Source organism: Abramis brama (assembly GCF_963993115.1).
Source record: "Abramis brama genome assembly, chromosome: 10".
Classification (NCBI taxonomy): domain Eukaryota; kingdom Metazoa; phylum Chordata; class Actinopteri; order Cypriniformes; family Leuciscidae; genus Abramis; species Abramis brama.
This window is the reverse complement of record NC_139972.1, coordinates 37830711-37940567: the sequence shown is the minus strand read 5'-3', so window position 1 is coordinate 37940567 and position 109857 is coordinate 37830711. Positions and strand designations below refer to the sequence as shown.

The 109857-nt window shown below is 38.5% G+C and overlaps 5 protein-coding genes across 9 annotated transcripts; 1 reads left to right on the top strand and 4 right to left on the bottom strand.

Annotated features, from left to right (window-relative positions):
- Positions 1-2097: 2097 nt before the first annotated feature.
- taf15 (TAF15 RNA polymerase II, TATA box binding protein (TBP)-associated factor) lies at positions 2098-12066 on the bottom strand. 4 transcript variants are annotated; one of them, XM_084127460.1, is made up of 16 exons: positions 11945-12066; positions 11444-11477; positions 11182-11224; positions 11033-11105; positions 10845-10953; positions 10287-10396; positions 8997-9141; positions 7589-7623; positions 7038-7070; positions 6759-6868; positions 5651-5780; positions 5446-5565; positions 3543-3618; positions 3369-3457; positions 2681-2810; positions 2098-2597 (listed from the first exon to the last, which is right to left on the bottom strand). In XM_084127460.1, exons 1-16 carry the CDS (start codon positions 11952-11954, stop codon positions 2558-2560), a joined length of 1287 nt encoding a protein of 428 aa, XP_083983586.1. In that variant the 5' UTR covers positions 11955-12066; the 3' UTR covers positions 2098-2557. The 4 variants fall into 4 exon arrangements, with proteins under 4 accessions (XP_083983586.1, XP_083983585.1, XP_083983587.1 ...); XM_084127459.1 differs by having other exon boundaries at positions 10263-10396; positions 11033-11102; XM_084127461.1 differs by having other exon boundaries at positions 11033-11102.
- A 6474-nt stretch (positions 12067-18540) lies between these two features.
- On the top strand, positions 18541-48207 carry mmp28 (matrix metallopeptidase 28). Its single transcript, XM_084127636.1, has 8 exons — positions 18541-18778; positions 21882-21958; positions 22244-22449; positions 27787-28008; positions 34194-34439; positions 42783-42926; positions 43000-43164; positions 46889-48207. Exons 1-8 carry the CDS (start codon positions 18692-18694, stop codon positions 47266-47268), a joined length of 1527 nt encoding a protein of 508 aa, XP_083983762.1. The 5' UTR covers positions 18541-18691; the 3' UTR covers positions 47269-48207.
- Positions 48208-52997: 4790 nt separating this feature from the next.
- On the bottom strand, positions 52998-53782 carry LOC311091119 (kelch repeat-containing protein kel-10-like). The gene is made up of 3 exons (XM_084126886.1): positions 53666-53782; positions 53303-53394; positions 52998-53181 (listed from the first exon to the last, which is right to left on the bottom strand). Exons 1-3 carry the CDS (start codon positions 53696-53698, stop codon positions 53079-53081), a joined length of 228 nt encoding a protein of 75 aa, XP_083983012.1. The 5' UTR covers positions 53699-53782; the 3' UTR covers positions 52998-53078.
- A 3738-nt stretch (positions 53783-57520) lies between these two features.
- fam124b (family with sequence similarity 124B) lies at positions 57521-68806 on the bottom strand. Of its 2 annotated transcripts, none has more exons than XM_084126528.1 (4): positions 68475-68806; positions 66914-66951; positions 66043-66809; positions 57521-60305 (listed from the first exon to the last, which is right to left on the bottom strand). In XM_084126528.1, exons 1-4 carry the CDS (start codon positions 68549-68551, stop codon positions 59799-59801), a joined length of 1389 nt encoding a protein of 462 aa, XP_083982654.1. In that variant the 5' UTR covers positions 68552-68806; the 3' UTR covers positions 57521-59798. The 2 variants fall into 2 exon arrangements, with proteins under 2 accessions (XP_083982654.1, XP_083982655.1); XM_084126529.1 differs by having other exon boundaries at positions 57999-60305; positions 68359-68666.
- A 1914-nt stretch (positions 68807-70720) lies between these two features.
- On the bottom strand, positions 70721-102857 carry cul3b (cullin 3b). Its single transcript, XM_084125783.1, has 16 exons — positions 102587-102857; positions 101041-101238; positions 99499-99612; positions 93343-93503; positions 88454-88568; positions 87487-87715; positions 86921-87066; positions 86651-86827; positions 85288-85458; positions 85095-85202; positions 82265-82389; positions 82021-82117; positions 81797-81928; positions 73914-74100; positions 72325-72470; positions 70721-71712 (listed from the first exon to the last, which is right to left on the bottom strand). The coding sequence occupies exons 1-16, from the start codon at positions 102647-102649 to the stop codon at positions 71581-71583; spliced, it is 2301 nt and encodes a 766-aa protein (XP_083981909.1). The 5' UTR covers positions 102650-102857; the 3' UTR covers positions 70721-71580.
- Positions 102858-109857: the final 7000 nt, after the last annotated feature.

The window sequence follows — 109857 nt, the reverse complement described above, 5'->3', positions numbered from 1 at the left end:
GGCTAACACTTATGCACAATAATAATGATAAATGCTAACCAATGCTTAATATTACTTTTTTTTTTTACTAAAAATTATATATTTAAGTAAAACAAGTAAAATGTAATTTATTTTGTCATATCGTGCATGCATAGTCAAGTCAAGCCACCTTAATTTATATAGCACTTTTTACAAGATTGTTTCAAAGCAGCTTTACAGAGATAACAGGAAAATAATGCAACAGAGTTTGTTTCTGCTGTGCAGCAGATCTAGAAGAAAATAGAGTCAGTCCAGCTTAAGTTAGTTCAGTGATGGTTCATTTTTGTTGTAAAAATGTTATTAATTTAGTTCATCTATATATATATATATAGCGCTCTGGAGTAAACCGTGATGTTCTCATATAATGGTGTCAATGCAGGCAGATCAATAATATTGTTGAATAATATTGTTTAATATTAAATTAAATGTCCCCAACTAAGGACAGCTAGTTATTTTACTTTATAAAGTTTTAAATATGGATATTTGTCTTACACGAACGCATCGCTTCACTTCAGAAGGCCTTTATTAACCGCCCAGAGCCATCTGGAGCACTTTAATCATGAATAGATGCACTTTTATGGACTTTATGGCCATTCACTGGCATTATAAAGCTTGGAAGAGCCAGGACATGTTTTAATATAACTCCGATTCTGAATTTTTTCTCAGAATTGCAAGATATAAACTCGCAATTTATTTAAACTCCCAATTGATATAAAGTTGCAATTTATTTAAACTCCCAATTAATATAAAGTTGCAATTGCGTGTTATAACGTTAGAATTGCAGGAAAAAAAAGTCAGAATTGTGTAATATAAGCTTGCAATTGATATAAAGTTGCAATTGCGTGTTTTAGTCAGAATTGCGAGTTATACGAGAAAAGTCAGAATTGTATATATATATACACATACATATAGAGGAAATGTTTATTAATAGTATATTTTTTCTTTCTATATAATGTTTGTGGACAAGGGTGGTGATGTTTAGAGGATGCAGTATTTTAGGGTCATAAGCCCTTCGTGATCAGAGAGCTGGTCACATGGGAGTTCACATGGTTTTTCAAGTCAAGTCACCTTTATTTATATAGTGCTTTATACAATAGATTGTTTCAAAGCAGCTTTAGAGATAAACAAGAACACTGTCTTTTGTTTGTTTCTGTTGTCGTTTTGGATAAGAATGAATAAAATTTTGGTTAAGTAACACAAAGATGCGTGTAGATACTTTACTGACATTTTCACCAAACGATGGAATTTACACTTAATTTTATTTCCATAAATGCAAATATTTTAAACAGAAATCAATTTACGTACATTATGTAATATATCCAAGTCCTTCAGTCAGAATAAATCAAATGGTTAGTTATATACCCCTATTTAGGCTATTCACGTAGGCTAAAAGTGGAAAGCAAACCTGGCTAACAAACTTATTTGCTGTTTTTGGTAGGCTTATTGGTATTAAACACAGGCTGTGGAGGTTTAAAAGAATTTTTAATGCAATTTAAGGCCGTTAATATATTTTATATCCATAAATTGGATTCGAAAAAGTGAATTTAAAACTTGAGGAAAATCTGTTAAAGCAAAACATTTCATTTTAATTGAAAACAAAATATTACCCCCCCAAAAAGTAACATTTACTTACTTTTCTATATATTAATATTAATATTAACATTATTAATGTTACTAATATTAACATCTTCTGCTAATATTTGGCAGCAGAACATCAAGTAAATTGATTTCATGCCAATTTTAAACTGAAGCTATCATCTCATCTATGGCTTGAATACATTCTCAATTCGTATTGTAATGTTTCATTGCTTCATTATTATATATAAGCGATTCAAAGGTGCACTCAGTAGGTTTCCATGGCTCTTATTCAACAAAGCAGTGACAGGTCTTTGATTAAATATGTAATGACTTACAGTTATGATTAGCATACAATATATTTTATACCATTCTGATTTTACAGGCCATTTTAAACCACTGTTATTAGGGAGTTTTTTTGTTTTTGTTTTAAACTAAGATTAATGACCTGTATGTCAGATGTCCTTCTCAAAAAAAAACAAAAAAAAAACAGGCACAAGTACATTAAGATCAAAAGGGTGTTTAATATTTTTTGCAAAAAGAAAAAAAAAAAGAAACAAGTAAAACAGTTTGTGTTGATTGATTTTTACAAAACAATAAGCATTTCACAAATCTATCACACACTAAATGCCGGATTCAACAATTCAGGAAATTAAAAGTAACAAAAATAACATTTGGCCCCATCCCCTTCACCTAGAGCAACATCATCCTTTAAAGCTGATCTGTGGCCAGTTTTGCCATTTCCTTACAGGACTGAAGGTTTAGAAAAGTGGCGGATCTGAGAACAAATTCATCCTGTTCCCTTCACTCAGCCTCCTTCAGCTCCTCGCAGTAGATTCAACATTTATGGGAAAAACTGCTCAAACAGTATATGCAGGACGCTCATGCAACAGAAAGGTATGCGGACACAAACCTCTCCCCTAACCCCCCTCCCACACCCCAATCAGCAATGGTCTGGGAGTCTTCAGTATGGCCGGCCGCGTCTCTCTTCTCTGTGGTCTGCCCTTTAGGACGGAGGAGATTACACACGTCACACAACATTCATGCTGGATTACGACCGATTGTAGAGATGAGAGGTTCTCTTTACCTTCCGCCAGCTTTGTATCCTCCTCCACCGTAGCCTCCGCGGTCTCCACCCCGGAAACCCCCGCCTCGGCCGCCCCTGAACCCGCCACGGTCCCCGCGGTCGCCTCCGTACCCGCCCCGACCTCCACGCTCTGGGAAGAGTGGGCGGCAGCATGAATACAAGCGTTGTGCATCATTTCTGCTTGCCATTCAGAAGAGTTGGGGCAAATCACATCCTCTATTGGTCAAATGTTTTATTAAACCAAGCGACAACCTTCTCAACTCTCGAAACCAACATGGAAGTGACAAACTGCAATTCATTGACCACTAGAGACAGGGTCTAAAAGAGTCAATTCCATAGTTAAAATGCTCAACTTTACAGCCTGGTACAAAAAGTGGTTTTAGTCTATATAGCTAATTTTGCCCTTTATGACGACTGTGAGGGGCTGAATTTTTTTTACAACTCATCCATTTAAATTATATTAAGCCTTAAAGTTGTGCATAATTAAGGGTGTGGCCACTTGAGTGACAGGTGGATTGCCACTTCTGTCACTACTAGCCATTTGTCTGCTTTCTGTTAGCGTCACATCAGCTCAGCTAATCCGCCTCTTTGCCCATTTTCAGATATTCTGGGAGTGATGCTTCAGAAACCTGCTGGTGACATCAAAGACTGTAAAGAAATGTGCGTAGTGTCCATGCATTAAACTTACCACCTCCGTAACTATCACCGCCTTCAGGTTTAGGAGTTCCACACTTGTTGCATTCATATCTTCTGGCGAAGTTCATGTTTCCACAAGAGCTGCAAGGAGAGGTATATAAATGAACACCATCTGACTACATATTCCTCTTAAACACAAATGCACAAATGACTACATGGTGCAAACCTGTTGGGACAAGGCCAGTCTCCTCCCCTGACGTCAAACGAGGGACCCCCACCAAAGCCGCCTCTGCCTCGAAAACCTGTGCGCACAAAACAGCATAGAAGAATTAGTAAGGGTGTAACAATATATCGTGTCAATACAAAATTGCAACAATGTATTGTGTATATTCACCCAAAATGAAAACTGTGAAACATTGTTTACAGAGTTTTAGTGTCATTACTACTAGGGGTGTAACGGTACGTGTATTCGTACCGAACCGTTTCGGTACAGGGCTTTCGGTTCGGTGCACGTGTGTACCGAATGACTGAATGCAATATTTTGTGTGCGGAACATAGGTACATTTTCGTGTTTCCACACGAACATATTAAGTGGCGGAAGCCTTCGCGTTCAGCGCAAATCCCGCCCTGCAGCTGATTCTAACCAGAGCCCGTCTGGTTTTAGTTTTACCCGTCGTCACTGTAACCTAAACCAATGAAATCGACTGCAGGGTGAAAAAAAGCTTTTCCGCTCCGTGTGCGCCGCCGCACTCTCCGTTCCGTGTGTGTGTGCGTGCGTGTCTGCGCGCTGCGCTCTCTGCTCAATGTTCGACTCCGTGTTTGCGCTGCGCGTTCTGCTCTGTCGTTAACGGCCCAAACACTCCAATCATGTACCGATCACGCACTGGAAAAGCAAAGTCCACTCAAATAAGGTGAAATTTCTCAGTAGTACACTTCTGTTTGCTGAGCTGGTATAGTCATGCTGGCAACAATGGTAAAATGACCTGCTCTGATCACATGCTCTGGTAATAATAGCTTTGTAGGAATATATTTTATTTTGATAATTAGTAAAAAAAATGGAAAAAAAAATCTTAAATTGATTGTTGATTGATTATTGAAAAATAATAATACATTGATATATATATTATTTTAATATAGGGCTATTTTCTATTCCTTTTTTCCCGGTGTTTCATTTAATTGGGTGATTCTAAGTTTAATTATTGATGATTACAAGCTTGGAGGAATTGCAATTAATTACAGCAAATTGTGCAAATAAAGTTATTTTTTTTCCCAGTCTTAATTTTTAAATATGAGCAGGCCTACAAGCTGGGATTGGTAATGCTGCACTGTAATCATAGTTATTTATTTATATTTTTCATTAAATGTATTATGTGATATTGGTTTGAGACTGAGAGTATTTTATTTAGTGGAGAACTTTGCAGCAGTATTTTATTTCTTATTCTTTTTTTTATTTTATATATATTTTATTATATTTTATTAAAAAGTGTTTAAAAAAAGTGTAAACAAATTGTTAAAAAAAGTTTATAGTAATAAACAACCTGCAGTTTAATGTTTGCATTTCTTTCCCTTACTGTACCGAAAATAAACCGAACCGTGACTTTAAAACCGAGGTACGTACCGAACCGTGATTTTTGCGTACCGTTACACCCCTAATTACTACATTAAACTACTATATATAATGTTGAATATAATAAAAGTATAATGCAATGGGGGAATATTTGTGTGTCCTGATAATGCCAAAATGTCTCATGTTACCAGTAAAAAGTGGTCTACATTATTTTAAATATGTCTAGTCAGTGAAAGTGCAAGAATTCATCAAATGAAAAATGATGAATATTTTTATTCTGGTGTCACTATTGTTTCGTGCTTTGGGTTTCCAAAGTCCAAGCCTATTCATTTACATCCACAATGTAACACCAAATTTAACATTTTGATGGAGTATTGCAATAATATCGTATCGGGAGTTCAGTGTCGTGATATGTATAGGATCATGACATGAGGGTATCGTTAAAACCCTAAATAATCAGCATAACCCTCGTTTCAATCCAGGCGGGTCTAAACGATCGAACTGGTTTATTAGGCAAGTAAAGCAACTAGGAAGGACTAGTGAAGATGTCCAGCACACACACCTCCGCGGCCGCCACCACCTCCTCCTCCACCACCACCTCCTCGGCCTCCTCCTCTCTGGGTGAACTCTGCCCTTCTCGTAGCAAACGACACCTTGATGGGTCTTCCCTTAAACTCCTTTCCTATTTTCCAGGAAAAGGAAACAGCATTGTGAAAGTGATTTTGTGGCTATCAGAGGCAAAGACACAGCATGGATGTTTCTTTTACCATCAAACCAATCAATGGCAGCTTTGGCTGAGGGGGGATCGTCAAAGGAGACTGTGGCTTCACCCTTCAATCGTCCAGTGGCTTTATCCGTGTACAGATTGATCATGGGAAGGCCAGTCTTCTTATTGAGCTGTTGAAGACATTAGAGTAGATTAAGCAACTGTAAGTCAGGGTTCTTCAGGTCACTGTAGTTCATGACTAGGACTCTAGGATTTCCAGGATGCAGAAAACAGACGAATCTTGGAATCCTATCATAAGTGTAATTTACTGTATAATGCAGAACGTCATGGAATTTGGCAAACTTTGGAGAAGTGAGGGTTGTACACTTAAATCGCAACATGGACTAGTGTCAGTGAATTTTACACCGCAAAAAGACATTTAATATAACATTTAAATATGAAGTCTGCATGTAGTGCCACTCGTAGTGTTTTCAGCATCTGCCGTCTTACTATATGAGGGCATGAACTTCATCTGACATTTGTCACATGCACACAAACTCAAAGGTCTTCATGACCACCCACAAAGCTTGGTTTAACTTGACATATACACACTATATCTATATTGTACAGTAGAAGGTACTTCTAAAATTGACAAAAATCCTGTTCATGTTAAGTAAATCGTGTTGTGCCGCACTTTGTTGGCCTAAGAAACAACTCCATTTTCATTTAATTACATTTTATTATTATTATTATTATTATTATTTAATTAATTCTTTATACTTACTACAATTGACATGTATTAAATCAAACCCAGAAAAACTAATAGAATTTCATAGGGTCCAAATTATTGTAAAATAATAAATTAAGCTGTTAAAGTTTTCTGAATTCAATTGATTGGACATGCTTGATCAATTTAAAATACCATTAAAATGTAATCAGAAAAAAAAGAAAAAAAAAGAAATGAGAAGACACTCTACGCTCCTCTACACTCCGAAGTTATGCCTTCAATAATTCTTTCATTCTTTTTGATAACTAAACTTTAAAACTGAGTCGAGAAAAAAAAAAAAGAAATAAAAACATGAATTTGAATAAAAAGAAAAACATACTTTAGGGGGGGAAATAAACTGATTGCATAGGGCCCTGCATGACCTTCTGGCGAGAGAACTTGCCTTAATGATCCCGATTTGTTTGAAGAAGTCACCCACTTCCTGAGTGGTGACCTCTTCTCCAAGACCTTGGACAAAGATGGTATTATTGTCCGAGTTATCCTGATCGCCATCTGTAATTGAGAGCATACATTCATGTTGGAATCATGACACCATTACAGTATATCTGCACACCAGGGTAACTTCCACTACCAGTCATGCCAACTCAAATCAAACCACTACATTCTCTCTCTCACTTCTGAATTTAAGTTGAAATGCTTCAAGCGAGACAGTCGCACTTACCTCCATCATCCTTTTGACCATAGTCTCTGGGTCCTGAAAAACAACAAGACACGAAAGAGAAACACAACTTTGAGAACTTATGTCATAAATCCTTATTTCAATACAAAGTCTATGAATAAAAGAAAATAAAACCAATCTGCTTTGCTATGTAGATTTGACCTTTACAGTGACAGTTTAAGCTATGCACCAGTGTCCAAAATTGCTGCACCATTTTTCCAAGACCTTTGTAGACCAGGACAAATTTCTGTGTGTCTAGCAAAAATAAATCCAAGTATTGATCTAAATCATGTTTTCTTCTTCACCATGTGCAGGTGGCATCCAGAAGACTGACATTTAATTCAGTTTCCTCATGCAAAGATACCATTTTACAAGAGTAAAGCTGGGTAGTTGTTAGACTTTATCCCACAAGAGTATTACCAGAGAGGACAGCAATAATGATGTTCCTTTGGGTTGACATAACAAGGTGGCTCAAGAGTTCATTTGCCAGCTAATCTTTCTGTATTTCTTATTTCTTTTCCCCCACTGAGACAGTTCTGATGCTCATCACTTACCACCGTAATTTTTGTAGCCACCACGGTCACCACCACTGCAGAGGAAAAATTGAAGATATGATGGCTTTCCTTTGTTGAAACCTGGGAGCGCAAGGCTCCCTCTTTACCAGTATTCATGCCATGGTTTACTACTGAGGAGGAAACGGCTCCCATTGACAGTTTGGTTAAGGATGATGGGCCAAATGTACATGAAACATTTCAAATTGAAACCAAAAGGCAAGCCTCTTTCAAATTAGAATGGTTTTGGATTAACTTCAAGATTTGATGCGCTCTCTGAATTGAGACGGAGATGTAGCTAAAACCAGAGCAGAGCACGGAGGACAACCTCCCTGCTCCCTCTTTCATTTTTTTCAAGAAACAAAACTAGATTTGAGCGTCTAACTGTTGTGGCACTCGTGTAGACGAGCACACATTTGTCTTCCATTATGAGTGCTTATGAGCTCCAATGGCTGTGGTCCAACTTTAATTTCACTCACTTTGATACCTGTAGTATAAAATGTAGACCAGTTAACACAAAAAGAAACAACACCGTACAGACAGCGATTCATGTGGAGTGACTGAGAATTGTTCCTCGTAGCTGAACGATGTGAAAACTCCCAAAGGGAAGAAAAAAAAAAAGAAAAAAAGGTGATTGGAACAATGGAGACCAGGAGAAATGAGCATAAAATTAACTGGAATTCGACCAGGTTCTCAATCATCCAATCAGCTTCAGAGGATAACAATGGGCAACTTCAGGTTTTTTTGTTTTGGCCTTTTTTCCTCTTCCAGAATTAGCATTTAATTCAAGGGAAACCAACCAATTAATTTGGCCTTGAAAAAGTGTAAGAGGAAGGGTTGTGCTTGAGTCTCTCCTACACATCATATTTTTACCATAATTAGCTTTGCAATTCTCGATTTAAATTCTTAGCTCGGTCTAACAAAAGTCAGACTTTTAAGATCTCGCCAATTCAAGAGCAGATGAAACCTTGAGGGCAAATATCCATAGATGTGCCAGTTACGCATATCATTGTTTGTGTGTTTTGAGCTATAACATGTCCTGTATGTGAATGTGATGCTTTATGCACATATATATATGCACTAACATGGAGAAACCTGGCTACTGTAGCCTATAAGCTATTTATAATAAAGCATCCAACAACTAACTGCAATTAGTTGACAACATTATATTGGGTGGAGTGTCACTTCAGAGAAACAAACAGATGGTGTTGTCCATTAAGAGTACAACCACTTCAAATAATAAAGTACAGTGGAAGCACCTTTTGTAGAACAAATTCTCACCAAATTAGTTATGCATAGCAAAATATAAAAAAAATAAGTTAAATTAAAGTCTTATCATCAACAGCTTTCAGGTCTAATAGCATGTTTTTCATCCGAGTGCAGTAATACCTTCTGGGGTGGGCACACTTACCCCATACCGGAGGGTGGGCCTCCTCGGCCACCTCTGTCGAAGCCTCCGCGGTCATAACCGCCCCGGTCAAAACCCCCACGGCCTCTGCCCCTGTAGCCCTCAGTCCTGTCTGAGCCTCCGTCATCGCCATACCTGCGCGCCTCACCTGTGGGGGGGAAGATGGGGGTTTAAGGGCACTTTCACACCTGGCTCGTTCAGAGCGTTTGATTCGGACCTGGTGTTTTCTCCCTTAGTTCGGTCAGGCACACACATGAAGACAGCAATCGCTCGAATCCACACCAAAACAACTGCTCCGAGATTGCCTAAATGATCTCAGCCCGACTGAAAACGAACTCTGGGGCAGTTCGGTTGAGGTGAGAGGAATCCGAACCAAGCGGTCTCAATTCATTACGGGACATGCGTTACATTAAAGCTGCAGTGTCTGATTCTGTCCGTGAGCTCATTAACCGTCGCAGCTGAAAACTAAAGAACGCCTCTTCATCTTAAAATAGTGGAACTGCTCTTCTCACGCATTGCAAGAACCCAGATGAAGCCTTGATTCCCGCTCTAACTGCATTATTTATATAAATATATATAAAACACAATTTTAAATGTATATAACTTATCAGTACGAGCGGGAATGGCGGCTACATTCGTGTAAGTGTTTGCGTGAGTCTCGACATCTACAAATAAAGATATACAGATATTCACTTATACATGAATGTCAATTCATCTTAAAGGATGACGCAGAAGAACCTGACCAATAAGAGGACAGTTTTACTCACATGTGACTTGCATGAACATTTTGGTACGCTCTGAAATGTTGCCTTTTGAAAGAAAATGCAAAATTGTAACAAATTTATTCCCCGTTTCGGAAAAAAGCAAACGATCTACAGGTTTGAAAACACTTCTCGCTTCTCTCAAAACGGGACTAAAAAGGCACAATTTTTAATTTCCAAAATGCTAACTGGACGCTTGCTTGCAACATGCAAGTGTCATGAGACTGTAGCATAGTATATTATAATTGTATCTTACTATAATTGTACCTTACTATAAATGTCCTAATTAAACTAAGGCCTAATCCTGGCTTAGTCTAAGCCTCGTCTGTGAGACCGGACCTAAAGGTATTCAAAGCCTTAAACAAGGTTTTGCTGGACAGAAATGACAGGTTAAACTCACTGACGGAATAATATAGAATAATGTAATTATAATTTTTCTTTTTCTTTGTAGGCCAGATTGGATCAAAGTCTACGCAAGACACATCGCAGTACATCACAAAACAATTACCATCATTACGGCGCACATATCCACCTTGAGAGCTCCCATAGGAGCCACTGGACTGCCCGTACGCTCCTCCACCGGCACCCGCCGCAGCCGGCTGACCGAAAGACCGAGGCTGCCCGTACGACTTATCAGCATACCTGCAGTGAGAGAGGATGAGGGAAACCGTTCACAAGCTGGTGTGGGTAAAAATGTGCATCAGGATCCTTTGTTAACAGTGAAAAAAGGCTAGTAATAAATATAAAAAAATAATAAAAGGTTAAAATTGTTTTAAGAAACCCATTTGACTCATTTAAATCAAATTATGTAGCACTAACTTTAACTTTGGCTTTTTAAATTGTGTGTGTTTAATACACAATTAAACGTGTGCCTCCTTGAACATTATCATCTTTGCAGTGCAAAGGCAGCTAAAGTGCCAAACAGAAGCAAAAAAAAACAAACAGATTCACGCTTGACACACGAGGACCAAAGTTTGAGATAAGCATCTTTCTGAAATACATTTAAACATTCTTGCATGTCATGCACAATGCCGACTTAGGGCTTGAGAGATATGAGGTGTGTGTGTGATGGAGAAGCCAGATCTCTCACCCAGGAGAGGCTTCAGATGAAGCCTGTTGACCGTAGCTGTCCAGGCCCGGCTGAGGCTGACTGTAGCCAGCAGAGGAGTATCCCTGAGACGACTGGCCATAACTCTCTCCTGTGGGGAATCAACACCGTTACACAACAGCCAACTTTAACTGAGTGGCTCTTTCAAATCACTTTAAAAGGTCACGTACCACCAGCCTGTCCGTAACCACTGAAGCTCTGTCCACCGTAAGAGCCACTTCCATTCCCCTGACCATACGCCTGCTGGAAAAAACAAAATCAATGAAGCTACAACACTAAGAAGACGCATATTAACAACAGTCATATGATCAAGCATTACCTGTCCACTTTGAAAGCCTTGGGCTCCACCATAAGATCCGTAACTGTACAAAAAGTAGAAGTAAAAATTACACATGCTGAAACAAACAACAAATTGGGAGAATCTGATGGGGTACCAGCTTTACTCTTACCAGGCTAATGACTCAATCTTACGAAACACTAAGATTTGAAAATCTTATCGACACATTTATATATAAAGACTTACTTACATTAATTATTAGTACTGTTAATATGTGTGCGTGTTTGTGGTAAATATCACTTACCTTTGTTGAGCGCCAGGCTGACCGTAGCCTGAATCTAAGAACAGAAAGAAGTTACACAATTAGCCAGAAAATATTAGATAAGTGTAAACAACACTGCATCGAAAAGGTTTTAAATGGGTTTCATTCAAACGTCAACTGAACCCTTAGACAGTCATCCATGTAATCATCAGTAACATGCTATGCTAACAATCACACCACGCCGCACCATGAGCATGGAGGCTAAAGGCCCATCTAAAGTCTCACATTAACCTACCAGCCGGCTCGTTGTGTATAATTTAACATATAACTGTTTATTTAAAGATTCGTATAGCTTATGCCGTCAATGTTGTTTTACATTTAAACAATGGCAAATCCCGCGTCGGCCATTTAGCCGCTAATGCTAATCGTGCTGCGCTAATTATCCTTTATGTCTCACAACATAGAACAGCAAACAAATAAATAACAATTATTGCGTTGTATGAGCTACTTTAGATTATGTATATATTTTAAAACAATCGTTACCTGAGGCCATCTTTCTGGAGGAAATAAAATGAACTGACCACCTATTCCAAAAATAAGAAATTAAAAACCCGGCACGAGAGAAACGCGCACTGCAGCTCTTCTGAACTTTGACCCGAGACCGGATATAGTACCTTCTACTTAGCGGGACCGTGTGGATTCATCCATTTATTCATTTATTTGACACATATAACATAAGAAATACTGCAGCAAATATTATTAAGCGCAATTTATTGTGAAACTGTTAATAGTTAAAGTGAAAACATAACGTTATAACATATATTTTGTCAACATGTATATGGATAAAGACCCCTGTTTGTTGAAAAGTGGTATCAACTTTGCGCCTTTTCTGTCACGTGATCTCCACCAGGGTTGTGTTACGTCACGGTGTGATCGCGCTTACTTCATTAGTTTTCACGTTAATAATTTTACGGTTTTCATAAGGTTAAAGGGCCTAAGGTTGCCACCCATCTAATACGGGGATCGTCCCGTTTTTAAAAGTGAAGTGATTTTGTAACGCAAAATGTCTTACCTACACATAATGGGATAAATAATGTGTTTACAGTGTAGAGAGAATACTAACAGCAAATATAAACAAAACAAGAAATAGCAGAAATTGTCATTTGTGCATGATTGCGTCTTAGCGTCCTTGTTTCCCTAGCGACGGACTCTGAGGTCACGCGCCCTAACTTGCTCGTTTTAAACATGCCGATCTCCGCCCATTAGACACAAGAGGGTCTGTGTCTAGAGATTTAGAGATGTAGAATTATGAAATTATGCTCAAGCTGGACTGTCCGACATAAAGCAGCATGCGGCCGGTGACAGCCTCACCCGTGCTGCTAACGACCCAGAGTGAAACTGTTCAGTTCCTGAAAAAAAACTATATATATATATATATATATATATATATATATATATATATATATATATATATATATATATATATATATAATAAATGATCATATTAACAAAAAATAATATATTAATTTGCTCAAACACGAATAACATTGTGACCTGTTGGCTACAAATCAATTAAGAAAATACATTTTGTTATTTCTGTTGTCGTTCTTTTTTACATTTGACAAATTAATTCCAAACAAAACATTTTCACAAAATATTTGTCAGTGTTGTCAATGTATGAGTGACTAAATGAATTATATTTTGTATCGGGTTTATCCATAGCCTACATATTAAAAAAGTGAATTATTTGTTTTGAAGAATAGACACAGTGACTTGAATTATCTGGCATGCCAATTAAACATAAAACATCTTATTTTGGAATTAAGGTATGTAAAGACCAGATAGAATAAATTAATTATCCCCGTTAAGATGAGATGAGAGAGCTGGCTATTCTTTAAACAAGTTTTATTGAAATCCGAAGGGTTTCATTATAACGCGATGAACATATATGGTCCAAAAAAATTAATTAACCAGGTAAATAAAATAGACTATATAAAACTTTATTATTTGTACAAAATAACGTTTTGTAATTCACTTAACCAAGGTGGGCTAAATGTAGATTGATTCTGAAATGTGTAATATTAGGCTATTAAATGGATAATACACATACATTCGCTCTAAAGATATATTATGGTATTACATCTTAATATTAGAATTTCTTACCGAATTTCTACTCAAAGCAAAGCTTGTAAATAAGGGTGCAAATTAGGTTATGTGTATATATATATATATATATATATATATATATATATATATATATATATATATATATATATATATATATATATATATGTTTTTCTCCAAAACACGTTGGCCACAATTATTCATACGGTCATACCCCTAGAATTTTTATGAATAAAATATCTCTGAAGTATATTCCCATTAATATTTACCTTTTTTAGCACAGCAGGGTGACTAGGAACATGAAATTGTCCAGCTATGACTTATTGTTTCACAGGAGTTTAAATATGAGGAAGCACAAAGGCCAAATTCCCTTAATCATCCATCACAATGAATAAAACCAAAGAAAATAGTTCTGATGTGCACAGGGACGGATTATGGCGATGATGTGCCCTGGGCACGGATGTCTCAAAGGCCCCCTTCACCAATTTTTTGGACAACAGTGTTGCACCTGTATGCACAGGCGCCGCAATAGGGCAGGCAAGCCAGGCATTTTAAGGGGGCCCCCGAGGGCTGATCATTTAAACAATCAGAAATGTTAATATAAAGACGCAGCAACATCTCTGCATCCCCCGGGGCCCCTCTCTCGTTACGCTCGTTATGCTTTTACCTTGTTCAGACTGGTGCAGCGCTTACTCGCGGTAGGTAGAAAATGCATGATTTGATTTGTTAAACATGAAAAGGACTTATCCGTGTGGCATGGCAGCTCGCTCTAACTTTAACCTAGATAAATACATATCCAAAGTGTTTGTGCGGAGTGTGCAGCACTGCATGGCAGGCGTCGGCGCGAACACTTGCATTTTCCTAACAGTGGAAACAACTTGAAATACTCAATCTTTTATGGTCATATACAGAAAATAATACATCAGTCGCAAGTAGCTACTTTTATTTTTGTAAACTCACAATAACAAGAAAAGGTTGTGCTTTAACAAACAGGGCGCGCTTTCATGGTCTCCGTGGCGTGAACTGGAGCGCGTCTCAAAAAATGAACTGAAACACAGTGTATAGCCTCACATACATGATGAATATTTCTATATAAAGCTTGACATGTCCACTTTTAAACGAAAAAATTCGAATCGAAAGCAAATACCGTCTGATTAGGCTGATATGATATGAAAGGTGCATTTCTCTCTAAAGGCGCATCCACTTTACAGCGGAGATATAGATATGTTTGCAGCCGACACTGATTTAGAAATATATATTTTTTATTATTAAACAATAAAAATGACTAGTTTTTTTTAGACATATTATCATTAGCCTGCTTTTGCCGGTGCTTTGCGGCAAGATTTATTAAATCTGTATGCATGCGCTTGAGCGCGGAATAGGCCATATGCCTCCATGCACTCAGTATTTAAGCAGAAATTAATATTAACGTGAGATTAGTCGACTAATTGCTTAAATGAATGACTTCTAGTCGACTAGAAAAATTCTAGTCTTGAAACTTGGTTGTGGTTTTAAACTCATTTTTGTTTTGGTTTTTGAGTAACCGTCTTCTACGCGTGACTTTTATATTACGCAATGTTTTTCACTCGCCTCTAGATGTCCCTCTCAACAGCGCAGCAATACATTAAAATTATTTATTTGATTTATTTACTAGTTAATACTTTGCAACTGCAAAAAAAATAATCACATTATTGCTCAATATTTAACACAATTTTACTGAAAATAAAATTACAATTAAAATAATTATTTGAAAAGAATAGACACAGTAAATTTGACAGGACCCCCTGCTGGCCCAGTGCCCTGAGCAAGTGCCCAGTAGGCCCGTGCGTTAATCCGTGCCTGGATGTGCATCAAAAGATTGTTGAGCTTCACAAAATAGAAAGTGGATGCAAGAAAATAGCTAAAGAATTGAAAATCCCCATTTTGACCATCAGGGCAATAATTAAGAAGTTCCAATCAACTAAAGATGTTAAGATTCTGCCAGGAAGAGGACGTGTGTCTATATTGTCTTAATGGAAGGTGAGGATGAAAGTTTGAGTGGCCAAAGACTCTCCAAGGATCACAGATGGAGAATTGCAGAGATTAGTTAAATCTTGGGGTCAGAAAGCCTATTAAAAAAAAATCAAACAACCCCTACATCACCACATGTTGTTTGGGAGGGTTTCAAGAAAAATGCTCCTCGCTCCTCCAAAAACAAACTCCAGCATATTCAGTTGTCAGACACGACTGGATCTTCAAACGGCACAGGGTTCTGTGGTCAGATGAAACTAAAAAAAGAGCTTTTTGGCAGCAAACACACTAGATGGGTATGAATAATTGTGGCCAACGTGTTTTGGAGAAAAACATTTATTTTATAATGTGATTTCCCCCACACTCTTATACTTAAATGAAAGGTTAGGATTTTGCCAATTTTTTGAATGAAAGATCAAAAGGATAAACAATACAGATTTATTTTTTACAGCCATTCTTTTATCATATTTACCAGGGGTATGATTAATTCTGGGCTCGACTGTATATATATATATATATATATATATATATATATATATATAGGTTTCCATAAGTTTGGAAACATTACTATTTTTAATGTTTTTGAAAGAAGTTTCTTCTGCTCATCAAGCCTGCATTTATTTGATCAAAAATACAGGAAAAAAAATGTAATATTGTGATATATTATTACAATTTAAAATAATTGGTTTTCAATTTATTATACTTTAAATTATCATTTATTTCTGTGATGCAAAGCTGAATTTTCAGGATCATTACTTCAGTCTATCACATGATCCTTTAGAAATCATTCTAATATGATGATTCATTATCAAAGTTGGAAACAGTTCTGCTGCCTAATATTTTTTCATAACCTGTGATACTTTTTTAGGACTTTGATGAATAAAAAGTAAAAAAAAAAGAAAAAGAAAAAAAAGAAGCACATTTAAAAAAAAATAGAAATCTTTTGTAACAACAATATACACTAGCCTACTGGTCAGTAATTTGGGGTCAGTAATTTTTTTTCTTTTTTTTGAAATAAATCAATACTTTTATTCAGCAAGGATGTGTTAAATTGATAAAAAGTGATAGTAAAGAAGATCTATATTATTAGAAAATATTTTTTTATTTTGAATAAATGTAGTTCTTTTTAACCTTTTATTCATCAAATATATTAGGCAGCAGAACTGTTTCCAACACTCATAATAAATCAGAATATTAGATGTCACATGTGACACTGAAGACTGGAGTAATGATGCTGAAAATTCAGCTTTGCATCACAGGAATAAATTATTTTTTAAAGTATATTCAAATAGAAAACTATTATTTTAAGTTGTAATAATATGTTTTTATCAAATAAATGCAGCCTTGATAAGCATTAGAGACTTCTTTCAAAAATATAAAAAAAACGTAATGTTTCCAAACTTTTGACCTGTACTGTATGTATATATATATATATACAGTCCAAACTAAAATTTATTCAGACACCTTCAACAATTCTCACATTATCACAGTTTATTTGTTATAGTTTAGAAAATGGTAATAAAATATGACAAGAACTGTGTCAGAACAAATTCATCTCGATAATGTCAGATAACTTTAATAGAAAGGTTCTGGATGGATTACAATCAACTATAAATGATTGAGACCAAGGTTAGTATGGCAATATTTACACAACTATCAATACTTTGTTGGGCCACCTTAGCCTCATTGACAGCCTGTAGTCTCCTGGGTTCATGCAAACCTGAACTTCACTATAATCCCAGACTCGCTGCGGCAGGTTCTTCAGTTCCTGTGGGGGTTTTGGCGCTTCCAGACGGAGACGTTCCATCACCTCCCAGAGATGCTCAATCGGGTTTAGATCTGGACTTTGTGGTGGCCAGTTTAGTACTTTAATCCTCTTCTGCGTAAAGAAATCAGCAACATTCTTTGCAGTGTGTTTGGGGTCTTTATCACGCTGAAAGATGTGCCGACGGCCCATGAGCTTCCCGGCTGATGGCAGCATCTGACTGGAGGATTTCCACATGCATCTCCGAGTTCATAGTTCCATCAATATAATGTAGTTTACCTAGTCCACTGCCATACACCATAACATTGCCCCCACCGTGCTTTACAGGAGGAGTAAGACACTGGGGTTTCTCCTTTGGTTCTCCACACTTTAGTTGTGCCATCACTGCCAATGTTAAATTTGCTCTCATCACTCCAATGGACTGATTTCCTGAATTCTGCATGTGGACATGTGGACATGTTCTTTTGCAAACTGGAGGCGTTTTATTTGATTTCTCCTGCTGATCAAGGGTTTCTTCCGGGGAATGCAGCCCATTGTCATTCTTCAGCCTGTTGCCTTTTTGACTTCAGCAGCAATTATTTTAGCAGAAAGGTTTTGTTTTTTATTGCTAACTGTCTTATAAGTCTGTCTGTTCTGGGTGTTGTGTTTTTCTTTCTTCCACAACAAGGCAAATTCTTCACCTCACCAGTCTCACTAAATTTCTTCACAATGGAAAAGACTGTCCCTCTAGGCAAATCTAACATTTTTGCTATATTTCTGATTGAAAAGCCCTCCTTGTAGAATTTGACTATCTTTCCTCTCAAATCAGTTGATATTTCACTGGTTTTGGCCATCCATCTGTTTGACTGTCTCACACATGTTGAATAGCAGTCAGCTGTTAAATTTAACTACACAATTAGATAATACCAATTTAGGTCAACAAATTGCCAAGCAATGCTTAATTCCGTTCAGTCTGTGGTGTTAAAAGGTCGCATTCACAGTTAAAGAAAAAACACTTAAGCAAAACATGGTCAGGTCAAAGTGTCTGAATAATGTTTTGTCCCACATTTTTATCAATATTACTGGTAGTCCACTGTATGAAGGACTTTTGGGTACAGTTTACTTTATTTTGCTATCCTCACTTACATAAATGAACTATAGTGTCCTGCACCCACTAGTAAAACATATCACAGTTCAGTGATGAGAGTTCATAGTTCAGTGATGAGAGTTCAGTGATGGATGGTTCACGTGAGAGAAACGCGTCTCCACCCGCGCGCGCTCTGGAGGCGGAACGCGCGCTCGTTATTCGTTGCTTTCAGAGCCGTTCGGCTGCGCGCCAGTGAGAAATAACTCTTTATATCTCTTTCGGCTTTCATCGTGATGGGATCTATTTTCTTAAGGTGATTTTAGAAATGAAGAGTGCACAGATAAAGATGTTTGTGCTGCTGTGCGTTCAGACCGCGGTGAGCTCTCCAATCTCCACAGCTGATCAGGCTCAGGTAAGATCTGCTGTCCACCAGTTATCTTGTTTGTAGCCTATCTCAAAATAATTAATAATACATACGCTTAAATATGGACTATGGTTATATTTGTATTTATTTAAAATACACAGCTAATGAAATAAAACGTATTTACACTGTAAAAAAATAAAGTTGATCTAACTTAAAAAATAAGGCTAATTTTAAAAATTAAATAATTAATAAAAACTAAATTTTTTACTAAGTTAAAATCAACTGAATTTTTTTTTTTTTTTTTTTTTTTGTCTTGACACAAAGTTTTAAGTTCAAAAGATTCCCTGGTACTCATTGGATGAACAAAAGTTTTTGAACCAACTTGAAAAAATAAGGCAACCTATCACACTCAACTTTTTAAGTTAGCTCAACGAATTAGCTTTTTTCAAAGTTGTTTTGTTGATCTTACTTAGATTCAAAACTTGTCCAAATGTTGTCCCAACTATCCAAATTGAGTTATCTGAACAAACAATGTTTCATGCATTGCAAAAGCATGCACTGCAGCTTGAAAAAAATATGTGGTAACTATTAAATAAAAATGATTATTGCTTTGCATTAACCAGCTTGATTTATGCTGCTGCTGTTGTTGTTGTCACTGTTATTTAGCTGTCATGTGTTTCAGAGGTCATATTTTTACTGAATTACAATTGTTGATCATCACCCTGTTTGAGATTTGTGTGCTGAGGTGTTGAGCTATATGTGCTTCTCATTGCAATTTTTGCAACTTAATTGCCTGGGTGCAATGGGTAAACTGTGTGCCTCTAGTTTTAAAAGACAAATGATGTTCATGTTGTGTTGTTAACTTTAAAAATGGAGATGAAAAAACAAGGATTGTAGCTGCTTGCATTTAGTTGCCTTGAAAAGAAGTTTTAAGTTCAAAAGGCTACCTGCTACTCATTTCACGAGCAAAAGTTTCTGAGTTGACTTTAACTGGAGCGAATTAGTTGAGCTAACTTAAAAAGTTGATAGATTGCCTTATTTTTTCAAGTTGGCTGAACTTTTTTTTTTTTTTTTTTAGTTGTCTTGACAAGAGGTTTTAAGTTCAAAAGATTACCTGGCACTCATTAGATGAACAAAAGTATTTAAGTTGATTTGAACTGAAGTTAATTAATTGAGTTAACTTAAAAAGTTGAATGTGATAAGTTGCTTTATGCTTTTTAAGTTAGCTCAACAATTATTATTATTTAATTTTTTACAGTGTTATGAGCTTCAAGTAAATTAGATCCAAAGTCATGTTTTTAGTTATACAAATGCATACAAGCATGTTGGAAACATGTATTGTCCTGCTTTCAGCCATGGAAAATGAGCCTGCTTTGAGGTCAGTATAATTGGCACAGCCCAAGGGAGGATTTTCATTGTGAGTTCACTGTAATTACATTCCCCCGCATGTTCAACTGCTTGTGTCTCCAGATATGAATGAAATTTAAATGATACCTAGCTGAAAAGATTTGCGACAATCAATACATAAAGAAAACATTCTAAATATAAAAATAATAATATAATAATTTGAGGTTCTATCATGCTTTTTAGTTTGCAAGTTTCCTATCCTCACTATACACTGGCAGACTTGTTAAATGTATGAAAAATGATTCTGTGTTTTGGAGAAAAGCTGCAACAGTTGAATTCTTGGTTTCTCAATAAAGCTATTTCCACTACTTTGTTCATGTGTTGCTTCACTGCAGATCTGCCAACAAATTCCAGCAGCTTCGGTCTCATGCAACCTGTGACCTCCGGGTGGTTCAGAAGTGCACTACACACCTACACTAAAAGCAAATATGCAGTTTGCATGCTAATACCTGACTGAGACATTTCCCCTCATACACACATTTGAAAACTGAGGCTTTTTGTCTTAAACCTTTGGTTTCTGTTCTAACCCTTGTTTAGAATGAGATGCATTCAGAGGTGGACAGCAACGAAGTACATATACTTGAGTACTACACTTTTTGAGTATCTGTACTTGATTATTATTAATTTTTTCTGGAAACTTTTTACTTTAACTTTACTACATTTTTGAAAAACAAATATTGTACTTTTTATTCTGTCAAGGTCCTAGAAAGTAGTAACGTCAGTCAGAGGATAATTCTTTTCATCTCTAAAACATGATTGTTTTTTTGCAGGTGACATGCATATCAGTAATCACTATAGGGTCACGTGTCATGAAGTTCAGCGATTTCTCATCATTTTCTTTGAACACTAATCAACTGGTGGCAAAATGGACGAAGACAGATCCTCAGCGCATATATATTATTATATTGCTGTTGGGCAGCTATGGTTGTGTAGCCGGGTTTTAAAGCTGGTTTGATTTTTTTGTTTTGATTAAAATCTGCATGAATGGATACACATAGATGTGTACTTTTGTTGGGGTGGTAGGAGTGTTAAATAATAAAAAAAAATTGTCAGTTCAGTTCAACCTATTTCAACAGGTTTAATAACATTCTAAAAGCTCTTAATTCCACAGATACTTCTAACTGGTAGGTGTATTCACTAGGTTGCTTCAGAGGCATAAGGTACTGTAAGTATTTCATACAACAATGCAACAATAATAAATTATTTTCAATAATAATTACTTTTGATACTTATACTTTTAATAACAAGTACTTCTGTACTTTTACAGTAAAAGTAAAAAGCGGTCTTTAGAAACGTTTACTTGTAACGGAGTAATATTTGACCAGTAGTATCTGTACTTTCACTCAAATAAGGAAGTTGTGTACTCAAATGATTTCGATGCAGCTTCTTTTATCCCTTTCTGGATGAACATTCAGTATTCTCATCTAGGGGATTCACAATAAAGTGAAGGGTATCTTCTAAAGTATCAGAGGCATGGAGGCCTACATCTTCCCAAAGAATGTCCTTTTTCATGCAGAGGTCAACAAATGCATCTCAAACAATGCTCATATGGGTAATGGCGACTGTTGTGTCTGTTACTATGGTATGATCTATGGTACTACTTCATTTCAACAATTTGCCATTTTCCATAAGTGATATCCTGATATATCTGGTTTTGGTGATCTCCGAGGTGAATTCGAGCTGCTGTCACAGGGCTGATGGAAGTGATAATGACGTATGACAGATGATGTGTGTGTGTCTGCAGGGTTTTCTGGAGCGATACGGATACCTGCAAAAGGAGAAGGAAACTCATCATAATGCTGAAGTAGAGTCTGCCATCAGGTAAAACCTGTGACCTTGTTAGCACCATGATCTTCTAGTCTAGTTGTTATTGTCCTTCGTATTTCAAGACATAGGAATATGAAGCTAAAGCTGACATGTTTTTGTTCACTAGCAAACTTGGTCATTCATCAAAACTGTATAAGACTGTGGGTGTCAGTTCATCATCTTAACCTGGTATAAAATCATACCAGCTATCAGAAACATCATAACTGCAGTTTAATGACGGTCCAGAGAACTCGGGTCACTGATCTAGTGAAGTGCAGCTGTTTATTCGTGTGGTTTCAGAGAATTTCAGTGGTTGTCTCAGCTGTCTGTCACTGGACGGCTGGACAGAGCCACGCTGCAGAAGATGTCATCAGCTCGCTGCGGGGTTAAAGATGTCGGGAGCCATAGTTCCTGGAGCCGAAAGGTCAACAGGATCTTCATAGGCCACTTGGGCAGACATGGGCGACACGAGCAGCATCTCCGCAAGAAGCGTTACACTCACATAGGTAAAGACTACGGGGCTGTTGAATGCTTGAATCTGACAAATGTTCTAAGGTGTGAAATTAGTTTCAGGGAATCGCACGGCTAAAGTAGTACAGGCAGGTCTTGACCGCATGTCCATATCACTTCACCAAATGATTTCAGTTATTTCAAAGGTCTTTACAGTGTAAAACAGTAAAAAAAAAAAAAAAAAAGGAAAAAAACACAACGACACTGACCAAGCAAATAAATATAGTAAACAATAGGATAAAATCGACAAATTATTTCCATGTTTTTTTGCCACAAAATTACGTTTTATTATGTACAGAAAGCACATACTCTCTTTTCTCTCACTCAAACGCACACACATACAGTACGGACACACACTTGCACAGAAACGTGTTGTCAGCGCTACTCTGAAGATTTTATCAGTAAAATAGTTCAGCAATTTAAAAGCTATGAGACATTTCTCACTAGCGATGTAATAACGGTGCTGTTCTTGAAGCAGATAAAGTTTCGCTATTAGTAGAGATGCTGCTGCCGAACACTTGAGAGTGTTGAGAGACTCACAGATTCAGGTAATTCACACACGCTTAATCTCTGAAAACCCATTCTGTTCCACACATCGTGTGTATCTTTAACAAAGGACAGGAATAAAGACTGAGAACAAGAAGAGTAATTCAGTGCAAATTACTCTTAACGTATTGAACAGAACAGTGATGCAAACTGAATGAATGCATGCAGGTCATGTTTTCATTGTTTGTTTTTAAAAAAAAAATTTTTTTTTGATGATAAGGGGTAGACACAACATTTTCTGTCAAACGGTCCTTTGGTAAAGTTGTGAGGTAATTCTGTGCCTGCTGGGTGGGGTGTAATTCTGAGCCGAATAATAATGGGTAAATACAGTGGTAGTCATAATTACTGTCCATATCGAGTGTATACATGCCTAGTAGGTTAGATCATCCACTTGTGGCCCACCACAACAGGCAAATTCACACAGTTTGCCAAGAGCTGAAGTTTATAAAACTTTTATAAACTAAAAACAGATTACACTGACAGTGTACTGATTACCTGTTTTCAGTCAGGTATTAGGCAGCGAGTTTTGCAGAAGACATTTATTATTTATTGAGTGGATTAAAACAAACATACACATCTCAGATTAGTGTAGGTTATAGTAGGACAGACAGGCAGAAAGAGAGTCAGTCATTCTAACAGAGGCTGCATAGGTGATATTTTTGAGCTGTGTTGAAATAAAAGCTCAGTGTTTGTATGTGTGAATTGGACCTGTATATTCAGACCTGTCAGTTTGAAAATGTGCTAATACCTCAGGAATGCAGCACCATTGGTTTAAGTATGTGTGTGTTCATGTCAGTACCTGATATGGGTTCTCAACACAAAAACAAAATCTGTAGTGACTGTCTCATGATGACAATATATATATAGGCTATATATATATATATATATATATATATATACACTGCACTAAAATATGAATGAGCAATTATGGTATAATAGAGAAAATCCTAGCATGTTATACCTCAGACAACAGTGTTTGTGTTTTGGAAGTCTGTAATTATGTGTCTAATTCACAAAACCTCTGTCACATATTTACTGTTATTTACTGAGTGTAGCTCTTGTCAGTTTAAGAAGATTTGGAGAGAGAATTTTGATGTTTCTTAAGTAAAAGTGCACTGAACACCTTATTACTAATACTAGATTTCTCTGTAAAGGGAACTATCTGAAACTCAGCTTGTCCACTCTTTCTATATTTTTAACTGAGTTAGAACAAAGTTATGATTAACCTGAGATGAAGAATTTGTGCAACACATCCTACTGTTACAGAATCAGATTCAAGAGAAGGAGATGGAAGTTAACAAGGAGTTTTAGACAACAACAGAGCAGGAGAACTGATGGCAGGTAAGTGGTAAGTGCAATAATCGACCTCTTCCTCGGGGTGCAGGACGATCAGGATGAGCAGCGTGGAAGGCTTCCAGTAGAGTGGGATCGAGGATGTCGGCTCTGGGAACCCATGATCGTTCTTCGGGTCCATAGCCTCCCCAATCTATTAAATATTCCAGGATACCACCACGGTGCCGGGAGTCCAAGATCTCCTTGACCTGGTAGGTTCAATTAATCTTCGAGAATTGACGGAAGTGGAGGTTCCTCTGCTTGGCCAGGCTTTGATGAGAGTGATAAGGTTTAAGGAGTGAGACATGGAAGGCAGGATGAATTCTGTAATGTGCTGGAAGATGGAGGAGGTACATGTTGATCTGCTTGATGATGGTGAAGGGACCAATAAATCTGGGACTGAGCTTCTTGCAGGGCAGACGCATCCTGATGTCCCGGGTTGACAGCCAGACCTTCTGACCTGGCTGGTAGGAGGGAGTTTCAGCACGTCTGAGGTCGGCTGTCATCCTGCGCCTACGCACTGCCTGTTGAAGCTGGTGGTGACCAGACCCAGATCCTCTCGCTCTCTCACAACCAGTAGTCGACCGCTGGGGCATTGGCTGGTTCCCCTGACCATGGGAACAACGGTGGCTGGTAACCGAGTACGCATTGGAAGGGAGTGAGTCCAGTAGACGGTTGACGGAGGGAGTTCTGGGCATACTCAGCCCAGCCTAGGAACTGGTTCTAGGAGTTCTGGTGGCCCTGGCAGAAGGTTTGTAGGAAACGGCCAATTTCCTGGATCTTCCTCTTGGTCTGCCCGTTCGACTGTGGATGGTACCCGGATGATAGGCTTATGGTCACACTTAGGAGGGAGAAGAACGATTTACATACCCTTGATATAAACTGCGGTCTGAAACGATGTCTTCTGGGATTCCATAGTATCTGAAGACGTGATTGAAGAGGAGTTCTGCTGTTTCCATTGCTGTGGGAAGTCCTTTGAGGGGGAGAAGACGACAGGATGTGGAGAATCTATCAATTATTACCAAGATGCATGTATTACCGTCAGAAGGTGGGAGGTCAGACATGAAGTTCACTCCTAGGTGTGACCATGGTCGGTTGGGAACGGGCAGCGAAAGAAGTTTGCCAGATGGTAAGTGGCAAGGACTCTTGGCCATGGCACAGTCTGCGCATCCTTGGACGAACTTTCTCACATCCCCAGCCATGTTAGGCCACCAGAAGCGATCGCTTAGCAGCGAGAGGGTGTTATTGGCCCCTGGGTGGCCAGTGCCCAAGGATGTGTGTGCAGAGTGGATAAGAGGGGTGTGTCGTGCTCTGGTGACATACTGACATCCGAGGGGACAGCCCGGCGGAGCGGTGTTGGAGGCATTGGAGGAGGTGAATAATTCTGAAGACCACTGGATGGGGCTCATGATTAACTTGGGTGGCAGGATGGGCTCAGGTTCTTCACTGACCTCTTCTGGAGCAAACAGACAGGAAAGAGTGTCAGCCTTCACATTCTTTGAACCTGGATGATAGGAAATAATTAATAATTCATTACATTTATATAGCGCTTTTCTGGGTAATCAAAGCGCTTTACATGGAAGGGGGAATCTCCTCAACCACCACCATGGAAATGAAGAAATTAAATCAAGTAAAGAATAAGGGCCAATGGGCCTGGCGGGGATGAAGTCTCTTGACTTCTTTTAAGTACTGAAGGTTTTTATGGTCAGTTAAAGGGGTGTTGTGCACCCTCCAATCAATGCCTCCACTCCTCTAGGGCGAGTTGTGATGGCTGGTGTGATGGGATCAGTGTCGTCCTGGAGCGGTTCCGGTGAGCTCATGATGTTGTCTATCAGTATTGGTCCGGTCTTCTGTTACGGAATCAGACTCAAGAGAAGGAGATGGAAGTTAACAAGGAGTTTATTTAGACAACAACAGAGTGGGAGAACTGATGGCAGGTAAGTGGTAAGTGCAATGATGATTTGGAGAGCGGGATGCTGGCAGTGAATAGTATGTTTTTTCTTACAGGAGTGATGACGGGTAGATGATGCAGAGGATGGCTGGAATTCAGAACAACAGGAGATTTGAAAGCACAGAGGAAGGGCGAGACACTGGAGGAACACCACGGATAAGAATTGAGACAAGACACTGAAGATGACGCTGGAGTGGAGACTGGAGAAGGATCGCTGGAGATGTCAGGTAGCTCATTTGGTAAGGCAAGGTAAGTTGTCCTCATCATACGAATGAGACCAGACAATGAACTGCAGTGAAGAGTGGGATTAAATAGTGTCAGTGATGAGGGTGGGGATGAGATGCAGGTGTGTGTGATTAGAACTCTGGTGAGGGAGTGGGTTGTGATTGGATGGTGAGAGAGCCTGGCAGATCTGTAACACCTACTCCATGTCCAACACATTTATAAGGGTTCAAGCACCAATGGATGTTGTGTTTGTACTGATTTTATTCTGCTTCTTCTTCTTTTTCTTCTCTTTTTTTCTGCATGGACGTCAGAGACCGTAAATCGTAGAGAACCAAAACTTGGCAGGATTGTCTCAAACGTGCGGATCTGGTGCATGGAATCGATTCGCGTTTAGGAATCCTAAGAACTCTCTAAGAACAAAATAATTTTTGGGACAAGCCCTTTCAAATGTATATCTTTGATTTAATTTCCATCTATAAAATTGTTCTGCCATTTTGCATTTTCTCAAGAACCTTTTTCGAATTCACACTAATTTTGCACACAGTTCAAACATAGTGCAATACAGTACTGGCAAAAAGTGATGAAAATTTTGGGATTTGTTGAAGTGTTATGAAGATGTTTGTGAAGGCTTACACTTGTGTTATGAAGCCATTGCTTTTTTTTTTCACAAACCGACCTAAATCTCCTGAATGCACCATTGATGCACATAGAGCACAGGATGATCTGAGGAGCACACGAGTCATGTCAAAGCTGTACGGGGCACTACAACTGAAATTTCTTATAAGTAACATAACCGTATGTTCAGTAATCTAATAATCTTCTTGTGTGAAAACAATAATGTGTAACAAATTATGTGAAAAATGGCCACACAGTGGCGATATAATAAGCATCTTTATGTTTTTGCTAATTACTCTGATCACTTTGAATGGGAAAAAAATACTGGTTCATTTGTAAATCTATGGTGCACTTATTAAATATTTTATATAATTAGTTTACAAAGAAATCAGTCAAGATGCCAGCCATGGTTAAATATAGTGCTGTCCACTTATAATGAAGAGAACATTTTATGTATCTTTCAAGAAAAGATGGACTATGATTGTCTTTGTTGTACATTTTTAAAGATGTCATTAATGTAAAATACAAAATTAAGTATTAATTTAGTATACAGTAGTACATATAAATAGAATATGTATGAAGATGTTTGAAATGTTCTTAATTCAATGAATTATAGTATTAAATGTAACATACATTGGTTTGATACTTGTTCATACTTCCATAGGAGAGAAATGGCACAAACGTCAGCTCACCTATGGTATCATGAACTGTCCGCGGAGTCTCTCTCCCAGTCAGGTGCGTGTGGCGGTGAGCGCAGCGTTCCAGCTCTGGAGTAACGTGTCCGGGCTGCTCTTCCAGGAGCTCCAGCAGGGTCCCACCGACATCAAGCTCGCTTTCTTTGAAGGGGAACATAATGATGGGACAGGAAATGCATTTGATGGGCCAGGTGAAGGTTTCTTTCTTTCTTTCTTAATAACTTAAATTAAATAGTTAACCATATTCTGTTCCCAATGTCTATGGACAGCATTTGTGCCATGCTGTGTATTAGCATTTACATAAAAAATTGTGAAAAGTTTTTACAAAAAAAGTGTTCTTACTGGCAGTCTAATGTTTAAAATTTCCGGCTATCCATGTTTTCACTGTTATACAGTAGGGGGTGCTATTACACATCTTCTGAAAGAGTAGAGAATCTCCAGATCAAAACACAGGTGAAAAAGCAGAAACAAGCGATAGAAGCATTTCTTACACACATGTAAAATAACACACTCATCAAACTTTAAACAGCATATAAATTGCCTAAAGTTACCAAATGAAATGTCAACCTAGTGTTGATGGACGTGATCTACTCCATATATGTTTTAATCATTGTTCTGAAATGCATCAGGAAGAAGTAAGAAGGAAGAAGACCAGCGACTCTACCTCCACCGAGCAAGGACACCAGGAAGGCACTTAAGTATCTCCTTTTCCCTTTCCCTTCCCACTTTAATCTTATTTTACAACTTAATCAACATGTGTTTTCAAAACATTCCTGTTATCTCTCGGCAACGCCCCTTCATCACGCGCAAAAGGCAGTGCAATTCTGCTAATCTGCGTCCCATTCTCTCATCCTCACACACACCTCTCTCTCTTTCCGTGGGTCTATGGAATTGTCAGTCAGCAGTCAATAAAGCTGACTTTATTCCAGCCTTTGCATCTCATTCTACTCTTAGTATCCTGGGCTTGACTGAGACCTGGATTCGTCCAGAAGACTCAGCTACCCCTACTGCTCTCTCTAACAACTTCTCTTTCTCTCACTCTCCTCGCCAGTCTGGGAGGGGTGGGGGTACAGGGCTTCTCATTTCTAACAATTGGAAATACTCAGCGCTCTCCTCTCTATGCAACAACAACTCATTTGAATATCATGCTATTACACTTACAACTCCCAATAAGATCCATATTGTAGTCATTTATCGCCCCCCAGGTCAGCTGGGTAACTTCGTAGAGGAGCTGGATGTGCTGCTGTCCTCTTTCCCTGAGGACGGCACCCCACTTCTAGTCTTCGGTGACTTCAACATCCATCTCGAAAAGCCACATGCAACTTCATCTCTCTCCTAGCCTCTTTCGATCTCAAACGACTCATCACCACAGGTACTCACAAATCAGGCAACCAACTGGACCTGGTTTACACACGCAACTGCATCACAGACAACATCTTGGTGAGACCTCTCCATGTCTCAGATCATTTCCTCATTACTTTCAGTCTACATCTCTCTACCCCTGCACCACCAACCCCCCCACCAGTCACTTTCAGGCGAAACCTGCGCTCACTTTCTCCCTCCCATCTTTCCTCTGCCGTGTCATCTTCTCTTCCCCCACCCTCACAATTCTCATCTCTGGATGTGAATACCGCAACGGATACCTTATGCTCCACTCTAACCTCTTCTCTAGACAATATCTGCCCTCTCTCCTCCAGGCCAGCCCAGCACGCGCTACTCCCTCTAACCCCTGGTTGTCTGAGGTTCTTCGTGAACACCGGACCGAACTCAGGGCAGCGGAGAGGAAATGGCGCAAATCAAAAGACACATCTGACCTGAGTATGTATAAATCTCTCCTCTCTTCCTTTTCTGGTGATGTTCATGCTGCAAAATCTTCATACTTCCACAACAAGATCAACAGCTCCTCCAACACACGATCACTCTTCAAGACATTCAACTCTCTCCTCTGTCCACATCCACCACCACCCACCTCCTCTTTAACTGCTGACGACTTTGCGAACTTCTTCACCAACAAAACAACAACTATCAGCAGTCAGTTCTCAACTCCACACACTCAGGAACCCAGACTGACCCCTTCCACAGCCAATAACCCTCTGTCCACCTTTTCTCAGCTAACTGAGGAAGAAGTATCTACACTTCTCCTCTCCAGTCATCCTACCAACTGCCCTCTTGACCCCATCCCCTCACACCTTCTACAAGCCATCTGTCCCACACTTCTACCAGCACTCACACATATTATCAACTCATCCCTCCATACTGGCACCTTCCCTACAGCATTCAAGCAGGCTCGGGTTACTCCACTGCTTAAAAAAACAACGCTAAACACATCATTTGTAGAGAATTACAGACCTATCTCTCTCCTACCATTCACTGCGAAAACACTTGAAAGAGCTGTTTTCAACCAAGTAACATCCTTCTTGTCTCTAAACAACCAGCTAGATGTCAACCAATCTGGCTTCAAGAAAGGGCATTCAACTGAGACTGCACTACTGTCGGTCACAGAAGCCCTACGGATCGCAAAAGCTGCTTCCAAATCTTCAGTCCTCATTCTCCTGGATCTGTCTGCTGCCTTCGACACTGTGAATCATCAGATCCTTCTGTCCAGCCTCTCATCACTGGGCATCACAGGAACTTCACTCCACTGGTTTGAGTCCTATCTCACAGGTAGGTCCTTCAGGTTCGCATGGAGAGGCGAGGTATCCAGAACTCATCAACTGACCACAGGTGTTCCCCAGGGTTCAGTTCTTGGTCCCCTCCTCTTCTCCATCTACACCACATCACTGGGACACATCATACAAGCACACGGTTTCTCCTACCACTGCTATGCTGATGACACACAGCTCTTCTGTCACATGCCTGTCCTGTCTTGTGCTGCACATGGGTGTTTTGTTATTTTGGGCCATGTGCTCGTGTCTATTGTCTAGCCCCTCCCATCTTGTTGTCTGATTATTGGTTAATTTGTCCCACCTGTCTGTCTCGTTACCCTCCTTTGTTTGTTCCCCTATTTAGCCTCCCTTTGTTTGTAGTCCTGTGCTGGTTCGTTTGTCCGAGTTTCTCGTTCCTGGAGTTCCTTAGTTTTGAGTTTGTACCTTGTCTGCTTGTCACTAATAAATCTCCTCTGCATTTGTATCCTCGTCTCTCGTTCACTGTTCCGTGACAGAACGAACCAGCCTAAATGTGGATACAGCGGAGTGAGATTTTTCCCCAAGGAGAGGAGAAGGGATCCTCTATTTCTTTGCTGGAGTATTTTGCCAGGTGCGCTCAAAGGACTATGGAGGAGGAGAGGACCACGGCAGACGGCAGTCAGCGGAAAGGAAAGCCTTCACCGCTGGTTCCGAAACGGAGGAGAGGGAAGAACCCCTCCGTAACAGTTCCGGTGGACCCGGGTTTGGTGGTCCCAGTTCCGGTGGTCCCAGTTCCGGTGACCCTGAAACGGAGGAGGAGAAGGAAGACTTCCTCCATGCCTGTTCCGGTGGTTCCTGTTCCGGTGGTCCCGAGTCCGGTGGTCCCAGTTCCGGTGATCCCGAGTCCGGTGGTCCCAGTTCCGGTGATCCCGAGTCCGGTGGTCCCAGTTCCGGTGGTCCCAGTTCCGGTGATCCCAGTTCCGGTGGTCCCGAGTCCGGTGGTCCCAGAACTCCCTATCATCAGTCCTGCCATGGCCAGGAGGGCCGTGCATCTCTTCTATGCAGTAACGGTATTGCATGCGTGGAGGAGACACAGTGGGTCTGCCGAGCCTGTGTCTTCGGACAAGATGGCCGCCGCCGAACCTGTTCAGATCATGTCTGCCCAGCCAGAGATTGTTCACGTCACGTCTGCCCAGCCAGAGACTGTTCACGTCGCGTCTGCCCAGCCAGAGATTGTTCACGTCACGTCTGCCCAGCCAGAGACTGTTCACGTCGCGTCTGCCCAGCCAGAGACTGTTCACGTCACGTCTGCCCAGCCAGAGGTTGTTCACGTCACGTCTGCCCAGCCAGAGACTGTTCACGTCACGTCTGCCCAGCCAGAGACTGTTCACGTCGCGTCTGCCCAGCCAGAGACTGTTCACGTCACGTCTGCCCAGCCAGAGGTTGTTCACGTCACGTCTGCCCAGCCAGAGACTGTTCACGTCACGTCTGCCCAGCCAGAGACTGTTCAATCCATGGATGCGCCGCCTGAGCCCTCAGTGACCGCGACACTGGCCCGATGGACTGTCTGCTCCGCCCTGGACTCCCGAACTTTGTGTGCCTCCCTGGCCTTCTGAACTGTCCATTCCCCTTGTCCCGCCCTGGTCTGTCCCTCCCGTCCCGCCCTGGTCTGTCCCTCCCTTCCCGCCCTGGTCTGTCCCTCCCGTCCCGCCCTGGTCTGTCCCTCCCGTCCCGCCCTGGTCTTATGGAGCGTCTGGTAGCCGCTCCGTAGGGAGGGGGTAATGTCACATGCCTGTCCTGTCTTGTGCTGCACATGGGTGTTTTGTTATTTTGGGACATGTGCTCGTGTCTATTGTCTAGCCCCTCCCATCTTGTTGTCTGATTATTGGTTAATTTGTCCCACCTGTCTGTCTCGTTACCCTCCTTTGTTTGTTCCCCTATTTAGCCTCCCTGTGTTTGTAGTCCTGTGCTGGTTCGTTTGTCCGAGATTCTCGTTCCTGGAGTTCCTTAGTTTTGAGTTTGTACCTTGTCTGCTTGTCACTAATAAATCTCCTCTGCATTTGTATCCTCGTCTCTCGTTCACTGTTCCGTGACATATTCCTCTCATTTCAACCAGATGATCCCACAGTAGCTGCACGGGTCTCAAGCTGTCTGGCAGACATCTCGACATGGATGAAGGAACATCACCTGCAGCTCAACCTGGCAAAGACTGAGCTTCTCGTCCTCCCTGCCAATCCGTCTCTACAGCACGACTTCACTATCCAGCTAGATTCATCATCAATCACCCCATCAAGGTCGGTCAGAAATCTTGGAGTAACGTTTGATGACCAGCTGACCTTCACAGATCACATTTCAAAGATAGCTCGATCATGCAGGTTTGCACTGCACAACATCAGGAAGATCAGGCCTTTCCTAACTGAGCATGCAACACAACTTCTCGTCCAGGCCCTGGTCATTTCTAGGCTTGACTACTGCAATGCTCTTCTGGCTGGACTTCCATCATGTGCAACCAAACCTCTACAGATGATCCAGAACGCTGCAGCTCGTCTTGTCTTCAACGAGCCCAAGAGGGCCCAAGTCACTCCTCTGTTCATCTCTCTGCACTGGCTACCTCTCGCTGCTCGCATCAAGTTCAAGGCATTGACACTTGCTTACAGATCTATCACAGGCTCAGCTCCGTCCTACTTTCACTCACTCCTACGAGTCTACATCCCTACCAGAAGCCTACGATCGGTCAACGAGCGACGTCTCGTGGTTCCATCACAGAGAGCCACAAAATCACTTTCCAGAACATTCTCATTCACAGCTCCATGCTGGTGGAACGCTCTCCCCACCCTCATCCGGAATGCAGAATCCCTGACAACCTTCAAAAGACAGCTGAAAACCCATCTCTTCCATGAGCACTTAAGCGCATAAAAAAAAAAAAAAAAAAAAAAAAAAAAATCCTCCCCCCTTTCCCTCTAAAACCTCACTTATCGGGCTTATGCTACTCTGAATAATGCCTGAACTTCGTATTTTGAGCACTTCTTGCGTTGTTTTTGTTTTTGCCTCTTCATGATGACTCGCTTAATCTAGTCCTAATTTGTAAGTCGCTTTGGATAAAAGCGTCTGCTAAATGACTAAATGTAAATGTAAATGTAAGTATTTGAACAAAAACTTTTTGATCAAAATGTTGCTTCTTTATTAAACTTACCCACATTCAAGTGTTGATAAATAAATAAAAAACAATCTTTACACTTTATTCTTGTTAGCATGAGATTGATGTGATATTATCACTTACCAACCCTTTTTTGCAAAGTTATAAAAAAGACTTTAGATACACAAAGACGGTGCACTCATATTACTATGAATGGGAGAAGGCAACACACAATATGGCTGAATAAGGCCCGCCTTCGAAATTAAAGAGCCAATCGCCAATTAGTAAAGTCATTGCATCACTGCAGCTGTCGTCAGAAGCTCTGGTTGCTTACGACTGCACATGCGCATTGGCTGCTCAAGCCTGGAAAATGCAGGGGATTTTTTTCATCATGATTTCAGCATTTAGAAACAAAATGTATGAGACAGATTTCATTGGTGATTTCAAATATGAAATGTAATCGTGAGCTTGGTGAATAGCTTTGGAGAAAGAGATACGAGCTGTACTTGTATGACTAAAATAGAGGCATTTCAAAGATGGCCTGCGAGTGAAATGACTTGCCTTACAGGGACTTTGGTTTGGTCTTTCAACCAGGATTATTTCTTTATTTTTTTAGGTGGCACTCTGGCTCATGCATTTTTCCCATTCCGCGGTGAAGCTCACTTTGATATGTCTGAACGATGGACCCTGAGTGGTCTTAAAGGACACAACCTGTTCCTCGTGACGGCCCATGAAATTGGCCACACTCTGGGTTTGGTTCATTCACCAGTTCGTCATGCGCTCATGTCACCGTACTATAAGAAGATGGGCTCTACTGCACTGCTCAGCTGGCATGACATCGCTGCTATACAACAACTCTATGGTAAACAAACCGTTCTTTTCTTGTTAGAAAGCTGTGCAAGTGTTGATTTTGCAATATTATCTTTTAGCAGCAAAGAATAGGGCTCTGGTCTTTAGTAACAATGTCTTTACAGTGATAGCAAAGCTGGCTATTGTGAGGAAGTTTAAGAATCTGTCAGGGTTTTAGCCTTTTCTTTTAGAAAATATGTGCATCTTAGATGGTGTAAAATACCTCTATGTCTTGCTCTGAGAAGTTAAGTCACCTTTATTTTATATAGCGCTTAATACAATACAGCTTGTTTCAAGTTTCAAACTCCATAAGCAGGAAAATCGATGATTAAACCATCAAATATGAGATAAATTCATTTTCTGCTGTAAAAAGACAATAGTGTCAGTCATTAGATGATAGTTAAATTATTCAGTCATTTCATTGTTGATTCAGTTCAGTTAAAAAATTGTGCAGTCAAATAAATAATATTACTGAATAATAAGTGTATTTTAAACTGCAACTAAGCAAGTCAAAGGCAAGGCAACAGTGGCATGAAACCCAAACTCAAACTCAGGTGACAGAAATGGCCAACAGTATGAACAGCAACGAATATAAATTATCTTAGAAAGTCTTAATCCCATTTTTTGGCTACAGAAGACAGAATAATCATGCAATGTTTGCCTTTGAAAAATACCTTCACAGAAAAAAGACACATTCAGTTCAGCATTTCTTAACAAATATTGTCTCTACAACATATTAAAAAACATTTTTAGGTGAATGCATCTCAAAAACATTTTATATGTTGCATGGATTCTCATGGAAAGAGAGCACGATTGCGTACAGAGAGATTTTTTAGATAACAAAAAAACATCAGTGAATCAAGCTATTTCATGATTATAAAGCCATCAACGGGTAACCATCATCACCTGATCTCATTTCACTTTAGCTTTCTTTGCTGCATCAAACATGTTTAACAAACACACTGTCACAGCAGACAAAAAAGACTAATGCTATAATAAGAGTTAAGAGCCCAACTAATGGAAACACTGATCACTGTTATGGTGACTTCAAATGAAACACATTAGGGTTAAACCCCTGTTAATTCTCAATACAAACTTATGTAGAAGTGTGACAGAAATAAAGTCAGTCTGGTTAGTAATAAGTGAAGCTGGTAATGCAGTTTGTGGAGTTGTTTAATCCTCCTCTGCTGAGATCTTCACAGATTTAATGTCTTCTTTTCTCTTCAGTTGATTTCATCTTAGGCTGTGTCTGAAGTCAGTTGTAGTTCTTGTGTTTCTGCTCGTCTCTTTTTCTGTTCTCTTCTTTCCTTCAGTGATTCTGCTTGTTAACAGGCTTATTAAGGCTGAAATGACTCCATATTTAATATACACAGATTTTGTGGCTCAGATAAGGTCCAGTTCTGGTTTATTTCTTTGCTCTTGGCTGACATGTGGCATTGCTATGGCCTGCTTGGCCTGCACAGATAGCCTGCACAGATAGCCTGCACAGATATGTGGGCACATATATGACACCTACACATATATTTTTGTTAGCAGCAGATGATATCTTAAAAGATGAGTGTTGTGATGAGACCTCTACGTGGACTCATGTTGGCCTCCTACTGCTTTAAGGATTTTTTCCTGGAAGGCTTAAAGTAAGATCCTGGCAAACTAGAATGGAATCTTCATTTATGATCAGGACGCTGAGGGAGGATGGTGTTGGTATGAGACCCTTCTCACGCACTGAAGATGGATGGTTGTAGGTTTTCTCCTGAAAGCACTGTGGCGTGTGTAAACCTGCCTGACACATGCTTGAGAAACAGCTGACAGTCTTACTATCTTTCAATGTAAATAGCACTGTCTGTTTCACAACAGCCTAGCAAAATTAGCTGTATAAATTGTCTCGCTAGGTAAAGACTGCTTGTGTGAAAATATCAAGAAGGGTTTCATGATATGACGAACTGGTATGTTTGCAAATGTGTTTTTGGGTAAATCTCAAGAAGACAGGGCAATATTACACCCCAAAATCAACAGAAAAAAAGGACAATCCCTTTCTTATTGCTGTAATGATCTTCAGTAATTAATATCACAATATAACAATTTTTTTTTTTAATTAAAATTAACAAATAAAATAAAGTTCAGTACTAAAACACTATCATGATATAACAATTTTAATAATATTGTTGTTTCTTCCCTTAACAATAAAAAGTATGGAATTTTGCTTGTGTTACAGTAACGTGAGTAGACAGGGAAGGAAATGTGCTTAATTGTCATGAAAATAATGTTGTAATACAAACAATCCTAGAATATGATCCTAAAATAGTCAAGTCAAGTCAAGACACCTTCATTTATATAGCACTTTTAACAATATGGACTGTTTCAAAGCAGCTTTACATTGATAATAGGAAATTACAGTAACAGAGATTGTTTTGGCAATCACTGTAAACCCTAACGCTCAAAATAATTAATTGGTTTGAGTAAGACAAACTTAAATTAAACTAATTAGTTCAGTCAAATTAACTTTTATGAGTATTTAGCACTTTCTTTTTCTTTCAAGTTCACATAACTGATATATTTTAAGTAAACTGAACTGTTTCATTGTTTTGAGTTTTATGAAATTATTTATTTTAATTTAGACAAACTTAAGTTTAACTGAAACGGCTGGGATGTAAATAAAAACTCGAAAGGGAGAGTAAATGCTAAAATTAAGTGTAATATAATGTTTTTTTTTTGTTTGTTTTTTTGTGTAAGATTAATGTTAAGTGTGAGATTTAGTAGTGATTAATGTTTTGTTATGCTAATTTAGAAGAATTTCTGTTAATGTGTTGGCTTTATAGTTACCATCATGGTGACAAGTGGTGCATGCAGCTTGATTTGAGAGCAAATAATCCCTTTATATTGTTGCACTCGTACAGCAAGTGCTTCTGTATAACATACTATTGCTACTATGTTAGCAAATTAGTATTTTAGCAGATTAGCTTTTAAAGCTAACTAAGTTTATACTAATAAAAGTGTTCACATTGAGATTACATGAAAGTTTTAAGTTAATTGTATGAATTAATGTACTCATACATTTTAATTGTTCTTATCTTGAAATGTTTAAGTACAAAATAAAAATCTGCTAGTTCTGCTTACTTAAACTTTGAATTTCAGAACTTACAAAATTTGAGCCAATTGATTGCCTTAAATGTTTTGAGTTCTGCCAACTTATTCGGGTTTACAGTGTACTTCATAGATTTGAGTTATATTAATTGAATGGACTTAGTACTATTAACTTTATTTACCCAAGTTATCTTAACAATAAGTTATTGAGTTACTTGGACACAAATCAAATATTTTTTTATGCTTAAATTGTTTGAGTTAATAAACTTAAATGATTTAAGGCAATCGGTTTCCTCAAACGGTTTGAGTTGAACTAACTCATCAGGTTTTACAGTGTATGCGCGTTTCAATATATATGGGTGGGCATGTAGTCTTTCTTTACAAATTGACCTAAACAAATTACTTGTCTGACCTTAAAAATGTATAATACAGAATTATTTATCACTTCCGAGTAGCCTTGTGAACCGGAACTATTTTGACAACGTTTTATCTGTAGAGAGGTAAAGGGAAGGTGGCCTCCACAGGGGAGAGACTAGTTGACAATTCAGGACTGCGTTGTCGTTGTGTCTAGGCGTAGGTCGTTCATCAGATCTGGATACAGATGCTGGATGCGGTAAACCTCAGGATAAACAGAGAGACTGGATAGTGGCACTATCGCTTGGCTTATGCAAGCCAGGGGCTGGAAGGCCCCCCTTAACATGAGAGCTCACTCGACGAGGTCTATCGCCTAATCATGGACCATGTCTAAAGCGTGTCTTTAGGGTTGAATGGTTTGCAGCCAGCTGGTCTTCACGGAACACATTCGGCAGGTTTTACAAGTTGATGTGCTGCCATAAATGGCGTCTCAAGTGCTTTCGGTGAGTGATTAACCTCACTTATCTCCTAACCTCTTGTTATTGACTACGTGTGCACACTTGTTGCCGCTACGGCTGTTGATGCTGTGCATATGTGCATACTGATATGTTATTACTGTGGTTATGCTGCCCTGTATTCTTCATTGCAAATTGCTATTCTGATCTGACTGATATTCTAGCTGATATGCAAATTCAGGTGTACTTGATCTGAGCAGCTCATTGGTCTGGCCCTGCCTATCAGCTGTGAGCACTCCTAGAGAAATGACGTTATTGGCTGTTGTTCTACTCTGTGATTGGTGTACTAGCCTTACCCCGGTATCTTCGGCCTGATCTTCACCTCTCACCTCTTCACCTCTGTGCGTATGCTATACCGCTACTTACGCTGGTCCCAAGCTATTCTCGCCTTCTATGTTGAACTGTTGTTTTTCATAAAGGTGTGCAGTGTCGCTTACACTAGTCACTGTACACCCTGGCGCCGACGCCGGCCATAGCCCTCATGATGCACTGACTATACTGCTCTCCCAACGCTATGTCTCTCTGCGCTCGCTCTACGCAACTGTTATCTAGCCATGCCTCAGCCCCTTGCATTGAGCCTGAGCCAGCTATAAATCCAGAGAATGATCGTGGCCATAAGGCCGCCTTTTGTATTCAGAACGTAGTTGCCTTTGAGCAATTATTGTTCTGTAGTGCGGTGTGACAGCTGTAAGACAGGTTCTACATCCGAGATAGTCCCCCATTTGCACAGCATGTTCTGGCTGTGCAGGGGAATATGGCTGAGTAGCCATGGGAGAGTCTGAAAGGCTTCGTGGCCACACCCCTCTCCGGCGCGCGTTTCGCGATGTGCAGTACCACTGCTTGCACTATTAGCTACCGAATATGTAGCTAATGCATTCACGACACAGCTTTCTTATTTCCATTGTTTCTAAAGGCACTACGGCTGTAGCTAACGTAAGAGCTGGTTTAATGTCTATGCAATGCTACGCTGTTGCTTATTATTCCACGCTCTGCATTTCATCAGTCCAGTGTTGCTTGACTGTGCGTAAGTTGGGTCTGACCCTCTGCCAGCTTGATGCCTGGTTTTTAAACTAGGTCCAGTACCCGACCGAAATGAATGCCCATCAAAGGAACTAACTATTTGTACATTCGTGAATGTAGAGTGCGGCTATCTCCCCTCTACCTGAGTGGAGCGTGCGTTCTGGATGAAGAACTGGAAGAACTGGGCCCTGTTGTGATGCGAGCTTGTATTTCACAGGGGCGCTCACAGTTTGTAACTTTTACCTCTGCTCGTTCGAGCCGAGAATTTCCTCCCTTTGAGTGTCCTCAGGAAGCTTCCAGGCTGATGGCAGAGTGTTTTTTTACTGACAGAGTTGGCAGAGTTTTTTTTATTTTTTTTTACTCTTACTGACATGATGAAGATAGCGAGATTATCAGGCCTCTTATGTCTGTTCTCACATCCACTGCTTGTTGCGGGTGTCAGGAACAGTTAAAGCCTGTGTGTCAGGTTCATTCCGCTGTGCAGTGCACTAAGTTGGAGATGTTTATTGACACATGCTTTCAAGTGGGAGCATTGGGACAGACCCTCACACAGAGTTGGCAAAGGGACTGGATTATATCAGTGTGCCTGAAATATATCTCTTTTTGGTCAGATTGCCCGTCAGTGGCCTTGTCTTTGAAAGAGTACTTTGAATGACGGCGACTGTATGGCCTCCCTGTTTTAAGCACACCTCTCGCCCTTTTACATGGTCGATTCATGCTGGGCACTCTGGTCAGTTCTGTGATTAAATGTCTCCTTGCTCGCATTGTGATGTTGCATTGCCATTCGCAGTCTGTTGTTACAGGATAATGGTCACCCTTGTGGGTTATATCTATGCGCGCTGCTGTTGTACACATTCATGGTGTAAAAGCAGAGACAAGGAAATCTGTCATCATTTATGGTTTTTCCCACACAGGTAGTAACCTTTACGGAAAACCTATGCCAGGTGGGCTATGAGGCACCTTGCATGTTGCTATGGCCTATATGGTGTTTATAACTTGGATGTTCCTTGCCATGCATGTATTGTCCGTAATGGCACCAGTACTTATGCTGCCTTCGAGTTTCATCTGCATGGTGTTACCACGCTTGTATTATGTTCATGACAGCACAGGCATCACCGCTGCAGCGGACATCAGTATTAGGGGTTGGCCCGACCTCTGCCGTTATCTGTTCCATGATGTGTTTGCAGTGGCCCATCTTATAACGGTGACGCAGTGTCAAGACACCGACTCGAAAGGGAATGTCCCCGGTTACCTAACGCAACCTCGGTTCCCTGAAAGGAGGAAACGACACACTGCGAACGCTGCAGTGTTACATATCTCAGAGTCTTTGTCGTCCATGCTCTTCTTCAGTCCAAGATTCTGAGGCAATGGCACTCAGTGCTGCCTTATAGACCTTATGTGCCAGAGAAATGAGGGCACCGCCATCTTTAGAATATTGTCTTTGAACTTCCGTTTTTGCAGTCGCTCTGTATATTTCTATGGCATTGCTGTCCAGGAGTAATTAGCTATTGAAGTGAATTTAATTAATGTAAAGTTAACGAAAGTTATCATGAGGATTGTAATGTTTAAAGCAGATGTCTTAACAAATGTCAGTAGACTGGGATGATTTTAAAACGAACCGTTCATTCATAAATACGCAAGATCGCTGTGAAAATACAGACCGGAAGTCAAAAGACAACGAGCGCAGTGCTGAAAAGGGGCAGGGCTACATAAGGTCTATAGAGCGGGGGAGCCCGCCTCTATTTCGTGCACTTGAACGCCATTAGCGGGCGATTTCATTAGGCTTCAGTAGATTTGAAGAAGGGATAACCCCTATGCACCACCTAACAGTGACGCAGTGTCTCATTCTCTCCTCTCAGGAAACCAAGGTTACGTTTGGTAACCAGAAATATTTTGTCAACTTTAAATTTACTCTGAATCTCAGAGTTTGTTCAACTAGCTTCATGCAATAGGCCTCAGATCATTTGAATAAGTTTTAAGACATCAGAAGATTTGAACATCTATTCTGTTTAGACACACAAAGACATCAAGAATCAGTGTATGAATCGCAACAATGGTGACAATCAGCATAAAGCTTCATGCCACAGTGCAGTGAAACTACGGGTAGGCTACATACCACTAAACTAAGCAATGTTCAGTTTAACAGATTAAAGAAAGAAAAGAACGAGAGAGAAGAGAATGGCAAGTTTACAATCAGATTACCACGGCCTATGAGAAACATCAAAGAATCAGGATCCCCAGCAGGCACAGGATGTAGAACTTTTGTTGAAAATGAAAGTCGGGTTGACATCTAAATCCAACGTTTGTTTGACGTCAATCTCCAACGTTGGGCAGAAGTTGAGTTTTTGTTGGAGTAAACACCGACAAAAAAAAGTTAAATGCATGGCAGTACACATTACCAGCTTAATTTATTACTAACCAGGGTGACTTTATTTCTGTCAGATGTCTACACTCTACAGAAGTTTTTATTGAGAACAAACAGAGGATTAGATGTTAATTTAGATTTAAAATGGTTGTTTGTTATGGCAAGAACTGCAAAAGAAATTGAGTTCAAAAGATGTTGGCTACTTGATGGTGATAAAGACATGATGATCATCATGTAGTGTTTGATTCACTGATCATATTCCAAGTCTATTCTTTTAGATATCATGTTAATAATTTCACATTATGATTGTAATAGTCCTGTGATTGTCCAGCAGTGTTCTAATCTGAGGGATTGTGCACCCAAAAGCTTTAAAGATACACGCAGACATTAAAGAATCAGCGTATGAATCTCAATAACGGTGACATGCTTCATGTCACAATGCATTCTGGGTGCATCATACGAAACTCATCTATGTCACCATTGTTGAGATTAATTTGCTGATAATTGATGTCTGTCAAAAAAGTCAAGTCAAACTACCCAACTAAAGAAATACGGATCACCATAAACCAAACTATTATTTTCAATAAAACATCAACATCTAAACCTATTCTTAATAAGAAATTCTGTAGACATCTGACAGAAATAAAGTCAGTCTGGTTAGTAATAAGTGAAGCTGATAATGCTGTTTGTGGAGTTGTTTAATCCTCCTATGCTGAGATCTTCACAGATTAAATGTGCTGCCATGCATTTCACCCTTTTTTGCAGTGCGGCGCTTATTCCAACCAAATTTCAACGTCTCTCTGATGTTGGAGCTTGACGTCAAACAAACGTTGGGTTTCAACCCAACTTTCATTTTCAACCAAAATATAACGTCTGACTGACGTTGGATTAGTTGGAGTCCAACGTCTTCTGAAGTCACATTGATGTACTGTGTTTGCTGGGAAGAGGCACAACTTAGAGTGTCATATACACTGGCAGTATATAAGTAATAAGTACATTGGCATTCTGCATGTGTGTGCAGGTCAACCACCTGGGGATACAGTGAAGCCGCTGGCAGGACGGGCTCTGAGATGGCCCATGCAGGACTGGCAGATTTCTCAAGATTCTACGGGAGGTTCCCTCATACCCCACTACTGCCAGGGTTTCTTTGATGCCATCACCATGGGTAAGAACTGGACATTTTAATGGACACATTAACACTTTTCCTCGAACTGTGTAAAGCTGTCGTTTTTCTGTAGATGAGAATGGGACAGTGCTGGTGTTTCAGGGCCATCATTTCTGGACGGTATCTAATGGCAGTGTGAGCGATCCTCTTCCGCTTCAGACTCGCTGGCCGCAGCTGCCGTTGGCTATTGAAGCAGCTGCCTTCTCCCCGCTGGACAGCAAACTCTACTTCTTCAAAGGTAAATACCTCAGGAGTTCAGACCGTTACCCAAACACAGGTAATACAATATCCAGGGCAGTCACTTCCAGAGTGCAGATTTGTCCAGGGTACATCTGATCAAACTGAATGCAGTGTCAACCCTCAAATCCCCAAAAGCAGGTTTTGTAATTACAACTTCCGTTGAAATTCCGTATCATAGAAAGCAAAGTGTCTCAACTAAAAAAAAAAAAAAAAAAAAAAAACGCTGCTCTGCCTGTCACGATCCACACAAGAACAGAAGAAAGGTAGATCCAATATGCAGTATGTGTTACTTTAATGTTAGGGTAATCCAATCTCATAAACAGTCCAGGCAGGTCCAGGTCAATATCCAATAGAGCAATCCAAACATAAACAGGAACAAAACAAACGGCAAGAACAGAACTCGGAAGTGGTGTGATACAAACAACAAGGACTCCGTGACACATACTAAAACAGACAGGGTTATATACACAGGGAAATGACAATGCTAATGGGGAATTGGCTGAGTACAATAATTAGTGACAAGGGACAGCTGAGTGCAATGAAGAGACAAGGATCGTGGGGAATGTAGTTCAAAATGTGACAGACACCGTGGGGAAGGAGGACATCTAGTGGACGCCTGGAGAACACAACCTGACACCGTGACATAACCCCCCCTCAACGGAGCGGCTACCAGATGCTACAAGACAACAAAGACCACAACATAAAACAAGAGTCCAGGCGGGAGGTGGACTGGTGGAGGATCAGGGGGAGGGATGGGGGGCCAGGTCCATGTAGGGAAACGGGGACAGGGAGTGACAGTTCATCTGGCGGCCAGGGCGGAGACGACAGTCCATCTGGCGGCCAGGACGGAGACGACAGCCCATCTGGCGGCCAGGGCGGAGACGACAGCCCATCTGGCGTCCAGGGCGGAGACGACAGTCCATCAGGGCGGAGACGACAGTCCCTCTGGCGGCCAGGGTGGACACTCTCCCTCGGGCGACCAGGGCGAAGCAGACAGTCCATCGGGCTGGCAGGGCGGAAACGACCCCTCGGGCGGCCACGGCGGAGACGACCCCTCGGGCGACCAGGGCGGAGACGACCCCTCGGGCGACCAGGGCGGAGACGACCCCTCGGGCGGCCACGGCGGAGACGACCCCTCGGGCGGCCACGGCGGAGACGACCCCTCGGGCGGCCACGGCGGAGACGATCCTTCGGGCGGCCACTGCGGAGACTACGCCTCGGGCGGCCAAGGAGGAGACAACCCTTCAGGCGGCCATCGCACAGGAACAGACACCGGCTCAGGAACTGGAACAGACACCGGCTCAGGAACTGGAACAGACACCGGCTCAGGAACTGGAACAGACACCACCGGCTCAGGAACTGGAACAGACACCACCGGCTCAGGAACAGACACCAGCGGCTCAGGAACAGACACCAGCGGCTCGGCGGCGGCCATCTTGTCTGAAGACACAGGTTCGACGGCGGTCATCTTCTCCGAAGACACAGGCTCGGCAGACATGACGTGAACATTCTCGGCGGCGGCCATCTTGTCCGAAGACACAGGCTCGGCAGACGTGACGTGAACAATCTCTGTGGCGGCCATCTTGTCCGAAGACACAGGCTCGGCAGACGTGACGTGAACAGGCTCGGCAGACGTGACCACAGTCTCTGAATCGGCAGACATGGACTGAACAGTCTCTGGGTCAACAGACGTGACGTGAACCGTTTCTGGGTCAACCAGCTTGACATGAACAGTCTCTGGGTCAACAGGCGTGACATGAACAGTCTCAGGATCAGCAGAACTCATCTGCTTCCTCCATGCCTGCAGAACTGCCACTACATAAAAAAGGAACACAGCCTTCCTGGCCATGGCAGGACTGATGATGGGGAGTTCTGGGACATCCTCCGGGAAGACAGCAGGCTGTTCGGGGACGACCTCCAGGGAGACAGCTGGCTGTTCGGGCGGTCTGGGCGGCGCGTCAGGGATGGCAGTCACCTCCGGGATGGTCTCTGGGTTAGGAACCACCAGACAGGTCGTTAAAGAGGCCTTTCTCCTCCTCCGTCTCCGGACCACCAGAACTGGGACCACCGGACTCGGGACCACCGGACTCGGGACCACCGGAACTGGGACCACCAGAACAGGGACCACCGGAACAGGGACCACCGGAACTGGGACCACCGGAACTGGGACCACCGGAAAAGTCACGGAGGAGGTCTTCCTTCTCCTCCTCTGTTTCTGATGGCAATGTGCAGGTTCTGAGCAGGGAGGAATCAGCGGCGGATGGGGCTCTGGGCTGGACCTCACCAACCCAGAGTCGAAGGGGGGCCATGGTAGAGAGTGGTGTTGAACTCCCTCTCGCCCATCCACTCCTCTGCGACCTCCCCGGGACCCACGAAAAATGACTAAGCGGGTTCCCTTAAAACAATCTCTCCTCTCCCGCTCGGTGGCTGGGAAAGAGAAGTTAGAGTACATACCGCTGGACCTAGTGCGTGACGGAGTCCTTCTGTCACGATCCACACAAGAACAGAAGAAAGGTAGATCCAATATGCAGTATGTGTTACTTTAATGTTAGGGTAATCCAATCTCATAAACAGTCCAGGCAGGTCCAGGTCAATATCCAATAGAGCAATCCAAACATAAACAGGAACAAAACAAACGGCAAGAACAGAACTCGGAAGTGGTGTGATACAAACAACAAGGACTCCGTGACACATACTAAAACAGACAGGGTTATATACACAGGGAAATGACAATGCTAATGGGGAATTGGCTGAGTGCAATAATTAGTGACAAGGGACAGCTGAGTGCAATGAAGAGACAAGGATCGTGGGGAATGTAGTTCAAAATGTGACAGACACCGTGGGGAAGGAGGACATCTAGTGGACTTCTGGAGAACACAACCTGACACCGTGACACTGCCAAAACGCTCTCGAGCGCCCACAGCTTTGGCGGACACATGGCCTAAGGCTCCTCCTGAACTTACGTTTATAACTTTATTTATTTATATGAATTTTATCATTCATATAGCCATACTGATGTTTTTGTTGTGAACAAGCGTTCCATAGGCTTTTGGAAAACAGCACTGTGAACAGAAAAACAAACCATTTTAATATTCCACAGAAGAAGTCATAAAGGACTGATACAATTCAAAGTGATTTATAAAGCGCTTTTCACAATACACTGTTTCAAAGCAGCTTTACAGAAAATCATGATGCTGCAAATGTTTATAAAATATTAAAATCTGAATGCCTTATAGTCACATTTAGCAGATTAGAGCTGTGAGATACTAAAGTTTACTTTTTACGAATATACAACATGAGTTACAAGTGTACTGTATGTTTGTGGATAAAGCTGCTTTCCATCTTTATATATAGAGCAATGCGATAACAGACTAGATAACACATTTTGTGACAATATAAAATATTTTCTATAGTAGAATTAATTTAAGTGAGTGTATTCTATGTATGCATATAACGTTGGATGTACAATAAATTGCCTGGCGAATATATAATTAGCATTTTGCGACAATATAAACAATCAAGCAGTTAAGATTTGCTATAGAGTGTATATCAGTTTACATGAGTGTGTATCTGGGTATAGTATTTGATATACTAGTATTTGTATAATTTGTTATTATTAATTCGTTAATAAAACCTAAGAGTGAGTAAAGGTCATTTTTAGGTAAACTATTCCTCTAAAGAAGCATATTCTCAACACATCTCCATGTTTTTTCTCCTGGTAGGAAGACGGATGTGGCGTTACTCAGGCTCTGATCTGGACCCTGGATTCCCCAGGAAGAACAGTAAACTGGGCTTACCTTCGCACCCGGACTGCGCCTTCTTCTACCAGCCTCTGGGCCACATGGTGCTCTTCAAAGAGTCCCGCTACTTTGTCCTGAACCTGGAGTCTCTGAGCATTGAGCCGTACTACCCTCGTGCTCTGAGGGACTGGAAGGGTGTTCCCCGGGGGGTAAACGGCGCCTTGACTCGGCCCGATGGAAAACTGTATTTCTTTAAAGAGCAGCAGTTCTGGAGGTTTGATCCTGGGAAGCTGAGCATTACTGCGACTGGACAGTGGGAAGAGAGGCTGCCATGGATCGGCTGCCACACGACTCCATCATAATGAGCTACTCTGACCAGAAGAGGCAGTCAAACTAGATTCACAATATTAAGAGGCGTTTGGGATATGTGCAATTAATGTAAGGCATAAAGGTTTTGTCTGGGAAAAGGACTGAAAAACAATCTACAAATGCAACAAGAGCTTGGCAAAGTGATGTACTCTGGCGAACAAAGAGTTCAAGTCGCCCTGTGATGAAAATCAAGCTTTAAATGTTGTTTATATGTCTGCTTTAAAGGCACACTATGCAGTTTCCGTTTTTCTCAAACAGCGACCCCTAGAGTCTCCATAGTCTATTTAATGTTACTGTCATAAATACCACTCACGCAGAGCCGTCTCTGCACTCTTCCGACTGCGCTTTGTTTTCTTCGTCGACTCTGCCATGATTCACGACTGAAATGCGTGCTAGTGTCTTCCACAGAGGCTGCTTCATATGTTGTTGATGTATGTGACGTCGTGCCGTAAAGCAAGTTGTGATTCTTGTGAGATTTGTTGGGGCGCCACCTCTCAAACTTGCATTGCTGGTTTTGCCAGCGCCGTCATCGAAACGATTTCGAAGCTGTTATATTAAGGTACACATCTTGCATAGTGTGCCTTTAAGACAAACCATGTGTAAATTCATGTCAACACCATTGCTGAGTATTTTATTTTCTCCTTAAAACTGCTGTGAGTGAGTGGAGGCGGGGCTCATTTGCAAATTCATTCACCACGTATACTAAATGAGGCAAGGGTGTAGTTTTAAGACATGAAGAAATTAATGTCATTTTGGTGATCAAAGATGAGTTTTAAGGGATAAAATGATTGACTACAGGGGGACTTTAAGATTTTTTCTTTAAGTCTCTTCTGTTCACCAAGGCTGCATTTATTTGATCAAAAACATAGGCTAGTAAAACAGTAATGTTGTGAAATATTATGACAATTATAAAATGAACTATTTTCTACTTGAATATATTTTAAAATGTAATTTATTCCCGTGATCAAAGCTACATTTTCAGCATCATTACTCCAGTCTTCAGTGTCACATGATCCTTCAGAAATCACTCTAATATGATTGAAAACAGTTCAATGTTGAAAACAGTTGCTTCAAATATTTTTGGGAAACTGTGATACACTACCATTCAAATGTTTGGGGTAAGATCTAAAACAATAAATAGAAATTAATACTTTTAACTAACAGCATCAGCAGACATTAAGACATTAATGATGTTACAAAAGATTGCAAAGAATCTTCATTAAAAGGAATCAGTTTCCAAAAAGTATTAAGCAACAAAAACAGTTTTCAACATTGATAATAATAACAACCATTATTTATTACTGATTACCCTTAACCCTTTAGAATTCCTGCAAAATTTGCCCTAAAACGCCTAAAAAGGCATTCCCAAAATACATTGGATGCTGTTCTTGAACCATTTGGAGTATGGTTTCAGTCTCTTTTGAAAGGGGACACTTTGAGGTTTGTTCCTAAACAGTCAGAATCACTGTAAGTCTTACTGGTATTGAGTAATAGAACTTTGAACACACTAAAAAAAGGGTGAAAAAATTTCCACCTACATTTTTTTTTTTTTTTTTTGTAAACAGATGCCTGCAGATAACTATAGCTGGGAGGTATTAGCTGGAAAACACAGTGGGATCACAGCATGAAGCCTTACCAAGCCAAATTTAAAAGTCGATAACAATCTTAGATAATGAGTGTTTTACACATGTACAAACAACAACAAACCTCAAAGTGTCCCCTTTCAAAAGAGACCATGCATGTACTCCAAATGGTTCAAGAACAGCATCCAATGTATTTTGGGTATGCCTTTTTAGGAGTTTTAGGGCAAATTTTGCAGGAATTCTAAAGGGTTAATAAAGCAATAAATAGTTTACTCAGTAAAAATAATTCTCAATATTATATGTTTGTTTGTTGAGCTGTAGAGATCCCTTGCAAGGTTTAATTTTTTAAATGAACAACACTACACCTGAGAGAAAGTTTAACATCTAGAATACTATGGAGCTATTCTTGTGCCAATAAAAATGAACGTAGCTTTTCAATAAACTAATGAAAATATAAATTGAAACTAAATAAATTATCTCTAAAACTGAAAAAGAATAAATCGCAGGCCAATTTTTTTTACTTTGTTTTTAATACACTGCATGTTTTGCTAACTGTTTCTCATATTTCAATCGCTGATCTGAACTTACAAATGCGCTTCCAGAGTTTTCATTTACGCTTCTGAAGTTTTCGTTTACGCTCCCTGAGTTTTCGTTCGCTGTTCTGACACATTTCTCTCGTGGGGGCGGGGCTAGTAGCAGTGTGTTCTCATTGGTTACTGAGCTTTTGATTGATAGCTTCGTGACCTGGAAGTGAAGACGTCAGTGTTTATGTGTGGATGTGAGCGTCTGTAATCGCAGCTTTCTATTTCATTTTAGTGATATTAAGTTATGTTTGTTTTTTAATTTTATCTGTATTTACCTGCTGCTACTACTTAGTTGGCAGAATCTTTTTAGGAGCACAAGAGATCTATTCAGTCTATTCAGGTGTAATTGCACATTAAAGTACTGTATATAATACTTAAAATATTGTAGTGTCCAATGTTTTCGGAGAATATTTGTTTATTCCTGATGATTATTTTGCATGTTAGGCTCTGATTAGGTTCAGCTGTTACAATTTAAAGAGAATACTAGCAAACGTGTGTGATATATTCAGCCGTCAAGAAAGTCAAACTTCAACCAGGTAATCAAGGTTGGCAACCATGGCCATCACACTACTCATCGTTAGCATGATATACGTTTACACCATCAAAATTAATGATCACTTAAATAAGAAGAATTTAAACAAAATGAAAATTACAGTCGTGGCCTGCTGTCAGATACAGACCTCAAAGGGCATTTCATTACATATGTCACACAAAGAATGTTCTTGTTGCCATTTTTTTTAAATTGATAATTGTATTTAGTTATTTCATTTAATTAACACTATCTGCTAACATTTCAAATTGTAAATATATTTTAACAATCATCAACCGTTTCAATCGTGACTTATACAACCAGTTAAATTAATGTAATTGAAAATATGAATTCAAATAAATTTACATTCTTTATTGTCACTAAAGCATATACACAAGTATCAGAGTGAAGGTCTTGGATGCAATTATGTTGTGACCGGAAAGACCAGAATCCACAAAACATTAACTGCATAATATACACGTAATGCACAGTATTCTCATGATATACATTACTATACAAAATGCACAATTACAAATATAGAATACATTTTAAAAATTAATATACATTTTATATTTGTATTTAAATCTTTAAATCTATGCATTACAACCCCCCCAATATTTATACCATGATCACATGAAAAATATGCAGACCCAAACTTCAACCCCCCCAATGTTCAAACCAAATCTACACCCTTGCAAGCAGTACGAGGATAGTCCACCCAAAACATGAGCATTCTCTCATCATTTACTCTCCTTCATGCCATCCCAGATGTATATGACTTTCTTCTTGACATAAACATAGACAAAGATATTTAAGGAAATAATCCATCTCTGTGAGTCCATAATACAAGTGGATTGTAACCCATGTATGTAAGATTTTTAATAGTTAAAACAGTTTACATTATTAGTATTTCTTTTATCTAGCCTATTGTTTGACTTCAGAAGGCATTGACTCATCCACTGAGGTCGCATGGATTACCGTCACAGTCACTGTGTGTGGTTTTTAAAGCGTCTTTAGGACTCGCAGAGATGGATTACTTTCCTTACAATCTTAATTCGTGTTTATCTGTAGAAAGAAAGTAAAATGCATCTGGGACAGAATGAGGGTGAGTAAAATAAGAGAGAATTGTATTTTTGGGTGAACTATCCCCTCAACATTTATATGCTATTGGTATGCTAATCCAAGATCAGCATAGATTAATAAGAATAAAGTGATACCTCTTGTGTACTTGTGAACTGTGTTTGTTTTAATCTAGAGGAAATTGAAATATTTGCTAGTTTATATTAAAATAAATCAGGTGTCTGAAGATCAAGATCCCAGTCATTCAAAGGTGATGTGTCTGAGCAAAGTAAGATTATTGTCTGTTAGGGACAGTGGATCTCTGGTATTATCACTCCATCCTCTGTGTCAGCATCAGAATTTTGTTTATGGAAATGTTGCTCCACTCCCTGGAAAATGAGAGAGGAAATGTATTATAATCTAACAATACAAACTGCTTTGAACTCCCCATACAGTAACACGTTGCAGACTTAAAATATTTATTATATTTATATTTAAGGGATTTTACAGTACTAAATATTTACCCCGTAGTCAAGCAGCATTTATCATCTGTAATACTGTTGTGTAACCAGTAGATGGCTGTATTGCCCTATATATAAACATATGGATGTGTATTCCCTAGTTGCTGGATGTTTTCAGTCATAATTACTTGCATGTATTAAGTTTTTAATTTGGACATATATTTATTATTAAAGACTATTAAAGATTTAACATTTGTCAAAGAAATGTTCATTTGAAGTGCACTTTTTTCATTATTATTAGTCAAATATGGACACAGAAAAAGCAATTTGTTACTCATACTAGATACATATAATAGCTTTATCAGTCATCTTTATCACACAAAAGTAATCAGAATAAATATTGCAACCAGGGCGATACTTCAAAATAATTGAGTGTTTACATATTACGAACAGAGACGTGGTCTGTGGTCAAGTCGTGTCTCTCCTCTTTCAAAAACTTTGCATCGCAAATTAATCAGCAATTGAGAAATTCAGGTTTAAATCGCTTTATTGGCATGGTAAAAAGGCTTTACATTGCCAAAGTTAAATCAGGCAGTGATTGACAGCGCTCTGGTCCTATGGCATCGGTCATTGACTGATACAGTACAGATAGGCTACTGTACAGTACTCTAGCTCAATGTTGTTTGGGGTGGCTGTGGGGAAATATGATCTAATCGAAGCAAATATGATCTAATCGAAGACTGTAACCGAATGTAGATAAACAAGTCATTTAATGATTGGGCTAACAGTTAAATCAAGACAACACAGCTCAGCTGTATAATGTTATGGGCTCTCACTGAGCTCTAAAATGCCTCTCCACCTGAAAAAGGCCAGTACTGTATTATAAATAGTATTAGTATAGTATTAAAAACAAAACAAAAATCAGACTTACCACGAGTAGGCTAACGTTATCCAGTATCCTCCTGATATAGCGACGATGACTAATGATAAATATCATTCGTCTGTACTATTCCTTCTATAAGAGATCATCTCAACAATATAGTGTAGCAGCAAATAAATACAGATATAAACTTAATATCACTAAAATGAAATAGAAAGCTGCGATTACAGACGCTCACATCCACACATAAACACTGACGTCTTCACTTCCAGGTCACGACGCGATCAATCAAAAGCTCAGTAACCAATGAGAACACACTGCTACTAGCCCCGCCCCCACGAGAGAAATGTGTCAGAACAGCGAACGAAAACTCAGGGAGCGTAAACGAAAACTTCAGAAGCGTAAATGAAAACTCTGGAAGCGCATTTGTAAGTTCAGATCAGCGATTGAAATATGAGAAACAGTTAGCAAAACATGCAGTGTATTAAAAACGAAGTCAAAAAATTTGCCTGCGATTTATTCTTTTTCAGTTTTAGAGATAATTTATTTAGTTTCAATTTATATTTTCATTAGTTTCTTGAAAAGCTACGTTCATTTTTATTGGCACAAGAATAGCTCCATAGAATACAGCCATTTTTTTGAATGCATTTATTCAGGAGTCATGACACTCCATTTGTAGTCAGATTGTCAGATCTGCTAGAGGGAGATCATTCACTGTCAGACTCGTCTGAGGTCTCGTAGGTTAGCAATCCTGATGCTACACAACAGCTCAGAGAACAGCGGGAATTGGCCATTCTTTTTGCATCAAACCTGTATAGAAAACAGATGCAAGGAATGCAATGAAATATAGTCTGTATTAGACTTTTAGACTTATATTTATATCTAATGCAGTGTAAAGTGATCTGTAAGATTTAGTGTTTGTGGAAGTTACCATTGATCTGTCTTCTCATCGTAGTGCTCCACATCAGAGATGTAGCTGAATCCATTAAAGCCTCCGACAGCAAACAACTGATCATTAACTACCTGGATTTTGAGGAAAGGAAAAAGGAAAAGAAATAATGTACAGCTAATGTCTTTAACTTTACATGAATAAATCTTATTATAGATGCATCACTTAATTTAAACATAGTTAGAATGTTTTGGCACACATTGATCTTCGAAGCCTTCTACGATTTTAGGGTGCAACTTTCCAATTTTTCTCAATATGGAAGCAAAAACAAAGTCCCCCATATTCATTATCATCAAATTATTTCGTAGTTTCACCAGATACAGATTTTAACTGTCCACATCTCACCTCAATGCCAAAGTAGCAGCGTGGGTTGTTCATTGATGCAACATCAGTCCAGATGTTAGTGAGCGGATTGTAGGCCTCCGCACTCCGCAAAAAACTGGCATTATCTTCATCAGAACCACCAACCTTTAAATAAATACACTTTTTATTTGTATATGCACATCCATGCATGCATTTACATACGTGCAACCTTTAAACTGTGATTGTTCCATATTTCTGTATTTGTGTCATGGTTATCATAGTTAATTAAAACTATAAAACTGTGTTCAATACTCACAGCATACACTAGATCTGCATAAGCGATCACACCAACAGCATTGCGGCGTCTACTCATGGGAGCGATGAGAGTCCACTGGTTTGTTTCAGGGTTGAAGCTCTCAGCAGAGGAGAGACACTCGGTCCCAGTCCAACCACCACAGATATAAATCTGACAAACACAAACATAACATGCATGATGTTCGTGCACAATCATCACAGACTGATCAGAAAAGCAGTGTTTAAAACACTCAGTAAATTTTATGATATTCCTTTCCATTTTAACACTATTCCTTATGCCATATCTCTATTTCAGATTTCCTTCATGCTTTACAGGCATTAAGAGTCTCCAGCAGAAGAGTGTTGAATCATGGGTAAGTGCTCTTACCCTGCCCTGCAGTGAGGTGGCGCTGGCGCTACTCCTCTTTCCATTCATGGGTGCCATCATTGTCCACTGATTGGTGTTTGGATCGTAGCGCTCTACAGTTTTAAGCGCTTGTTGTCCATCAAAACCACCAATGGCATAAATGAGCCCGTCCAGAACAGCAACACTTATAAAGCAGCGGCGTTCATTCATGGGGGCCACCTACAACACACCAAATACATCAGTGTGCGAACACACACCAATACACCATCTCATTGGTTCTGTGCTATCAGTTGAAAATTAGTACAATAATACAATTATTATTATATTATACAAAGCTACAACAATTGCTGGAGCACAAAAAAACAAAAAAATGTATCATGGTTTTACCACTTTTTAGACATGTAATACGGTAATACAGTGGTATTCTTTGAAGTAATGTGGAGTACAGCACATCATTCAGCACTATGGTCCATATCAAAGTACAATCCGGTACCATCACTGTACCACAATACTGTTTTGTAAAGGAAGCTAAATTAAAGTTACATGTTGACCTACAGCATTACTCACCTCATGCCAAGTCTGAGTGATAACATTGAATTTCCTCACGCAATTGAAACAATCCACACCATCAAAACCACCAATACAGTAGACAAACTCATCCAGGACTGCTGTTCCATGATAGGCTCTGGGATGGTCACCCTCTTGAGTCACACTGACCCAGCAGTCTGCCTTCGCATCGTATGCCTCAATCTCATTGGTGGGAACGCCGTCACTAAATCCTCCGATGGCCAATAGGATCGATGAGGGCAGACGTGGTTCATCCATGTTGAGGTCAAACAAAGTCTTGATTACACTGATGATAACAGGCATGCAGGCTTCATTCTCCATCACTAGGTCACCACAGGATTGTGTCTTTGTGGGACTTTTGCTCAGGAGAGTTCTATAGAATGTGTTTGTGACATCATAGTTGTAGAGCTTGAATATATTTTTTCAGTTTGTGTCTTGGCCACATAATTATGTTTTATCGACTCCTTTTGAATGAAACATCTTCACAGTAACAAAGATATTAAAATTGATTAAAAAAAATAACTCAGTGACAAATAAAATAAAGCATGGGATAATTAGTCATTTGAATATGCAATCATCCATTTTGATTGCACAACATACACACTAGTGAGTTTTTGACAGAAGGACAGATTTTTCTTGCGTGGTGTGACTGTGACCCCAAACAAGTTTACCAGAGACCTGTATGAAGAGGATTGTTCTTCATAGATGTCATATTCCCATTCCATTTCAAGGTCACGCAGCATTAGGCCACATCATGAGTGCAATGTCTTACTTTTATTGGTTAAATCTGTACATTTAGAATTACTGCCATTATAAGGAAAATTACATATAAATGACCAAGCTGATTTTTTATTTATTATTTTTTTACAATATTTAAATATTCAACAAACAAGACTTTGAACAGTCACTAAGACACTACGGCTGTATCTGAAATTGTCCCTTATACTGTACCAGCAGTTCTCAACTGGTTTGGCCATGGGACCCACATTTTCCCATGGACATTAAGCCGTGACCCAATCATTTTTATTTTATTTATTTTTTTAGGAATTTGACCTAATATATTTGGTATTATCACAATATTGAAATAAGCGTTTTCAAACAATAACAGGTTTTATATATTTTTCTTAAAACAAAAAGAACTCTAAAATTATATTTAAATCCAATAAAGCAATACACACAAAAACTGCATAAAGTGATTCAAGTGTTATAAAGAATTATAAAGAACAATAGGCAACACTTTACAATAAAGTAAAGTCAGTTAATGCATTAACCAACATTAACAATGAGCAAAAGCTACATTTGTTACCATAGTTATTTTTTGTTAACATTAGTTTAAAAAAATACAACTGATCATTGTTAGTTCATGTTAGCTCAGGTCCATTAAATCCTTTTGAATTTAATAACTGATAATAACTGAGCTGCAAATCAGCATATTAGAATGATTTCTGAAGGATCATGTGATTGTCACTGGATTAAATTACATTTTAAAATAGTTTCCCATGTGAATATCTATCTATAAATTACAGAAACGTCTGTCTGTCTGTCTGTGTGTGTGTCTGTTACTCGCATATCTCTCGAACCGTTAGTCCGATGGATTTCAGACTCGACAGGTGTCTTGCCACGGGCACGAGTAAGTGCAGTGCCAAGTTTGACGTTGTTTGGATGAGAAATGCAAAAGATATGGTTAAATATATCATTTTTAGAAGGTTGTGGTTTAAAAATAAACATTCTGACATAAACACTCAGTCAGCTACACTGTTTACTTCTGAATATTATAGTTTGGTTTCAAATCGTGATACATTTCTGTTTCAAACTTCCACATAGCATCTTTAGGTTATAATAACATAAAAAATTCAAATCCAGATTTTGATTTTCAAAGATTTATTATAAAAACGGATTATTTTTTCCCAAAAATGCAATAAATTCATGACACTTTTTTTTTTTCAAAATGCAATTAATCCATTGAATCAATTTAAAAGTTATTTTTTATCATATTGAAACTGTTGAAATCAGCCATTGCTAAGAAATATCTCCTGAACTTTTTTGACTGCGATCAGCTCACAAAAACTGATTTTGCACGGGCACTTTGCACTGCTCCCTGAGTCGACACGCTTATTCATTTGTGGATGTTAACTGAATCTGTAAGTCAGCTGTTTACTTCTGAATATTATATTTAATTCTGGTGCGCTTAACATTATCGCTACTGACTGTGTAAATGCTATTTACCAACTAAGCATATCCTTTTCAATGTGTTGAGTCTCTTTCACGGGCATCATTTGTAGTTGCCTATGCACAAACTGTTTGCTCAAGCATAGCGTTTTCTCAGAGTTCATTGTGTGCTTTCTACCATGCACAAATAAAAATGTCACTGAACTTTTGCTGTGTAATTGTAACAATGAGCACTCAAACACACCAAACCAACAATTACTAAAAACACACTCAAAAACTGATTTTGCACGGGCATTTTGCACTAGCACTTAGAAGGTTGTGGTATACATAAACACTCAGTCAGCTACACTGTTTACTTCTGAATATTATATTTTATTCACAGCCATCATTTGTAGTAACCTAGCCTGCTCCCTGAACTCAATGCGTTCAGTCTCTTTCATGGGCACCAAACCAACAATTACTAAAAACACACACAAAAACTGATTTTGCACGGGCATTTTGCACTAGTATTTTAAATTTTAATGACATTTCACAATATTACTGTTTTTACAAATAAATTCAGCCTTGGTGTAGAGTGATGTTGAGTGCTCAAATGTTAAAGATGACATTGTAGGCGCTTCATCCCTGTGAGACTGTGTCCTTCTGAGGCATCTAGACTCCCCCTTAACCCTGAACACTAGAACGAGACTGTCTAGCATGTCAGAAAGGTTTCCTCCACAGTCAGGCGTGAAAATACGAAGTGAAAGCTCAAGGATTCTCCAGATTGAGGCGGTCTTCAATGGCAGCCGAGATCCTAGAACGCAGCTTTCTGTTTCAGAAGCAGCCGGAGGCTCAGACACCAGATCTGGCTAACATACAGCCTCATAAAACAGATGCAAAGTCAAAATATCATCACTCGGGGAACACATTTAGACAAATTTGAAAACATAAAGAAAGAAGAACAGATGTAAGCAGCCAAGAAAAAGAAACAGACGAATTTGTGATTTCTGAGTCTATTAAATCAAACAACACTTCTCTAGTTTATTCCAAACATCCTTCATACATAATTATTAAATTAGTTTGCTACCAACATACAATGACATTATTTGATATGTAATAACTGTAATGAAATACAAAGTACTACATATTTAATTACACATTTCGTAAAATTGCAGTAAAATATCAAAATACACTCTAAAAAGTATTTTTTCCTGCTGAGATTTCATTTTTAGTGGTAATAATAATTTAGTGGACATACTATAATAGTTCTGAGACAAATACAGTGCTGTGTACAGAATAACATAAAACCTGCTAACTAGGGTTTACTCGCTACATTTTATACAATGTCTGTTTACAACTTTAACAAGTTAATCATATTTGGCTCGTGCACTACAGCGGAGGTGTCCTGCAGAGTTTGCCTCAACACACCCGTCTGAAGTTTCTCGTCAGAGCTTGATCAGCTGGTTCAGGTGTGTTAAACTCTGCAGGACAGTGACCCTCCCGGAGCAGACTTCAGGAATCCAGGATGATCCATGACATTTGGCAGGATGTGTAGTATTCAACCGGAGCAGATTACATGAGGAAATTTCAAATGATTTTTAAAAAACTAAAAACTATTCACTGAGCGGTACTCCTATTAGCAGGATTTCTTTACCAGTATTCCTTTTTGAACACATCCTGAACAACGTTCTCAGTGTGTGTTCTGATTAAACTGACACTAACATTACATCATCTGACAATTTCAACGCCACTAAAATACTATTCACAAAATCCTGTGTTGTATGTGTCTCCTTTCTTGTGGAGTCCATTTAAAGCTAAAGGGGGACATACCAAAAGATATTCTGGAAATTTCAATATCGACTTCATGTTTAACAATTCATCTAAATGAAATAGTCGTGTTGATCATAGAATTTGCATTAAAATGGAAAATAGAATCATTTCAAACATGGACTTTTGAACTATTATAGCCTATGCAAAAGACAAAATGCAATTAAGAAATTATATTAAATGATCATATATTGATATTACGTAATCTACCATGAAAGGGAATGCATGAACTGATACAATGAACTGAATGCACTGTAAAGGCGCCGATGCACTTCAAGCGTAAATCGAAGAATGAACTGGTGAGACGTCATTTTAAAAAAAAATCAGACCAGAACCAAATTAGTTCAAAACAGGTTTACGGAAACTTTAGGGCAAAGTTTACTCTGGCTGGTAAACGAACTACCATTGGTCGGTGGCGATGATGTAATAGGTGTGTGTGTGCTGAGGCTCCGCCTTCTTTGACATGGAAATCTTCTCCAGTTCATTTCTTCTGTTGAGTCCGTCAAGGTCAGACACGAGTAAAAACATGAACACACTGCTGTATAGTAGAAAAATAAGTTGTAATTCTTATTTAAAGACACACTGACAGTTGCTCCATGTTTAATACTGTATACCTGCTTGCTTATTGTATAAAGTGCTGTATTAATAAAGGTGACGTGACTTTACTGGACTGCTGAATTGCAGAGCTTGTGCAAACATATCCAGATCGCTATGATCAGATGCTTTCTCGACTACTGTTCTCTCCGCTGTCCTTTTTGTTGTGTTTATTTTGCTATTGAGAGGAAAGCATGCAGCACATATTTGCATATTCATCTAAACGCCGCTCTCAGCAGTGTGGGCGGTTTCGGGAACTTCTTTTTACCCTTGAGTAAAGAACAAGAAATTATTTATATCGGGGCCTTAAGTTGCTTTGGATAAAAGCATCTGCCAAATGATTCATGTAAATATGTGCTGCTTTCCCAATGGGAATGGTCAAATGAAGAACTCTTCGGCTTGTGCGTGTTGATGGCGACTCTGACACGGCGAAGCGCGAGTCTCTGCTTCAGAGGTCCACTGCGGCTCAGACAGCACATGTTTCAGGTCCCGGGACAGGGTCACCAGCGCAGACACTCCTACAGCACAGCCCGTGTCCACGTTGGTCTCAGGCTCCTCCTCTTCCAGCAGAAGGCATGATGTAGAGGTGTCAGAGGTTACCGCCGGCTCACACCAGTTCACGGACTGGCCTGCCGGGCTGCTGCGCTGGGACGAGTAACAGGAGCTTCCCGGAGGAGTGCTGCAGGTGCCGTCTGATCCCACACTCTCCCGACCACACGCCACTGACCTCAACCCTCGAGGACACCGTCCCACAGGCTGCTCCTTCACACGGGACGGCCTCCTGCAGGGGGTGGTGGCAGCCGCCCCGTTCCTCAGCTGCATCCTGGGACAGCTCAGGGGAAACGCAGACGTGAGGAGCGCCTGGGGTTGAGCTGGGGCGCGAACCTGCAGAAGAGGCCACACTTTATCAGTTCAACACAATTCGCACTTTTAAGGAACAGTTGCCATTAAAAAAAAATGCAGGCACTATTTACTTTACCCTCAAGTCATTCCAAAACCACACTATACTATGTTTTACCACAAAAAGTAAAAAGATATATAATCGTGCAATTGCAATTGTCTAGTAGCTTTGTGTAATTGATTACCCTCATCCTTCCCTCGGGTCATTTTGACCCCAAACTCGTTTTTGTGTTCATCAGAGGGGTCCAAGACCCTAGGACTTTTGTCGCACTTGAACCACGAATACACACACACGAAAAAAAAAAAATGCAATGGATTCGAGCTGTTTTGTGGTTGAATTTAAAAAAAAGTAACAAATCCTTAACAAAAAATTAATGAAACGCGAGGAATGCTTCAGTACACATAGAACAACCTACAAATGCTCAAAATTCAAACAAAAAATGCTAAAACTATAGTAAAATATTATGTTATAAAGTCTACATGTGTATCTGAATGCATCCTGAAGAAAAACTGACTTTAGCACCCAGCAGAACAGCTCATTTGCTCCATATAGAGCTATAAGGCCATCTAGTGGATAGAGTCATGAAATATCATGTTATATTTCTTTTTTCCACAAGAGGTCGGCAAAGACAATGTAAGATATTTTGAGCTGAATTAAAAGTTATGCATGAAATTGTGAGTTATTTTGAATTTAAGTTGAAAGAATGTGAGGAATGTGCTTAAATTATTTATTATTTATTGATCAAATCTAGTCATTTAAAAGGTAAATAAAAAATACAAATAAAATAAAAAAATCTCCAAAAAAAAAATGCATTAAAAAATAGAAAACAAATATTATAAAAAATGAAATAAACTTTCTGGACAAAAATAATTTGAGGGCTTAGGGTCTATTTTGACCCGCAAGGGAAAGATGTGTTACAAAGTGTGAGGGAAGGATGAGGGTTAAGACATTATTCATTTTCCCCTCCGCAACACTCAAGTCAAATATAGAAAATATTTACGATATAGTTACGTCAGGCTTGACATCTACAAAATTTGGTTGCAAAACATGAGAAACAATGACATTTGATGTGACTGGCCCTCATCAAATGTCAAAATAATGTACACGTGTGGTCTTGCGGACTTCAACTGTGAAGTTATTTTAGGTTGCAGAAGGTCACTCTCTAGACCCCTTTATGCATCCTTGATGCGTTTATGGCTTTTATACATTTGTTCAGTCATTCCCAAATTATTTGCTTGCTATTTGCTGTTTTAGAACAATAGACTTTCTTTAAAAATATACAATTTCCTAATGGGGTGGAGTTGGGGTAAGGTTTAGAAATATTTCTGAACAGATGCATACATCAACTTTAAAATAAATGCATGTACAAAATGTAACCTTTATGTCCATGTTTTCAGTCAGCGTAGTTTGTCACATCAGCACAGTGTGGGATAAGTTGACAATTTCAAAACAACCTTAATATGTAGCAGATAAATGTAGGAAAATTAACTGGCAGCAGATTTTATTATATCCGCTTTAACTTATATTTTTAATCTTTCTTTAAATACTGGTGTTATTCCAGAAATTTGGAAATCAGCATTTGTTGTTCCTTTACTAAAAGGGGGGGATCCCACTATAATGAATAATTACAGGCCAATCTCAAAGCTCTGCGTTTTATCAAAGATATTAGAAAGTCTTATTAGTGAACAGTTGACATGCTATTTGAACGCAAACAAAGTGTTGTCTATCAATCAATCAGGGTTTCGCAAAAAACACAGTACTACAACGGCTATTTTGAAAGTTTTAAATGATATTGTAGGGTCAATGGATAATGGTGAATTTTGTGCCTCGCTTTTTATTGATTTATCAAAGGCTTTCGATACAGTGGATCATGGAATATTGCTGCACAGATTGAAGGTTGTTGGTTTATCAAGTCACGTTATTCCTTGGTTTAAAAACGATCTGAGTGGAAGAACCCAGTGTGTTCAAGCCGAAGGTAAACAATCTGATTCATTAGAGATTTCCAAAGGTGTTCCCCAAGGATCGGTGCTCGGGCCCCTTTTATTCACCATTTATATAAATAGCCTTGATTATGACATTCAGGATGCCAATTTTCATTTTTATGCCGATGATTCTGTCGTGTATAGCAGCGCTTCCTCTGGACAGCAAGCCTTGTCTAAGCTTCAGTCAGCCTTTAATATTATTCAGTCAAGGCTTCACAGTTTAAAACTTGTTCTGAATACTGATAAAACCAAGTATATGTTATTTTCCAACTCAAAAAAACTTGAAAATAATTTAGTATCTCTTCAGACCCTTCAAGGTACAGTGATTGAATTAGTAAAAGAGTACAAATATCTAGGCATCTTAGTTGATGATGCCCTATCTTTTAGCTCTCATATCACTCAACTGAAGAATAAACTGAAAATCAAGCTTGGGTTTTATTTCAGGAACAAGTTTTGCTTCTCTTTTAATGTAAAAAAGAAATTAGTCTCTGCTACTTTTCTCTCTGTCCTTGATTACGGTGATGTTGTATATCAGTTTGCACCTTCTTATCTTCTTTCTTCCTTAGATGCCGTTTATCATGGTGCTCTAAGGGTTCATATCAGATTGTAAATCTTCAACTCATCATTGCACTTTGTATCACAGAGTAGGTTGGCCTTCTCTGTCTATCAGAAGAAAAATGCACTGGTACTTAATTATTTACAAAGCCATCTTGGGGTTGTTGCCTTCTTATCTTTGTTGTTTTATGCAACAGAAAATTACCAAGAATTATTTTCTTCGTTCGCAAAACTTTTATACTCTTTCTGTTCCTTTCACTCGAACTGAGCGAGGTAAGAAGTCTTTTATGTATGCAGCGCCGTTTGATTGGAATTTCCTCCAATCTAAATTAAAATGAGAAAATCTGCTGACTCTAGACCATTTCAAATCAGTTATCCGGCAAATGGAAGTTGATCTAACAATATGCAACTTCTTTTAAGTGTCTTTAATTTGTTTGTGTGATGTTTATCTGTGATGGAATTGATTGTACTGCTGCACATTTTTGGCCAGGACACTCCTGTGAAAGAGATTTTTAATCTCAGAGAGCTTTTTCTGGTTAAATAAAGGTTAAATAAAATAAAAATAAAATATCAAAATTTGTGATAAATAGCACACGCGCACTCACACACACAGGTTAAAGCAAAAGTCCCTTTCAGTCACTTTCAGGAAAATCACGTTACAGGGTTTCTTTGATTCATTTTTCTTTACTTAAAAAATATTGTTTGAAAGCAATAAATACACAATACGGCCTCCAGCTCCTCCAAGTGCATTTAACTAAATAACGTTCATCGTCATGGTCACATTAACACATTTATATTCATATCAACACAACCTCTCATGTTTTATTGCTTGTTGCACTCTTGAATGAATGTGCATTTCGCTAATACTTCGCTAATACATGCACTTGAAATACTTCTAAATTCAGGTTTTGGGAAACACTCTCATTGGTCATTCTCAGCATATTTTACACCGCGTGGTTTTACACTGATGGAACCTGTCATGTCCCATCCCACAGTGATGCCATATTCAGTGTGTCTCCAGGGGAACTGTGGCTGCAAGACAATTAGATATCAAAGCCTCCATCTCTCCACGGTCACTCTTTTGTTTGACATTATAACCTTGAGTGGCAAAACAAGGATATCCATAGAAATAATTCTTATAATATTTGGATCGGTCACCCAAAACTGAAAATTCTGCCATCATTTATAAAATAAAAAAAGTCTCAAAACTGTTTGGTTACCAACATTCTTCAAAATGTCTTGTTTTGTGTTCTGCAGAAGAAAGAAAGTCATACAGGTTTAAAACGACATAAGTGATGACAGACTTTTCAATTTTGGGTGTCCCTTTAAACAATAATGCTTGACATATTACAATATGAATTATCAAGCAAATACACTGTGCATATCCCACAACCTGCAGCATATGCAACCTTCGACTTGAGATGACTTGGTCTTTTGACAAAATAGCTGATTAGAGTTTGTTTCATAAATGACGAATTTTTTCATTGAACTAAATTGAATCAACATTAAACTGACTCAAAATTAATAATGACACTATTGTCTTCTGTCGAGCTGCTTTTAGCTCAATTGAATTAATTTCATAATTGAACTTTATACGGTTATTGAATTAACTGAATAATGACACAGAATATTTTGTTAGATCTGCTTTATGGCAGATTTTGAATTTGAAAAGTTTGCATCATTGATTGGTATTTTCCTGTTTATCACTGTGAAGCTGCGTTGAAACAATCTGTATTGTAAAAAGCGCTATATAAATAAAGGTGACTTGATTAATACAAATATTCAGTATATATACAGTATATAGCTTAACCTGTATATATATATATATATATTAGGAGTTTAACAATATATCGTGCCACAATATATCGCAATACAAAAATACAACATGTATCGTGGATGGTGACAATCTGTATTTTATATACTTTTTTTTGTGAAAAAAAAAAAAAAATCAAGTTTACAGAGTTTTAGTGTCAGTACTAACATTAAACTGCTATATATAACGTTGAATATAATGTAATAATAATGCAATGGGGGAATATTTGTGGGTCCTGATTATGCCAAATAACTTCTGTGACCAGTAAAAAGTGGCCTATGTTATTATAAATATATCTAGTCAGTGACAGAGTTCAAGCATATTCGTCTAAAATAATTCTGTTTTTTCAGCTTCAGAATGATGAATATTTTTATTCTGGCGTCTCTATTGTCCTGTGTTTTGGGTTTCCAAAGTCCAAGCCTATTCATTTACACCCACAATGTAACACCAAATTTACCAGTTTACTCAGCAGTACATTTTTTGTTAACCTTTTACCATATGTATTGGAGTATCGCAATAATATTGTATCGTGTTTTCAGTATCGTGATATGTATCGAATCGTGACATGAGGGTACCGTTTCACCCCTAATATATATATATATATATATATATATATATATATATATATATATATATATATATATACAGTGCTATGCATAAGTTTAGACACCCATGCTAAAGTTGACTAAAAAGAGGAATAAAAAAATCATCTTTTGGAAATTAAACTTAATGCCTTAATTAAAAAAATTAGGAAAAATCCAACCTTTAAGGACACCAATTTTCTTTGTGAATAAATAATGTATCGTAAATAAATAAATGTTCCTTAAAATACAGGGTGCATAAGTCTGGACACCCCTGTGTTAAATTCCCATAGCGGCAGGCAGATTTTTATTTTTAAAGGCCAGTTACTTCATGGATCCAGGATACTATGCATCCTGATAAAGTTCCCTTGGCCTTTGGAATTAAAATAGCCCACATCATCACATAGCCTTCACCATACCTAGAGATTGGCATGGTTTTATTTCAGTTAGCCTAATAGCTGGTTTGATTTGCACTGAGAGATGATCTTATGGAAAGTACTCCATGCCAATCTCTAGGTATGGTGAAGGCTATGTGATGATGTGGGGCTATTTTAATTCCAGAGGCCAAGGGAACTTTATCAGGATGCATAGTAATTCCCAAAAGATGATTTTTTATTCCTCTTTTTAGTCAACTTTAGCATGGGTGTCTAAACTTATGCATAGCACTGTATATATATAGCATATATAGTAACTAAAGTAAATTTAAGTCAAATATCATATATTAAAGAAACCCATTGGTTTGCCAGTATAAGAGGGGATATAGAAACCAGAACACATTCCCGTGACCCACCTGAAAGAGGATCTTGTTGCCGTCCAGGTCTTCGGTGTGCCATCGGGTCGAGCTGATGGGCGAGCAGGTGTTGGGCAGCAAGGGCACGAGCTGTCCGATCTCTCCCACCCTGAACTGCAGCACGGCGGAGCAGCACGGCTCCACTCGGACCCCCGGCGAGAGCTGTTTGATGGCCAACTGCAGGCTGAAGCCCGGTTCTGTGAGCAGAGTGAACCAGACGAACCCGGGCTTCTGCTCCTCCGCCCTCCTCCGCAGAACCGTCTCGTACAAACGCACACCGTCCTCAAAGTTATCATAGGTGCTGTGCAGAGTCACTCGCAACACCTCCTCTCCGTAGTGCACCGTCCGCACCCCCCACACCGGCATCCCCGCGCCCAGGCTGGAGAAGTCCCGGCTGGGCAGGAGGTAGGGCCTCAGTGGGGCGCTGGACGGGGAGTTGGCGTCAAAGCTCTCCGTGTGGTGGATCTGCCAGGGCGGGCGCTGCAGAAAGTCCAGCACCCTGAGGATACGCTCCTCCCCGAAAGACTCGTGCAGGAACATGGTCACCGCGAGTGAGGGGAAGCTGCCGACAGGGCACAGGTCAGTCCTGGCGTCGTCCTGAAGGGGACAGGCGCGCTCGGACACCCGGAAGAGGCGCAGACCGGGCCGGACCCACCGGAGCAGGCGGTCCAGAGTGAGCTGGAGCAGGAGCGAGTCCCCGGGGTTGGTGAGCAGGTGCAGGGTGACCAGGAGACGCTCCTCCTGACCCGGGCTGGACACGAGGTCAGCTGTGCCACAGGCAGACAGGAACATATCACAGATCTGGCAGAATCACACGCCTGGCTGTTGATGTGATAGCCTATTAAATGTAATGTATGGGAAATGGACTTACTGCTGCTGCTACTGCATGACATTTTACCGCAGTCAGATCTAAAGAAAAAAACAACAACAACACAGTAACACTTTATTTCGATAGTCCACTTTAGACTTTCTACTACTAACTATAAGTACCTTTGCAAATACATGTCAACTAACTCTCATTAGAGTATTAGTAGACTGTAGTAGACTGATGGTTATGGTTAGGGTTCGGGTTAGTAGAATAAGTTAACTTGTAGTTGCCAAGTTATTTATAGTCAGTAGAATATCTGTTGGGGAGAATCACAATAAAGAGTTAGCAGATATTAATCAGATAATCTACTGATACTCTAATGACGGTTAGTTGACATGAAGTTGCAAAGTTACTTCTAGTTAGCAGAATGTGCAAAGCGGACTATCGAAATAAAGTGTTACATTTACATTTAGCAGACGCTTTTATCCAAAGTGACTTACAAATTAGGACTAAATTAAGCGAGTCATCATGAAGGGGCAACAACGCAAGAAGTGCTCAAAATACGAAGTTCAGGCATTATTCAGAGTAGCATAAGCCTGATAAGTGATGTTTCAAAGGGAAAGGAATTTTTTTTTTTTTTTTTGTTACCCTTTATACCCTTTTTTATGGTCCCTTTTGAACATTCTTTTGACTATAAGTAACTTTGCAACTACATGTCAACTTATTTTAACCCAAACCCTACCAGTCTACTAATACTCTAATGAGAGTTAGTAGATATATAAGAGCAGTGTTACTTATAAGTCAACAGAATGTGTTAAAGGAACCATCAAAATAAAGTGAAACCAAAAACACTAATTATAATGGGTTTAATACTGTTCTAATGACATCCATCCTTTAGCATGGCGTATCAGCTCATGAAGCAATAACCCTATTATGACCTAAAGTTCCTGAAACCGGTTTTAATGATCATTTTCATCAGTGTCCCAGAAACCAAACAACATTAAAAACTTTAAAGTTTAATTGGCAACACTTTACAATAAGGTTCATTAGTTAACATTAATTAATTAACATGAACTAACAATGTGCAATATATTTGTTACAGTATTTATTCATCTTTGTTAATGTTAGTTAATACAAATACAGCTGTTCATTGTTTGTTTATGTTAGTTCTTACAGTGCATTAACTAATGATAACAAATAATGATTTTAATAACGTATTAGTAAATGTTGAAATTAATATTAACTAAGATTAATACATGCTAAAGAAGCATATTGTTAATTCTAAGGTAGTCAACTAATGTTAACTAATGAACCTTATTGTAAAGTGTTCCCGTTTAATTCAAATGTTCATTCAATCAAAACAAATAACTCTTGGTAGGTTGCATACAAACGAATAATAGTTGTGTGGTTTAGATTTTGTAGCCGTAGTGCCATGTTTTACTATTTGATCACCGCATTAAATAGCGCATATTTGAAGGCAAAACGTTGTTTGTATTGTTGCGATGTACCGTTTGTTGCTGCTGACGTCATTCAGCATTCATCGGCTGCTGTCGGTTACCGTGTTTCTCCCCCTTAGAGACGCAAACAAAAGTGAGTTTATCTTTAGCTTTCTCCGCTAACTCACCCCGCAGTCTCCGCGCCCGAGTCCGCAGTTTCATCCTCCGTCCTGCCCGTGAAGAGAAGCGGTTGTCGGAGGAGCATATGTGCGTTTACTCGAGCGCAAACCCCGCGTTAAACATGCTCGAGATCTTCGGCGAGCGATCGTTCACAAACCCGTTCGTGTGTGTGTTCGGGGAGTCGCGTTCACGCTGACGTCACTTCAGCGTTTATAATTTATGATGATGAGGCACTCTACCTAAAACCCTAAATATCACGATAACAGCTCTTTTAGATGGAGTCGTTACTAGATGAAGTGTCTTTCGAGAACACAGTTGAAGAGTGAGCAGGAGTCGGGGGAAGGGCTCCTCACAATAACAGTCGAGGGACAGGGGACTGACCCCGAGCAGATGCTGTCATCGGACGTGTGTGTGCGTGTGTGTGCGTGTGCGTGTGTGTGAGAGAGAGACAGCCAAACAGTTGATACAGAGACTTTAAAAAGCATCTTCTGAAGCACCTTTTTGCAGTTTTTCTCCTCCTTTTGTATTTAATTATGAGGTTCAAATACTTCATTTTGGTGGCCTTTTATGCACTAATTTGTGCTGGATTAGCTTGTCTGCTGGTATCTTAACGAGCACGCTTTTTGATGCACCTAAAATATTTACTGCATTGTTGTCAAATTGCTTCCTCATGTAACACCTTTGTCAGTCCATACACAGTTCATAAGTTTATAGACCACACTAACAACAGAATAGATTTAATGAACTTTACTGAAATATTAATAATAATTCTTCTCATCATCATTTCTTGACTCTCTGTCAATGCCTCTTTGCTTGTTGCTGTATTTGTCTTGACACTTATGGATTTAGTACACTGGTCAGTTCCAATCATATTGCAGCCAATATCACTGAATATCCCACTATGTTTTATTATTATAATTACGCTACGTTTATATGGCTATTATATTGTAGACTATTGAGTGGATAAAATATAGAAATCCTTTTAATTAATATATATATATATATATATATATATATATATATATATATATAACCCCAGGGGCGGAGCCAGACGATGTAAACATTCAGATTTTTTCCCCATTTACGTCAGCTAAATGCACTATTTTTCAGGCTGTTTTAGATAATAGAATGCCTAAAAATACACTATCTGGGAAAATGATGATAGTTACTCAGTAAAAAAAAAAAAATCACCCAGTAGAGCCTACAACCTATTTTGTATTTAATTGTTCTCCAGCTGTAGTGAATCCAAAACACCAAAAATGTTAAGGATGACTCATTTTCACCCCTGGCAACTAAAAAGAGGCAACCATCTGACTATTTTTAAGTTAGCCAACTAACCACCCGAAGCATCCACCCGAACCCATTCACCCCCCCAGCTGTTACCTGGATGACTTTTAATTTTTTTTTTATTATTAATTTACTTAAATTAGAACTAGGCTACATTATTATGTAATTATTTGTCCCATTTTTATAAAAAAAAAAATTATATGTCATAAACTGCATGTGCCACGATTATTATGTATAGGCTACTGAGCAAAAGTCTTTGGCACGTTAGTATTTTCACCACAAACAATGGTTTTAAGTCAGTTATTTATATTTTTGCTGTAGTGTGTCAGTAGGAAATATCAGTTTACATTTCCAAACATTCATTTTGACATTAATTGTAATAATCCAGTGAGATTTTTGTATGCACTGGTTGCCCCAGTTCTTCTGGATTTAGTGTCTCAGTTTTTTCTGTTTCTTCATTCTTCAAACAGACAGATCTGATACGGGACGATTACATAATTTACGGGACAGGAGGAAACCCGATGCACTTATGCCATTCCAAACCTGCATACATTTTGTCCTATTGAAGACTCATGCTACCAACACTTTCATGCTTCAAAGTTGATAACGACAATGCAAATCTAATCCATAAGAATCCAGCGGTCTTCTGAAGAAAAGAAAAAAAAAATTAAATTATTCAATTGTAAACATTAATCAATGCTTTTATGTGCGAGAACAAACATTATTAGTCCTTCCGGAAACTCCAAAGTGCTTGTGTCACATGCGGGAACTCCCTTCACTGGTCATTTACCATATTTGATGTACTCCATGTACGCACGTTATTCAATGTTTATATGTGAATAAAAAGAATGAGAAAATGTTGTGAGAACAGCTGAATGTTGAGTTGAAATGTGTAATTTCACACAGCTATCCCTTCTTTCATGTCCAAACTTCCAGGATCCTCCATTGTGAAGATTAGAGCAAGACCAACAGTCTGACCCAAAACGGCCAATCCTTTTATTGTTTTTTTTCCGTTCTTTTTCTACATTTATTGATGAAAACAAGGCCCTGTACAGTTCACTTCAGCATTGAGTACAATAACAATTATTTTACAATTTATACACATTGAAATATAATAATGCTGAAAACCCAAACTGATCCCCCATCTCTGTTTAAACTGCATTCAAAAGAATTCCTTTAAAATAAAATGCTTTTAAGTCATCTTACAATTGGCCATGTCAGACATGAAGAAGAAGAAAAAAAAAAGGAAACTGCGAGGGAAAAAATACAGCCAAACCACCTTTTTGTAAGCTGTGCAAGTCCACCTGTGTCCACTCTGACAATCTGACAGTAAAGCACAGGCGACCGGCAGGCAGAGATGAAACCTGAACAAACTATAAGGTGCCATAAACCAAACTCACTTACACAGATAGAAGAAAACAAAACAAAACAAAAAGAAAAAAAAGAAAAAAACAGAAGGAATTTCCTAATGATATGAATAGTCTTAATGATATCCAATGATGGGACACTGTGTGACTTACTTTATTAATTTAGTTGTATGATTATAAGGGACAGACACAAAAAAACAACAATTCTCTCATAGAGACCAAGACCTTCTGTAAAATCTTTGAATCTAATCCAGTGGAAAGCCTTGTGGGAATCGGTAAGAACAATTTAAAACAAGGTTTTCTTCTCAGTTTATTCCCAGTACGAATGACAACAAAGGCAAAAAAGGACATAAAATAAAATAAAATAACATCCCATGTGAGGTGTGTGACTAAGTCCCAAAAACGATGCTTGCTTGCTCACTCTCACTCGCTCTTTCATGCCAGATTCAACTTCGCTCCTTCATGCTACATATGTGTACACTTTGCGATCTTCTGGTGTTCTTGCCAAGTATTCTCTCTCAATAAGTCCTTCAATACGCTTTTTAATGACCACGGGACTTGGGAGGAATCGTGCCTTCAGCTGCTGGGTTACCTAAAGGCAAAAACACACAAGAAAAACTGAAGTTCTACAAGCAAAAGTCTAAAAAAAACATTTCTGAATACAGTGAAACTGAACATGTTGGTGATCTTATTTTACGTCCCCCACAAAAACCACAGACATCACGGTTATTCTCAGATAAAGCCAGAATGAAGTATATATAAAAACACAGTTCACACTGACACTATCCTATATACTTCATTATGCTTTTTACTATATTTAAATAGATCATGTAGACAAATATATGGAAGCTTGTTTCCGCCACAGAATAAAACATTTAAAAAGATAATGGTGACTTTTTATCTCACAATTCTGACTTTTTTCTCAAAACCACAAGATAAACTCGCAATTCTGACTTTATATCTCGCAATTCTGACTTTATATCTCGCAATTCTGACATCTTTTCTCATAAACGCTATAAACTCACAATTGCGAATTATAAACTCCAATTCTGAGAAAAAAAAATAAAAAATGTTCTCCTCAGAATTGCAAGTTTACAATTACCCTTTTTATTCTTTTACTCTGTGGCAGAAACAAGCTCCAATTACAAATATCTTTTTTTTTTATGCTCAAACTATTGTCACAAAAAAAGTGTAGTCTCCGCACCTCTGCTACAAGAACATTGTGCTGCATTTTCTTTCTGGACTTCATGATCCGAACAATAGCTGCCTCAATTTCATGTTTCCTGTCGTCATCCACTTTTTGTCGCGTCTCCTTCCTCTCAGGATCCGATTCTCCCTGTTTGGCTGCAACTGCAGGGAAGAGACACAAACAGGTTAGTGGAAAAGCTTTCCAAATGATTACCTAGGAGAACGTCTCTGACGTCCATACCAGAGCTGATGCACATTTTTAAGGCTTTTTAAGACCTGAAGAAATACAAATTAATATTGTACATTAGGGATGTGCGATATTGACGACAAAGTTATCTCTCGATATTTTCACTTTTGTTTTATATATATATATATATATATATATATATATATATATATATATATATATATATATATATATATATATATATATATAAAACAAAAGTGAAAATATCGAGAGATAACTTTGTCGGTATATATACACATGGATAGTTACACCCCTCAAGAGCTGCCGTTTTGGAGATGCTCTGACCCAGTCGTCTAGCCATCACAATTTGGCCCTTGTCAAACTCGCTCAAATCCTTACGCTTGCCCATTTTTCCTGCTTCTAACACATCAACTTTGGCCTCGTTTACACTGCAGATCTTGATGCCCAATTCTGATTTGTTGCCTATATCTGATTTTTTTGACCATCCGTTTACACGATCTTTCAATTGTGACCCATATCCGATTCATGTGTTTACACTTGCCATACTATCTGAAACATTGCGCATGCTTAAGGGTTAAAGTTTCTTGCACAGATGGACGAACGCGATATATGCAAAGTTCGCCAAACACCACTTTTGAATAAGAAACAATATCAAGTCTATGAAACTCGTCAAAACTCAACAACCTCAGAACACAAAAACCTTGACACTAACGGTGGAGTTGGGCTCAGGAGTAGAACAGCTGTGGACATTTTTTGTTTTTTGAGCAGCTGCGGACGAATTCTTTCTCTGCACACACAATATGACGTCACACTCTGCGCGTATGTTTTAAAAAATATAATTTAACATGTAAATAGTCCAAACACTTTTTAAATAGCCCACTTAAAGTGTTTATTACAAATAAATTACTAAATGCTTACAATTACATTTACGATCCTGTGAAAACCTCCCGTGCCCGTCCTCATTCCTCTCCTACGACGACACAACGTTTCGTCGGGCCATCCGTCCCTTTGCAGAAGCGCGTCGGGGTTTCTCTCGTCATTAAACCGCGGAGACGTAATGCCTCAGAAAATCCGATCTGCCTGTTTACATGACAGTCGCATTGGCACATATCTGATTTATATCTGATTTAATACCACATATGAATGAGGCCTGAAACCGATCTCGAAATATCCGAATGCATGCATGTTTTTTTTCCTGTTTACACGGTCATAGAACACATCCGATCTGTGTCACATACGAGCAAAAAATCGGAATGGGTCACATTTCACTGACAGTGTAAACGAGGCCTTAGAGGACGAAATGTTCTCTTTCTGCCTAATATATATAATATAATAATATATCCCACCCACTAACAGCTGCAGTCAGTTCTAAAGCATCAACACAAGATGACTGTTACCGGTTTGAATCTTGACTCTGTGCAGCCTGGAGGTGAACTGGTCGTTGACAGTGAACACGTGGCCGCTCTCGATCTCTTTCGACTTGGGTTCTTTAGTGAGGACTCGCTGTGTGGGCTTTCCACAGGCCAGAGACTGCAGTGCCCGCACCAGCTCTCTCTCTGGGATATCAGTCTCTTGCTGAATCTCCTGCCAAAAGAGGAAAACACAACAGGGACATGAGAATAGGGATATGGGGAAAGTATGGTGATGCCCTTACTTCAGGCATTTTTTCAACAACACGTACTGATGGTTTGATCCAGTTTAAAACAAAGATTAGACTGTGATCTAATCCAATTTCAGATTTTTTTTTCTTTTGAACAACCCATTTTTCAAAGTTTGATCAAATCTTGAAACCTGAAATCCGGTCAGATTACGTTTGAACCACAGTCTATGGTTTGAACAACTGGGCCCTGTGCATAAAATGAGTAATTATAGTACTTCAACAGAGACATAATTGAAAGCCAGGTCTAAACTTACTTATTATTAACAAATTTCAAGTGAATTGTTAAGTAAAGTCAAAGAAACACAAAACCAATTCTAATAAATTAGGTGAGCCTTTATGGTGTTTCAATAATCTTTCAGCTCTCTGTTTGAAGAGAGTTCTTGATAAACAAGTAATAATACATCCATTTCAAACATTTGATATCCAATACCCAATACGTCAAAGCATGGTTAAAGCATAGTTATTTCCAAACTTACACCGGTGTCTTCGGGGGCTTTCACACTAGAGGTTTACTCTGAAACAGAGCATGATTTAAACGAAAGATTGCAGTGTCGAACCTGACACACCTGTAGGAGGTGTGTTTGGAAATCTGATTGCACTCGGGTCTGCACTTCTTCAGAAAGTAAATTAACATGTGATGATGTTTTAGCTGATGAGATCAATAAATCAAAAAAAAAAAACATGTAGGGGATGAAAGTGGAGATGATTTACCTTACGAGAGAGATTAAATACGTAATACGAGTGAGATTAATCGTGCAGTGTAATCATGCACAGTGCATGCAAACAGAGTGCTGGCGCATTAAATAATTAATTTAAATGTTAGTACATAGTAGTTAAAGACACTTTATATAAAGAAATGCCATTCAAAATACACATTTGTACTGTTATCGCGAGACAGGCGAGTCCAAAACAGGAGAATACACAACACGAGGAACACTCCTGTCATCCGAGGATTTCACTGCAGAGCACAGTGGAGTTCACAATGCACTGATACACCAATAAAAAAAAAGAAAAGGTAGATACGCCTCAGCGGTTCTTACTTTAGACCGTTCCAAAACAGGAGAATACAGCCGGACTCAACATGAAGAGCCTAACACGCACCAAGTGTTGTAACCATGACACTGTGCTCGTGTGAAACCAAGCACTACTTTCCACACTTCAAAGCATTGTTGCACGAATGAGAATCTAATGTGGAACATGATGTAACTGACAAAATCATCAATGGAGTGAAAACAATAATGACCCAAGCTGAAAGAGATTGGATCGCAAGTTTCCCGGACTTGTATAAAACTCCTCACAACACTGCGGTCATGAGCACCACTCCCATGATTCACGGGCACCATTGCGTGCAGCATGAGCAAACTGCTGAAAAATCTAGATTCAAAACATAGTTGAACTGTTGTCATCTGAAACACAGCATGTGGTGGAAATGACAAAGCAGACTCAATCATGGCCAGACTGATCACACGAGCCGAATGCTGGGCAGCCTTAGGCCACGTGTCCACCAAAGCGTTTTAGCCTAGCTTTGGGCGCTTGAGAGCGTTTAGGCAGCGCAGCGGTTTTTCAGCTGAGACACTTTCCTTGCTAGTATCTCATTTCACAGATAATTTGTTTCTGTATTGTTTCTATATAAACATTTTTTTTTTAATAAAATGTAAAGTATTTGCTCTGGCTCTTGTTTTTATTTTTTTTGTTCCGTTATTATGCTTCTTGTTGTACTTTGTACAAGCAGAATTGTGGCGATTGGTCGATGTGGTATTTGTCCCACCCCTACTCCTCTGTGGTCCCACCCCTACTCCTCTGTGGTCCCACCCCTACTCCTCTGTGGTCCCACCCCTACTCCTCTGTGGTCCCACCCCTACTCCTCTGTGGTCCCACCCCTACTCCTCTGTGGTCCCACCCCTACTCCTCTGTGGACGGCTGGGTAAAAAGTGACAGTGATGAGCGCTGCGTTTTACGCGAAGTTGAACATTCTTTAACGCTCGGCGACTGTTAAAAAACGCAGAGGTAAAATTTGGTCAAATTCTTCTTTAGCTGTTGCTAAAGTCAATGTCACAATGCATACCTGCTATGCAAAATGCGTACAGGTTGGCAGGTCTGCATTATGTATTAAAACACGTGCCTGCAGAGGGTGCCAACGGTCTGGTGTCTAATAATGCAATTCATGAATTCTCATCCGTGGAATGTGCAACTTACGGTATTTTGCTGGTTATTCCACACGGGTAAACTGCAATTGAGGATTTCTTTTAATCGAGTACTCGAATTTAATCGAGGAATCGTGACAGCTCTAATTCAAGTCATCTGGTGAAATTAATTTCATATCGCAATATGTATCGCAGAAAAACTAAATATTGCAATGTCAGTTTTTCCCAATATCGTGCAGCCCAACGCAAGTAGACACAAACATATTCAAACACCAGGAAACAGAGAAATGAGAACAGGCAGATCATCCGAGTTTTGATGGCACAAGCATGTTCTTTTGAGAAATCAGAGGAACAGTGTTTTGGTGGGTGGTGCCAGCGCCATCAGCCAACAAACTGCCATGATTCTTTACGGGCTTCAGACAATTGTCACACTTGAAGGGTTTGCTCCATAGAGTCAGCTAATAATGCAGCAATGAGTTAACCTATGAAAGGGAACTTTCATTCTATAATCCACAAATTCAATACTAAAATATTTAAAGGGACAGTTCACCCAAAAATGAAATTTATGTCATCATTTAGGCCGCATTGACTCTGCATGGTTCAAATGACCCAATTCCGATTTCTTCCGGATCGGATATGACCCATGAACATGTAAGCACAAAAAAGCACATGGATTCCGATATTCTCAGATCGGTTTCAGGCCTCATTCATATGTGGAAATAAATCTGATATGATTCGGATACGTGCATTTGCGCCTGCCGTGTAAGCGGACAGATCGGATATCCCCGTCAATGTGAGTTGTACGTCATTAAAAAAAGAAATTACTTTTTGAAATATTTAGCAGTACAGATATATCTACAACAAAATAAACTTCTCTAGTTGACTAGCAGAATATTTATTTCGTCCGTTTGTGTTAAATAAGTGGCGATCTGCCGTTGAAATGTGTTGCTTTTGAAATCATCCCGAGTGCTCGTTGCCGCTGACGGCGGCTCGTGCACAGACACACGCTTCAGTCCCGTTGTTGAGACTCTATTCTGAAGGGGGTGGACTGGAATCCACTGCTGCTTCAATATATATGTAATGAGTGATTATAAGCAAGGTATTAATCAATATATTTCCTTCTAAATATCAAATGACTTGAATGACTTCTCTGGAGATTTTACTTTGTTATAGAAGTTACCAGTGTGATTACTGAAATGTTCTTTTCATGTATTCTTTAATGTCAGTATTTGATATCTGAATGCAGTTTGTGTTTGAGAAAGGTCTTCAATGTGTTAAAACGTATAGGGGTCATTGAAGCCAATAGTTTAAGGGACCATTTCTTTGTTAAAGCCTTACTTTCCAGTTAGACTAAAGTGTAGCTCTCCTTGGGAGAAAGAACGCATTATCCTGATGTTTTGAGAGGACTCTCCTGTTTATAGTTAGAGCCTGGCCAAATCCAACCTTGGAAAAGCTGTGTGTCGGTGTGTGTGTTAGTCTTCTTGGTTACAGGTTAAGGAACCACTGGCATTGTTGGAGATTGACTGAGTTGTTGTTCGGGACATACTGGCACCCAGCAACCCAAATCTGCGACCTGGAAGGTCACAACGTGCCTGATTTCAGGGTCCGAGTGTCAGCTGCATAATCGATGGAGATATGCTTCAGTCTATCTGTATATGTGTGGAAAATTACTATGCTTATCTTTTTCTTAGCCAATCAGAAACTGCAACCTGAAGCAACTGTCTTCAGTAAAACTTTTCTCCAATTCATTATAATTCTGACTCTGGGTCTTCTTTCAAACATCTGGTCCTTGGGTCCTAAACTGTTACCCCACAATTCGTTCCAGTGAAATCACAAAATAAAATGCACACAAACATGTCCCTGCTCTTGAGATACAATCTCTGATGAACACATTTGGTTTTAATGAGGAAAAAAAACACATACGAGGGCAAAGTCGAACCTCTAACATGCTTAACAAATGTTCTACCACAAGGCCATTAGTACACACTAACTTTTATAGCAGATCTGTGTACATAATCACTGTCTTGAAGAATTTGTACTGTATAATGATTTTGATACAAGGATGAAACTATTGTATTGAAAATGTTTCTATGAATTCCATGTCAATAAATTAAACTCAATGTACTATTGAAATTGATTTCTTGATATCATAATGTTATTTTTTGTTTGTTTCGCCAAGTGTAGTGTAAATGCAGATATCAGATATGGGTCACTTTTAAAAGAAGATTGGGTTGTCAAAAAAAATGGTCTGGATATAATAAAAAAATCGGAATTGGGCATCAAGACCTGGGGCCTCATGTATAAAACTTTGCGTAGATTTCATCCTTAAAGTGTGCGTACGCACATAAGGCAGAATTTGCGTACGCATAAAAGTTTTCAGATTTATAAAACCGTCCGTACGCCAGAACCTGCGCAGAATTCACTTTATAAATCCCAGTCAGCGGAAGATTGTGCGCACATGCGTCTCCACCCTGAAATAACCATATATGGAGCTTACAACGCCTAGTTTTACTATGCATATCCTCATCTGCATGTCATTTGCATATGATTATTCATCCACGTGATAACGTTTAACGGTACAAGACACATTACATTAATAAAAGTCATGTATTTGCCTATCCTTGTCTTGTTTTTGAATACATAAATCAAATAGTGTAAAATACATTTAATCTTTTCCACTGGCCGAATAGTATTTTTAATTGATTTATATTTTTAATGGAAACAGATAGGCCTTGGGCATTATTTGCACGAAACTATTTTCTCAGACAATCTGGTATTATCATGATAAGCAATTATCTCTGTGGTTAAAACATTTAAACACAGCACGCTACAGGAAACGTGTTCAAAAACATCGCATCCACAACAAATATTTCTATTGATTGAATTTGAATATAAAAAATGTTGTAACTTCTCAGTAATGATTTCATGTTTAAGTGTTCTCTATTAATTTGAATGGCATATTTAATCTAAATGTTTATATCATAAGTAAAACATAGTTTATATCAGAAGTATTTTATTTATTTAAACTGTTATTTGCATCAGTTTCACTAAACGGCCCAACGCGCTCGCTGGCGCGGACATTTAAGAAGGGATGGATATTTGCTTCAAGTGACAGGTTGGTGAGCGAAATTATATTTGTATTATCTTGTATTTCTTTAGATTTTCTGTCTAAAAGTGATCTTCTGCAAGACACCAGTGCAGAGCTATAATGAAATAGAGTCCAAATTTTATTAAAATCAATGAATCCATCAAACTCCATCATAATCATATCATAATGATAATTCGGGTTGATGCAATTTGATTTATTGGGTGATGTAATAGGATAATTTAGAAGTTTTTCATTTTAAATAGTTATTGCTATTTGGGCCAGTTGGTGTCGCCAAAACACATACTCTTCTAAAAGAGTGCGTACGCACGGTCAAGAGCATCCTTACGGTGCGCACTTATCTACGCCTAGTTTATTTTTTATAAATCCCGATATGTGCGTGGAAAAATGCGTACGCATATTTCTATGCCCATTTTGTGCGTACGCAACGTTTATACATCAGGCCCCTGCAGTGTAAATGTGGCCTTATTCACCTTCATGTTGTTCCAAACCTCTATTATCATTAGGGCTGGGTATCGTTCAAAACATTTCGATACCATTACCGATACCTTGATTTCGATACCGGTTCCTGAACGATACTTTTTTCGATACCAATTTTATGAAATCCATTTTAACAATATTACACAACACATTACCTCAGAAAAACTTTGGTTTTATTTTTTCAGTTTGACTCATGCTCCTTAGCCAGTGCACAAAGGAACAACATTTTTTTATAAAGAGCTCATGCTCACCAAAGCTGAATTTGTTTGATCAAAATTACAGTAGAACTTGTAACATTGTGAAATAGTATTACAATTTAAAATCTTATTTGAATATATTTCAGAATGTAATTTATTCCTGTGACGTCAAAAAAATTTTCTAAATCGTTACTTCAGTGTCAAATGATCCTTCAGAAATATGAAAACAGTTTGCTGCTTGCTGCTTTCATGAATCTTTGATGAATACAAATTTCAAAAGAACAGCATTTATTTGAAACAGAAATCTTTTGTAACATTACACGTTTTAAGGTCATTTTTGATCACTTTAATGCATCCTTACTGAAATAAAATTCTGACTAACCAACTCATTTTTGAACGGCAGTGTACTTCAGTAGGTTATTATTGCAATATAAACACTGTCAGAGTGATCAACAAGGTATCTCTTCATTTACCAGTCGAAGACGGAGCAACTTTCTGCTCTTATGTTTACTCCGTGCACTGTCAAGGTCTTCATCATATCTGCCGGTCTTTGCAGCAATTATTTTATCGCAAATACTGCATCGCGCGCTGTTGGCATCGAGCCTGGAGAAATGTAGCCACACTTTTGATCGACTTTTCCACATCTTTAGGGTATTGTGTGTGTGTGCTCGCGTCTCATATGAGTATGTGCGCGGAGAGTTTGTGTGTGTTTGCTCGCGTCTCATTGAGTATGTGCGCGAGTTTGTGTGTGTGTGCTCGCGTCTCATGAGTATGTGCGTGGACAGTTTGTGCGCGCACGCGTCTCATGTGAGTATGAGTATGTTCCGCGCGTCTCGTGTGTGTAGAATTTTCATATGTATTTGTTTGAGCACTGACGTTGATGAGTTAACCCCTTAGGTATCGAAATCTGGTACCGAAAAACAACTCGATAGTATCGAGCAAAGCCATAGAGAGATCTTTTTTCTCTCTATGAAAAAATTTCTCTCTATGGCTCTGGTATCGAGGCAATTCGGTCGGTACCTAAAAAGTATCGAACTCGGTACCCAGCCCTAATTATCATATTATCTATTATTATATAACCTCTCTCAGTTATCCTTCAGAAAAACACCTTCAGAGTGCCTGTGCTCTCACTGCTGTACTCCAGCAAGAGGCGTTTTGACATGAAAATGCAGTAAGCAATTGCAATATAATAATACTTCCTTTTTCCCTACAAGCAATTTAAGTAGTTTTTCCTGATTTCCATCACACTGGTTTGTGTTCGGTTTCAATAATACTTAATGGCTCACACATAAATTACGAATTTGGTTAAGAATACTATGGTGCAGTAACAGACTTTTTGCTTGACTTTATCATTACTGATTCTATCATTTTAAGGTCTGTGTTGCATTATTTAGGCTTATAGATGAGCAAGCACTTTTTGTGCTCAACTATTCTGTGTGGTGAATCTTGCATTGGTAGCATTCTTTATTCTTGAGTTCCCAACTTCTGATTTCAACCAACCTCCCCGAAGCAAACTAAAAACCACTAAAGAAAAAGTTTTTTTTTTTTTTTTACTGTACAAATGAAGCCTTCCTCTGTAAAAGCAAGTTCTACTTTTACAACCTTTCATCCTTTTTTTTATTTTATTTTTTTACATACATTTGTTGAGAAATTACCTTCACAAACTTTACAAAACGTGTCATGAGTGCAGTACCTCAAACGTGGATTTCTCTCGGTTGTTGAAAAGCATGAGGATTGTCATCTGGAATGTGGAAACCTGCAGAATGTGTTTCCTAGTATTAGAGCCTGTAACCTGAGCCCCACCGACCATATCTGAGCCATCCTCCTGCAGGGAGATGCAAATGGGGCTGGGAGTTAGAAAGTTAAGATCTGTAAGTTCTTTGACTGTCTGTGATTGTTTGTTAGTGGTGTATGAACCTTTTTTATTGGCCCATGAAAGGTGGCATTGAGGTCTGCTGAACCCATGTGATGCTGCAATGTGAGCTGCCTACCACTGTGCTTGGCCAAATAAAACCTGCAATGAAAGAGTCAAGAGTCGCTGTGAACACACACAAAACCCCACGATTGACTTTGAAAATGAGAGTTCTTCACAAATGAGCTTCCTAAAAAGGTAAACTACAAAAAGGTAAACTAAACTATTGCGAAATACAATAATAAACACCTTCTAAAGACCTCGAAAGCATGTCTTGGTGAAGGGGGGATGTTACATTTGGGAGTTGCGGACTGTGTTGGCCAGTACCCTGTCGTCAGAACCCTCACTGTGAGGTCAACACCACCTAAAGACACCTGAGAAGAAACGAAGACATTTCAAACGGTCCATTCAAATCACTACACATTCTACTGGTAATGGCATGCAAAAAGACTATGCAGTTTAATGTGTTACATTTGATAACTTTATTCAACTTCTCTTCTTGAAAACTACTGTTAGACCTGCCTAAAAAACCTGAATGGCACTGTTTATTTCATTGGTATCTTTGTTCTATTTGTTCTATTGCTTGTAATTTGATTATTTGGTCTTATTTTATCACTGACTGTTTTCTTGTCTTTAATAATACTTAAAATTAGGGATGTCCCGATCAGGTTTTATTGCCCTCGAGTCCGAGTCATTTGATTTTGAGTATCTACCGATACCGAGTCCCGATCCGATACTTCTATACATAAATACATAAAAAAAGAATAAAGAAGAGCGAAAAAACAGATCCAGGATGTTCCTTATTTTTTATTTAATTCACCTTATTTTAACATTCAACAACTCTGTTAACAAACAGAGCACTTCTGTGAGGTAGCTTGAACAATCAAGTAATAAATAACATAAATTCTTCACTTTTGGACTTTAGTGCAACAGTAAATCTAAAAAAAGTCTAATATATAAACAAATAGCACCTCAACTTAAAATACCCGGCAGGCATGTAAACAAATAAAAAATAAAAGTGCCACAGTGTTTGCAAAGCCAGTAATGTGCTTTTAGGAACTGCACTCCTAACTCTTACGCCGGTTTCACACCACAAGCATCAGCGGCGCCCATGTTAACAGATTAGAGCATTCACACCGCACGCAGAGGCGGCGCGGCAGCGCGTAGCAGAGCAGAGCAGGAGCAGCAGTGCCGCGATCGTTTCGGCGCCGAGTCTATTTTTGCTGCGCCGCTTACGCTGAATTAAAGTGACAATGCATTGATCATGGCCAAAATACACAGCAGTTTTACCCAAAAAGCGCACTGATGATATCTATTGAGTTTTAAACAGTCGATCAAATGACCAACAGCAATTTAAAAAGAAAACAAATGTCCAAAAACAATTTGTTGCCAGAACAATAAAAACAAAGATGAACCAAAAGTTATATAAATGAAATTATTAATAAAATAAGCTTCTTGACAAGTCTTTTCTCTTAAATGTATTTGAAAACGAAATAAAGCAATGCCAACTTATCCATTATAGGCTACTCTGTCTGTAAACACGCCGCGGTTCAGCCGCGCGTGACAAACGCTGCTAGTGTGAAAGTAAAACGCGCGTCCTGCTCCTGCTCACCATACGCGCTGCTCCTGCGCTGCTTACGCTCTGCTAACGCTTGCAGTGTGAAACCGGCATAACTCTGTGGCACCGCATAACTATAGATGTGTTAAAAAATAATGAGAATATATATACATATATATATCCGAGTCCTGATCGGGAGGTAACGTCCGATTCCGATCGAGTCTGAAAACACGTGATCGGATCGGGACATCCCTACTTAAAATGTATATTAGTTAGGCTAGTATGTATTTGCTGTGGTATCTAAATTGGAATAGAGAATCTCAAATCAATATCTCTTATCCCCATAATCATTTATGTGGAAAAATGCTGTGGTATGACTGTCCCTTAAATGTCCATCTAGTTTGAATTCGCCACTTGCTATCAACTGCTTTCTCCGTGGAAGCCTTGCGTTTAAAGACCTAATAAAATATTTAACCAGAGTCAATATTTCGGGTCTAATTATTTACTTATGTGGCAAGTAGCTGTGTAATAAGTGGAATAATGTACATCCAGCCAGTTGTTATCGCAGAATAAACCCCTTCAGAGTGATGCAAGACCCCTCCGCTTCGGGGTCCTGATCACCCTGTCAGGGTTTATTCTGCGATAACAAACGCAAAAACAAAAAAGAACTCTCCTGCGGGTCTGTCAGGGCCTTTACTGAGAACGTGTCTGTTTCAGGATAAATGTCTCAATGTGTCCAAACACATTTTAAGTAACTTCTAAATATTGCAATGAATTTAAAAAGTGTAACACAAGGGTTTTATAATGTTTGAGCAGTGTGTTATGATTTGTGGAAGAAACAAACTGAGAAAAAAATCTAATTTTTTATAGTGAACGCAACAAGGCATTCGGGTTCTAGATAATAGATAGATCAATTGATATAGATGGGTTGTGCAATTTGTTCGGATGCCACAACGGCATATACAGCCAGTATAATATGCAGTTGCATCCCTGAACCGCTTCATTTAAGCACCTGCCATTTAATTATTTTAATTTGCTCGAGAGACCCAGCGCATCTGTGCATGAGAGAGAGAGAGAGAGAGAGAGAGAGAGAGAGAGAGAGAGAGAGAGAGAGAGAGAGAGAGAGAAGGGGGTTCAGTCTAAATCTCTCTTGAACATGAACAGGGCTGTCAAGCGTGGGAATAGATAAGTGTTAAAAAGAGAATAAATAACGAATAACGTATGTATGTGCACAACCTATTGAAAAGCATAGTGTTTTGAATTATTAAAAGTAAATTTCAAAAGAAATTATTTGTTGCAAATATGAAATAATGACGTCACAATATGAACAAATCATACTAATCCATATTTTAGAAATCTAGGCTACCACTCTTAATGCTGCCATGCAGGGTAATCCACCTTTCCAATAATTTTTATTTTATGGCAAGGAGAATATAATCGTGAAAATGCGCTTTGACACATTTGTCTATGTCATAACTTGTAACCGCGACTTATTCTGGTTGAGTACCATTTGTATCTCACCCCTGTTGATGTAAGGTGCTGCCGAAACTCATCCATGGTTGTGTTTGAGATGCTCATGTCCCTGAACATGCCTTCCAGTTTAGATGTGAACTGACAGCCACACTCCGTCTGTGGAACGAGAGACAAATCAAATAAGACGTATACAGTATTGTATGCACACTGACCTTCTACTCTGTTCAGCAGCAGATCTTGCCTTTAGCTTTGAGATCATGTTTTTTTCGGAGTCATCAGACACACTCTTGTTGGTGAGGAGTCTTCTGGCCAGGTGCTGCTTGTAGTAGCGCTCAAACACATCCTTCTCCTGCATAAACCTGAACAGCACCATGGCTTTATCCAAGATAGACTCCACCTCCTGCTCTGTCAGCTGAAGAAGGGACAAACAACAGACATACACCTTAAATTAACTACTATTAATATCCACACAAAAAACTGATTACTCTAACGGTCAAAGGTTTTAAAATGCCTACATTTTAGTTCTCCTCTTCAAATCTGATTGTTCAATAGTTGTGGTTTACTCTGAACAACCCATCATAAGCTGCGTTTCCATTACCCTTCAAATTGCGCAAATTGAAATTGCGAATTGAAAATACGCCCAATGGAAACGCGTCAATTTCGCAAAAACTCCCATTTATCGCAAAAAAGTTTTTACGTTCTCATGAGGTGGTTTTTCAGGCAATTCGAAAAATAAATATTTTGCAAAACTGCAATGGAAACAGTTTTAGCGCATTTACAGGTCACCTGACGTAGATGACGCGGTGTGTTTGGACAGAATACGAGACAGAGCTCTTTATTAATATCTAAACCTCAAATAAATGCCAAAATCAAGACCTCGTAGCAGAAATGAGGGAGAAACACCCAGAAACACCTCAAATGTGCCACTCACAAGTATAATAAGGGTCGTTCCTTACCATTAATGCTTGGAAAACACACATACATCTCCTTCGGTTAATAAAAATGGCTAGTGCAATGGCTGGGATATAGTACATAAACCTACTAACGTCCGTTGCCATGGTTTTTGGAATGATTTTACTTATCGCGAGAGGAAAAAATTAAGTTTTAATCGCATAACATCAGTTAATGGAAACGCCGTCATTTCGCAATAATTTTTTGTCGACATTTAGAAAAAAAAAAGAAAAAAAAAAAATCGCAAAAGTTTTGCACAAATCTTTAATGGAAACACGCCTATAGTCACCACCAAGTCAATTTCTCATCATCTTTCCATTACTTTAAATATCCGTCTGTCCACGCACGTTTGCATGTCACACGCTCGTCAAAAACACTTATAAATTTAGATGGCCACATAAGCCACTTTAACCAGCAGAAACAAAGGTATGTTAAATTGTTGTTTTATAACCCCTTAAATCAAGGTTGTCCAATCCTGCTCCCAGAGTTTATCATCAATCCTAATTAAACACACCTGGACCAGGACTGGAAACCCCTGCCTTAAATGGTGTAAGGAAAACAGCATTCATCACATTTACACAGTTTCACATCACTGTTTTCAGCAAAAAGCTGGAAGGTGTCCACTAATCAAGTGACTAGAGAAAATGACTCACTCCTTTCACTCCTTTTTTCAGCTTATCGTCAATGAAGAGCGAGAGATACTCAGGTGAACGAGAGTTCAGGTTCAAGAAATACTCAAAGTCCCCTGCAATGGTCTGCTTGAATAAACGGTCGTTGTTGAAAGACTCTTGCAAGAAGCGATCAAACCGTGACTTCAGATCGAGAAGGCCCTACAGAAAGGAAGCAGAAAGAAAGAGGGAGGTTTTGACATAAATCTTGTGTGTTCTTCTAGTTAGGTATGGCTCTATTTCTTATCTTGGTACCTGGATGTAGTCAACAGGGTTCTTGCCTTCTCCTTCCTCAGACACCAGAGCTTTGCCCTGCTCCCTCAGATATGAGCTCATACACTCGCACATGGTCTTCAGGCCATTTGGCACCCTACTGAACAACTTGTACATGCAGGCCAGATCTGTGCACACACACACACACACACACACACATGAATATTCTCTTAATACTCTCATAGAAAAGATCCCAAACCACTGAAGTCAATTTCCTATTAATTTTCTATTTAATGTTCATTTAATATGTAATTCATACTCATTAAATGTTTCATTTTGAACTTAGGAACAAAATGTAATCTTTAATTCATCAAATTCTTTGATCCCAAGCAAGGGGTCATGTCATGATCAACATTTCTTGATTTGTGGACACCGCATGGTGAAAAAAAGACATAAGCGGACCTCAGGAAAAATCTCCTGATCCATTTTTCAAGTCTCAAGAAATAATCATTCTGAAGTTTGAATGCACAACCTTCTCATTAACCACTAAGCTATACTGCCGACGCAAAACAACTGTAATGATAAATGACAACGATGAGACAGCGCACCTTCTGTCTTTCCATTCTTGAGCATGTGTACCAGGCCAGAGTTCTCCATCTCTACAATGGTCTTCATGTGTTTGGAGATGAGCTCTCTCTCCACCACCTTTACGATCGGCTCCTCCGTCGTTTTATCCAGACAGTGTATCACTCGCTCAATCTCCTCGTTTATCCGTGCCTCCACTTTCTTTATGTACACACTTGCACTGTTCTCAGCTAAAAACTTTTGACTTTCCATCTGAAAAAGATTCATATATAGAAAAAAATAACAAATTAATAGGTTTAAACCAAAAGGAGAAAAACAAAACATACTTCATACTTCAATACATCTTTATGCACAAATAAAAAAATACAGTCATTATTTACAGTTGTGCTGCTTAATATTTTTTGGGAACATGTGATACTTTTCTCAGGATTCATTGATGAATAAAAAGCGTCATTTAAAATATAAATCTTCTAACAATATAAAATTATACTAACACTTTTTTTTACCAATTTAACACGTCCTTGCTGAATAATGAGTATTCATTTCTTTTAAAAAAAAGAAAGAAAAAAATTACTGACTCCAAACTTTTGAATGGTAGTTTAAAAAAAAATTAATTCATCAAAAATTCCAGAAAAAAGTATCCCAGGTTTTAAAAAAATATTAAGCAGCACAACTGTTTCCAACATTGATAATAACTCAACATAGAGTGATTTCTGAAGGATCATGTGACACTGAAGACTGGAGTAATGATGCTGATGAAAATTCAGCTTTGATTCACAGAAATAAATCATATTTTAAAGTATATTAAAATTGAAAAACATTATTTTAAATTGTAATAATATTTCACAATATTACAGTATTTTCGATCAAATAAATGCAGGCTTGATGACTTCTTTCAAAAACATTAAAAACATTTTTTTCTTTATATGTAATTTATTCCAACTAATAGAGAAATACTACTGCAATAAAGTGTAATCTAGCTTTACAAACCTGAAAGAATTCAGCAGACATTTCTAAGAATGGGGCCTCAAAATCCTCCTCATAAACAGAACGTCCTTCCAATCCCAAAATCATTAACATTTGACAAGCGTTACGAATGGCACCCCTGAATGAAGACAAACATTTATTTACAATCTATATAAGAAAAACCTACGGTTAGATAACTTTTCCTGTTACATTTAATACATTCTGTCTGTCTGATGGTTGTGGAAAGCAGTGGAGCTCCAGTTATCTTCTGCAATGGCTAAAATCTGATTGGCTTACTCTGTGCTGTCTAACATTAAACATGCTGTTAGCAATGAGGATTCATGTGCGAGTACCGAATGGTTTAAAATTGCTTGAATGTTTAAATTGGCAAAACTTGACAATTACAAAAAAGTGACAATTCCGTCAACTGTCCGGAAAGTCTTGTATCGCAGTGTGCAGATGCACTGTATGTGCTGATTTTAAGCCAATTGCTTGTTATAAGAGAAAGAGATAGAGGGAGAGACAGAGAGAGGGAGAAGTTTGTTAAAAAAAAATTAACATTGTGAGAACAAAAGACAAACACAAGCTTCTTCAAAGGGTGATGGTGATTGTGAAGTGCAATCAAACTATTAAAAAACATCACACAAAAACGTTGCTTGTGTGATTATCACGTTTACTACAAAACACTCATGTTCATTATAAACAAAGGGGATTACGTACTGAAGATTGACACCCATTCCTGGGGTGCAAAGTACTTGAAGTACAAACAGGGGAATCTTTACTACTTTTGACTAGGGATGTACCGATATGAAAATTTTACCGATATTTGAAAGCCGATAACCGATATATTGGCTGATAAATCTAAATCCAAGTTTTTATATAATTTTTGAGAGCCTGATTACAAAAACAAAAGTCTCATCATTAAAAGCCATGACCTAAACACACAATTATAATGTTCTCATGATCATTTTATGTAGCTGATATGACAGATTTGCGCTGCACGTGTTGCACTGAACTGTATTTTCCTTTTTGAAGTGATTCCAATCATATTTGAAGCAATTTAAAACCATCATGTTGAACAGTGCACATCTGAAGCATCTCAGCTCAAGGAAATAATACATTATTTCTCGGCTTTAATATATCGGCCAAATTTTCTTATCAGGCCGTTAACGATAACATTAAAACTGAACATTATATTGGTCAATACCGATATGGTTTTCTTTTTTTTTTCTTTTCTTTTTTTGTACGATATACTTTCAAGAAAAGAAAAAAATTAAGACTAGGATTTGAGAGGCTTGAAACATTTTTGAAATAAAGATAATAGTAAATGTTTTACCAAGTTCTGATTTTAGGATGATTCTGACAAAAATGTATTTTTCTGCAAGCTTTTTTTCCCACGGTAAATGTAGGTCTTTCCAAAAAGTTAATTTGGAGATTCCAAAAGGACATCTGATATCCAAATGATATAAAGAGTTCATTTAACTCAAAAACTACTGTGCACAAAGTGCACATGTAAAACATTCCAGAACATATTTTTCTATTTTAATTAATTAAATTTAAAAATAAAAAACTTGAAATAAATGTTAAATTTGTTTAGAGCTTTTTTATACAATTCAAAATCAGTAGTGATTTTTCACTGTTATTTACAACAGAATCTGCATTTTCATGGGTTTAATTTAGGGCTGTCACGATTCCTCGTTAGAGAATAAATTTATAAACCTACACCAACACAGGAGAATGCATCAATATGTTTCTAAAATCCCATCAGAATTTGGTGTAAACAACATGAAAGCATGTTTCTGTCCTGCCTTGTATCAGCGGTTCAGGCTAGTGGTGGTGTAATGGTGTGGAGGATATTTTATTGACACACTTTGGGACCCCTAAGCACTAATTGAGCATGGTTTAAACTCCACAGCTGACATGAGTACTGTAGCTGATCATGTCCATCTCTTTATGACCACAGTGTACCATCTTCTGATGGCTAATGATCGGTGATGCCATCTAAAAATTTAGGATCTGTAAAATGTCTTATGTTTTTAAAAGAAGTCTCTTATGCTCACCAAGGCTGTATTTATTTGATTTAAAATACAACAACAACAAACAAAAAACAGTAATATTGTTAAATATTATGACAATCTATCAAGATCTAAGATCAAAGCTGACTTTTCAGCATAATTACTCCATTACTGTCTTCAGTGTCACATGATCCTTCACAATATGCCAATTTGATGCTCAAAAAACATTCATTATTATCAATCTTGAGACCAGCTGTGTAAAAAAAAAAAATCAGGATTCTTTGATAAATAGAAAGTTCTATTTCATTTATTTGAAATAGAATCTTTTGTAACATTATACATGGCTTTACTGTAACTTTTAATCAATCAGAATGCATCCTTACTGAATAAAAGTATTGATTTTTGCATTAAATTATTGTGAATTAAAGTATTGAATTCTTACTGACCCCAAACTTTTGAACAGTAGTGTATAATGTTACAAAAGCTTTCTATTCCAGATAAATGCTGTTCTTTTGAACTTTCTATTCATCAAAGAATCCTGGAAAAATTATACATAACTGTTTTCAACATTGATAATAATAATAAACTTTTCTTGAGCATCAAATCATCATATTAAAATGATTTCGGAAGGATCATGTGACACTGAAGACTGGAGTAATGATGCTGAAAATTCAGCTTTGCATCACAGAAATAAATTACTAATAAATAGAAAACAGCTGTTTTAGATTGAAATAATATTTCACAATATTACTGTTTTGTTTTACTTTTTTTCTGGTATTTTTAATCAAATAAATGCAGCCTTTGTAGGAAGAAAAGACTTCTTTGAAAAACATTAAAAATATTACCAATCCCAAAACTTTTAATTTACACTTAAAAGATTAGTTAAACTAAAATGAAGGACATGTGCAGTAGGGTGTCTGTAAGAGTGCCTGTGTAGAAAGATATAGAAAAATCTAAACAACAATTTCTCGCTATTTACTGATATGCAGGATGTTTTTACTCACTATAACAAGAAAATAGTCTGTTCAATCGTCACAGCAATCGTCTGTGTTGAACGCAGTCTTACTTTTGTGTAAGAAGCATAAACGATATTACTGTATACCATGCAGGGCTCAACACTAAGTACATTTTCACTAGCCCCACTAGGGTTGGACAATATGGCCCAAAAAAATCATCACAATATAAAATTTGTGCCACCATTTTAAATTCACAATATGGAATCTTAGTTTGTTCCCCTTCATGCAGTGACATATTACATATCCAAAAATCAGCTTTATATGAAAATGTATTTTGCTTCTACATGGCAACTGCTAACCCTTTGCTCACGCCACATCAGAAACGGACAGAGAAAGAAAGCATTCTGTGGCATAGAACAATGTCCAAGTATATAAAGAAATATTGATAAAGCTTAACTTAAAATTGTATTACTGAAATTCTAGATTAAAGACTTAAGTTAACCAACATCTAACAAACTGATGAAGTTCAGGAGTAGGGCTGCACTATTGTAGAACGAAAGCGAATAAAATATGCAATAACTCTTAAATAATGCAATATTCGATATTCGACACGATAATGCTTTAAGAGTGTAAAATAAATTTGAATTATATTTAAAAACCAACTGGTCATTGATATAACCAACATGCATGTTCTGTGAGTGCTCACCAAGACAGGAATTTTGACATAAATGTGTGTATTTGGCCATATAAGCTGCAGAAATGAACTGAAATCTACAACGTAGAGTTTTCGTAATCTTTTGAAGTATTAAAATCATTCAGTTATTGTAAGCCATTGCGATATACATATAATTTGTACATTTGCGATATTTTGATTATTTCTATATGGTGCAGCCCTATTCAGGTGATATTAATATCTGTTCATTTTTGAGTATCTTTTATGTCTCTGCTAAGCAACAAAAATTAAAACAAAACAAAAATTAAAACAATGTATTTTTTTTATTTTTTATGGACATTCAGTTGCTTTACATTAAGAGGATGAATGTATCCCTATTATTGGGCTCCTCCTCATATTTACCGATGCTAATGCTTTGTAAACTTGTCACAGTGTCATATTTTTCATATCGGTATGCTTTATGCATAAAGACATTTTGAAGTTATAGTTCACCCAAAAATGAAAATTCTGTCATATTTACTTACCCTTATTGTCGTAGCGAACCTCTATGACTTTCTTACTTCTGCGGAACACAAAATAAGATATTTTGAAGAATGTTGGTAATCCAACAGTTTTTTACCATTAACTTCCACTGTATGGACAAAAAACACCAAGACATTTCTCAAAATATCTTATTTGTGTTTCACAGAAGAAAGTAAGTCATACAGATTTGGAACGACCTGAGAGTGAGTAAATGATGACAGAAATGTAATTTTTTGGTGAACTATCCCTTTAATGAAACAAAACCCCTCTACATCTTGATTTAATTAAAGTTTAAAGAGTCCATTAAAAATATATAATAAAGAACAATAGAAAATAGAATTAAGTATAATAAATTGTGGAATTTCTTTTTATGGCAAGTTTGACTTAATATTTCAATATATAATTCTGCATATTACCTATTTTATGTTAAATTTCTCAGTACTTTTTACACCCCAGTCCATTCCAGGGTTTAAACTCAGAGCCAGGGGCTCATGCTTTGATGTTGTGTGTGCACAAAAAGGGAACAGCAAAGAGAGCACATATGGGGCTCACATCAGGATGTATAAAATCTACTTGGCGAAGAACTTTGCAAATGTAGGGTTTGATCAATTGAAAAAAAAAAATATTGTGTACCAACAAAAATTGGCATATTGCTATGATGAATTACACACAGATTTCTGCATGGTCTATATCTGCCATGCAAGCACACATCATGTGTAGAGTAGACCAAAACAAGAAGACACCCACCTGTCCACCACCTCTCCTTTTCTCTCACGGGCAATCATGTCTAGTAAGGTCTGCCTTAGATGGTCCCGAATGCAACCATATCGAACCACCTGGTCTCTGAAGATGATGAGACCTAGATTATAGACGTTCTCTACATTATTCTGCTGAACATACACCCGGTCCTATACAAAGACAGAAGGGGAGACAGAGAGAGAGGGATAAATCTGATAAAGGAGATAAAGCTCTTCTCCAAGCAACAGTCAAATTAGTTGGAAACATGCACAACCACCCAGTAGGAGAAACTAAAATACATCTGCAGTTCCTGGAAGAAATTCAAGGGCTTGCGAGGCAGCAAAAGAAGAGCTACTGTAAAGTTGATCAGGAACTTTTGTTCTGCTTTTATTAATCATGATTTCTCAAAATGGTGCGCTTGTGTGCTTTTCCTAGACGTCAAGTCAAGTCACCTTTATTTACATAGCGCTTGTACAGATTGCATCAAAGCAGCTTCACAGTGATAACAAGAAAACAATACAACAAAGTTTGTTTTTAGAAGAAAATTGCATCATCGCCCACCTTAAGTAAGGCAGATCAGTAATATTGTTGAATATTAAATGTCCCCAACTAAGCAAGCCAAAAGCCAAGGCAACAGGCATGAGGGCGTTAACCACTGCTCTCATAAACTCTTATGAATACACACAGGAGAGAAATGGCTAAGATTATCATTATTATTATATATTTAGATTGGTAAATAACATTTCGGTTTGTTTTTCACCAAACCGTATCATGTCTTCACTTGGAACATAAGGCACAAGTCGCACGCAATACTTTTGCATCTTTTTTTATAGGGATAGTTCACCCAGTAATGACAGTTCTGTCATCATTTACTTACCCTCATGTTAATCCAAACATGCATGACCTTATTTCTTGAGAAACACAAAGGATATTTTGAAAAATGTCTCATTAGTTTTTGTCCACACAATGAAAGTCAATGGTGTCCAATCTTGTTTGGCCTCAACCCCTCGTGTTCTGCAGAAGGTTTATGTGAACTCCAGAAAAAATTGCGGTTACAAAATTTTCATGTATAATCGTGCATGAAACGTGGCTTTGCATATGCTGAAGAAAAGATGCGTTCTTCAGGAGCTAGGGATGAATATCCCTGCCACAGTCACAAGATCCCAACTCGCCAACTGAATGATTTTATCAAACAGAACAGAAGTTGATTTCTAGTCATTATGGTCATTATCTTAGGAGGGAGTTGCATTGCTGCAGTTGTTTAAGGTACAGTTCACCCAAAAATTACAATTCTATAATCATTTACTCACCCTCATGACATTCCAAAAAATGTCACTATAGCATGAAGGTTGAATGAGTAAATGAATCCACACAGATATAAACGGATCAAAAACACATGCAAATGGCTTCAGATCACCACAGGCTTTCACTCGCGTTTATAATCGCTGAAGCGGTCTACACTGCTCAGCACGCAGCTGGAGATGTAGTTTTGGCACACCACTCGCTCAATACAGCTTTGACATGAAAAACAAGGCACATAATATTTACAATGTTTGTAAGCTTTAGGCAGAAAGTATTCTTCGTTTTTTTATGCGTATACACAAAGTGGAACGCACAGCCTGGCAAAGTATACTTCTTTTGACTCATACTTGTTCACAGATGTTCGACGCATGGGCAGTTTTGAGCAATCTCTCGCCACGAGTTGCAACCCATGTAAATATCTTCGTATTCTTGCATGCTAGAGTTGTACAAATGAGGGTACTTTCTAACCTCTTCACACAATCTCTTGTCAATGTAAGCCTGCATTGTCGCTGTAGCTTGCATGCGTTAAGGTCTGTTCTGTTCATGCAGTTTTAATTCGACTACCTTGTACCTTCGCCCCCAGGGCACGGCTGGCACCTTGTGGATAAACTAATTACCGCAAAAAAAAATTAAATGCGCATGTGCGACCTGCAGGTACACGAAAACGTTTACTTATTTTTTACAGCATCCAGGCAGAGGTGAGCACATATGTGGCACGAGTAATTGATCCCCAGTCTGAAAGACTACTTTTCATGTTTTTTTTTGTTTTTTTTCTCTTTCTGTTTTTAACCATTGCTTCCAAATCCTTACGGTTTAATAATCAAGCCCATTTTAATCGCAGTAAATCGTGAAATTGGATAATCACGACATCCTGATTCCCTAGTCACGATCGGAGTGTGCGGTTTTTCAAATGTCAGCTGAGTGGCACCCATTCACTTGCATTATTTAATATTCAACAATATTATTGATCTGCCTGCATTGACACCATAATACAAGATGAGCTGAGAACTGAGATGGACGATGACATCACGGTTTGTGCCAGAGCACTATATATATATAAATGAACTAAATTAATAACTTTTTTACAACGAAAATGAAACATCACTGAACTTACTTAAGCTGGACTGTGACGCTATTTTCTTCTGGAAACAAACATTTTTGCATTATTTTCCTGTTATCTCTGTAAAGCTGCTTTGAAACAATCTGTATTGTAAAAAGCGCTATATAAATAAATGTGACTTGACATTATATATGGCCTCATACAGACATAATAATTTCCAAAAAAAAAATGTGTTTGTGCTTATCTGGAGAAAGAAAGTCATAAACATTGGGGATGGCATGAGAGCAAGTAAATGATGAGAGAATTTAAATTTTTAGGTGAACAATTGCTTTTAGTTACCTTAAGGTTGTCATCAATTATTTTTGCCTAATTTATTAAGTGTTCTGTTATGCATTACTGCAACGTCCTTAGTAACCATTTCAACTCCAAAAAAAATTAAGAGCGTGTTCACAAATGTAGTTTGTGAAGGTCTTGGTCTGTAACAAAAAAATAAATAATAATAATAATAATTTAGTCCTGGTCTGCTTAGTGTTCAATTTAAATACATTCACAACCTGATTGGTCGGCTTTTATGACGTATTGCCTATTTTGAGACGGAACTAGGGGTGGAACGGTACATGCATTCGTACTGAACTGAAACGGTATGGGCGTCACGGTTCGGTGCATAAATGTACACGGAAATACACGGTATAAAAATAAATAAAACTCGCGTGCAAATGAATTAATGTAATGCAGAACTACTGTTAGATACGCGGGTTCTTTAGGGACACTTAATCTGTAGCCCCGCCTTAGCTCTGAAGCAGGCTGCGATGTAAAGATTGCAATGCTGGAATATGTTGTGTGTGTGTGTGTGTGTGTGTGTGTGTGTGTGTGTGTGTGTGTGTGTGTGTGTGAAAGTGAGAGTGAGAGAGAGAGAGAGGGAGAGAAGGGGGGGGGGGGGGGCGCGGGCGCGATCGAAAAGTCGCAAAGTGTTTACTTATATTTGTGTGTGTGTGTGTGGGGCGCGGGCGCAATCGAACAGTGGAAACATAAAAACATACTCCGTCATTTTGTTTATACTGGACATCATTCAAACTGCAAAGTGTTTAAGTTACTGTTAATTAAAGTTTTTAGGAAAATTAAGCAAATTAATTTTCAATTCATTCAGGTACAATTACCAAACACATCTCAAGGTCTTTTTGTCTTTTTATTAATGTAATTAATAAACTAATTATATAAAACTATTGTCAGTGCACTACAAATAAACTGGTTCTATGCCTTTACTTTATTAATAAAACTTATTTAAAAAATACAAGGCTTAAGTAATTTATTTTCCTTTGGTGGTACAGCCTGAGACATGCACAAGCATTTTTGTTTTGCTTTTCCCTGCATTGTACCGAACTCGTACCGAACCGTGATGTCTGACCCGAGGTATGAACCGAACCGTGACTTCTGAGTACTGTTCCACCCCAAGAACTTACTGACCATCCAAAACAATGCTGTGTGCTGTGTGACTAAATGCTCTCGCTGTATGTGCGTAGACGGCATGTGATGGTATTTTGACCAGCTGAGAACTCGTGAAGAGCTTATAAAATGTGTAAAAGAGTCAAAACAGCGTCAGGAATCCCTCCGTCACACAGACACAAAAGATCTGCCTGTACCGAACTGATGGCAACATCACGACTATGACGAGAAAAAACGACATGCGTGAGCATTGTGCCCTTTTTAAGGTCTCATCTTCCTGTTTTTGGTTTGTTTACATGAACCACACGCACCAGAGTTTGTTTTAATCGAACCAAACATGCAAAGTGTGAACACACCCTAAGAGACCAAAACAGGTTCCTTAATGGAGGAGTACAGAGGCACATTTTAAGTCTTGTTCAAGTAACTGATGGATTATAGTGGCTTCGGTGTATTTTTTTCTGTGTTCTTTTCAAAGAATGTCTTTTTTGTTCCCGGTCCAGTTTGGTTCATGTTTCTTGTTTACAGTCGCACACAAAGTGCCGTGACAAGGGGCATCTCAAGAGGTATCGAACGAAATGAGAATTACAACTAGAAAATAGGGGTGGGCGATATGACCTAAAATTAATATCACGGTATTTTTCATCTTTTGAACGGTGACGGTATAATATCACGGTATAACTTTTTTTTTTCACCAATAAAGAAATTTTCATTGATTTACTCCTTGATATTTATTCCTTTATAAGCAGTTATATATTACTGTATTCTAAATATAATTAGCCTATGTTTTATCCACAACTTTAAATGCTTTAATTTAGGCTATTTTGTAACAGCGCCACAGATTGGCGCACCACGTAGAACACTCGGGAACCGCACCTGTGGCTGCTGCACTGCTGCTTCGTGCTCAGTAAGGAATATAGGTAGTAATCTCTATGTGTCTGTCTGTCCGTTTGCATTTTGATTATTTCGAGAACCGTTCATCCAATCGACTTCACAAGGGAGTGCAGTGTGGCATTTGGTGCAATATAGACAGACACGCGAGACGCGACACGTTCAGAATTAATAGTAAACTACAGAACAGCGCGAGCGGGAAGCGGCGCACCTCACGCGAGCAGGGCGGCTATATTCTCCGAGAACGGACACTGCACTAGTGATATAAAACGCACACAGTCTGTTAATTAAGCAATACTTTTAAGGTAGTCTAATATTTTTCTGACACAGTAAAGGGTAGATTTAAATAAAGAAAAACGAAATTTAAATAAAGAAAAACGAAATTTAAATAAAGAAAAAAACGAAATTTAAATACAGAAAAAATGAAATTTAAATAAAGAAAAACGAAATTTAAATAAAGAAAAACGAAATTTAAATAGGCCTAAAGAAAAACTAAATTTAAATAAAGAAAAAACGAAATTTAAATAAAGAAAAACGAAATTTAAATAAAGAAAAAAACGAAATTTAAATACAGAAAAAATGAAATTTAAATAAAGAAAAACGGAATTTAAATAAAGAAAAACGAAATTTAAATAAAGAAAAAACAAAATTTAAATAAAGAAAAACGAAATTTAAATAAAGAAAAAACGAAATTAAGTTTGCCTAAATTAAAAACGAGATTAATTTAGATTGATAATAACGGGTAAAAAGTCTAATACATTTTGTTTATTCTATTTTCCACAATGTCAAAGCAACAGCAGCAATACAAGCTCAGGCATGCACTTCGGTTCATACAAACTCCGCTGTTCTGCGCTCTAGCCAGAGAACACTCTTGCTGCAGGAACACTCAGGCGTCGGTTCTATTTCTAGCATGCACGCGTTTTCCGCGTGGCTCGAGCCGCGCCTGAGACGCGTGTCTCACGCAGGCAGTGTGCAAACTCCAACCTTTTAACATGGGAGCCGAAATAAAAACAGACACCCAACGCAGCTGAGACTCTCACGCCAGCAGCCAGTGTGTCGCCGGCCTTATTCAAGCGCGAATGAGAACCGTTTCGCGGGGGATCCCAGGTGTCAATAAAACAAAAACGTTTTTTCGTTTTTTTAGTCGACTAATCGTTGTGCAGGACAGGACTTTGGTCGACTAAGCATTTCTTTGGTTGACTACAGCCCTAATGTAAATGCAGCCGTTCAAGGAACATAATTGATTTATTACGGTATTGACGGTATTAGAAAATCCATGTCGTGGCGCAATGTCACACCGGTGATGACTATGACACCGGTGTACCGCCCACCCCTACTAGAAAATAATGCACCTAACCAGAATTTTTGAGGAATTATCAATACAGTGATGCCTTGCAAGCCCTGTAACAAGCTAACAAGTACCAAGACAAAAATCCAACAACACACAATGAAAGGTTGCCATGAGGACCCACCATGTACATCAAGATGTCTCTGATCATCACCATGGCCGTCTGGTGGTCATTCCAGGCTTGATTCAGTGTTTGCAGAAAGTTGTTATTCAGGGATTTTAACACATCATCGCGTACCTTTTAAAGGACAAACAAAAAATGATATAAGGGAAGGATAAACAACCTGCTAATTCATATCAACCCAGCAAGCAGAAACCCAACTTGGTGTAATTAATTAATTAAGCACTTTTCTTTCTTTTTCAACTTAAACACAGTCATGCATTAAAAATCACACCTCAAACCCACTTAAGAGAGTCGCTCTTATTTCATTAATCCAATAATGCCTGTTCACACCAAGACAAATGTTTAGAGCCAAAACATTTTCATTTGAGTAAATGTCTGTTAACGTATCTGTGCTGTGCAGACCAACACACTCGGGGTGTCACAATATATCGTGTCACAATATATCGCAAAGTTCACCCAAAATAAAAATTACTATGTGAGAAAAAATTAAAGTTTTCAGAGTTTTAGTGTCAGTACTACATTAAAATATTATATATAATGTTGAATATAATGTATAATAATGCAATAGCGGAATAGCTGTGTAAAAAAGTGGCCTACATTATTTTAAATATATCTAGTCAGTGACAGAGAAACATATTCGTCTAAAATAACTCTGTATTTTCAGCTTCAGAATCATGAATATTTTTATTCTGGTGTCTCTATTGTCCTGTGCATTGGGTTTCCAGCACCAAGTCTAAGAATATTAATTTATACACACAATGTAATATCAAATTTACCAGTTTAATAAACAGTACATTTTTTGTTAACCTTTTATCATATGTCTTGGAGTATCGCAATAATATCGTATCGTGAGTTCAGTATTGTGATATGTATCGAATCGTGACATGAGGGTATCGTTACACCCCTACAACACACACATTCACCGTCAATGTGACAGATTATTTTTATCCTAATTTCTAATTATTTTTTGCGAAAGGACAGTGAATAGCAGAGAAAAAATACGGAACCAGCTCTCTTGTCTCTGTGAAATCTGAACGGCTGCTGGACAACACGTAAATAATGTTTGACCTAATTTCTTCAGAAGAGTGTCAGAAACAGAAAGTTGCGCACCACTGGACTTCTGCTTTTCAATAAGCGCCACCTACAGTCAGAGTGCAAATTCACATTTTTATTCCGCCCTTCTGCTGTTACTTTTTTCATTGGTCTAAAACACATGCAAAAATCCAACTATGTCCTCCACACATTACTTTGTACCCCCTGATATCTCTTTTCCACTGAACTGGTGCTGGATCTTCCTGTAGCTTAAACAGCACAGAATTGCATTAGCAACACCAAGGCCATATGATAACATTCTCAGTAAATGCATGAACTTTGGACGAAAGCATCTGCCAAATGCATAAATGTACATGTATCAGTTCTTGTGCCAGATCCAGGACTCGGCCAGTGGATCTACGAACGGTGGAAATGCACAGAATGGTACCAGATCAGACACCAGCACCCTCATGGTGGAAAAGAGGAAAGATAGAGACACATGGCTCTTACTTTATTGATGAGATGTTCTGTGACCACCTCCCTCAAGCCTGTATAGAGCTTCTCTCCGTGTTTGTGAAGGACCATGGTGTAGGCGTTCCTGTAGAGCTCCTCGAAGCTCAGCCCACTGTTGTTTTTCCTCTGGATCTCCTGAATGGCATTTTTCAGGAGATCCCAGATGTTGTTGACATATTTCTCATCCATGGTCATCTGTAATGAGGTGGAGATAAAATAAGAGGGTAAACACCAACACCACCAAGAGAAAAAAAGTGATACAGGTTGCTCAAAACTTTTGAAAATAATGTGATAATGAAGGTTGCCCGATTCAAAAATATAAAGCATCAATTCATAAGGCTTACAGAAACAGTACCTTCCTCTTGCTATGACTCAGCATAACCTTGAATTGGTTACAGATTATGAATCTAACCTAAATTAGACATTAAATTAATACACAATGTAAACAAATGTGTGAATGTGGTTGCATTACATAAAACAACAACAGAAAAAGCACATTTTTCTTAAAGAAAGATAACACAAACACCCTTGTCAAGCAGAACATTTCACGAAAAGACAAAATTATTGTGCCATTGCATTTTCTGGTTGTCATGATGAAAATGTCCATAGTTAATATGATACACTATGAGTAACATACTGGGACACCAGTGTGAACTTTAGGCGATGGCTCAGAGAAGTTAGTTCTAAGAAAATATACAATATCGATGTATTTGTTTGATTGGACAAAACTTGATTGATGTTTTATGACACTCATACATTAGCTTGACCATATCCATAGTCTTCTGAGGCAGTGCAGAAGTATTGGCCAACAGGTGATAGAGGGGAGTCGTCTCAATGTTTGTGTCTCTTAAAACCTGAATATTCAGCTCAAACAGTTGTGAACAAATCAATAGATGTGATTCAGAACAAGAATGCTCGTCAGGATCGGTTTATTTTGGGTTTACAGTATTGACTCTTTAGACCAGGCCAACTGTGAACATCACAAACACTCTTGCAGCATTTAGTGCTAGTGAACTTGTTTCTTCGCTGGCAATAACTCAACGCTCACTAAAAGCGTGTCACATCACAGATGCATTTGCGCTGGTCATGTGTGACACACACAAGTAAACGATACATCATGGAAAAAGTTATCATAGACAAATCAACCTGCCAAAAACAACATTACTAGAGCAAATCTTTTTGATCAGTGTGTAACTCAAATTGACCGGTGATTGTATATGCTCACTGAGGGAACCTCTGCAGTAAAAGCATTGTATTTGGGTCATCGCGCATTTATTTATGATTATCTAACTTACTGCTGTTAAACAGGTTAGCCAGCTAACAGGCTCGTTGGGTTGTGTCATTATGACCAAAAACAAAAAAACAACGCAAGAGATTCTAAACCTAGATCAATCTGACACTCATCTCATGATGGCTATTTGATTATTTGTGGGATTTGGGAAAACATCGAGGCAGTGTGAAGGGTTTTGTCCACATAGGCCTGTCTGCTTGAATCCCCGGAGCTCGAGTGAATGTCCCGCCGGCTCTGAACGCTCATACTCACAGGAAAGGCTCGTATCCTCATCTTGGTGTCTTTTTTAGTGCCCCCTTTGCTGAGATTTGACATGTCTGGTTTATTCCCCGCCGTTGTCTCCTTTCACATGAAAGTCTTCTCTGACAAAAGACGGGGAACACGTATACTGAGGCAGCGCTGAGCCCCCACTTGACCTTCTTTACGAGTCTCACTCTTCGGACTTGTTGACAACCGCTACGCGTTCAGCTACTTTCGGGCTCTAGTGATGGCGGACGCGCAACTCTCACAGATTCTCAACACTGAGGTGAACTCACGCGAGATCTTATACTTGACATTTGAACATTCTTTAATATATGGCATAGCCCATTAAATATAGGTAGCCCTCAATATTTTCGAAACTTGTACTTAATTAATAACTGTATTTCGGATTAAGTAAATGTTATTGGCTAAAAACTGTGCCCTATAAGTTGGGTTTTTTTAAATTGGGGTCTGCTGACACCCAGGGGACCGCAAGGGAGTGACAAGGCTAGAGAAAAAAATTACAAAAAATATATAACAATAATAATAAATAAATAAATAAATAAATGCGTAAAACAATTAATTAGATCTAAATAAATACATAAATAAATAATGTTATTAAAATAAAAAGGTGAGTTCGTTGTTTATCTATTAAATAGATTAAATTAGATTAAAATAATAAAATAAAAATATTAATATTTTAATATAAATAAATACAAATGTTACTAATATTAAACAATCAAAACATTATTTTAAATGTAATTTTATAATATTAAGTTTTAATGTGTATAAAAACTGGATGTTTATAAAAGACAGATGCCTTATAAATTTTAGGGTGGGGGTCCCTCAAACAGGGATGATCATATTTGGGGGTCCGTGGCATCTAATAGATTGCAAACCCATGTAGTAACAAAGTTGCATTCCTCAAGGGGGCGCTTAACCACCCAGAAATGCTCCTTTTTGAGTCATATTCTCATGTTAAATTGTCTAATTCGAGGGGTTGGTGCACACCTAGGCTAACATTTCCAAACATAGTAGCTGCCATACAAATGGAAATCTGTCCCAACAATTGCTATAAATAGCATGTCTTAATTTATCCATTAAACACAAACAACTGTAATTGGTCCATTTGGACATGCACTGGGAAAAGTAACAAGTATCACGTGACAACGCTGTCTTCAGCAACGATAATAATTTACTCCAAATAATGCAATACTAATCAACAGCACACACTGAAATTCATGGCGTTTTCAACACAACTTCTGCTCATGAATTTAAAGGCTTCTATTGGATCTTTCAAACGACCCAATAGAAGCCTTCAGATTCAGTGGGTGGCGCTGTCGCCTCACAGCGAGAAGGGCCCGGTTCCAGGAGGCCTTTCTGTCTGGAGTTTCTCCCTGTGTCTGTATGGGTTTCCCCCACAATCCCAAAACATGCAGTGTATGTTAATTGGAGACGCTTGGAGTCTGTGTGTAACCTAGGCTATGTGAGTCCTGGCGACCAAAATGCATGCTTGTGGCGAGAGATGGCCCTCACCAAGACTGAACGACTTACAACTGAAATGGTTAATCAATGAATTGGATCATTGAAGGTAAACGTCATATTATGCCACTATGCTGTACAGAGAGCTATGTTCTACCTAGAACAAACTACCATATTGGAATAACATTGTAGAGAATGTACCTTTTTTATTGCTATATTTTATTGCAATTTTAACAAACAAAAGATACAAACAATAACACACAAACAGTATTTCAAATGTTAAACAAGTTATTGCATAATAGTTAACTAGAGAACATATTTAAAAGTAGCCTAAGTAACATATTGAACATTTTTCTAAGAAATGGAAGAGAAAAAAAGAAAGAAAGATAAAGAAGAAGAAAAGAGGCCACAAAATGAGGATGAAAGCATATTAAGAAAGAATATTAAACATGGCACAAATTCTAAATGTTTTTATAGCTTACTTATTAATAGACATTTAGATTGTGTGTTTAAATACAAATTCAGTTCTTGTTTGAAGATGTTAAAGCGGGAGTTACTTTTTGTGTATTTGCATTTATAAAACTTCCCAATAAAAAGGTTTATACAAAAACCTGCTTTGATTAGATTCTTGTCATTTATATAAAACCCAAAATTGTTATGTCTATAAGATAAGGAAAAATCACAAAACACATTTTGAATGACCTACAGTTTCAGATGAAACCTCACAAAAAGAGCAGGGTGTGTCAATGTAACTTCTACATTTCTGCTATTATTTGTTAAGAAAAATGTCAGAGGGAGTGACCATACATGCGGCCACTTAATATCATCAAAAATGTTATTCCAATAAGTAATGGCGGAAAGAATTGAGGGATCAAGTTCCAAAAATAAAGACCTGATTTTGCAATTGGATTTTTGTACAGAGAAACAGTGGATTCACGGCTTGGGGGAATCATGGAGCCACTATTATTGTTTCTGAAGAGCATACAAATTTGCAAAGAGATAGCCTTGAAAACTATATTAAATTCTTATACTGGAAATTGGTATCTCTAAGCAAAATCAGAGTTGAATTAATTACCATCATTATCACACAGCTGGTTCACTAACATCACTCCTTTACTGAAGCAGTTTTCAAGAAACAAGGATTTTCTCTTATGTAGAATATTAAAGTTATTCCAAATAAACAAATTGTGTGGCGAGAAATTATGCTTGTAAATAAGACCCCCAAGCCAAAAGCATTTGCTGATGATAATTGGAAAGTGTAATAGGAAGTTTACTAATAGAATAATTTCACATTAAAAGGAAATCTATACCTCCTAATTGAGAAAAGAAAGTACTGTACTACTTATAGCATGAAAAAACATTAACGAACATCAGAAGATATGTATAAAAAAAAGAGTACAACTCACTGAATTGTATCACGCATGTAATCACATAATCAGTGTTTCAATCGCATGACGCCAATAAAGCAGCTTGTAAACATTGCCACGTAACATTTACTTCAGGAAAGACATTCAGTGTCCATGAACGAACTCTAGCGAGGAGAATATGCACTATATAATATATTATACAGTAAATTTCTTCTAAAATTAACATTAAAGAGGTGTGTGAACTCGCAAGTATGATGTCAGGCACTGTAATTTGCTCTGGCCCCCTTCCTGTTCGCAGGAGTGATGAGATAGTTAATAGACTGTCCTCACTCAATGGCTGGCTGTCTAAGTGGTGTCTGCAAAATAATATAGAATTCATAGACAATTGAAAAAGTTTTTGGGGCAGACCTGGCCTGTTGAAAAGAGATGGTATTCATCCCTCCTGGGATGGTGCTGCTCTTCTCTCTAGTAATATGGCACATAGTCTTAGAGATCAAACATGACAATCTGGGGCTCAGGTCAGGAAGCAGACAGACATTTTACATTTACATTTATTCATTTAGCAGACGCTTTTGTCCAAAGCGACTTACAATTTAGGACTAAATTAATAAATTGAGTCATCGTGAAGAGGCAAAAACAATGCAAGAAGTGCTCAAAATACAAAGTTCAGGCATTGTTCAGAGTAGCATATAAGGGAGGATTAAAGGAAAAGGAAATATTTTTTTTTTTATATATATATATATATATATATATATATATATATATATATGAGGTTAAGTGCTCATGAGATGAGTTTTCAGCTGTCTTTTGAATGTTGTCAGGGATTCTGCACTCCGGATGAGGGTGGGGAGAGCATTCCACCAGCATGGAACCGTGAATGAGAATGTTCTGGAAAGTGATTTTGTGGCTCTCTGTGATGGAACCACGAGACGTCGCTCGTTGACCGATCGTAGGCTTCTGGTAGGGATGTAGACTCGTAGGAGCGAGTGAAAGACTGGCTAAACCGACCGTCTGCTAGCTGTCTCACATCACTGAGGTCAGATAAATCCCATCACATAGAAACTCTTTCACCTAGATATCATCATATAGGGATTGTGTCTGTTCCCAGAACTAGGAAATACAAAAAACTATAATAGGCCTATATATATATATATATATATATATATATATATATATATATATGGGGTGACCAAATGATAAAGGTTGGTTTGCTGAATATGATCCCTTTCTACAAAAGCACTTTTTGTAAATGATATGGTCACAGATCACAAGTCAAGTCACATTTATATAGCGCTTTTTACAATACAGATCGTTTCAAAGCAGCAGAGATAACAGGAAAATAACAAAGTTTGTTTCCAGAAGAAAATAGTGTCGCAGTCCAGTTTAAGTAAGTTCAGTCATGTTTAATCTTTGTTGTAAAAAACTTATTTAGTTCATTTATATCTATAGCCACTCTGGAGAAAACCATGAAGATAATATTGTTGAATATTAAGTGTCCCCAACTAAGCAAGCCAAAAGCCAATGGCGACAGTGGCGGAAACTCCATCAGTGACATCCTTGGGAGAAACCAGACTCAGTCGCTCAGTTCTCCTCTGGCCAACGAACGAACAGTGTATGATTATGATTTAGGCAGCATTATAGGTCAGAAAATAAGATGTGCTGTGTTTGACAGAAAGCTGGCTAAAAACCAGACGATTACATTACAAACAAAGAAGAAAAAAAAACTCATTACATATAAACATAAACCATGCAACTGGTTAAAAACATTTACACACCATTAATTTACTCTGAAGATTACTTAATACAATTTTAAATTGACTACAAGACACCACATTTTTTAGCTTAATCTCAGTCTGGAGAAGATTTCAATCAGAGGTTGCGTCATGTTTAAAAGAGATTTTACCAAGCTCGGTTCTGACAAAAGGCACACACAGGTTGTAATTTGATTCAGAATGTAATGAGTAATTGCCAGTTTCCGTTTAATAAAACAACAAAGATAAGAGGGCAGATAACCCAATATAGCTTTATATATCAACAATTACCAGTGCATTTTTCTTCGAATATTCAACGAAGGCCAACCAACCCTTTTGTATAGATCACAATGGTGTGTTGAAAATTTACAATCAATTATAAATCTCAGAGCACCATGGTACAAAGCATCCAAAGAGACAAGAAGATAAGAGGGAGCGTGCTGATAGACTTCATGTCAAAAACTGGTAAAAAAGCAGCAGAAACTAGTTTCTTCCTCGCATTAAATGAGAAGCATGACTTGTTTCTAAAATAAAATCCACATTTTTTCTTGAGGTTTTGCCTCAAATATTTGAAATGTGAACTAAACTGTAATGTTATTGTAAATGTAATGTTCATTATCGATAATACTGAGGCATTTTTACTCTGATACTGATGTAATCAGACTCCCCTGAGAAGTCCAAAGAGAGACTGTATTTTCAGAAGAAATGTATGAGTTTGAAATAACATGTATTTAGTTTAGTTTAGTTTGTGATAATCTAAATCTTTTTCAATTGGTAGACACCAATTGAAAAAGATTTAGATTATCACAAAGCATTTTAAAATTATTGGATATTGTATGCATCCAATTCAGATTAAATTGGATGCAGACACAGAGACTTATCTGGCCACTATCAATTTGTAGTAGTAAACGAAGAGATGTCATATCGAGTTCAGTATGGAATACTGCAAGGCTCAGTAATAGGACCGTTGCTTTTCACCCTGTACATGCTTCCCTTGGGAGATATCATTATGAAGCATGGGATTAGTTTTCACTGGTGTGCTGATGATATTCAGCTGTATATTTCTTCACGCCCTGATCAATTCACTAAAATTCATAGAATGCATAGTTAATATAAAAATGGGATGACTAGTAATTTCCTACTACATAATTCAGAAAAAACTGATATTTTAATTATTAGACCCAAAACCTCTGCACGTAATAACCTAACACGTGTCTTGATGGCTGCTCTGTCAAGTCTTCGTTGTCAGTTAGGAACCTTGGTGTGTTCTTTCATTTGAAAGCCATATTTCAACTGCATTTTTCCATCTTAGATCATGTCACGTGTTCATGACCTTAAGGCTAGATTATTGTAATGCTCTTATGGGTGGTTGCCCTGCACGCTTAATAAATGGTCCAAAACGCAGCAGCTAGAGTCCTTACTAGAACCAGAAAGTATGACCATATCAGCCCGGTTCGGTCAACACTGCATTGGCTCTAGTCTATTTTCAGGTAGACTATCTACACCCTCGAAGCTACCCACGTAACATTCTCAAGTTTATTAAGGAAGAAGGGTCATATTTATACATAACATAAAGCAGAATCATCCACAATTATCCATGCATAAATTTTTAAATCTGGCTAATTACTTATAAAGCACTAAATGGTTTAGCTCCTCAGAACTTGAGCGAGCTCTTGATGCATTATAGTCCTTCACATCTTGCGATCTCAAAATTCTGGCCAGTTGATAATCATCCATCAAAAATCAATCGTAGGCAGTAGAACGGTTTCCTATTTAGCGCCCAAATTCTGGAATAGTCTTCCTAGCCTTGTTCGGGAAGCAGACACACTGTTTAAATCTAGACTAAAAATACATATCTTTAACCTGGCATACACATAAAACTATCACATTTCTATAATTCACATCCATTAAAAGACTGTTAGACTGCATAAATTAGATCAACCCGGAACCGGGAACACTTCCCATAAGACACGATGAATGGTATCTAAGCTAATATTAGTCTCTCTGTCTATCCCTAGGCTAGTGTAGTCAGTCGGATCCGGTCCATATATCCAGATCAGATGGTGGACCTGCGCCTAGACACGACCACAACTCATCCCTGAAGTGTCAGCAGAGATTGTGTCAACTAGACAATCCCCTGTGAAGGCCTCATCGACACGACAGCCAACGGCACTGATCCTCAACAAAGACCACAAGAACCAGACAGGCCTCCAGACAGACCCCTATGGACAGCTTCATTTCCATACTGGCGTGATGAATCGATCTTCAAGCAAAAGGAACTGGATGAATATTTGAATGCTACCAATCCCGATCTGAATTCTGACCTATAATGCTGCCTGGATCATAATCATACACTGTTCGTTCGTTGGCCAGAGGAGAACTGAGCGACTGAGTCTGGTTTCTCCCAAGGTATTTTTTCTCCATTCTGTCACTGATAGAGTTTTGGTTCCTCGCCACTGTCGCCTTTGGCTTTTGGCTTTCTTAGTTGGGCACATTTAATATTCAACAATATTACTGATTTGCCTACATTGACACCATTATATGAGAACTGAACTGAGCTGCTGTATAGATAAATGAACTAAATTAATAACTTTTTTAACAACAAAAATTAACCCATCACTGAACTTACTCAAGCGGTGGAGTTTGACACTACTTTCTTCTAGATCTGCTGTACAGCCGAAAC

Coding starts and splice junctions, on each gene's coding strand:
- taf15 (XM_084127462.1), bottom strand. Junction 6,869..7,037: donor TGGTCAAAAGGATGATGGAG/GTAAGTGCGACT, acceptor TCTCAATTACAG/ATGGCGATCAGGATAACTCG. Junction 5,566..5,650: donor TGCCATTGATTGGTTTGATG/GTAAAAGAAACA, acceptor CCTGGAAAATAG/GAAAGGAGTTTAAGGGAAGA.
- mmp28 (XM_084127636.1), top strand. CDS start 18,692: ATGAAGAGTGCACAGATAAAGATGTTTGTGCTGCTGTGCGTTCAGACC. Junction 21,959..22,243: donor GAAGTAGAGTCTGCCATCAG/GTAAAACCTGTG, acceptor GTGTGGTTTCAG/AGAATTTCAGTGGTTGTCTC. Junction 28,009..34,193: donor AAATGCATTTGATGGGCCAG/GTGAAGGTTTCT, acceptor TTATTTTTTTAG/GTGGCACTCTGGCTCATGCA.
- LOC311091119 (XM_084126886.1), bottom strand. CDS start 53,698: ATGAACAACCCACGCTGCTACTTTGGCATTGAG. Junction 53,395..53,665: donor GCTGCTACTTTGGCATTGAG/GTGAGATGTGGA, acceptor CTCAAAATCCAG/GTAGTTAATGATCAGTTGTT. Junction 53,182..53,302: donor GATGAGAAGACAGATCAATG/GTAACTTCCACA, acceptor TTTTCTATACAG/GTTTGATGCAAAAAGAATGG.
- fam124b (XM_084126528.1), bottom strand. CDS start 68,551: ATGCTCCTCCGACAACCGCTTCTCTTCACGGGCAGGACGGAGGATGAA. Junction 66,952..68,474: donor TCGGGCGCGGAGACTGCGGG/GTGAGTTAGCGG, acceptor TTTTTTCTTTAG/ATCTGACTGCGGTAAAATGT. Junction 60,306..66,042: donor GCAACAAGATCCTCTTTCAG/GTGGGTCACGGG, acceptor CCTCTTCTGCAG/GTTCGCGCCCCAGCTCAACC.
- cul3b (XM_084125783.1), bottom strand. CDS start 102,649: ATGTCAAATCTCAGCAAAGGGGGCACTAAAAAAGACACCAAGATGAGG. Junction 85,459..86,650: donor TGAAAAAAGGAGTGAAAGGA/GTGAGTCATTTT, acceptor TCCCTTCTTCAG/CTGACAGAGCAGGAGGTGGA. Junction 85,203..85,287: donor ACATGATCTCAAAGCTAAAG/GCAAGATCTGCT, acceptor CTCGTTCCACAG/ACGGAGTGTGGCTGTCAGTT.